At 40.1% G+C, this 120,481-nt stretch overlaps 5 protein-coding genes across 6 annotated transcripts; 4 read left to right on the forward strand and 1 right to left on the reverse strand.

Moving 5' to 3' along the window:
• The first annotated feature begins 16,204 nt into the window (after nucleotides 1–16,204).
• LOC141801144 (beta-2 adrenergic receptor) lies at nucleotides 16,205–22,582 on the forward strand. The gene is made up of 2 exons (XM_074684088.1): nucleotides 16,205–16,666; nucleotides 21,296–22,582. The coding sequence occupies exon 2, from the start codon at nucleotides 21,331–21,333 to the stop codon at nucleotides 22,363–22,365; it is 1,035 nt and encodes a 344-aa protein (XP_074540189.1). The 5' UTR covers nucleotides 16,205–16,666; nucleotides 21,296–21,330; the 3' UTR covers nucleotides 22,366–22,582.
• Nucleotides 22,583–54,686: 32,104 nt separating this feature from the next.
• On the reverse strand, nucleotides 54,687–68,424 carry ndufaf6 (NADH:ubiquinone oxidoreductase complex assembly factor 6). 2 transcript variants are annotated; one of them, XM_074684458.1, is made up of 9 exons: nucleotides 68,182–68,321; nucleotides 66,969–67,072; nucleotides 66,749–66,871; nucleotides 66,610–66,666; nucleotides 65,020–65,122; nucleotides 62,893–63,026; nucleotides 59,256–59,357; nucleotides 59,061–59,117; nucleotides 54,687–56,164 (listed from the first exon to the last, which is right to left on the reverse strand). In XM_074684458.1, the coding sequence occupies exons 2-9, from the start codon at nucleotides 66,987–66,989 to the stop codon at nucleotides 56,036–56,038; spliced, it is 726 nt and encodes a 241-aa protein (XP_074540559.1). In that variant the 5' UTR covers nucleotides 66,990–67,072; nucleotides 68,182–68,321; the 3' UTR covers nucleotides 54,687–56,035. The 2 variants fall into 2 exon arrangements, with proteins under 2 accessions (XP_074540559.1, XP_074540558.1); XM_074684457.1 differs by having other exon boundaries at nucleotides 54,688–56,164; nucleotides 66,973–67,072; nucleotides 68,182–68,424.
• Nucleotides 68,425–68,985: 561 nt separating this feature from the next.
• LOC141801250 (N-acetylglucosamine-1-phosphodiester alpha-N-acetylglucosaminidase-like) lies at nucleotides 68,986–78,108 on the forward strand. Its single transcript, XM_074684227.1, has 11 exons — nucleotides 68,986–69,029; nucleotides 71,173–71,381; nucleotides 71,449–71,716; nucleotides 71,790–71,929; nucleotides 72,442–72,550; nucleotides 72,646–72,774; nucleotides 72,877–73,082; nucleotides 73,682–73,729; nucleotides 75,635–75,742; nucleotides 75,844–75,913; nucleotides 77,598–78,108. The coding sequence occupies exons 1-11, from the start codon at nucleotides 68,986–68,988 to the stop codon at nucleotides 77,755–77,757; spliced, it is 1,491 nt and encodes a 496-aa protein (XP_074540328.1). The 3' UTR covers nucleotides 77,758–78,108.
• Nucleotides 78,109–79,888: 1,780 nt separating this feature from the next.
• LOC141801063 (N-acetylglucosamine-1-phosphodiester alpha-N-acetylglucosaminidase-like) lies at nucleotides 79,889–109,944 on the forward strand. Its single transcript, XM_074683961.1, has 12 exons — nucleotides 79,889–80,056; nucleotides 85,892–86,094; nucleotides 86,166–86,433; nucleotides 92,236–92,375; nucleotides 97,012–97,120; nucleotides 101,318–101,446; nucleotides 101,562–101,767; nucleotides 103,444–103,491; nucleotides 103,845–103,973; nucleotides 104,058–104,189; nucleotides 105,167–105,248; nucleotides 109,458–109,944. Exons 1-12 carry the CDS (start codon nucleotides 79,968–79,970, stop codon nucleotides 109,708–109,710), a joined length of 1,788 nt encoding a protein of 595 aa, XP_074540062.1. The 5' UTR covers nucleotides 79,889–79,967; the 3' UTR covers nucleotides 109,711–109,944.
• A 6,053-nt stretch (nucleotides 109,945–115,997) lies between these two features.
• LOC141801102 (female protein-like) lies at nucleotides 115,998–120,077 on the forward strand. The gene is made up of 4 exons (XM_074684004.1): nucleotides 115,998–116,446; nucleotides 118,100–118,202; nucleotides 118,302–118,599; nucleotides 119,377–120,077. The coding sequence occupies exons 1-4, from the start codon at nucleotides 116,392–116,394 to the stop codon at nucleotides 119,593–119,595; spliced, it is 675 nt and encodes a 224-aa protein (XP_074540105.1). The 5' UTR covers nucleotides 115,998–116,391; the 3' UTR covers nucleotides 119,596–120,077.
• Nucleotides 120,078–120,481: the final 404 nt, after the last annotated feature.

Here is a 120,481-nt window from a genome sequence, read left to right on the forward strand (position 1 = left end):
GTCTTTTCTATGTTTGAACTCTAATGGGAGAAAAGTGATCTGGAACTATCCACATGCTATAAAGAGGATCTGTTTTAATGTGACTGCAGCGCCACCTTCTGGCCCAGAGTCTCACACACACTGTCATAAAGATGTGACCAGGCGTGTGTTTGTTTTGGAATTAAACTGCAACTTTGTCCCAGATCCAGCTCCACCAGCTAAGGTATTTATCAACAGTTAGGTAAAGCTACACTTTGAAACGTGACAACAAGCTAACTTTGTCAGTTTGTAGCGTAGTTTAGCAGCTGCTATATTTCTCTCTCCTCACAGCCCGGTGCTCTGAGACGTGTCTGTAACGTGTAACGTTAGTGAATCCTGGTTCTGTCCTACCAGAGCTCATCTACCAACTCCAACCTCACCAAGCAGAGCTAACATAACCTGGCTAACTTCAGCTATTGTTTTAGACTATAGCTTGTGCTCTATCTCTCTTCTCTCTTTATGTTTTCATGTTTTGAAACTTAGCTCTTGTTTTAGCCCCTGTTTTAGTCTTTGGCTCATGTTTTAACCTCTAGGTTGTGTTTTAGCTTGTGCACTTTCTCTCTCTTGTTTATCTTTCTTCATATTTTCATATTTTGAACTTCATGACCCCGAAGAAGGCCACAAGCAATAAAGTTGTTTCCTGAACTTCAAGTGTTGCTGGAGCTTTTTTGACCTCATCAAGACTCTTTCTCTCCAAGCACCTTGGAAGTTGGTGAAGTTGTGCCAGTACTTTTTGACCTTTTATGTTTTGAACTTTAGCTCTTGTTTTAGCCTTTGGCCAGTGTTTTAGACTTGAGTCCAAGTTTTAGCCTTTAGCCTGTGTTTTACCCTTTAGCTTTAGCCTTTGGCTCATGTTTTAACCTCTAGGTTGTATTTTAGCCTTTAGCACTTGTTTTAGCCTGAAGATCTTGTCTTAGCCTTAAGCTTGTGTTTTGAACTTTAGCTCTTGTTTTAGCCTTTAGTTGGTGTTTTAGACTTCAGTCCAAGTTTTAGTCATGCTTTAGCCTTTAGCCTGTGTTTCACCTTTTTACTTGTCTTGTAGCTTATGTTTGAGCTTTTAGCCTGTTTTCAGTCTTTAGCCAGTGTTTGAGCCCCGAGCCTAGGTTTTAGCCCTCAGCTTGTGTTTGAACCTTTAGCCTGTGTGACAGTTAGGCTTTTTCTGTCTGACAGTTAGGCTCCAGTGTCCACCATCACTACAAAATCAATTACAGAAATTGTTTTCAGCCGAGAAAAAGCTAAAAAGTAGCATAAGCACCATATCCTATATTGGGGCTGATAATCTCATTTTAAAGTGGATTATGATTATAATCTAGAAGGTAGACCTTTCTAAGATCACTTAGAAACTTCTTCTCTTACAGGAACTTTAAATCAGATGAGTGAACCATTTCCCTGTGAAGTAAATTGGATTAAATCCAGACTTTGGGGTCTTAAGTCGGATCTGAACAGTTACAAAAAGGATTTTTTTATTACTCACTGGTCTTTTCTGGTCTTAACTAAAAGTTTCCTGATGTTCAGGAGAAAACCGGGTCACACATCATGATGAATAAAGTGTTTAAGGTTTCTCTCCTCTCTGGATTTGTTGTGATGGAGAAGTGAAAACAGCTGAATGTTTCTCTCTATGGAGGGTTAACTGTCTCTTTAACGTCTCTTTAACGTCTCTTTAATGTCTCTTTAATGTCTCTTTAATGTCTCTCTAACGTCTCCAGGTTGGTGGTTCCTATAGGAGTCGGCCCGCCGCCTGTCAGAGCGTTTATTTACTCTGATGTAAAAACACTGACGTACAGTAAATCAACGCGCGGAGCCTCAGTCTGAACAGCTCAGCAGACACAAACGACAATAGACGCCGGTCTCCTCCGTCAGCAGCGTGCACGGCCTACGGCCCGTCAGTCAAACGTGGTTAAGTGACAGTTGCACTGATGCATCGTGGGTATTCAGAGCCTGAGTCAGCCCCTGCCTCAGACCCAACAACCTGATCACATGTCAGAGACGGAGGTGGAGGAAAGGGGAGACACGGGTCTCACCAACACGTAGAAATCATCTTCAGTCTCGAACCTCAGCGACAAACGGACGAAACGTGACGAATGATGACGTGTGGTTAAAAAACAGAACCAGATCCTGCTCTGATCTTGGAAAGATCTAAATAGTCTAATTTAATCCCCAAATATTTGTTTTTTTCACTTTAAAGAGGGGGTATTTAACTTTCTCATATGTTAGAGCTGTTCATAAAGTACCAATGCTGGACGCTACGTTTTCATATGTTACAGAAATCCTTGAATCTATCCGTGAACTGGACAAAACGCCGTGATAAAACTGGCACGAGATCTTCACATGACTTTGACTTCAACTTGCTGAAGTGATGACATCATGGCATAAAGATCTCCTGACTGGTCAATAAAATGTTGGGTTAGGGTTTGGCCAATCAGAGTGAAGGGGGCTTTGTGGAGCGGAACCTTAAAGAGACAGCAGCCAAAACAAAGTGTTTCAGACAGAGGCTGAAATAAGGGTTTACAAAAACACCAGAGAGAGAAAATGGGGATTTGTTTCTTAAGCTATCAAATATGTAAAGCTGCTGCAGAGGCTCCAAAATCACAGAATAAAGACTAAAAACAGTACAAAACCCCCTCTTTAAAGGGGCTGTAGGACAGAGGAGCAGAAGAAAGATTAACAGGAAAGAGAGAGAGCACAAACTAAAGGTTGAACCATAAGCTAAGGGCTACAAAACAAAGCTAAAGGCTAAAATACAAGCTAAATTTTAAACACAAGATCAAGGCTAAAACACAGGCTAAAAGCTACAACACAAGCCAAGGGCTAAAACCTAGGCTAGGGGCTCAAACACTGGCTAAAGGCTGAAAAACAGGCTAGAGGGTAAAACACAGGCCAAAGGCTACACAAGCTAAAAGCTAAAAGACAAGCTAAAAGACATAGTAAAGGCTGAACACACATTCAAAGCTAAATACAACTGAGCTTAAGGCAAACACATCAAGCTAAAGGGTAAAACACAGACTAAAAAATGGACTGAAGTCCAAACACTAACTAAAGGCTAAAACAAGAGCTTAAGTTCAAAACACAAGCTAAAGGCTAAGACACAGGCTATAGGCTCAAACATGAACTAAAGGCTAAAACACAATCTAGAGGTTAAAACATGTGCCAAAGGCTAAAGCTAAAGGGTAAAACACAAGCTAAGGGCTCAAACAAGATCTTAAGGCTAAAACATGTGCTAAAGGCTAAAACTTGAACTAAAGGCTAAAACACGCACTTAAGGCTAAAACACAATCTAGAGGTTAAAACATGCGCAAAAGACTAAGGCTAAAGGGTAAAACGCAGGCTAAGGGCTAAAGCACAGGCTTAAGGCTAAAACTTGGACTGAAGTCTAAAACACTGGCCAAAGGCTTAAACAGAGGCTAAAACAAGAGCTAAAGTTCAAAACATGAAAAGATGAAGAAAGATTAACAGAAGAGAGATAGAGCATGAGCTAACGGCTAAAACAATGGCTAAAGTTAGCTTGGTTCCGTTAGCTCTGCTTGGTGAGGTTGGAGTTGGTAGATGAGCTCTGGTAGGACAGAACCAGGATTCACTAACGTTACACGTTACAGACACGTCTCAGAGCACCGGGCTGTGAGTAGAGAGAAATATAGCAGCTGCTAAACTACGCTACAAACTGACAAAGTTAGCTTGTTGTCACGTTTCAAAGTGTAGCTCTACCTAACTGCTGATAAATACCTTAGCTTTTGGAATTGGATCTGGGAAAAAAGTTGTCATGAACAAAGAAAAGTAGAGTTAAAAATAATTTACAGAGATGTGAACTGTTTTCAAATTGTAAACATAACTGTGATTTTAAAATGGGTCTTAATGGGAAACTGTTGGCTTCTGGAGCCAGCCCCCCGGTGGACAGTTAAGGAACTGCAGTTTGCTGAACTCCCATTCTGGCTTTGTTTCCGTGTGTTGCTGTGTTCCTCTGTCCTGTATTCCCATGTGTAAATAAGCGGTGGAGTAATCAGCTCTGTGTGGGGAAAACTCTGTTACATAAATTCAGGGCTGATGCAGCTGCCGGCCCGGCTGTGTCTCCTGTGATGATCCTATAGCAGCAGACGAGGCGACCACCCTCCCCCACCGCGCCGCGGCTCGCACACGCAACCCTGACCAAAGATGACATCACCACACACTCAAACGTGACTGTGAGCGGACGCTCCGTCCAGCCGAGCGTGAAGCTCAGCCTCAGCTGCACACTCCCATCTGTCGCCTGGGATCCACGGCGCTCAGCCCCCAGCCGGGCTCCAGAGAGGGGCCGGCAGGAGGAGCAGGAGGAGCAGGAGGAGCAGGAGGAGCAGGAGGGGGAAAGGAGGTTATGAGAAAGGGGGAGATACAGTGCTCGTCTTTCCCCACAGACAGACGAGCACGTCACAGTCAGGGTGAATTAATCCAGCACGCGGTGGTGGCGTGCCTCCGATCACACGCCCTTGTGAGCTGCTGTGTCATCCTCCTCCTCCTCCTCCTCCTCCTCCTCCTCCTCTCTGTGGTGATCTCCAGCTCGGTGGATACTGTAGAGTTCCCCTCTGGCTTCCTGGGCTGTGTCGCTGCAGTTGTCTGATGACACACAGGGACACAGACCTCTTAAAGAGACCAGGTCTTGGCCTCGGCCTCGGCCTCTGCTGAACCAGGACCTGGATGTAGCTCTGAAGGTCACATTTCGGACTCACTGATTAGAAACTGAGACAGGGAAATAAAACCTTTGTTTTACATTTTGATATCTTATCTAACAGATGAACATTTCTGACTTTGCTTAAGGAGAAGTTTGCGGCCTGCAGCGTGAATCCTCGGGTTCAAATCCTCCAAACCAAAGAGCGTCACTGCTTCAGACCGGCTGCATGTGCAACGTCTGATGAGGGCCTGTTAGAGCACAATTTGAAACAACGACCCAAAATGAAACTCAAAAACCGTTAGAAAACTCAAAGACCCATGACAGACCAGATGTTCCCAGTTGTTACATTTTGGGCTAAGCATAGTTGCATTTTCACTGATTTCACTTTTTTTTTAAGTTACATTTCAGGCTCAATATCTTCATCGTTTTACCAACCAGTTATTACGTTTTGGGTTTTGAGATATTTTTCTTATTACATTTTAGGTTGATGTCATATTTTGAGTAATTATCAAAACTTATTGCATTTAGGGACCTTGTAACTTTTAGTTACATTTTTGGTTGTTGTCAAATTTTGGGTCATTGTTACATTTCTTTTATTACACTTTTGGTCTGAGTAACATTTTTATCAAATTTTGGGTCATTGTTACATTTCTGTTACATTTTTTTTTATAATTGTTACATTTTGGTCAGTTGTAATAATTTTATTAGGTAAAGATCTATAACTTTTAGTACATTTTGAATCATTGTTACGTTTTAAATTTATTTTGGGGCATCATTATATTTATATTTTATTTTGTTTGTTGAAACTTTCTGGTTGCTCATTCATTTTGGGTCATAGTTACGTTGTAATGATATTTCAATTCTTTGCTAAATTTTGGGTCGTTGTTACATTTTGGTTAGTTGTCACGTTATTATTACATCTTAGTTTATTGTAATTTTATCCAATAAGAGTCCTTGTATTTTTACATTTAGGGTCATGTGTACCTTTGTATTAGATTTTGGGTTGTTGGTCACATTTTTGTTATTTTTTTTTAATTACATTTTTAAAAATTATTTTGCATTTGAGGTCTTAGTTACATTTTTATGACATTTTTGGCCATGTTATGTTTTTCGTTTATTTTTTTTGTAATTTGCTGTTGCTATTTTTTGTTGTCATATTTTGGTTAGTTATCCCATTTTAATTACATTTTGGTTGATGTTATATATTTTTTTAATCACATTTGGGACATTGTTACATTTGTGCTACAATTTTGATCGTTTTTATGTTTTGGTTGGTTGTCACATTTTTATTACATTTGGGTTTGTTGTTATAATTTTATTACATTAAGAGTCTTTGTAACTTTTTAATACCTTGTGGGTTGTATTGCATTTTGGATTATTGTTACATTTTTATTATATTTTGGGGCATTGTTATATTTGTACTAAATTGTGTATCTTTCAAATGTTCTGGTTGATTTATTTTGGGTCATTGTTACATTTTATTAGAATTTGGGTTACATTCATATTACATTTTTGGTTGTTTTAGCGTTTTTATTATGTTTCAAGTCATTGTAATAATTTTATTACTTTGAAGGTCCTTGCAACTTTACAATACTTTTTGGGTTTTTATTGCATTTTGGGTGGTTGTTGCATTTTAACTACATTTGAGGTCATCATTATATTTGTATTTTATTTTGGGTTGTTGATATACTCTGGACTCTAACAGAGCTGTAAGAGTTTTTTTTTACTTTAGTTCAGCAGAGCCTCTGGTGTTTTGCTGTAATTTGCCACCATTTTCCACTGATTCTCCTCACTTTACTGTTTGAATCAAGTAAAAACTTTTGAAACAAATGAAATGAGATCATTTCACTTGATAAAAATAATAATTATCAACTTCTTAAAGAGTCAGGTCTTCATGACAGTATGTGATGGTGCTCATGGGAAATGTCTTTTTCCTGCAATTACAGTACCGATTCCATCCACAGGTGTCGCTGTAATCAACAGATCGTCCTCACAGGGCCTCAGCGCTGGCTTCAGACATACGAATGTTTGGGTTTTGGATCCCACAGATGACTGAACGTGTCCTCTAACTGCTTGTGCTGCAGACAGAGTTCTCTGGATAAAAATAACTCAACATTTAGGGTTTTTTTTAGTTTATTTATGTTACAGGAGCTCTCAGCAGCTCTGTACCATTATGGCTTGTGGTTTGTTTCCCGCTCTGTGTGATCCGGACGTGACATTTTCTGGGATGTCGACTGTTTCTATGTTTTCTTGTGTGATCTCACTGTGTTCAGCTTTCTTTGGTGCTTTCCTCTTCTTTCTAACCGCTCACACACATCCACACCCCGCTGACCGACAGCGGGAGCAATCAAAGGTTCAGCGTTTAACCCGAGGACACGTCATCGACCCCTTCGTCACCGTATGTCCAGAGGTTTTTGTAGACCAAAGTCACACCAGCGTCCCCTCAGCTTCTTCTTCCTCTGGTGGATAAAAAGTTTGATATAATCCACTGGAACAACACTTTTGATGCATAGGTTGAACATCTTTCAGCCGCTTCGTCTGCTGCATGAATCCTAATTAAACCCAACACTGAGCCGCGGTCGCTGCTGCTCCACTCATCCTTCAGTCTGCTCCATCTTTGATTGTATCCGTACCTAACATTTATAAAACCCTGCCATGTTTCCAATTAAGTGGTTAAATGAAAAAGCTTTGAGAAACACGAAGAACACGCTGCAGGGTTTGACGCCCAACGCATCAATCTGGAGCCTGGATTACGTTAGGATGTGTGAACGTTAATTAAATTCGTTATCAGAGGCGTTCACTGCGAGGACGACGATGACAGTTTAATGGTTTCTGGACTTATTCTCATTTCAGAGTTACATGGAGCGTTACTCTACTCATGGTGTGGGCCTGAAAGTGTGTTTACTATCAAAGCGTAAACGGCGCCGCAGAAGAAACGTCTTCACCCAGCAGGGAACGTGAACAGAGGCGCCCTGTGGTTGGTCTAATGGAGTCGTCAGGGACCTGAAATGTCCCATTTATGATTTTAATATGTGTTTGCTCTTATTCCTGTGGTGCCAGACGGGTCAAACTGATGAGAGGATGCATAAATGTAGCGTCACAGAGGAATCATGTACGAGAGAAACCAGACTTCTGTGTACATCAAAGTTTAAAGAGGGGGAATCTGGTTTCTCATGTCTTAAAAATGGAAGAAAAAGTAACAAAGCTGGTTTTTAAAAACACTAAAAAATAGCCCCAGATCTTCACAACATCTTGCTGAATAATGAGGATCTCCTCACTGGTTCGTGAGGGCCTCAAACACCAAGGTCTGCCCACAGCTTCAACTGACACGACTCTGTTTCCTCTAGTTCACAATCGCTTGGAGAAACCAAAGGCCCACACCAAGATTTCATTTGTCGACTTTGCCTTTTACACTTTAAGCCCACTATTTAGCAAATATTTTAACTGAAGAGTTTTATCTTGAAAATGTCCTGATCTCTTGGATCGTTGACTTTTTTAGCGACAGAGTTCGGCAGGTCAGAGCAGGCGTATCACTCTCCGACAAGATGTCCACCTGTTGTTCTGGTTCCCCAGGGATGGGTTTAAGCTTCCTTGTTGTTCATGCATTTTGCCGGTTTCATCTACACTTTTAAGGTATCATCCTTTTATAATGTAAGGCCTGGATATTTTCCTAAACGCACATTTTTCTGTCCTGTTTAGCCTCTCAACCACACGAACACGGGGATTTCACCCACATAATAGTGGATTTGTGTAGCCGTGTTGAACGGAGCTGGTGTTGACGCAATGACGTCAAGCGCCTAACATCAAGTCATCGTAGCAATGGTTGCTAACAACAAGAACTATGGCCGACATTTACCGCTCTTTTTCTGCGTTTTTTGCACTTTTTGCCCTCATTACAGCTCTACAATTAAATGTAATGTCGATGTTCATGAAGTAACGAGTCCACCTCATCATCCATCCTCACAAATGTCTTTATTTTATTCGTTTTTTTTCGCCATCTCCTTACTCCGTTGACTGCTTCTTCTTCCTGTCTTTGACTGCACATGCTCATAACGTTCTTCTTCTATGGTTTTCACATTTTGCTAACCTGCCTCTTATCAGCTAGGCATGGCATTGCAGGCTTCAGGGGTAATCGTTTTTAGTTTTGCCTCTTTGTATGGACAGAGATATTTCTGTGGTGTGGACAGAGATTTTTTTTTAAACAGGCACAAAGATATCCAGGCCTAAGAGTGCGTAAAACATTCCATTTTCCCGCCTTCAGTGAGTCACATGACCAGCTGCACGGAACTCTCAATCATTATGACATCATCACCAACTGCTGCCCTCTCAGGAGTGAAAATGACAAGAGTTTTGAAACATCTCCTCATAGATGCCAAAATTTAGACCAAATCTCTGTAAAAATTAGACATTTTTGTTGTAAAATTTGTCAACCATCCATTAATTTCATTTTTAATTCAGTACTACTTTCAGTTTTTTTGTGTAGAGGCCTAACTGCTGCTGCTTGTGTGGAGTTGGATCCTTCTCCCATTCATTCTAATAGGGGGAGCTGAGAGGGCTTCTGTGGGGTTCACCGACTTTGAGGGCTTGTTATTCAAAAACGGTTTGAGAAGAAACAAATTCCTACAGAGGTTTTGTAAAGCAGGTTCCACTCTGTCATCTGAGTGAATTTCAAGTCGATACCATTAATGGTGTAGGAGAAGATCATCTTTGTTTCAGGCCCAAAAAAGTGGAGAAATTTTATTTCAAAGGGCAAATTGCTGGCTTCCTGTTTCAGGGTAGTGCACATATAATTGTCTAAATTAGACAAGATTTTGACTAAATGCTCAGCAGCTCCATGGCCGTCAGCATCATGGGTGCTTATTAATAGAAATCTGAATGATCTATGATGTTTGGAAAGCTTGATCCTTTTTGGTGTCTTTGCACAAAAAGAAGCAGCTTCAGACTCTCTGTGCACCTCGCTTTGTTTCAAAGGCCAAAACTTTCCTCATAGAATCAGAGCCAGCTCTTTGACCTCTTGTAGACGTTACGTCGCAGCTTCGGCGTCCTTTTCACGACACGTCTGACCTCCTCAGACCTTCTCCTGTCTGAGAGACGTGAAGTAAAATTTCAGACGAGTTTGGAGAAGGTCACTTCCACGTCTGACTGAGCTTCACATCCTCTCCCGACCTTGAAGCTCTGAGTTCGGCGTAGACGCTCTGACTGCGAGGGCACGGGGCCAGCGCGATGCACGAAAAGGAATCATCAGGGTTGTGTTTATTGATTTCATCGGGCTGGGAGGTGACCGTTAAAATCTGCTTCCTCTGTTCTTCCTCTTCACAGTTTGAGCTCAGACAAATAAAGCTCTGAGATCAGCAGTTTATCTCACCTGAGTGACTGCGTTTGGTAACCAGAGACCGCCTGAAAAAAACAGCAAGTGGAGGAAAGAGTCAGGGCTTTATATTTTAGATTAACTGAAGAAGATTTAAACAATCTGCACAAGGTTTCCTTTCCAGGTGCTCCTCTCCTGCCTTTAAGGACACACTGCAGATCTCCCTCCTGCCTGTTACCTCTTCAGATAAGCTTTATGTAACTCCTCTATCTTTGGTCTGCTCAGGTCGCGTCCCCGTCCTTCAGCGCGCGGCTTTTAACCGCTCTCACAGACGCTCTGACGGCTGAGACATCATTATTTTCTGGCTGATTGCTGGGAAGAAACATATTGACCGCTGTGATGGCTTATTTTCTGGTTGAAAGGAAAAACTTCAAACTGTGACTGTCAGACTTTCAGAAAGCTTTGTTAAAAGCCTGACTCCACATTTTTAAGTTTTATTTTTCACCTGTTGCGTAATACTTTCACACTTTTTGTTTTCTGCTCTGGTTTGGTGTCTGCTGAGAGCTGTAAACACTTTGTCCAAGTTTCATGTTAAAAAGATGAAACATGCAGTTCCTCAAGTGTCCACTTGAGGCTGGCTCAAACGCCAAGGGATCCCATTGACAGCAGTGTTAAAAAGGCGTTTTTTAAAGCAGAATAAAACATGTTTACGGTCTGGTTCAAGAGGTGTTTTTGGTCTTTTCACTCAGTTCTGTTTTCCAAGGGATTGAACCTGGACTTAATTTGTTACTGTCCTCAAAAAGTCGGAGATCCCGCTCTGAAAGCTCATCTTCTTTTCTTTCAAAAACGGATTCAATTTTTTTCTCTTGCCCTATTAGTTAGAGAGTTATGGAAATGAAAACAGCAGCTCAGTTGTTGTCAGTGTTTGAAACATTTTTGCAAGTGACTTCCTGTGCAGTACCATACTACAGCTGATATCGCAGTGAAGCTTGACTTTTCTGATTTAAAAAAAAAAAAAAAAGATCAAAACTTTGAAAAGAAAAAAACAAAAACAAAACAATGGAAACATCATATCAAGGTTGCAGTTGGAAGATTATGGTCACCAGTTCCTCATCGTAAGTTTGCAAGTTCACAATAGAGAAATCGTGGTCACAAGTTTTTGGTTGCGACTTTGCAAAAAGAAGTTTGCCCGAGTTCTTAGTTCATAGTGAGGTCATCAAAGCGAGTTTGTCGAAGCAAATTTGTCAAAGCGAAAGTTTGTTACTGCAACTTTGTCATTAGAAGTTTTTTTGAGTTTTTTTTTGGTGGGTTCATCAAAGCCAGTTTCTCAAAGCGGGTTTGTCGAAACAAGTTTTTTGAGTGAGTTTGTCGCAGCAAGTTTGTCAGTGTGGGTTATCATTGCGAATTTGTTGAAGCAAGTTTATTATTGTGAGATCATTGTAGGGAGTTTGTTTTTGCGAGTTTGTCATAAGAGGTTCTCTTGCGTTCTTTTTGGTGAGTTCATCAAAGTGAGTTTGTCAAGCCAGTTCGCTGCAGCAAGTTTGCCGATGTGAGTTACCATAGCTAGCTTGTCAAAGCGAGATTGTCGAAGCGAGTTTATTGTTGTGAGTTCATCATATTCATTTGGTCGTGAGAAGTTTGTTGCAGGGGATCATCATGTTAAGTTTGTAGTTGTGAGTTTGATGTGCGATGTTGGAAACAAATTCATGTGCTTTTATTTTGAAGGTAGATTTTTTTTTTTAGGAACCTCCCAAAAAGTGTACAGGCGGTCCTCGAGTTATGAAAGAGTTTCATTCCTACGGCTCGCCATAACCCAAAATTCCGCGTAAGTCAGATTTTTACCTTAAATACCACGTAATTCTCTAAATAACTATCCAAATAGATGAATTATGCTTCATATTCATGGGAAATGAGATGAAAAAGGTGAGGAAACTGAGAAAACTACAAATCACAAACACAGACAGTCTACACTATGACACGACTTGAGACAAAGTGGATGATTCTGATGACTGCGTAGCACTGCTTAGCTGTGTATTCATACGCGTTAAAACTAGTACGAGTTGTAGGAGCCTACGAACGTAAGCGCAACTTCAAAACCTCTATTTTCTTACATGCATCTATTTACTGACGTCATAATATCGAAATGAACTAAGTCAAGAACCACGTAAGTCGAGAACCTTGTGTATTTAAAAAAGACTCTCGTAGGAACTGTTTTTGGTACAAGTACCCAGTGGATTTACGTGATTATGTTTTAAATTATTGGCACAAAAATGAAGAGTATATATCATACATCGTTTGGGATGCTACACCATAGGTTAGATGTTTTATTTCTGTTCATTGAACCATAGTTTGACATGGAGTCCAGAGCAAACACAGTTTGTGTTTTTATCTATTGTTAGTTAATGTATAAAGAGAAGTTTTCCAGCAGTCGACTCGGCTCTGTGTGAATAAATATAAATAAATCAGCTCCCTGAGGACATCATTAAAAACACACACAGAGCTCTGTGCTGCTGTTTCATCATCATCATCATTTTGATTTTAACTTTAAATAAATAATGAGACGCTCTTCAGGATTAGTCCGCTCCAGTTTCTGAGAGATTAATAAAACATCAGAGCGTCTTTGCCGAACTCATACAACAGACTGAAGAGGAGCTCTGCAGAAAGATGTTTCCTCTGTGGGTTTCTGGTTTTAACCAACGTTTGGTTATTTTGTGAAAAACTTTGGGGTTTTTAGTTTTATGTTTTAGCAAAAAGCTGATGCACAAACTGCTGACAGTGCTAATGAGGATCAAAACTTCAAGTCTTCAGTCAGAGACTAAATTTTGCAGAGATTCTGAAATTTTCAGACACAAACAGGCGTTCACCAACATTTCCAACACAGAAACTTGTTTTTCCCATGTTTTCAACATCACATGAAGGCAGCATAATTTCGCTGAACTTATAACGATGATATCTGAAAATATGAATATTAAAACAGAAACAAAAAAACCCCAGAGAAATTCAGATTAAAGTCTTTAAATTTGTTTTTGCTGAAAAGTTAAATTTTTGAGTGGGTTTGAATGTTGCTGTGATGTTAATTCAGCCAGCCCCAAGTGGTCACTTCAGGAACTGCAGTTTGAGGACTGGAGGACGGTGCTGCTTGGCCCGGATCAAGGTTAAAAACTGGGTCTCAGGCTCTTAAAGCTCCTTCCTTTGTGAACTTAACCAGACGTTTGGCCTTTCCCTGACCTCTCAGAGCTCTCTGGATTATTTCAGCTGAAACCTGAAGACCCTGAAGAGTCCATGTGTGAGTTGAATATCAACACCCAGAAAGCCCTGAGGCCATGATGTAAGGTCTGAAGTCCACTACGATCCGTACTCGATCTGGGATTCACTGCTGAGGAGGAGGGTACACTGAAAAATCATCATTTTGGGCACAAGGGGGCAGCAGTTCTCCCCCAGCGACTGTTCAGTGTTTCTGTCATTTTAAATAAAAACTGTTCAATAATTTTAAGAAATGTGAACTCAGTTTGAAAGTCTGTGGAATCACCCTTTAGTCTTCATTTTGCAGGTGGGGAAAACAGGAAGCTGTGAGCCTCAGCTGCTCCAACCTGAAACCAGAGATGTGCCGACGTGAAGCATCGCAGCCGGGCCCGCTCTGACCTCTGGATTAAGGATTACCCACCGCACACTGAGAAGCACGGGATTATGCTTTTGTTTTGTCGTGTCCACTGCTGCCCGGGCAGGACGCGAGCCAAAGCCGCAGAGAAACGACACTATTAGACCCCCAGAGGCCGGGTTTACGGCGCTCTGCTGGCTGCTGGAGGAGGAGGAGGAGGAGGAGGAGGGTAAAGAAGGAGGATGAAGAGATTCAGAGAAGATGTAGAGATTTGGAGTCTGATTGGACGGTCTGAGCTTTGAGGCAGCTGTTAGACTCAGATTTCACCGTCAGATGGTTGGAAAATACGTCCAGGATAACTGTTCAAAATTGAGGAAAAAATGAGAAAAATCATCAATAAAAGTAAAAAAAAGATATTTTGCTGACTGTTTTATTTTTTAGTCTTTCAAGGCTCGTCTCGGTCCCAGAGTTGTGACTTTCTAGAATAACATCACGTCACTTTTTACGCTCAGAGTTGGATCAACACAGCAGTTATGAGTCAAAAACAAGGTTAAAGAAAAGACGAGCACTCAGTGAAGAAACCCACCCCACTGCGCCCTCTACTGACTCTTTAAGTAGCCTACAATATGATTCCTCAAGTCCCCTAATAAAGTCCTATTTCCACCAAGTGGTCCGGTACGGATCAGTACAGTTTGGTACGGGTCGGATCAGCTACGTGGTGACATGACGGTATAGCAGTTTCTTTATGACAGTAGTTTCACACTTTTCGTGACGCCATTTTCCAAACAAACAGGAAGTTCTCTTCAGGAAGTCGTCTGGAGATTTAAACATGGGTTACTTTTTGTTTATTATTTCCCCTGTCGAACAGGAAGTGACGATTCTTTCCACCAATCAGCAGACTGCAGTGTTTCTAGCTCCACCTTCTGGGGTTGGATCAGTCGATCTGACACTCTAACAGATGGGTACCAGAAAGTGGGACGGTACGGGTCGGTGATTTGAGAACCTGTCCTGGTTTTAGTCAAACCAAACTGATGGGGTTTAAAGTCTGATTACGAAAGGTTGGATTGGCTGCCAGCTAAACTTGCACCAATAGATCAGTTGGACGATTTCTTGAATTTTGGGGGATCACCAATCGTCCCATCCTTACATATGAAACTGATCTCATAAACCTCCAGGAAGGTCTGACAGCCAGCCATTGTTGCTTTTTACTCTGAGACTCTAAAACTCAAAACACTTTATCGGTTGTTTAAGTTAAAACATAAAGATTTTATTGTTTCACAGGTATAGTTCAATCCAATCCAATCCAACTTTATTTGTTAAGCACTTTAAAAAACAACGATAGTTAAAACAAAGTGCTGTACAGGAGAGTGAATAAGATACAAGATAAAGGAATAGACATAAAACATGAGTAAAATGAATTTGTCAAAGACAAGGAGCCATATAAAAGACATATAACAAATTTAAATTAATAAAAACACAGAAGAAGCAAAATAAAACAAGAAAAAGTAATAATAATAATAATACTACCAGCTACTGCACTTCAAAGGCCAGGGAGAAAAAGTGGGTCTTAGGTATAGTTCAATGACTTTCAATAAAATAAGATTGGAACATTGAAGGTATATGCTCTCAGTTTAAAAAAAAAAAATTTGCTATGGGCCCAAATGAGTATCGGCAGGTCAGGCTTTTTAAAGATCAGAGATCGGCCAGAAAACTGTGATTGGTTCACCCCTACTACCAGCATATCGCCAGAGCTATCAAGTGGTGTTTGCTTAAAGAGGGGGTATTGTCCTCTTGGTAGTCTTAATTCTGACCCTCTTGTGCCTCCGTAGTATCTCTGTTTTTCTCTCCCTGATGTTTCAGAAAACTCTTGCTTGAGCCGTCAGTTTCAGCTGCTGTCTCTTTAAGGCACCCTGCTCCATAAACCCCCTTCACTCTGATTGGCCAGCCCTGTGGAGGTCTGTTGGGGGCGTGGCTATAGACAGACTCTATACATATATGAACAACTATTATTACTTTGTATATGGCTGATTTAGTGCAACAAACCCTAGTCAGAAATGCAAAAATAAACGGAATATAAAAGGAGCTTAATTCCTGTTTACACCTGGGCGGCCATCTTGGATTGTAAACTCAGGGGTGGGGTGGATCCAGTAGGAAATTCCGACTTCGGGAAGGCGTTCCGGATTAAATTTCCCACTCAGAACTTTTGAATTCCGATTCCGGAGTACAAATGGAACGCACCATGAGGCCTGCATGTGATGACCTCATCATTTCAGCAAATCTCGTTCAAATCTCGTGCATGCCTGGTGCTATTTTAAGAACTTTTTTTTTTTTTTTTTTTATCAGTTACAAACAGATTCAGGAATTTCATCAACAAATAAATATGTAGAGGTTTGAAAATCTGCACACGCTCAGTCTGAACATCCAGGGTTGATACTTTATGATATGCAAAACCAGAATACCCCCTCTTTAATTATCGCTTTGTAACTGTTTTGAAGCGACACCTCCTCCACAGTTTCCTTAGTTTCAAAGAATTCTTTCTGAAAATGTCAAATCACAGATTTCCGGTTTCATTTTGGACTTGTTGTTCTCCCTGAGCCCCGCACAGCTTCATATTTCCGTCTTGGAGAGCTCTCCTGGTCCAGCCCTGAACGCTCTGCCGCTGCCAAAACATCACAGTCAGATAAATGAGCCATTAGGACGCGCTGGCAGCAAACACCAGCCTCCTCAGCCTCACACAGCCTCGGTTTGCTGTAGTCCTCAGACTCCAGGCGCTGGGCGGGGAGAAGGGGCTCCTTTGTCATCATCATCATCATCATCATCATCATCATCTTCAGTCAGAGGAGAGGGAGCAGCGGAGACACTCTGAGCGTCTCCTCCGCGCAGAGAGGAGCAGAGAGAGCGCAGCGCATCATCCCGGTGCATGCAGACTCCTCTGAAGCGGATCTCCTCCTCTGATCCGGACTCTTTGGGTTTTCAGTCTCATGTTGATGACTTCAGGATGGTTTAAGCTGCAGAGGGGACTCGCTTTGGGAGCAATCAGCAGGAGGATGCAGCTTCCCGCACGGCTGGACTTGTGCGTGTTGGAGTGAATCTAAATCTTGAAGTGAGTAAAGTTTTTATCTTCTTTCACTGAAAACATGAGAGAGGGGAGACTGGTTAGGATTTGGGTTTCTCTTGCGCGCGAAAAACACCAAAACCTGCGCGTTTTCCCTCCTCCATGCAAACCCAAACTTTGAGGCTATCTCTGCAGAAACGAGCGCATCGTTTGCAGTTTTCTCTGTTTGAATAATTGAATGTTTTGAATGTTAATCTCTGCGTTAGATGCACTGAGTTTACGGGGATTTCTGCTGGTGTTCCTCTGTGCATCCCGGGGATTATTAGCTGGATGTGCAGCAGCTTTACGCATGGCTGCGCGCTGGAGATGGATATCCAGTGAAATGAAAGCAGAGCTGGAGGAGAGGACAGGAGAAAGTGACAGGAGAATGACAGGGAGGGAGTGAAGCTGTGTGTTGGTCATAAAAACACGAGAATAGCTTTAAAATAACAGAAACCCTCTCTGACAAAGACCCGGACCCCCTGTAAGCTCCTGTAGGATGCTGACCCCTCTAAGACCCGGTCTGAAACAGTCTCCTCAGCATCATTAACCCTGAACCAGCTCTCAGAGAGTCCACGGAGCCTGGTTTCTGACGTGTTTCACGTGTTTTGACGCTGAAGTGTGACCACACGATGTCCAGGAACGCGCCCGGCTCTGCTGCGGGTGGATTTGTGTCTCTGCGGATTAACGACCACGAGCACCAGCTGGGTTTTGTTTACTACTACAGCTGTTGTGTTCCAGCCAGATTATGACATCATCGCTCTGTACTCTGGAGTATCTATCTATCTATCTATCTATCTATCTATCTATCTATCTATCTATCTATCTATCTATCTATCTATCTATCTATCTATCTATCTAACAGGAAACATCTTTCTCATCTTTCCCTCTGTCTCAACATTTTTTAATCCTTTGTAAAACACTTCATCCATCCATCAAAATATATATACATTCACCGAACCATCCACCACTTTTCACATCCATCCTTCAGTCCATCCATCCATCAACCAACTGTTCATCATTCCACCCCTTGTTAAAAAAATTAATGGGAACATCAATCTATAGATCTGTTCATTGATCAATCCATCAAGTATCCATCCATCCATCCATCCATCCATCCATCCATCAAGTAACCATCCATCCATCCATCCATCCATCCATCCATCAAGTAACCATCCATCCATCCATCCATCCATCCATCCATCAAGTAACCATCCATCCATCCATCCATCCATCCATCCATCCATCCATCCATCCATCCATCTATCCATCCATCCATCCATCCATCCATCCATCCATCCATCCATCCATCCATCAACCATCCATCCATGAAGTATCCATCCATCCATCCATCCATCTATCCATCCATCCATCAAGTAACCATCCATCCATCCATCCATCCATCCATCCATCCATCCATCCATCCATCCTACTTCCATCCATCCATCCATCCATCTATCAATCTATCCATCCATCCATCCATTAATGTAGGATTCATCCATCCATCCATCCATCCATCCTACTTCCATCCATCCATCCATCCATCTATCCATCCATCCATCCATCCATCCATCCATTAATGTAGGATTCATCCATCCATCCATCCATCCATTAATTCAGGATTCATCCATCCATCCATCCATCCATCCTACTTCCATCCATCCATCCATCCATCCATCCATTCATCAACCCTCCACCCATCAAGTATCCATCCATCAATTATCCATCCATCCATCCATCCATCCATCCATCCATCCATCCATTAATTTAGGATCCATCCATCCATCCATCCTACTTCCATCCATCCATCCATCCATCCATCCATTCATCAACCATCCATCCATCAAGTATCCATCCATCAATTATCCATCCATCCATCCATCCATCCATCCATCCATCCATTAATTTAGGATCCATCCATCCATCCATCCATCCATCCATCCATCCATCCATCCATCCATCCATCCATCCATCCATTAATTTAGGATCCATCCATCCATCCATCCATCCATCCATCCATCCATTCATCAACCATCCATCCATCAAGTATCCATCCATCAATTATCCATCCATCCATCCATCCATCCATCCATCCATCCATCTATCCATCTATCCATCCATCCATCCATCCATCCATCCATCCATCAAGTAACCATCCATCCATCTATCTTTCCATTCATCCATCCAACCATCACTTCATAATCCATTATCCATCCATAGATGGACATGAACTATGCATCTGTCCATTCATTTAACAACTATTTGGGAATGAACTGGTGCAGATAAATGGATGAATGAATGAAGACAGACTCAGTGAACATCGTTCATGTCCTGGTTCAGAGGAACAACAACCTGCAGCAGTGAGTTTCAGAGATTGTCAGGATGAAAATCAACTCACAGTGTAACGTGTAGAAGAATGCAAAGCTACAAACACATCAGTCATCAGGACGGGTCACAGCACCGTCAGCTGTTTTTAAAAAGCTTCAGCTGCTGTTACGTAAAAGATACACACACACACACACACACACACACACACACACACACACACACACACATACACACACACACACACACACACACACAAAGCGCTGCAGGTTGCTGCATCAAACACACAGAGCAAACAGAGGAGAGGACACATCACAAAAACTCACTGTAGAGTGTTTTCCTTTACAGCACGGTAATTAAATATTATGGATGATAATTATCTGTTCTGACTGATTAACCAACGATCATCAGAGTCAGAGTGGGCTGATGAAGACTTCAGGAAAACAGAGGTTACATCCAGAACAGAGGAGCTAAATGTCAGAGCACTAACTTTAATTCACAGTCAGTTTAATCACTGCAATCATCTTTAATTATTGAGTCATTTTACGCTGTTCAGGGTGAACAGTGCTGCAGACGTTAAACTTTAAAAAGTGATCCGTCAAATTAAAAAATGAGTGAAAAAAAGGAGCGTGCCTGTTTTTTATTAGGAGTCTGAGCTGACAGACGGTTTTTAATCTGATATTGTGGATACCCAGCAAAATTTTCCCTTGATCGTCTCAGTTTGTGGAGTAAATAATAAGAATAGTGTGGTACTGTTTTCTTTCAAACATTAAAAAACAGTGCTAACAGGGATTAACAGGAGGAGCTATGGAAGCCCCAGGAGTGAAACTGTTTTATCTAATAGAAAAATTGTGGATAATAAGCACAAAGCTCAAAAAAAAAAAAAAAAAAAAAAAGGGATAAACAAATAGATACACAAATGAATAATATAAATGAATAATAATAATAATAATAATAATAATAATAATAATAATAATAATAAAAATAATAATTCAATAAAGAATTCTATTCTTGAATATGTTGCAAAATAAAGAAATAGATAAATAACAAAGTGTATTTTTACCTTTATGTCACTTTTCTGATCTGGTTTCTACAATTCCTCAGGCTAAATGCTATTAAAGTACTGAAAGCATAAATACTTAAAGAGGGGGTACGGTGGGTTAATTTTTGTTGTTGTTATCTTTATTCTGTCCCTCTGGTGCCCCCGTAGTAGTGTCACAGGATTTTCAGTTCAGAACATTTTTATTCTAAAATCACAATTAATCTGAGTTAATTGCAATTAAAACGAATTAATTGCGATTAATCGTACCTTTTTTTAAAAAAAATCTCCTTTAAATGTTTGTACCAGGTATTTCTCAGGTCTTTAACTCTCTCATCCAAACATAAGAGGAGAAACATGTTTTTTTTAAATTTTCATTTGAACATTTACTTAGAAAAATTTTGAGGTAAGTCGTGTTACAAGTTCGTTAGAACACGTGATAAAGTCCAACAAACCAGAATCCCATTTACTTAAGCTGTATTATTAAAGAGGGGGTACTGTGCTATTTTTACATCTTTATTCTGTGTCACCCTCTGGTGGCCCTGAAGTAATGTTGCATATACATATATACAGCTCAGAATATATTTAATTTTAAAATTATGATTAATCGCGATTAATCAGAGTTAATCGCGATTAATCAGAGTTAATCGCGATTAATCTCACCTTTTGACGTCCTATAAATGTTTCTTAATGGGCATTTTTCAAGTCTTTAACACTCTTATCCGAACATGAGAGGAGAAACGTGTTTATATGTTTTCATTTGAACATTCACTTGGAAATTTCTTTAAGTCAGTCGTGTTATAAGCTCATCAGAACTCATGTAATGAATTTCAATAAACCAGAATCCTATTTACTAAAACTGTATCATTAAAGAGGGGGTACTGTGCCAATTTCAAGTCTTTATTCTGTCCCTGTAGTTTTCACAGCTCAATGAAATCTCTACTTTTCTCTCTCTGGTGTTTTAGAAAACCCTATTTTCAGCCAAAGTCTGAAACAAAAGTTTGAGCTACTGCCTCTTTAAGGCGCCCAGCTCCATGAACCCCCTTCCCTCTGATTGGGCGGCTCTCTGAAAGCAGCCCTTGGTTAAACTCTGATATCTCACTTTTAGCATCCCCTGGTTTGTATCCTTGATCAAACACACGTCAGACTCGTCTGTTCTTGGTCTGTTCGTGGTTTGCTGTGATGATTAAAGCGGGGGTGACTCACGTCCATCTGTGGCTCCAGCAGACGGTCTCTGATCTGACGTCTGTCTCTGTTTGTTTCTCCTTCTTCAGGTCATGGAGTGAGCGTCGAAGCCAAAGTCGATCCAATGATTGAGACGGGGACTCCGAGCATGCTGGGCCGCGGCGATCCGGCGCCTTGCACCGTGTGCTGCTGCACCATGACCAACAAGATCCTCATGGTGCTCTTCATGGCGCTCCTCGTCCTCGCCATCTTGTTCGGGAACTTGGTGACCTTGGCTGTTTTTCTGGGGACGAAACACTTCAAGACGTCACAGGGTTACCTGAAGGCGTCGCTGGCCGTGGCCGACCTGGCGGTGGGAATATTCGTGGTGCCGCTGTCGGTCTACGCCGAGGTTTACCTCATGGTGACGGACTCGGCTCCTGAGTGGACTTCCTACAACTCTCAGGCGGTGAACTTCCACCCGTGTAACGTCATCGGGCCGGTGTTTGCGGGATGCACCCTGGTCTCCATCACGACCATCTTCCTGCTGACGATCGAGCGGAGCATCGCCGTGCTGCGGCCGCTGCACAAAGACTCGGTGATCACGCGTAAGAGGACCATGATCCTCATCGTCCTCTCCTGGGTGGGGAGCTTCTTCTTGGCGGTGTCTCCGATGGTTTTCAGCAGCGAGATCGCTCTGGAGTACAACTCCTGCAGCCGGATGTGTAACTACGCTCTGGGGACCATCGGCGAGTTCCCGAGCCAGGCGTGGAACATCCTGCTCCTCTTCCCCGTGTTCGACTTCACGCTCCTCGGAGGAACCGTGGTCATCAACATCATCTCTCTGTCCAGCATCCGGCAGCACTCGCGGCGCAGGAAACACCTCGCAGAGAGCGAGTGCCAAAGCATCTCCAAACCCACCTTCTCTGACATCAAAGCAGCCAAAACGATAGGGACGCTGACGGTGGCGTTCACCGCGTCCTTCACGCCCATCGCCGTCTTTGTCGTGGGGAACGTTTTGGGCAATAAATGGTGCAACTTTTCCTTCTTTGCCTTCTGGATTTTGGCCACCAACAGCTGCTGGAATGTGATCATCTACAGCGTGAGGGACCAGAAGTTCAGACTGCGAGCGCACAAGCTCCTCATGCCTTTCCAGAGACAGAACTCCACCAAGACCTAAAACCAGGACCAGGAGCGAGGGACCGGCTCCGTCACAGACTCAGAGACGTGTCTGCATGTTTCATGGATTGCTGTTGTGATGAAAAGTTTTCTTCTAGCATCATTAAAAGCATGGAGATGTCGGGTAGCGAGCGCCGCTCTGCGTGGGCGTCCGTCTTGTTCTGTGTTTCAGACGCTTGCTTCAGTCTGTGGATGGTTGTTTACCAGAGTGTGATCTATTAAAACATGCTACAAACACAATCTGCTGTCTGAGTCCGCAGTGTGTGAGGAGATCAGCTGGAGTTTCAAAATAAAACTCGCTAAAGAAAGAGACAAAAGAGTCGTGACTTCTGGAGGCCCCGCCAAAATAAAAACCTGGTTAATGTTTGGAAACAGAAAGTCAACCTACACTTCCTTTAGAGTATAATCAAACAGCACAACATTAAAAGTTTGATGGAAATGAAGATTGTGAGAGTGAAATAAAAGTTTTCAAAATATCAAGTTTTATATGAAGAAAGTTCAGGTGTAAATCTGATATTTGAGTTTCTGTTGTCTTTCTATCAGCTCCAACCAGTCTGTCCATTCTCCTCTGACCTCTGGCATCAACAAGGCATTTTGTCCCACAGAACTGCTGCTCACTGGATATTTTCTCTTTTTGGGACCATTCTCTGTAAACCCTAGAGATGGTTGTGGGTTAAAATCCCAGTAGATCAGCAGTTTCTGAAATACTCAGACCAACAACCATGCCACGTTCAAAGTCCCTTAAATCACCTTTCTTCCCCATTCTGATGCTCGCTTTGAACTGCAGCAGATTGTCTTCACCATGTCTACATGCTGCCGTGTGATTGGCTGATTACAAATTTGCGTTAACAAGCAGTTGGACAGGTGTGCCTGATAAAGTGGCTGGTGAGTTAAGATTGAGCGTTGCCATATGAACGGGCTATCTGTGCTTCACATGGCCCAGACAGGCTGTTTGTGACCATTGACGCATGAGAGGAAAGTGTTGCAACCGTGAGTGAGGAGGGAACGGGGCGCAGCGACACGATGCAGCATGTGAGTCAAAAACAGAAAATATTCCTGGAAAAAAAGGCCAAACAGAAAAATAGTTTTATTTATTATTTTACAGTGTGTAAACGTTTACGGAAAACTAATAAGATTAACCTTCAATTTACAGTAAAAACCATTAGATTCTTAATATGGAAAAAATTCCCTTATATAAAGAGCTACATATAAACTTAGACATAATTGCCATTTTATATAAAACTGACTGTTATTTGACAGAGCAGAAAGAGTTTTTCCAATAAAAATATGTGAAAAAAACATAGAATGTCTGTATTTGCATAATACTTAAAAAAATCCATCTTTTTGAATTTAAAAAAAAAAAAAAAAAATAAAAAAAATAAATAAATATTTAGGGCATCATAAAATTAGGATTTTTATTTATTTATTTGTATAATACTTAAAAATAATCCAGCTTTTAAATTTACAAAAAAAAATCAATAAAAATTTAGGGCAATTCATCATAAAATTAGGATTTATTTATTTATTTAGTTGTATAATACTTAAAAAAATCAAGCTTATTAAATTTACCAAAAAAAAAATCAATAAAAATTTTGAGCTATCATCATAAAATTAGCATTTTTAATTTATTTTTTTGCATAATACTCAAAAAAAAATCAAGCTTATTAAATTAACAAATAATAATAATAATAATAATAATAATAATAATAATAATAATAATAATAATAATTTAGGGCTATTTATCATGAAATTATGATTTTTTTGTTTATTTTTTGTTTATTTTTTTTAAACATTTAAAGTGAGTTTTAAATTAAAAATAAAAAAATAAAATACCCACTAACACAGGCCTCAAATCATGAGTTTTTTCTCAAGTGTCTTTTTTTTTTAAGAAAATCAATTTCTCAACCTGTGTTTTTTTCCCAGTCAGAAAGTTAAATTCCACCAGGTCTGTCTTTAGCCCATCTCCACTTCATCACTGCTTTAAAGGTGATCGGTTTTACTGCCGTGATGAGACTGGAGATTTATCTGTTGTATTTACGCTCTGAGCAGATCGAGCCCAACAGGAAGTCAGACACTGAAACATCATTAAGACTTTGTATCAAGCAGAGCTGGACCAGGAGTCAACAGGTTTTTAAAGCCAGTGAGGAGGGTCTCGAAGGTTACGCAGATATTTGTGTAACCTAAGGTGTGTCTGGGTCGACTCTGGCAGGTATCTGTCAGCAGGAGGCTCAGCGTCGTCTCAGTTTGACCTTTTGTTCTGTTCAGCTCTTCAGATCCTCACAGGTAAGTTTATCTCATCCATATTCAGATGTTGTGCTTCGGCTGCGGTGAGGGATGGACGAGAGGACCAAAGTTCAAGGCGTTATTTTATTCATGGAGCTTCTCCTTCAGGGCTGCAGCATGAAATGTTCGACTGAATGGAGACAGACGTGAAAAGGCTACAAGGACGAATCTTTGTGAGCCCAGTGACCGTGAAAAATCAGCGTCTCAAGCCAAACTGAGATATGAGAATGTGCGTCTTCTTCTTCTTCTACTGTGTATGATTTATGTTTGGGAGGACGAGGACGACAGGTGGAATTAAAGGCCGTCTCTGCTGCTGCCTTGAAGTCGTTGGTCTGACAGGAGAGAAATGAAAAGTAAAAAACAAACTCTGCATTTTTAAAAGCTGCCTGACGCCGCGTTTCTCTCGCTCCTCATCAACAATGCATCACCTCAGAGTGGGTTTAATACAAAAAATCACTGCGAGGGGCGAAGAGAGGAAGGAAAAGGTGCAGGAAAGCAGTTTATACAGCTCGTTACTCACTGAGAGGAAGCTTAACGGAGGCAAAAACAACATAGTTCAACAAAATAAGAGAAAAAATCAGACAAAACACGAGTAAATCTCTAATCTGTCTCGTTTCTTTGGATTTAAATCCTAAATAATGAGAATTTCCAGAGTCTCACGCACAGTCATAAAGATTTGGCTTTAACCAGGCCAAGGCAAAGTTTGACCACAGCCCATCTGGAATGACTAGAGAGCTGGATTTTTTGACCTATACTGCAGCCAGCCACCAGGGGGAGCAGTTTTGGTGGCAACATCACTCCAAGCCGAGCGAGATGACGCCACGAGGTAAGGTATTTATCAACAGTTAGGTAGAGCTACACTTTAAACCTGACAACAAGCTAGCTTTGTCAGTTTGTAGCGTAGTTTAGCAGCTGCTATATCTCTCTCTCCTCACAGCCCGGTGCTCTGAGACGTGTCTGTAACGTGTAACGTTAGTGAATCCTGGTTCTGTCCTACCAGACACATCTACCAACTCCAACCTCACCAAGCAGAGCTAACGTAACCTGGCTCTTCATTTTATTGATAGACTCTCAAGTTTGAACAGACCACTGCAGAATAACTGCTGACTGTGGGTTGGAGCCAACATTAGCACAAACAGATTAGCTTGTCTTTTAGTCTTAAGTAAAAGCCTCTAGCCAGTATTTTAGCCTGTAGCTCCGATTTTAGCTTTTGGCTCATGTTATAGCATTTACCTTGTTTTTTAGACTTTAACCCGTGTTTTAGCCTTTAGCTCAAAATACAAGCCTTTAGCCTGTGTTTTCACCTTCAGCTCATGTTTTAGCTTTTGGACCATGTTTTAGCCTTTAGCTCAAAGTAAAAGCCTTTAGCCAGTATTGCTCCTGTTTTAGCATTCAGCCTGTTTTTAAGGCTTTAACATGTGTCTTAGCTTATAACTTAAAAGAAGAAGCCTTTAGCCTGTATTTAAGCTTTTAGCTCCAATTTTAGCTTTTGGCTCATATTTTAGAATTTAGCATGTTCTTTAACAGTTTGACCTGTGTTTAAGCCTATAGCTCAAAGTAGAAGCCTTTAGCTTGTATATGAGCCTGTTGCTATGATTTTAGCTTTTTACTCATGTTTTAGCATTTAGCCTGTCTTTTAGACTTTAATCCATGTTTTAGCCTACAGCTCAAAGGAGAAGCCTTTAGCCTCTATATTAGCCTGTAGCTCATGTTTTAACTTTTGGCTCATGTTTTAGCATTTAGCTTGGTTTTTAAAACTTTGACCTGCGTTTTAGCCTATAGCTCAAATTAAAAGCCCTCAGCTATTATTGTTGTCTTTAGCTTGTATTAAAGCTTTTGACCCGTGTTTTAGCATTTAGCTTGTTTTTTAGGCTTTAACACGTGTTTTAGCCTATTGCTGAAAGTAGAAGCCTTTAGCCTGTATTTTAACCTTTAGCTCATGTTTATAGCTTTTGACCTATGTTTAAGCATTTAGCATCTTTGGCATCTTTTTTTATATTCTGATCTGTGTTTTAGCCTCTAGCTCAAAAGAAAAGCCTTTAGCCTGTAAATTAGCCTGTAGCTCTGATTTTAGCTTTTGGTCCATGTTTTAGCCTACAGCTCAAATTAAAAGTTTTCAGCCAGTATTGTTGTCTGTAGCTTGTATTATAGCATTTGACCCGTGTGTTAGCATTTAGCTTGTTTTTTAGGCTTTAACACATGTTTTAGCTTATAGCCCAAAGTAGAAGCCTTTAGCATGTATTTAGCCTTAGCTCGTGCTCTATCTCTCTCCTGTTTCTCTTTCTTCTTCTCTTCTGTCCTTTTTCTGTCTGACAGTTAGGCTCCAGTGTCCACCATCACTACAAAATTAATCACAGAAATCGTTTTCAGCAGAGAAAACACAAATCTCTCTTCTCCATCAGCTGGTGTGGTGTTGTCATGGAGACTTGGACGTGAATCAGTCTGGTCCAGCTCGACCTGACCGGGAAGCTTAGAAGTAGCACAGAAGAATAACCTACATCTGCGCTGATGATCTCATTTTAAAGTCTGGAGTCTCTAGAAGAGACTTTTTGAGACCACTGAGAAACTCCTCACAGAGACTTTAAAGAAGATGAAGGATTTCTTCATGAGAAGATGAAATAATAATGAGAGCATTTCCTTTATTTCAACATCTCACGCTCTCTCATCCCAACCTTTGACGTCTTGGGTGGATTATGTAACAGATGACAAACACTCCACGGGGTTTCAATGAGATGCTGATGAGAGCGGGTCCCTCAGGTCTCCATCTCTTCATCACAGTCCACTTCACATCTCCTCCTGAACCGCCTCTGTCAGAGCGGCGCTAAGAGACGGAGAGCATCTGCAATTAAAATCGACCTCCTGCTACGAGCGCTGGGGATAATGTGTGACAGAGAGGATGAATCGATGCGATGAAAGACGGAGGATGGAGGTCGCCGTCAGCAGCCTTGAGTTTCATACTCATCCAGCTCGTTGAGGAAAGATGGAGGAAGAGAGAGCAGCAGATGGTTGTTTCTCACAGAGCAGACTTCACATCATCGTCCAAAACAAGGTCTGTTCGTCGGAAAACAGGAAACAGGATCTGATGTCGGCCAAAACCTGACACATACAACCGCTCAGCCGCAGCTCGGCTTTTATTTCTGTCGCTTTAAAACATCCTCGTCAGAAATCTCAGAGAAGACTCATGAGAGATTTGCGTGTTCCCTTTAACATCTTACATCATGAAACTCGCAAATTTGGTGGGTCCGACATTCAGCTTCATTTATTATTTATACAGGAGTTAAAGAGGGGTGATTGTGCTTTTTTTTGTCTTTGTTTTGTCCTTCTGGTGCCCCCGTAGTCTCTTTAAATGATTTATAACACAAAGAAATCCCTCTTTATCTCTCCCTGGCGTTTTAGAAAAACCTTCATTCAGCCTCCGTCTGAAACGCTTCATTTCAGCTGCTGTCTCTTTAAGGCCCAAACACACCAGATCCACTCCGTTACGGCCTGGCTGCCTCCCTGCTCCAGCAGGTTGCAGCAGACACGCAGTGGTCCGAGTCCTGAGCACATCAGTTTACAAAAAGCAGACCGAGTGGGACAGGAAGTCGTGCATGGAAATCAAAAATAAAATCAAACAAAGCGTGTCTTTTGTGTTTGGGGGCGTCGTTTGAATCTGTCACTTTTGCTCTGTAAGGAGGTGAGGATGCTGAGCAGTGAGGTGCTTCATCATGTTTGTAGTGTTTCCTCTGTGTGTGTGTAGCTTTATAGACGGGCTTTGAGACGTGTATTAGAACTTGAAGCCGTGTCTGTTACTCTGTAGTTTTACCTGGAAATCAAAGTGTGAGCGAGTCAGCATGAGATCGGATAATTAAGATGCACTTTAACAACTTTGTCAGGCTGAAAACAGCCGAGCACCGACGCACAGAGATAATACTGGCTCACTGTCCAACTTCACAACAACACACACACTTTGGAAAGAGAGTGACAGGATCTCCTGGAACAGGAGAAATCATCCTGGAAGCTCCACGGTCGCTAACACAGCATCTGCAACATTTTTGTTCTCATATAATTTCATCCCCACTTCTACAAATCAACCAACTGTGTGGAAATGACTCAGTGACCCACTTGCAATACCTTTCCCAGTCCACCAGGGGGCCACAGGTTGGGACCACCATCACTGCTGTAGAGTGAGTCAGGTTCTAGAATGTTTGTGTTTGAATCTCATTGTGACATCATCGACCCTTGATGTGTGACTGCAGCATTCTATGAGCTGCTGTTCTTCTACCTTCACTTGATGAGAAGCACTCGTTGGAGACACACACTCTTTGGTGGTTCACTATAGCCAGGTTCAAGCCCAGCTGCTTTACGTCTTATTCTGCTCAGTCACTTCTTCACTCAAAGAAAATGAGCAACAAGTTTAACTTATCTCAGTGGAGTGGCCCTGCCACAAATAAACTCCACGAGGATTCCTCTGACGAAGTTGAAGAGGACATGATAGACCAAACTGACGAAGATGAATGCTTTTCATGGGACTCCGACAACGACAACAAAGTTGGTTCAAACCTGTCCGAGGAGTCCGTTAATGAGGATGAGAAAAATCTCCAGAGCAAACATCAGAGGACGGTTGAACAAGAGCCTCAAGATGAGGAGGAGTATGACTCGGACTGGGACCCCTTAGACGAGTCTGAGGAACAGGCCGAGGAAGATCCTGAGGAGTCAGAAATTGAAGAAGATCCTGAGGAGTCAGAAATTGAGGAAGACCTCCATCATCCAGAGGATCTTAATAATGATGAGTCAAACCTGTGTGAGAGGTCAGGTGAACAGGTTGAGTCTGACGTTGAATTGGACCTATCCTCAGATCTTGATGATATCGAGATTGACTGCTCAGAATTTGTACAAAACCATTATCCAGAGTCCAACAATGACAAAGACATGAAGGGTATTATCAAGGATAAAAACTTTCTGAAGACCAGAGATGGACCTGGTGAATCATCCAAATGTCTGAAAAAAGTTAGGTTTAACCTGCCTGAAGAGCCTGAAGAGTCCGTTCATGAGGATGAGAAAAATATTGAGAGTAAACATCAGAGGACGGTTGAACAGGAGCCACAAGATGAGGAGGAGTACGACCCAGACTGGGACTGCGTAGACAAGTCAGAGGACAAGTCAGAGGGCTCAGAAATTGAGGAAGACCTCCATCATCCAGAGGATTTAATTAATATTGGATCAAACCTGTCCGGGGGGTCAGGTGAACAGGTTGAGTCTGACGTTGAATTGGACTTATCCTCTAATCTTGATGTAATCGAGATTGACTGCTCAGAAATAAAAGAAAACCAAGACCACAAGTCTGAGGTCAAGTCTGGCGACGAGGGTGAGGACGAGACTGAGGACAAGCCTGAGGACGATGCTGAGGAGGAGGCTGAGGATGAGTCTGAGGACTCAGAAATTGAAGAAGACCTCCATCATCCACAGGATTTAAATAATGATGGATCAAACCTGTCTGAGAGGTCAGGTGAACAGGTTGAGTCTTACCTTGAATTGGACTTATCAGATCTTGATGATATCGAGATTGACTGCTCAGAATTTGTACAAAACCATCATCCAGAGTCCAACAATAACAAAGACATGAAGGGTATTATCAAGGATAAAAACTTTCTGAGGACCAGAGATGGACCTGGTGAATCATCCAAATGTCTAAAAAAAGTTAGGTTTAACCTGCCTGAAGAGCCTGAAGAGTCCGTTCATGAGGATGAGAAAAATATTGAAAGTAAACATCAGAGAACGGTTGAACAGGAGCCACAAGATGAGGAGGAGTACGACTCAGACTGGGACTGCGTAGACGAGTCTGAGGACTCAGAAATTGAGGAAGACCTCCATCATCCAGAGGATCTTAATAATGATGGGTCAAACCTGTCTGAGAGGTCAGGTGAACAGGTTGAGTCTGACTCAGACTTGGACCAATCCTCAGACTATTATGAAGTTCATCTGAAGCACTTAGGAAATATAGATGAACTCCTTTATCTAGTAGGGGATTTACCTGAGTCAGAGCTGCCTGAGGACAACGGGACTTTTAGCAAAGTCCAATCTGAAAGCCAAACCCTCACGATTGAAGATCTGACTCAAAGGATCAAAGAACTGGAAAAGGCAGCTCTGGAAAAGGACGAGAAAATCGAATCTCTGAGCGCTGAGCAGACAGATCTCACTGAGACCATCAGGAGCACACTGGAGGACTATCATCTCCTGGTGGAAAAGGCAAACAAGCAGAATCAGCTGCAGAGCGCTGAAATCAAGACCCTGAAAGACAGCCTCAGAGCGCAGCAGCAGCAGCAGGCGCAGCAGGAGCAGCAGGCGCAGCAGCAGCAGGAAACTGCCAGAAAAGAGGAGGAAGACCAAGTTCATCAAGCAATCGTTAAAGGTCTTCAAAATGACATCGAGGAAAGAGACACATTAGTTTCCTCACTGAAGGACCAGATCAACTCCATGTCCTCTGACGTTGACAGAGAACGATCCAGGAACCGTTCTCTCCAGAGGGAACACGAGGACGGCGTCTGCCTGCTGCAAACCACCAAAGAAGAGCTGGAGCGTCTGACACAGACTAACAGAGAGCTGGTCTGTGAAAACACACGGCTGCAGGACCAACTTGTAAAGTCCCTGAAAGAGAGCCAGCAGTATCAGACCCTCCAGGCCCAATATGACCAACTGATGATGTCACAGGAAGAGCTTCAGCTGAGCCAATCACAGCAGAGCGAGAAACTCAGTGCACTGACAGCTGAGCTCCAGAGCCGCGAGAAATCAGAGGAGAAAGTCAAACGTGAGCTGAAGAAGTGCCGTTCAGAGCTGGAAGAGAAAAACAGGCTCCTGGAGGAACGGCTGCAGGAAAACCAGTCACAGAGCCTCACGATTCAGAGCTTAGAGACTGAAGCTGAGCACAGAGACGCCGTCATTTCCTCACTGCAGGAGACAAACCACAGTCTGACCTCAGATCTGGAGCAGGTCAAAGCTGAGATCAGGTCCCTTGAGAAAGACCACGAGGATCAGAAAGAGTCAGAGCAGCTGGAGCAAGAATTGGAGAGGGAGAGGGCTCGCTTCACCAATGCGTACCGTAAGATTCAGTCGCTGAAGACGGAGCTCAAAGAGAAGAGCCTCGCTGTAGAGGAGAGTCAGACGGCCCGAGACAAACTCGTGTCTGACCTGGAAAAGGAAAAGCTGCGATCGCAGCATTTTCAGCAGCAGGCTGCAGATAGTCCACATCAATCCATCTCATCACATCTTAAAAACCAGCTGAGAGAGGCCAACGCTGCCTCTGAGCGTCTGAGCCGAGACCTGACCACCCTGAGGATGGAGAAAGGAGACATCCAGGCCAAACTAGAGGACATTCAGTGGGAATACAACAGCATGAAGTCCACCAACAGCACGCTCCAGCTTACCGTCAACCAGCTCAAACAAAAGGAGTCGGAGAGCAACAGAAAAGTGTTATCCCTCACAGACGCACTGAGAGAGGAGCAGATGAAGACCTCGGAGCTGCAGCTGAGAGCTCAGAGAGCGGCCGTCGACTACGAGAGAGAGATGGACCTGATGAGAGAGCACAGAGACAACCAGAGGAGGAGATCAGACGAGCTGCTTCAGAGGACGGAGCAGGATTTCTCTCTGAAAATGAGACATCAGAAAGAACTGTACGACATCAAGTTCAGACAAGCCCAAGAGGCTGAGCTCAGAGTCAGCGTCCAGGGCAGCGACTTGGAAAGGACCAGAGGGGAGCTCCACAAAGCACAAGATGACATGTTCCAGCTCAAGAGGGAAAACCGCCAACTTCATCGAGACAAGAGCGACCTGCAGCTCAGATATGACAGGCTCCTGTTCGCCAACAAGCCCACGGCCGTCTGAACGTCTCACCTGTCCCTCAAAGCGTCTGTTTCTGTTTTTATTTCTTCTTTGTAACATCCAGAGAGGGATGGAGTGCGTCTCTCTTTAAGTGTCTGCTTTTGTTTTGATGTTCCCTGTGTTATGTAGGTTTTCTCCGGGTGCTCCGGTTACCTTATACAGTTTATAAACTGAAGTAAAAAAAAAAAAAACAACCAAAAAAAAAATGTTTGACACACAAGATAAAAAAACAAACTTTACACATACGTTGTTTTCTCACTTTTTTCTGCTGTTTCCTTTTGATGAATTTGACTCGAGTGTGTTTATTATTTTAATTCTGCTCAGACCTCAGAGGAAGAGAGGAAACTAAAATCTCATCGTTCAAGAGAAGATGTTCAGGTCCAGTCACCAAACCTGGAGTCAGAGTGGAAGTCTGATTCCTAAACCGCGCATAAAGTGTGAGCGCAGCACCGTGCAGCACCACATAGTCCTGCAGGAATAAAAAAAAATTCAAATGCAATAAAATGTTATTTCTAATGTGCATTTTTCACTATTGTAGTTGGAATATCAATAACTTCAAATATCCTAAAAAAAATAAACAAAAAAACAACAATAAAATGGTCTGTCTGTCAAAAATTTCTCTTAAAAAAAGTATTAAAGTGTAACATTTCTGTTGTGATGTAGCAAACTACACTTCCTGTGTTCATGTCACATGACATCTGTGGCATTTTGCTGTGAGACAAAACAGCACATTTCAGAGTGGCCTTTTATTGTGGGCAGTATAAGGCACACCTGTGACCTAATCATGGTGTCTGATCAGCATCTTGATGTGGCACACCTGTGAGGTGGGATGGATTATCTCAGCAAAGCAGAAGTGCTCACTATTACACATTTAGACAGATTTGTGAACAATGTTTGAGAGAAATGGTAATATTGTTTATCTGGAATGAATTTTAGATCTTTGAGTCCATCTCGTGAAAAATGGGAGCAGAAACAAAAGTGTTGCGTTTATATTTTTGTTACGTGTGTGTGTATATATATATATATATATATATATATATATATATATATATATATATATATATATATATACACTACCGGTCAAAAGTTTTAGGACACCCCAATTTTTCCAGTTATTTATTGCAATTCAAGTCACTCAAGTCCAATCAGTTCCTGGAAATGATACAACGGTAAGTGGTGGCTACCAGAGGGTAAGATAAAAAGTAAGGTTACCAAAAATTGAAAAACAAAGTACATTTCAGAACAATAACACAAAATGGGTTAACAATTGATAGCTGTCCTGCAGCAATGGAGGGTGACCAAGCCTAAAAAAGCTGGTGCTACTAATTCCTACAGGTGTTCCAAGTTTGCTTGATTACTAACGAGCCCTTCTGTCAGCATAAAAGCAGTGTTTGAACACAATGTGGTACCATACCCTCGTGAGCATCAGTTGAACAGTGTTGTACTGCAGAAAGTAGTGCGTTGCTACAGAAACGGCAAGAAAAAGGCAATTAACAGTGGAAGAGAGACAGACCATCATTACACTGAGAAATGTAGGTCTTTCCTACAGAGGAAGGTGTCAGTGAGTACAGTTTCCTTCACAACCAAAAGGAAGTCAGAAACTGGGGCAAACTCTGACAGGAAGAGGTCTGGCAGACCCAAAGCCACAACTGAACCAGAGGACAAGTTTCTGAGAGTCAACAGTTTGTGTGATAATAGTAAGCAAGTCTCTGTTTCAACTGTGAAGAGAAGACTTCGAGCTGCGGGTTTGACTGGACGAGTTGCAGCAAGAAAACCATTGCTAAGACGTCAGAATAAGACAAAGAGGCTTGCCTGGGCCAAGAAACACTGCCATTGGACCACTGAAGACTGCAAAAAAGGTTTTATGGACTGATGAATCAAAATCTAAAATCTTGGGTTCATCACGCAGGATCTTTGTATGGCGTAGAGCAGGTGAAAGGATGCTTCCACTGTCAAACATCTGTGATTGTTTTGCTGAAAACGGCTACCACAGCATCCTGCAGCGCCATGCAGTACCCTCTGGTCTGCGTCTAGTTGGTCAGGGGTTCATCTTACAGCAAGATAATGACCCAAAACATGAGTCCAAGCTATGCCAGAACTATCTTGTGAAAAAAGAACAAGCTGGTAAACTTGAAAACATGGAGAGGCCAGCACAGTCTCCAGACTTAAACCCCTTTGGGCTGGTTTGGGATGAAATGGACAGAAGAGTGAAAGCAAAGCAACCCACAAGTGCTGCACATTTATGGGAACTTCTACAACAGACATGGGAAGAGCTTTCTGAAGAACATTTGATTTCTATTGTAGAAAGAAAGCCACGTGTGTGTTCAGCTGTTATATCTGCCAAAGGTGGCTACTTTGATGAGTCAACAGTTTAGAAAACATTTTGGTCTATAAATTGATTCCATCATTTATTCTTTTTACTCCAATTGCTTATTTGTATTATGCTTTGACATATGAGTGCAATGAGACAGTAAACGGCATAATTTTCAGTAAAAAAAAAACACTGGAAAAATCGTGGTGTCCTTAAACTTTAGACCGATAGTGTGTGTGTATATATATATATATATATATATATATATATATATATATATATATATATATATATATATATAGATATATATATATATAGATATATATACAAAATCTTGACTACAACAAACCAACATAATCAGAATCCAGTTTTGTTGCCAAGTGCATTTGCTCAAATGAGCAGTATGAATTGGTGTATTGGTGCGAACAATTAACATGGAAATAATGTGAGACTAGAAACTACATAAATAACACAAAATTAGAAGCTTTACACTGTGCAAAATTGAATTTAAAAATTAAGAGAAATAAAGTAAAAATAAAGAAAATGAAAAAAATGAGAAAACAAAACAAACAAGGTGCAACATGGGGTGGGAATAGGGTCTGTGACTCCAGCTGTCTGGGGGTCCTGATACGAGCCGGACTGAGCACAAGGTTTCCTGCTCCACGAACTCCCTTCCCCATGATTGGCCAGCCTTCTGGAGGCCTGTCAGGGGCGGAGCTATGAGGAGGCCTTGGTGATTAAGACCCTGTCCTCCCCACATGTCATTAACCATGAGATTCCTATGTGATGACATCATCATTTAGGATCTGGTGCAATTTAAAGAAGTATTTCAAAGTTAAAGAAACAATGAAATTTCCAATATTACGTATCTTTTCATGATTAACAGAAAAAATTGTCCTGTTTTTCTCCCTGGTGCTTTGTTAAATCTTTATTTCAACCTTTGGTTCCAGGTACCGTCTCTTTAAGCCTCCCTGCCCCACAAACCCCCTTCACTCTGATTGGCTGGCCCTGCATGCAATGACCAGACAGAGTGAAGTATTGAAGATGAACATGTAGCGGTTTGAAAATCTGCACATGCTCAGTCTGAACATCCAGCATTGCTACTTAATATCTGGAACGGTGCTGGAACGGAGACGGATAATGGCTTATTGGATGGATGGGATGAATTAGAGAGGAAAATATTCTGGGTGGTGTGAGGAAAAGAGGACTGGAGCATCAGAATTGTTGATCCAAACTCCAGTAAACATGTATTTTAAGGTTGGTGAATAACCTTTAAATCACAGTTAAACCTGATTATTTGGGCTCAAAGCGCCGCAGTCACACAGGCTGGTCGGCATCCTTCAGGGGGGGCGGTCATTGCAGAGTGGGAATCAAACGCCTCCAATATTCAGGTCACAGCAAGACGCCACATTTCACCACCTTTGAGACTTCTTTCAGGTTTTTGCAGAAAAAGAAATTTAAGCTAACTGTCACTTTTCTCCCTCTGCTCCCCCGGCAGGCTCGTCCCTCCTCCTCTGGCTCATTTCTCCACCTTTCATCACTCACCTGCAGGGCCCGGTCTCTTAACCCTGCAGGGTGTACCTGCACTTCTCAGTCACTCTGCTTTCCAGCCAGATTCAAAGAGCTCTGTGAGAAAAAGACTCAGCTCCACACGCTCGTCTGCTGTAAATGTCAGCGGCAGCCTCTCTGTCCTTCGATCCACTCAGAGCTCTTTTGTTTTACCTGACGGCCCGGCATCACCTGCAGATCCACTTTTCATTGGCCGCTCTTTGATGCATCCAGAGAGCTGCACTGAAAGCTTCGGACTACTCGCTGTTTTCATAATAACGCTGTGTTCATTCATGCTACAGGTCATTTGAGCCGAGTCTTAAGTTTCTGCACGTGGTTTCATCATCATCATCAACGTGATGAGGCTGTTATTCTCCTGACAAAGAGCTCGTCTCCTTTCAGGCGTCAACAAATCCATCTGCAGTGAAATACAGATCCACCAAAACCAGTACAGGCTGAAGATCCTCCATGCTCACTGCCCCCTGCTGGTCTGGCTGTGTAGTGCAATTACCTTTCTTTTTTATTTTCCTCTGTACGTCACTGGTCTGGTCTGTCTGATCCAAACTGGCTCAGAACTTGGACTATAAGCAGGACTAATACAAAGTTTTGATGCGTTTTGGCCAAGTTCTGCGTTTACACGGAAATGGTGCTTTAGCCGACCTACAACGCAAACTTTTGCCTCCAGAATGGAATTTTTCTAAAACGCTGCTGACACTGTTGCAGTGTAAACAGTAAGCCGGCGTTTTCGGTAGAAACGCTGACGTCACACCCCGCTTTGCAAGATCACATCCAGCAGTCCAATAGTCGTTGTTGGCCTAGCATGCTTCCTACAGCGTTTTCAGTCCCTCAGTGTTTCCGTGTGAACACATTTTTTTTTTCCACTGTGTTTTCACTACGTTTTATAGCATTTTCAGATAAAACATTGTCGTGTAAACGGGCCTCAGAGCTCCGACCTGAAAGCGTTCCAGGCAAAGTACGACTTTGGTTTGAGCGCAAGGAATTCTCGTATGTACACAAACCAACATGGCCGACATCATTAGCATAGTTCTTAATCATTTCAATCATCGAAGGAGCTGCAATAAGCTAATTTGAGTGAAACGGTGTATAAACTAACAAAAGCTTAGACATTTATTTTACAGTATATGCCATTATTAGGGATGTTTGATACCACTTTTTGTCAGACTGATACCGAAATGAGTACTCACCGATACGGAGTACTGATACCACTCGTACTTTTGATACATAAAACTTCAATTCAGTGACAGATCATTTTGATCAAAAACAGCACAGTCACTCTGACATTAGGTCCAAAATAAAACACAAACAAATCTCTCTGAGTTTACGTTTTGTTTTTTTGTTTTTTTAATTAATTAACAAAAGTGCAAAATAAACTGACAACTCTCAGAGGTTAATTTTTTTTTTTTTTAAATAAACTGAAGTGGAAAATAATTCCCTCTGGTTCATTCATGTCGTCTGAAAAGGACCTGACACATATTTGTTGTGGTGTTAAACCACAGCAATATAGCGCCATCTACTGACGAGGAGGACTTACTGGACAAAAGATCTTATTGCCTTGAGTATCAGCTGCTGACAGTCGCTATAGTCGTTATATTGAAATGTATTTTGTTTCGATTAATTCGCTGAAAACTAGCTAACGCTAGTGCAGCAGCTAATGATGGGTTAACATTAGCAGATGACTAACGTCAGAGCTTGCTTTGCCACATTTTTAGGGCCATAGTCTGTACATAGAGTGGACAGCGTGACTCCGCCTTTTATCATTGTACAGTTTTGAAGCCAAAATTCCTCCGTCACAGGCGCAGACATTGTAGCAGTTTGGAGCTAGAGTCTGTGCAGTAGAGACTGTGAGGGATTCTGGGAGAATCTGAGTGGATCTGGGTGACAAAAAAATTTTTTTTTTTTCTTAGACATATTTTACAATCCCTGAAAAAAATACACGAGAACGTCAGCTGTCAATCATCGTTAAACGCTACGTAAAACCTCATTTTTAACCTCTTATAACTAATGAAAACAAAACTTTTCAGAAAAAAAGAGGACTTGGATACAAGACAGCTAAAAAATATATTCAAATCACCACAACAATCAGACGTGAGAAACATTTCTACCAGGTGTATTAATTTGTTAAAGTTTGACCACAGCCCATCTGGAATGACTGGGGAGATGGATTTTTTAACCTATACTGTAGCCAGCCACCAGGGGGAGCAGTTTTTGTGAAGACCTCACTTCGAGCTGAGCAAGCGGACGTCCATTTTTTTTGACAGTCTATGGTTAGGGCAGTGATGTGACGTCACAAGGCGTAACTCTGCGTACATTAAAGTCACGAATTCGACTGCTTTTCCACAAATATTTGGCTGCATCTCACGTTAAAAATGACCTCTGAGAAGCACTGGCTCCCTTTGCTGCTTCACTAAAGAGGCCTCAGTATTGATTTCAGCCCGTTCAGAAACCACACAGTCGTCTTTTTCTTGTGAAGATAAACTCTGACTCAGTAAAACAGTAATTGGTTGGAGAGGAGTGTAACTTCTCTCAGAGTTTTCCCTCAGCAGATAACACCTTGAATTACAGATAAAACTCGGCTGAAAACCTCGGCTGCTCCTGTTTATTCCCTTTCATCAGCGGCGGCGTCCTCTCCAAGCAGAAGAGACGGCGTTTTTAAAAAACTAATCAACAACTAATCAATTTAATCAGAGCAGAAAAGAGCCTTTTAAAGCAGCAGCAGCTGCTCACAAACCTATCAGGTCTGTTTTATCCTCAGAGCCTCCACACAAACAGTTTCATGTCAATTAATCTCTGATTCATAAGAGCATTTTTAATCAGAGCAGAGGAGAAGGTGTTTGTGTGGGTGTTAGCGCAGCCGTCAGATGCTTTTATCCTCCCAAATTTCACTTTGGAGTAAAACTTTAAAGTGGCAGCTGAGGCAGCGCTGCAGGTGTTTGTTTTCCTGGTGTATGACTCAGAAATAACGAGTTTTACATAAATAATTCACTTTAAAGGATGGTTAACGACTCCCAGCTTCCTGAGAATCAGAGAGAGGATGGAAACATCAGTGAGTGGACGGATGTTTATGTTCAGACTGTGAAATATGAAGACATCAGCTGGTGTCAATAAATCAGAAACCATCCCAAACCAAAGACCAGCACCCAGACCTCTGAGTCTGAGACCTGGGTCATAAAGAAGGATCCAGAAAACTGTGTCCGAACAGAGACCTGCTCTGATCTAACAGGATAAATATTTAGTATTCATAATTATGGTGAACAGGTTGACTGTGGACCAGCTCCATACCCTCAGCAGGGTCCTCAAGGGTGCATGCGAGTTTGCCCAACCTGTCCACATGTGTTTTGTGGACTTGGAGAAGGCATTCGACCTTGTCCCTCGGGGAGTCCTGTGGGGGGTTCTCAGGGAGTATGGGGTGTCAGACTACTTTACGAGCCGTCCGTTCCCTGTACGACCGGTGCCAGAGCTTGGTCCGCATTGCTGGCAGTAAGTCGGACTCCTTTCCAGTGAGGGTTGGACTCCGCCAGGGCTGCCCTTTGTCACCGATTCTGTTCATAACTTTTATGGACAGAATTTCTCGGCGCAGCCAGGGTGTCGAGGGGGTCTGGTTTGGTGACCTCAGAATTGGATCGCTGCTTGTTGCAGATGATGTGGTCCTGTTGGCTTCATCAAGCCGTGACCTTCAACTCTCTCTGGATCGGTTCGCAGCCCAGTGTGAAGCGGCTGGGATGAGAATCAGCACCTCCAAATCCGAGTCCATGGTCCTCAGCCGGAAAAGGGTGGACTGCCCTCTCCGGGTCGGGGAGTAGATCCTGCCCCAAGTGGAGGAGCGAGAGATCGGCAGGCGGATCGGTGCAGCGTCTGCAGTCATGAGCTTTGGGTAGTGACCGAAAGAACAAGATCGGGTACAAGCGGCCGAAATGAGCTTCCTCCGTAGGGTGGCCGGGCTCTCCCTTAGAGATAGGTTGAGAAGCTCGGCTATCCGGGAGGAGCTCGGAGTAGAGCCGCTACTCCCCCGCGTTGAGAGGAGCCAGATGAGGTGGCTCGGGCGTCTGATGAGGATGCCTCCCGGACGCCTCCCTGGTGAGGTGTTCAGGGCACGTCCCACCGAGAGGAGACCCCGGGGCAGACCCAGGACAAGCTGGGGAGACTACATCTCTCGGCTGGCCTGGGAACGTCTTGGGATGCCCCGGGAAGAGCTGGACGAAGTGGCTAGGGAGAGGAAAGTCTGGGCTTCCCTGCTTAGGCCGCTGCCCCCGCGACCCGACCCCGGATAAGCGGAAGAAAATGGATGAATGGATGGAGAAGGTCCATGAAATAAATGATGTTCTTTTGGGAGAGGCTCACTTCAAAAAGCCCCTGAAAGACACTGAGTTTTACTTATGTATTATTTATTGCCTCTGAATTAAAGATACACTCTATCATTATATATTTACTTTTACTAAAGTGTGATTTTAAGCTGCTAAAGGCGGAGAACACAACCTACCTGACAGGAAATGCAGTGAACAGACTGTTGAGATCAATGACAGATCATTGACTTGGAAACCCTGATGAAATTTAGCTAGCCACAATGTTCTTCTGACAACTATTTGCACTCTTTACCTCGGTTTGCAATCATTTTTGGTAGTGGAAAGCATAAGAAATGTTTTTCTCAATCTGACCAATTAGTTCAGCAAAAAACACGACAGTTATTAATAATTATGTATACCTGCAAACTCAATTCCGCTCTGTTGGAGTACCTCCAACATGGCCGACCTCCAGTTGATTACGTCGTATGAAAACACTACAGAGGCTGATACACTATCACATTTAATAACCCACAGACACTGACAGCTCTGGTGTTTCAGTGTAAAATGTGACCCTGTTGACTGGTGACTGTCAGCAGACAATCACTGACACGTTCAGCTGAGAGTCCCCAGTTAGCACGGTCACACTTTGCTCCAAAACACCTGTAGCTCTGTAACAGTCAGACCTGGATAGAAGCTGACTCCATGGTGTAGTATCATTTCTGACAGCTGATCGCAGAACAACCAGACATTTTTACGCTGCTGACTGCTTTAATTAAGTGTTTAAAGAACAATAACATCTGAATGAATGAAGCTAAACGCTGCTTACGCTGCCAGATGAGCGCATATTTTTTATATTTCTGATTGGACAAACTAGGATCCTGATATCAGCCATACCCCAGGGTATTATGGCACTACATAGGAATCCTCTAAGTCTGAGATTGTCTGATTGTCCAATCAGAGACACAGCTCAGGTCACGTGACTAACAGATGCCCTATGGCTGTAGGAAAGGTAGCTCATTGCCTGCATCTTATCCAAGATGGCTGCATCCATGGATTGACTTCCTTGGCTTCACCTGGCTTTTGTTGGAGGGACAGAACTGGGTCGTAACTCCACATGATTGTCTGCTTATATCGTTATATTTTATTCCTGGTTTTTCAGAGGGAAAGGTGAAGATTAAGGAACTACATCTGAAATAATCTGAGACGTTTCCAGCTGAATCCTGACGCCTCCTGCAGAAACGGGTTCAGTAAAAGTTTGGCTTTGTTTGGGCGTGTGTTGCATGAGAATCTGGGTTATGTTTGGAGTAATTTGGGGGTTTATTTTGGGATATAAAGGATTTGGCAAACTTCTGGCTCTAATAGGACTGTTGTGTTCCCAGCAGCAGAAGAATCAGTGCAGCACTAAGCTTCGCTGAGGAGCTTTAGAGGCGTGATATGGATTTAGTGTCAGAGGGAGAAAGATGGCAGCTCTGACTTCAGTCTTTTCTTTTTATTTCAGAGGAAGTCAGGGTCATTTTCTGCCTCCAGACTCCAGGTTTCGAGGGATAAATGGAGAAAAATTGCTGAAATTTTCTCCCAAAGAATGCCGCCGTGTTCGTGAGGAGCTGTATTGATTCAGCCTCTGCTCGGAGCTCTGAGGGGGATTGAAAAATCAGCATCAGTTAGAGGCTGAATTATCAGTCTGCAGCAGAACGTCAGCTCGATAACGCTCGGTGAATTCCTTCGCCTCAGATTCCACTCCTGCGCCTCATCGTCCGCCTCCGTGCTGGTTGATTTTCACATATCTGTGATGCAAATAGTTCCTCCTGTGTGTTCAGGTGGTCAGCTCGCAGACAGGAAATGCAAATGAAGACGACCAGCTGCTCCTCAAACGGTTTAAACACAGTGACAAAGAGCGGGGGATAAAGAGATAAAACATGCAGATGCTGAAAATTCAATGAAGACGTAGGCGTCTAAATCCTGCAGGTACAACAGGTGACTGAGTTTTATTCTGCCTCTACAAACCATCACTCTGCGTCTGCGACGATCAAGGTCGTCTTCATCATTTGGGCACAGATCAGTGACGCTGGAGCCACGTTTCTCAGACGTCAGCGCCGGTTAAAGAGCAGTCTGAAGGCTGAAGTTTCTACAATAAAGACACAGAAATGGCCGCTGAAAAGCCAATTATTGTCTGGTAAATAAAAAAGCAAAGTCCATGACGAACTGTGTGAGAGAGAAAGAGATAAAACCAACAGCTTTCTCTTTCTGACTTTATAAAACAAAAATCCACCTCATTTTTAGGTTTGATTGCTGAACTCGTAAGCCTCGTTTCCACCAAGTGGTCCGGTACGGATCAGGACAGTTTGGTACGGGTTGGATCAGTTTCCTTCTTGATAGGCAGCGTGTAAGCCGTGTGCTGGTAGCCATGCCAGCTACTTGATAGCGTGATGTCATAACAGCGCGACAGTGTTCCCCAGCTAACAAATCCAGCAAAGAAGAAAAACGTGACACAGTAAACGAAGAGCTACGATGAAGACATCCAGAAATTTTTCTTCTTGGTGATCAGCATGTGTCTCTTTGATACAAAGAACGATCAAGCTTTGTTTCAGAGAAGACTGTGAGTCCGATCGGTTTAGTCTGACACCCCAACATAAGGGTACCAGAAAGTGGGACGGTACGGGTCGGTAGTTTCGAGACCTGTCCAGGTTTAAGTCAAAGGAAACTCCACAGAATGTGTGCCATAGGCATTGTAGGCTGAGATGAACCTAGAGATGTGAAAGATAAAGGACAGGTCCTGATCCCAAAGAACTCCCAGGTTCAGCATCTTGTGTCTTCCGAAAGGCACTGGACCTCAACCCATCGTACATGAGTGTGAGAAGTCTTCCTGAAACTGCTGAGGACTTTCTGAAACTTCAAACTCTGAACTTTAAAACCATCTGTAATCAGATTAATGTTGATACTCGATGTGTCCCACTTTACCTCAGAGAGGTGGGCGTCCATTCAGAGCTGATCAGACTTTCACCAGATGAATGAGGTGATTGTCATCAGTGTTAGTCATCTGCCCATGCTCTGATTCTGGAAACATGAGGTACAGTACTCAAAAAAGGGATAAAAAAAGCTGACTAATCATATTTTTACAAAACACTAAGATGATCCCTGGAAAATGACTCGTGATGAAAAACATCATTTCAGCTGGCAGAAGATGTAGGGCAGAGACTCACATTTGAAAGCCTGGTCACTCCACGTTTGTGAAAAAGGAATCAACGCCCCGTTTCCACCAAGTGGTCCGGTACAGATCAGTATGTCTGGCACCCTAAAAGAAGGGGACCAAAAAGTGGGACTGTACTAATTTGGGGACCTGACCTGGTTTTAGTCAGAGGATACACCACAAAATGCGTGCCATACTGAGACGAACTGAACTGAACCACTTGGTGAAAACAGGCTTAAGACTCTCTGTTTGCAGCTTTGTCTCAGTTTTCAGGCCTTCAAGCTGGTCAGCTCAGGCTGAGGTTGGATCGTTTTTTTATTGTCTTTAACTTAGGTGGAGTTTTGTACTGAAATATTTGGCTCCAGCCTTGCTCTTGTGAGACATAATACTGGATCAGTGTTTGTGTTTGTGACTATTCTGTTGCTGTTAAATGCTGGTTATAACCTTAAGTGGTATTTGAGTCAATTTTGGAAGTCGGTCAGCAACTAGAGTCTAAACTTTGGATCTAATTTCACATTCTTTAATGTTAGTTTTAAACAGATATTCGACATGGGTAAAATCCTTTATTTGTGATTTATAACTAAAGTCTTATAATCAGCCACGATGGCAGCGCCCATGAGTCAGCCATGAGATTAGTTTGTAGATCAGGGAAAGGTGACAGGAAATAGTGAGTTAGAGAGACAGGAAGAAAAAGAAAGTACTTTTACGTTGTGTCTGTAAAATCTCTGAATGCTCACTTGTTGCTCGTCTGACTCTCCTCCGCTCTCCTCGATCCTCTCTCCTCTCAGACCTTTGAGATTCTCTGACATGTAAACATCTTTGAGCTTCCTCCAGTTTGTCTGAGGACTGAGGTTTTATTATTTATGAGTTAAAGGATTCAGTTTAAGTGGGATCACAGCACGTTCTCTTTCAAACACGTAAAATCAGGCTGAGAGGATTTTGAAGACACCTCTGCAGCATGCATCAAACTGTGCATCAAACTCTGCATCAAACTCTGCATCAAACTCTGCATCAAACTCTGCATCAAACTGACCTCCAGGGCTTCCGTAGATTCTGTAAGTGGCTCTGTATTTTCCTCTCTGAGCACTCAGTCCTCTGTCTTTGTCATGCACTCTGTGCCAAACACTGTTGTGTATTATTCATGCCGGTCTCATGTGTGTGTGTCACGTGCAGGAGGACCGCGATGGCAGCATAATAAAGCAGGCACACGTGGGCCGCCGCGCTCTGAGCTGGAGGTGGATGTTGTTTCAGGACTCCGGCTTCAGGTCTGAGTCCTGATTCACCTCCTCTGAGAGCGCCGCGTTAATGGAGACGAATGAGTCAGGGAATTAAACAGAAACATGAGAGGAGAGGTGTTCACTGCGGGGACCAACCAGACCCGAATCATCAGCCCGGTGTCTTTGGTCCCATCAGGTACGCCAGGATTCATTAGTGATGGTATTTAATTTTTCCTCTCCTCTGAGTGACCTGGAGGGTTTGGTCTCCTGTCTTTGTGAGACGAACTAATGGATCCGTCTGTAAACCTATTTTTTTATTTCCTCATTATTCCCTCTTTTTTTCTCTGTTGCGTTAATAACCCATAATAACAACTCAAAATCTCGCATTTTGATCTTTTCTGTCATCGTTCTGATATCTTAGCTTATAACGTCTCAGTCCATCACACTGTGTTGATTTTTGTTACCTCATAAACGAGACTTCCTGTTTCAAAACTCTGACGTTTTTTAGGCTTTTATTTACATTTTGCCTCATCGTGGCACCTTCTGCCATATGACTATGATTTACTTTAAAAAACTTAAACTTGTTTTCTCATAATTTCCACATTTCTATGTCTAATTAAGACTTCCACCATCAAAATTGTGACTTTTAATGCAATATTATGACTTCCTACTTTACAATTACATCTTTTAATCTCAAAACTTTTTTTTTCATTTTTATTCTTGAACTTTTTAATAGCTTTGATTTTCCCTTATGGATATGATGTTTACATTGTAGTGTTAACTTTTTACCATTTCAAACTGTCGTTGCACTATTATGACTTTAACACTCTTAACTGTGGGTTATTAATTAAATTTATTTTCAGATGGACTTTTTTTTCATATGATTTTAAATTTGTACCTTGTGATATCAACTCTTTACCTCAAATATTTTTCTTTTTTCCTCACACTTTGATTCTTATCCCTCATACTTGATTTACATTTGCCTTGTAGTTTGTACAAGCAACCTCATATTCCACTTTTTATTATAATCATTCATAACGTTGAATTTTTTCACGACATAACTTTTTCTACTTTACTTTTTTATAACTTTAACTTTTCCCCCTGAAATTTGAAACTTTTATCTCGTAAGGATAAAAGCTTTGGACTTTTTTTTTTTAATTTCAGTTTACTTTTTTTTTTTTTTTCATTTTTAATTTATTTTACTTTTATTTTATTTTTTAAATAAAGTTATTTTCTTAATTTTTAATTTTAGTTCACTATTTTTTATTGTTGAATAAAATATAATATAATTTAATTATTTAATAATATAATTATTTTTCAAATTCATAATTTTAGTTTACTTTTTGTTTTTTTATATTATTATTTTTTTAATCTCTAATTAAAGTTTACTTTTTCAGAGAAAATGGCTTTTTGCTTTAATTTTTTTTTTTTTTAGCTTTTTCTTAAAGTTTGAATAAATAAATAAAATAAATTCACCTTATAATTTTGCCTTTTTTTCCCCAATGATTTCCATCTTTGACCTGATTTTTTTGTTTCATCTGATCATCCTTATTAATCAATTTTTCACCTCATAGTTGACTTTTTCATTGTAATTTGGGCTGTTTTCCCTCTTTAACCACCTTTTATTAAATGATTTTGACTCACCACTTTAATTCCCCCTTTTATTCTATAATTAAACCATCAACCTCGTAATGTTTCTGTCACAGTTTCTCTCTTGAATTTTCCTTCATAATCAAGTCATGGCTTTTTTTAACCTTATATTTATCTTTTTATCACATAATTTAAATCTAATCATTGTGACTTTTTTTTTTCTTTTTTTTTTAAACTCGTCATTTAATTTTTTTTTAAAGTAAAAACATTTTTCTCCTTTATAGAGTTTCATCCCCTGCTCTACACCTGTTTCTTGTGTGATGTCCTGTTGTTAGCAGGGGAAAAATGTCCCTCAGCAGCACCTGTTGGTGTCTCCTCTGTGTGTCTCCGTGTTGTTTCTGTCCACGCTCTGAATGCGCAGAGAAACCTGCTCTCAGCTGTGTTTTCTGTGCTTTAATCCAGGACAGCAGGCTGAGTTCCTGCGCGCTGAGCTAATCAGAAAAGTGTTTTGAATAAATACAAAGAGTGAAATAATTCGGCGTCTCAGAAGCTGCTGAATCAAAGGCGAGCAGAAAACAGCGCCTTATCTAACCAATTATGTTGACGTGTGCGTCACTAAACCCTGGCTGCGGTGTCAGGTGTTTCTGAAGACCCAATTAAAATCAGCGTCTTTGTAAGCTACTTATCACCCGGAGCATGACAAACTTTAAAGGAAGAGGCTGGCGCTGGTTTATTTGTCAGCGTTACATAAAGACGGAGTTTGAGAGACGGCGCAGTGAGAGGAGGACAAAATGTTTCCTCAGGTGGTTTGATCCAACTCTGAGGCTCCGAGGCCGTTCAACAAAGACAGGTCCAAAACACCGAACTATTTTTAGATCAACCAGCCTGACGCTGAGAGGAGAGGGGACGTTTCAGGGAGGATGTATTCACACCTGGATCGTTTGAGACAGGTGTTTCTGAAAGCCTGAAAGAAGAGCAGACTGAGGACCAAAACGAGTCGTGGGCTCACGTGGAGCAGTGAAGAAATAAAGTTCCTTAACGAAGTATCTTAACTTATTTGAGACTCTTAAAAACTGCATATGTTAGCCTGATAAATGCTATAACGCTAACTAGCTACAATAAATGACGATATGGAAACTCCCGCCTTTGTGGTATGATTTCTGACTAATGAGAGAAAATAATTGATCGCACGTGGCATTTGTTTCCAACTTTGGACCGCAGCAGACTTTTGCCTTCAACACAAACAAACAAGTAACAGCCGCTACAATCAGAGCAGTTTGGTCCCTGAGTCTGAACAAAGCAAACGAGCCACAGGTGTGAACACACCTTTAATGAGAGCAGAGACCCTCTCCAGCAGCCTCCAGCACAGACTGTGAACTTTCAGTTTCCAGCAACTTTTCTTTTTTTCACTGAAAAGAGTAAAACATGAAACTTTCTCCTGATTCTCTTTGTCACATCCTGCTGAATCCAGCCACAGCTGAGCAGCTAAACCTGTTTCACTGATTTTAACTCCCTCATGTTCCTTAAGGTTCCTTTACATTCAGTTCCTTTTTGTTCTCTTATGTTCTCTAATGTTCCTTAAAGTCACTTATATTCCATTCCTTTTCATTCCTTTATGTTCTTCAGTGCCCCCTAATGTTCTCTAAAGTTCTTAAATGTTCCCAAATGTTACCTCAATTTTTTTAAAATCCCTAAATGTTCCTTATGTTCTCTAAGGTTCCCTACTGTTTTTAATGTTCAGTTCTATTTGTTCCTGAAGTTCCCTAAATGTTCCCAAACGTTCCTTAAAGTCCCTTATATTCAATTATTTTTGTTCCTTCATTCTCTTCAGTGTCCTCTAATGTTCTCCAAAATTCTTAAACGTTCCCAAATGTTCCCTGATGTTCTCTAAAGTTCTTAAATGTTCCTGAATTTCCCCTTGGGGATAAATAAAGTATTTTCTATTCTATTCTATTCTATTCTATTCTATTCTATTCTATTCTATTCTATTCTATTCAAATGTTCCCTAATGTTCTCTGAAGTTCTTAAATGTTCCCAAATGTTCCCTTAGTTTTTTAAAAAATCCCTTAATGTTCCTTATGTTCACTAAGGTTCTTAATGTTCAGTTTCTATATGTTCCTTAAGTTCCCTAAATGTTCCCTAGTGTTCCTTAAAGTCCCTTATATTCCATTCTTTTTTGTTCCTTTATTCTCTTCAGTGTCCTCTAATGTTCTCCAAAATTCTTAAATGTTCCCAAATGTTCCCTAATGTTCTCTAAAGTTCTTAAATGTTCCCTAGTGTTCTCTTAAGTTCCTTAATGTTCCCAAATGTTCCCTAATGTTCTCTAGAGTTCTTAAATGTTCCAAATGTTCCCGAATGTTCTCTACAGTTCTTAATTGCTTGCAAATAGTCCCTAAAAGTCTTTAAGATCCCTAAATGTTCCTTATGATCCTTAATGTTTCTTATTAAGCAATCATGTTCTGTATTGTTCCCTTATGTTCTTTTAAGTTCCTTAATCTCCTTTAATGTTCCCTAATGTACCTCTAAGTCCCTTATGTTCCATTCCCTTTTGTTCCTTAATGTTCTTATGTTCTGTATAGTTGTTAAATGTTCACAAATGTTTTTTGAAGTTCTTTAAAACTTAAAATGTTCCTTCATGTTCCCTAAGGTTCCTTTATGTTCCTGTTCCTTGATGATTTTTATTGATTCGTTTGGTCCTATTTGTGCTTTATGTTTCCTAAAGTTTATTGTCTTTCCCAATGTTCTGCAATGTTCTTTTAACTTCCTTAATGTCCCTCAATGTTCCTTGATATTCCCTTATTTTCCTTTATGTTCCTTAGTGTTCCTTAATATGTAATCCCTTTTGTGGTCCTTAATGTTTCTTAGTTTGCCTTTGTGTTCCCTAACAATCCATTCTTTAATGTTCTTGTGTGTTTTTAATGTTCCTTTATCTTCCCTTTGTGCCTTAATGTTCCATCTCTTAATGTTTCTTAATCTTCCGTTGTATTGTGTTCCTTTGTGGTTGTTAATGTTCCATCACATTTCTCCATTCCCTTTGACGTTCCTTCATGTTCCATTTCCTAATAATACATTTTGTTCCTATCCTCCTTGATGTTTCTCAATGTTCCGTACATTTCTTTGGCCGTTCTATGTTCCATCTTTGTCCGTTTCGTTCCTTTATGTTTCTCTACGTTTGTTTATGTTCCTTTGAGTGACATCATGTTCCGCTCTGTTTGTTTATTTTACGTAATGTTCCTTTATGCTCCGTTCTATTGGAGCAGCTTTTACGTTAAATTGAGGCTCTTCTATTTGAACACCTGTTAAAGCCTCACACACACACACACACACACACACACACACACACACACACAGAGGCTGGTGTAAAGGTCGTCTCTCCTCTCCTCCATCACTAAAAGCCGGGCTCTCTCTCCTCCACGGCGTGTTTTCTGTCTGCGGGTCATCAGTGAGCGCCGGGCCTTTAATGTTTTCTAATGCGGCTCTTACTGTCAACAACAGCATCAATGTGTTTGTGCAGAGGCGTGAAACGGCGTGAAGGCCGCGGTGACTCATCACAGGGATGGCAGTAAGAGACGGACCTGGTGTGAGGAGGAAACAGTTCATGAAGGAAACCGATTGATGTTTGGATGTTGACTGACCACAGACGATTACAGGAAGAGTCCGACCAATCAGACGTGATTAGAGCTACGGTTTCTTCATCTTTTCCTCTGAGGATTTCACAAGTTTTCATGTTTTCCTACAGAAAAATGAACTCATTGTTTTTCCGTCTGATGTGGAGCAGAGAGTGTCGTCAGCGTAAATGTTGATTTTCTGTTTCTGGGTATAAATGTGTGAGCTCTGTTCAGTTTAATGACTCCTTTAAAATGCCGCCTTCCTTTTGCTTCCTGCTGTTTCTGTAGCTTCAGCGTTCAGTCTGTTGAAAGGATGAAAGCGTGAAGTTCACACGCTCGTATTTTTTGATGCGGCGTCTCTTTTATCTCCTCCAAGCCAAGTTTCTTTGTCTTATCTTCTGGACATATCACGCTGCTTTAAACTGACTTCACCTTCACTCTGAGTTTATCTCTGTGGGTTAATCTAATTACAAACTTTCATCTTCACACTCCGTGTCACCTCTTTCTGCTCCTCTGTCATGTCTGTTTTAATCACAGAGGAACCAAAGGGACATTTCTAGACGTAGTAAAGGATTGTTTCATCTGAAGATGTTTTTCTGCGGAGACTAGCCTCTGCTTTAAGAGAAAGGCAGGGAAAGGTTTGTGTGATGCTGCAGCGGCATTAAACCAATCACAGAGAGAATTTGCAGCGGTCTGCAGAGAGGAAGATCACCTGACGATCGTCACGCCAAGTCAGTCGAGGTGGAAGAGATCCTCATAAGATCTTCACATTAGGATCTCCTAACTGACACACTGGAGGGGCAGGACGTCACACACCGAGGTCTGCCCATAACTCCACCCCTCCAGAAGGCTGGGCCAATCAGAAGGAAGGGGGTTTGTGGAGCAGGGGGTCTAATGGTGCAGCCACGCCAAACGTGAATTTGCGGCGCGATTACATACAAAGTCAATGCAAAGACACGTTAAGACGCTGATTCGCCTTGGGTGGAGCGTTTGGGGTGTTTGGCGCATTTTGCGCGTTTGGGCGGTGGACACGAATTCGCTAGAGTTCAAAATATTGAACTTTTGACGCGAATTTGCGTGAAGGCTTGCCGTGGCCGCCAATCAGCAATGACATTCCCCCACGACGTCATTGATTTGATGACGTTGGGGGGCAACCGCCGCCTGCTCCGGCTCCAACTCCGCCCGAGGATGGAGGAGAAAACAATTTGTGTGGTGTGTCATCATCCAGAGTTATACGATACGACGTGTGTTGAAGGTAAGTTCTGTAGACATTGTTTCCAGCTGGATTTGCTGCACGGGCTATCACTGAGTCCGACTGTGTTTTCCTCAGTGGAGTTTTGAGCCTGATAGAGAGGAGGGAGGAGCGGGCAGGGGCAGAGCCAGGGAAAAGATGGAAGTTCTCTGTGCTCCTCTCTTTCCTCCACCCCTTCATTATCCCCAGGGAGACCTCCGGGAACATGGGTTGGGTGGTCGGAGGTTCGGAGGGTGGAGGATGAGGTCTCAGGGAACAGCCAGGCAGGGCCAGTGGAGGTGGATTACCAGGGAGAGGCAGCAGGTCTTGACTGTGATCTCCAAAGCTTTCACACACTCTCCTGTCATGCTTTGGAAACCACAGCTCATTGTTTTTCAGATGCTCTTTTGGGCTTTCCGTCTTTAAACTAACAGGCTCTCTACTCTGCATGCGCAGTGCCGCGCAGTGCCGCGCGTTCGCCCCTCAGCTTGTCAAAATAGTCCAGCGGCGAGACTCAGGCGTTCACGCGGCGCGTTACAGGCGATTCGCGGGAATAAATTTGCGAGTTCGCATTTGGTGTGGCTGCACCATTAAAGAGACATCAGCTAAACAAAATGTTTCAGTCGGAGCCTGAAATACAAGATTTCTAAAACACCAGAGAAAGACAAATAGAACATTTTTAGATACTACAGGAGAACCAGAGGGACAAAATTCAGACTCAAAGAATAAAAAGCACAATACTTTCTCTTTAAGATGTTGAATGACTTGGAAAAAGTTGCCATTCTGACAAACATTTCTGCAGAAGTTGAATTTTAAAGAGATATCTGTTGAAAGTGTTTTCTAACAGTGCCAGGAACTTTTAGTTCCAGGAACCTTTCTGGTCTAAGGATGAAATGGTTCCTGTTAAGATTTGTCCTGCTTCTTTAATCTCTGTGGCGTTTTAATCACTCTGAATGGAAATGAATATAAAGTTACTACGGTGGCACCAGAGGGACAAAATAAAGACCAAAAGAAAAAAAAATGTCTCGTTAACCTTGGTTTTTGTATTTCTTTATTTTGATTTCTTCACTTAAGTTTTAACCTCTTTAAAGTAGAGTGGGAGAAATTTTACTCTAAATAAAATGCGCCAACCCAAAAGGATGACTTCCACCGTCTTCTGCCCCCTAGTGGTGGTAAACCTGCTGAAGCAGGAGCAGCTCTTCCAGCAACTCTCGGAGGAGGAATAAAGCTCGTCTCAGTCCGCAGAGACTCATGAGGGGCTGATCTGTCCTCATTAAGGCTCTTTCTTCTCCCCTCGGTGTAAAGCCGGCGTGTCTGGTGTGTAAACAGCAGGTCAGAACAGGAAATTACAGGTCTGTGCTCGCGGTGGGAGCTTTAGGTGGAGGGACGGGGCTTAATGAAGGCTTAGAGAGAAACCTGACGGGTCACAGAGGGATGCTGGGTAAATTATCCTGCATTTACCAACGAGTGTGACATCTCCCGTCTGACAGGAGCTTAGAGGTCGAAACTCCTGGAGTTCAGTGATTAGCAGCTCAAAGTTAAAGTGAAGAGCTGTTGCTGGATGTTCAGACTGAGCGTGTGCAGACTTTCAAACCTCTATAGATCCATACGTTGTAGAAATCCCTGAATCTGTCTGTGAACTGATTTCCAGATCTTCACCAGACTTTGTGGTTCGTGACATGTTACAGGGGCGGGGCCTCAAACACCAAGGTCTGCCCATAGCTCCGCCCCCAACAAGAGGGCTAGCCAATCAGAGTGAAGAAGTAGGAAGCAGCAAACACAAGTGTTTCAAACAGACGCTGATACAAGGTTTTACTTAAGCCCTGTTTCCTCCAAGTGGTCCAGTACGGATCGGATCAGTACCGCCCCACTCCACTCATTATTATCGCTATTTGTCTCTTTCTTTGGCTGTTTTTGCAAAGAGAGGATTTCATTGTGGAGAGAAACATGTTTATTTACCGAGCACACAACAATAAACTCTTTGAATCTTCAATTTCTGCTTTTGTCAGACAGAAATAGAAAATGAGAAAACCAGAGAGTCGTCTTCCTCCTGCTGCCTTTATTCAATCACTCTGGTGTAATTTTGTCTTCAGATGCTAAAAGACAGACACAATGTGCAGCTGATGATGAGTCCTAACAATCCAAACCTCCTGCCTGTTCCCCAGTGTGAGACGAAGCTTCCTCCTCTTCATCACGGCTCAGTTTGCTCAGATCACAGGAGGAGATCGTCTTCGTCCTCACACGGTGAAGTCCTCTCTGCAGGAGGAGCTCTGACAGCACCTCCTCTCTGTACTGAGTGCAGTAATGAAAACATCCTCCACTGCTGCTTCCTGCGTGACCCATCTGTGTCTTATTATCTGTAATGACTCACTTCACCTCATTGATTGGCCTTTGAATAGATTTTCAGTCCCGTAATTTTGGGTCAAAATTTCATCAAAGCTCTTTGTTCGAGTCCTGCTGCAGCCTGAGTGACTCATCCTCAGAACAGAGAGGAAGAAAAAACCTTTAAGCAAATCTTTGGACGAAAATGCCCAAACTAAAGAGACTGATGGTCTAAATGAAAGAATCTGTGAACTTTAAAAGAACTGGCATAAGATCGTCAATCCATTTGAATTTTAAAATTATGATTAATCACATGATTATTCGATTAATAGCATGATTACTCGATTAATTGCAATATATCACACAAGTTTTCAGTTTATAGATAAAAATTGCATGATGTGAACTGTGCAGTATATTTCAATTAATTGCACGATTAATCGATTAATTTCCATCAATCAGCAAAATAATCCAAGTTTTTACAGTAAATCACACAACCATAAGGTAAATTGCGATTAATCAGCAAAATTGTTCAAGTGATTGTGATTAATTGCACAATTATTTGTGAGGAGTGATTGATTAATCATTTAATTGCATGATCAATCGATTAATTGCTATCAATCAGCAAAATAATCCAAGTTTTTACAGTAAATCACACAACCTTAAGGTAAATTGCGATTAATCGGCAAAATTTTTCAATTGATTGAGATTAATCGCACAATTATAGAGTTGAGATTGATTGATTAATCAGTTAATTGCGATTAATCGACAAAATTATCCAAGTTTTCACAATTAATCACACGGTAATTAGGCTAACTGCGATCAATCGACAAAACTGTTCAAGTTATCTAAAGTATTTGCATAATCACTAAGTTTATTGAGATTATTGGCATGATAATTTGGTTAATTGTGATTATTCGCACAAATATCCAGTAAAGTGAACGATTAACACACTTTTGTTAAGTTAATCAGGATTGATAGCACTAATTAACTCATTTACATGTTTCTTTAAGAGCAATTTTCCAGGTCTTTTACAACTTTAAAAACACAAAAGAGATGTTTTATGTTTAGCTCATTGAGAAAGTCTAAGGCATCATAATTCCATAAATAAAAGCTGTTTATTAAAGTGATTTTTTTTTAAATTCTTTTTTATTTTAGGTTTATTTCTGTCCCTCTGGTGCCCCCGTAGTATACAGTATTCTTTACAACATTTACAGCTGAAAACATTTTAATTCTTAAATCGTGATTAATCAGGATTAATTACAATTAACTGCGATTAATCACACCTTTTTGTCTTCTTTTAATGTTTCTTAATGGGTATTTTTCAGGTCTTTAACACTCATCAATTCATGAGGGAAGAAACAAGTTTTTTTTTTTTTTCAATTGAACATTAACTTTAAAATTTCCTAAAGTCAGTAGCAGTATAAGCTCATCACAAGTCATGTCATGATGTCAAAGAAACCATAATCCAATATGCAAAGGCTTGGTATATTAAAGAGGGGTATTGTGCTTTTTTTCAGTCTTTATTCTGTCCCTCCAATGCCTCAGTAAACTTCCTATTTTTCTCTGTCTGGTGTGTTAGAAACCTCTTATTTCAGCTGCTCTGAAAAACTTTGTTTTAGCTGCCACCTTCGCTCTGATTGGCCAGCTCTCTGGAGGCCTGTCAGGGGGCGGGGCTATGGGTAGACTAAGGTGTTTGAGGCTCAGTTATGAGATCTTAATACCACGACCTCATCATTTCAGCACATCCTGTGAACGTCTCGTGTTATTTTAAGAATTGCGAGTTTTGATCAGTCACAGATTCAGGGATTTCTACGGCACATGAACATGAAGAGGTTTGAAAATCTGCACACGCTCAGTTTGAACATCCAGAGTTTTTAGGGCTAAAAAATGAATTTCTGAAGTGACAGTGTTGTGAAGTGACACGCACATCTTTCCAATCCTGCTCCAGAATTAGGGACTGAACACTTGACTCCTGTTGGGGCCACTCATCGTGGAGAACTTTTAATGTTTGTTTGATAAATATTTTCAGGATCAACGCTGGTTTTCGTGAGTGGGAGGTCAGAAATGACAGCTGGTGTCTGGTCTGATCTGTGGGTGCTGGTTTTTATTTAAAGTGGCAGATTTCAGCAGATTTCAGAGTCAGTTCAGTCTTCACAGAGCGGAGGTTTGGTCTCTGGGAGGAGGAGGAGGAGGAGGAGGAGGAAGAGGAGGAGGTGTCAGTAGGTCTTCTTCCAGGACCGGAGGTAGAGCTGGAAAGGGATGAGAGGGTTCCTCTTCTGCAGGCTGGGGTTAAAAACATCGAAATCTGCCCTCCTCACTCTCTGCAGGTAGTCCTCCAACACAACCTGCAGCACACGACACCACAGAAGAAGAAGAAAATGAGAGATGCACAGGAAACAGATGATGAAACGATGACATGAGTCAGCAGAAAAACTTCAAACACGAGATTAGTCCCTCAAATCTTTGAATTCAGCCTCCAGATCTCAGCGCTCGGCTCAGCAGAGGTTTAGATAAAGATAGAGATGGTGTGTGTGTGTGTGTGTGTGTGTGTGTGTGTGTGTGTGTGTGTGTGTGTGTGTGTGTGTGTGTGAAGGAGCGTGTCCCTCGGGCTTCACCCGCTCTCTGTTTCCTGCTGTTTCACGCGACGCTCCTCCAAACCTGCGACTCATCCGAATTAAATTTTCAGCGCGCTGTGGAAGCACGAGTGGCTTCGTCAGCTCTCTCACGTGTGTGAGCACACTGAGCTGGAGGAGCAGGACACACACTCACACACACACACACACACAGGGCTCTGGGGAGCGCTGCAGCCTGAGCGTGGTGATGCCTGCGTGCTGAGGAGGGCGGCGTGCTCGCTGAGAGCCTGCAGAGGGTTTCAGCTGCGTACTGTATTTACAGCAGGTCACTGCGGCCGCCGCACGTTGATGGACTCATGTTTGGAGCAGAGGAACGTTTACGGAGCTGCTCTCAGCTCACAGGAAACACATTTACTCAGAGACACGCTTCACAAACTGCAACCACAGCAGCAATTTCCTGCAGCTGAAAGTCTGCAGCTCTCAGGTGATCGCTCTCAGACGAGGATTCAGGCGTTCAGGGAAAAATATTTTTATTCCTCAGAGGGAAGCCCAGAAAACGTAAAGTCATTTTAATTTTCTGTCTGTGTAGAGAAAGCTTGAGATAAGTTTTATAATTCTAACATATCTAGAATTTGGAGAAAACAGAGTTCATCATTTCCACTTCGCTCTCTGAGATTAAAATACAGATTCTAAAAATCTTTTCTCATCTTAAACATATATTGTCTAAAGATATCAAGATCTAAATCAGAAATCAAAATGTTTTTCACTCAGAATTCCTCCTTCAAACAAAGAGTAAATTCTAACATTTTCTAAAAGAAAGAAAAGAAATTCTGAGAAGAATTTGAGGAGAGCATGAAAGTATTTTAGGAAAAGCTGGAGAATATTCTGAGAAGTGTCAGAATATTTTGAGAAAATCCTGAGAATGTTTTGGAAAGAGGCTAAAAAATTTTTGAGAGGAATTTAAGAAAAGTCTGGGAATATTCTGAGAAGGATCTGAAAATGGTTTGAGAAGGGTCAAAGTATATTTTGAGAAGAATTTAAGAAAGAATCATTTTAAAGAATGTTTTAGAATATTCTGAGAATATTTTGAGAAGGGTCTGAGAATATTCCCAGACTATTCTGAAATTATTCTCAGGATATTCTCAAAATATTCCAAGAATATCCTCAGAATATTTTGAGAATATTCTGAGAATATTTTAAGAATAATTTCAGAATATTTTGAGATTATTCTGAGAATATTTTGAGAATATTCTTATAATATTCTCAAAATATTTTGAGCATATTCTGAGAATATTATAAGAATAATTTCAGAATATTCTGAGAATATTTTGAGAATATTTTGAGAATAATTTCAGAATATTTTGAGAATATTCTTATAATATTCTCAAAATATTTTGAGAATATTCTGAGGATATTATAAGAATAATTTCAGAATATTCTGAGAATATTTTGAGAATATTCTGAGAATAATTTCTGAATATTTTGAGAATATTCTCAGAATATTTTGAGAATAATTTCAGAATATTTTGAGAATATTCTGAGAAGAGTTTAATAAAGGTCTAAAAATATTCTGAGATGAGACTGAAAATCTTCTTAAAAGTGACAGAATGCCAACTTTCTGAATTTTTTTTGGACTTTTCCGAGAATAGCAATACAATTCTTTTTCAGAAATTTCTTTGTCTAGTTGCGATCAATATTACGCCTTTTTTTTAATAGATTTTTTTTTATCTCTCAATTCCTATTTATTCTTCAAAACATTCGCCTTTTTAATTATTATTCTTGGATTTGTTTAAACTTTTTATTCAAATTTTGATAAAAATTGTAGCCTTTATTTACATTATTGACTTTCATCTCAGAATTATAAATTCATCCTCTAGATCCTTACATTAAAGTCAACTCTCTATACTTTTTTTTTTTATTATTTCTGAGCTATAAATTAATTCTGAATTTTTTCCAGATCCTTGACGTCTGAGAAATCTGAGATCAGAGTCCAGTTTTGTCAATAATTCTGAGTTTTGTGCCTTACATTTTTGGTCTTAATGAGTTCTGGGATATAAATCACAATTCTGACCTTTTTACTCTAAATTCTGAAGTAAAATTTCAGACTTTCTTCTTAGAATCTGTCTTTTATCTGAGATGAGGTCAGAATTTTAATACTTTTTCTAGAAATCACTGAGATTAAAAATTGACTTTATTTTTTCCTCAGAATCCTGATTTTAAATTATTCCAAGGTCAAAGTCAGAATTTCTCATCTTTTGTTTTTTTTTGACCTGTGATTCTGACTGAGTATAATCTTGGGGTTAAAGTCAGATTCTCAACGTTTTTTCTTTGAATATTGAGATTAAAATTAGAAATCTGCATCTTTTCTTTGTGGAGTTTGAACATCTTCCTCTTGGTTTTGACTTTAAAAGATGAGATTAAAGTCAGAACTGTGACTTTAATCTCTGAATCCCGGCTTTAATCTCTGACTTAAAAACATTAAACTGTTGGTTTTTGTCGGCTCCTCAGTAAAACAATCAGCTCATTTAAGGATCTATGATTATGAATGTGTTTCTCCTTTGTGTGCTGTATGATGAGTTCCTTTCTAAATTAGTGAGTTTAACCTCCACTTTAAACAGAGACCACAGGAAAAAAAAACCCTCCTGAGCCGGACATGAAGAAGACTCACCGTTTGGAGGAAGGCCGGCATTGCTGCTGCGGGGACGGTCGAGCTGAACGACCTCGCCTGAAGGAGAAAACACAACAAACGCAGAGGAACAGAGGAGGGTCAAGGTTTTTCCTTTAGACGTTTTTTATTTAATGATCCACATTTTTCCTCCTTAAATCAAACATCATCATGTATCTGCTGTGTTTCTCTACATACGTGTTGTAGATGTACGTGAGCCTGGCTGGCGATGTCGTAGACCACGTCTCTGATGTTCTGCTCCCTGCTGCCGCGGATGAAGTCCTCCTGAGACGCTCCGTGCTAAAAAACACAAAATAAATACTTTCATCAGCTTTTGTCAGCATTTTTCATCTTATACTTCAAGCAGTGATAAAAATACCAACACTGAGACCTGAAAACTGCCTGAAACTCAAATCTTTCTTCTTTGTCTTTAAACTGGACGCTGTGTTTCATTTAAGGCCTCTGAGTGTATTTCTCTGATCTTACATCATCATCATAACCTGAGGGTTGTTAAAGCTCTCAGCGGGGAAATGATGAAAACCTGAGGCTGTGAGGATAAAAATAATAAACAGGTAGTGAAAAGGAAACGTTCACCGCGAGTTTTCAGGAAATTACAGCCCCAACAACCGAGAAAGGAACATTAATCTATTTTTATATTTATATAAACCTACAAACAGGAAAACTGCTGCTCCATCTTTCACTGAGAAAACTACAGAGACTGAAATAAAACAACTGATTTTCATCTGATCTGCAAATAAACCACCACAAAGCTGAATAAAAAAGGGATCATTGAACATTCATGGAGGGAAAAAACTAAAATTAAATAAAACAACTAATAAATGAATATAAAAAAAAACAATAATAAACAATAAAGTAAAATATATACTAAGAATAAAAAAACATTGGAATTAATAAAGTAGTTATTCAATTTGTAATCAGATTAAAGTAATCGAAAAACCAAATAATCATTCAATTAAATTAAAATTACTATTCATTCAACAGAGTAAAGTCAAATCAATAATTTGAAAAAGCTGTAAATACGTATCAAAATAAAAAAAATAAAGTAAAAAATAAATTTGAATTAAATTAATCAACTCAAATTTATACTAAAATACACCAAGAAATACATAAAATTCATTATAATTTGTAAACATCAATATAAACATAGAAATAAGGAAGCTTAAATGAATTCAAATAGGTAAAACTATATTAAAGTGATAAAAAAAAGAATTAAATTACAAATTAAAATTAAAACCCAACAGAGTAGAATAAAGCACTAATTCAAAATAATAAAAAAAATACTGTAAAGTAAAAAAAAAAAAAAAAAAAAAAAAGATACATACTTTCATAAAATAGCCACAGAAAATTGAAGCAAGTTAAGAATGTAACAAAATAAGGAAATCAAAACAAATTACATGTAACTAAAAAAATGCTTATGGAACCTTAAAAAGAAATTTGAATATAAAATAAAACGTTAAGTTTTTATCCAGTGAAAGTTAAAAAAACAAACACATTTTTGAAAAAATAAATAAATCTAAAAAAAGAAAATAAAAGAAAAAAAATAAATATAATTATTAGAAAATTTAATTATTAAAAATAAATTCAAAATAAGAATAAATTTAGTATAATATCTCCCCTCTAAAGCATAAAAAATAAAACCGAAAAAAATTAAAACATATGTATAAAATAGTTGAAAAATTATTTAAAAAACCCCAAAACATTCAAATAGATTGAAAGCTCTGGATTCCTGTTTTCACACCACATCAATCCACAGACGTGTCTCACCTCTTTTTAAACAGAGATAAATAATGCACAGATAACGCAGCTCCTCTGTGTTCCTGGTTAAAAAGCAGTGAGACACCTGACAGGTGGCGTGGGGGCGCTGTGGGGGCGGACGGACTCGTAGATGGATGTGTAAGTGCGGAGGTGCTAAGAGGGCAGGTCGGTGGATAAGTGGAAAACACACGACGACACTGTTTCAGCTTTCATTAAAAACTTTATGCTGACACTGTTCGCTGTGACTCACTTCATTCAGATTATCATTTATTGTATTTTCCCTCAAACTTTCCCGTTTTCTGAACATTTAATATTTCTCATCCTCAGCTTTTATTTCTCTACCTGTGTTTTCACATCTTTTTGTTTCATCTTACTGACTGAAGGTGAATCATAACAGGACATTTATTCTCTGAAGAAAAGGATCAGGGGTAATGAAAAAACCCATTCAGCTGCACACTCATCCCAATATCTCTGCTCCTCTTGTTCATAAAGCAGTTTGGCTCAGAAACAGCTGGAAAGTATGAGTCACATGTACAAGAGGAAAACAAATAAATAAAATCAGTTGTTTTAAAAAAGATTTAAGGTGCAGAAATAAAGCTTTAAACAAGCTTTGACTTATAAAATGAAGCCTATAAACCAGGAATAGGGGGAAATAAAAATTACTGATAAAGAAGTTTGACTTTCAAAATTAAAGCCCATCAGTATCAGAAAGATTGAAAGAGTGTGTGTTCTGCTTTCACAAATTATGAAGGACGTTCAGACTGAGCGTGTGCAGATTTTCAAACTTCTACATGTTTATAATGTATTTTTATTATATATATATATATATATATATATATATATATATATATATATATATATGTTGAGACAGAGGCTGAAATAAGTGTTTATAAAACACCAGAGAGAAAAAAAAGTATTTTTAGCTGTAAATCATCTGAAGATACTAAGGGTGCCCCTAAAGGGTCAAAATTAAGACACTAAAATTACTAGTTATTTCAATGTACATTTAAATATATAAGAAAAAAAATGTTATTTGATGTTTGTTATGATAAATTAGTCCACTGAATGTATTAGAAAGCTAAGGGTCTTTAGTTTCCTTTAAAAACACTCAGAGAGCTCAGAGAGTTCCGGAATGTTGTGACATCACAAAGGCAGAAAGCTCTCTGTGCTTGATGATGAACATTCTAGAACCTCATTGATGGAGCTGCAGCATAAAGGCCGTGTAGAGCTTTAAAAACAAGAACCATGACTTTAACATCAGTTCTTAAAGAGACAGGAGCCAGAGCAGAGACTGAAGGAGAAGAGAAGACTTTAACTCAACACCAGAGAGAGAAACAGAGATTTACTGAGCTGGAAATCATGGGAAGATACTACGGAGGCACCAGAGGGTCAAAATCCAAGAACTTAACACTTTATTTAGAGCATTAAATGGTTCCTGTTGACATTTCAGAGACATCTCCAGCGTTTCTCGACATCGTGCCTCTTAGTTTTTTTTTAATATCCTCCACCTGTGGCTCTCCATAGTCTTCCCTGCATGTCGGACTCCTGCAGGGTGCTTCTGTGAGTCCACAGTGCCCTCTACTGGCACCAGGAGGAGCTAATGTGAGATGAAAGACTCAGACCTTGAGTAAGAAGCCACAAAGTGAAGATAAACTCTTCCTCCTCTTCGCCTTCATCAGCAGCAGTTTTCTGTCCTTGTCTCTGAGCGCACTGAGCGCACCGGGGCTGATCCTGATCATCAGCAGCGTGGACGTCCGTATGTCACGCAGGAAGCTTTGCTGCACAATGTGGTCGTTGTGTAATGATCCCAACAATATCATGCGATGGATGTGCAGACATGTGTGGGACTAGATTATCATATCACGGCCTGCAGATTAAAGGGTAGTTCAGGAGTTTTTCACCCGATCAGGATCCCCTCTCCCAAAGGAGGAGGGTTTCTGTGTCTTTTTTTTGAAGACCTCTACCTCACGAGTTTCATTAAACTCTGACCCCAGATGTAACCTTTTCTTTTCAGAGTTTGGGATAAAAACAAAGACGTCTCTGTGTCTCTTGGACTCACCAGCATGCAGATGTCCATGGGGAGGTAGACTTTCCGCCGGCTGCTGTGGTAAGGAGTCGCTCTCAGACACGTCACGATTCCCTGAGCTTTACCGATGTGACTGGCTGCGTGGTCAGCGTGGACGTCTTTCACTCCTGCAGGAACAAATGAACCAATCAGCTCGAACTTAAAGGAAACCCCAAGTGATGGAACTTATTGGCCTTAATAAGTTACTTTTTAATTATTTTACTAAAATTCACCGGTAGTGACACATGAAATCTCCCAAAAACTTTTTAACTTCATTTACTTTCTAGAAAAACGGAGGTCGCTATTTTTTGCCCTCAATGTGCGCTCTGAGACGATGATGAAAAAGGTGCAACTTAAGCAACTGTATGTGTAATATTTAGTGACTTTTCAGACTCCTCTGGTGACTTTTTTTCCAAAACGCAACAACCAATAACTAGGGATGGGTACCGAATTAGGTACTTTTACAGGTACCAACTGAATCCTGACAAAAGTACCGAGTATCGATTCATGTAAAACCAAAAGGTACCATGTTAAGGTACCTAAATACATCGTTGTGACTGTGAGGGAGTGGAAGAGTAGGTGATTTTCCATGCTGGACATCAACACAGCATTGCAAGATTATATATATCGAAGAAAAAATATGTTAAATTGTAAAAAAAATTATACTTTATAATTAAACAAGTTGATATTTTTTATCACATAAACACAGAAAAGTATCGAAAACTGGTACCGTTGAGTACCGATACCGATTGCCAGGTACCGGGTATCAGTACCATACTGTTTCAAATGTGAAAGGTACCCATCCCTACCAATAACACGCAATAACACTGATCCAGTATCATGTCACACAAGAGCAAAGCTGGAGCCACAGAATTCAGCACAAAACTCTACCCGAGTCCAAAACAATAAAAAACTGAACCCAACTCAGCCTGAGCTAACGACCCTGGTGTTACAGCCCGTCTTTTAACAGATTACACATGAGGAACATGAAAATGACAGAAAAAAATCATAATTCCAACTATTTGGTTCAAGTTGGATAGAAAAGATCATGAAGTACGGCTAGCTGCTTCTTATCTGCCTTTTGTTGCATTTTACACGTTAAAGAACCAGTATTTCTATGAAACTCCTAGTTAGCTTGTAGCTTGTTAGCTGTCATTAGCAGCTCAAAGCCACAATCCCTCACACTAAACATCAACAAACACTTTGCCTTTTTTAATTAACAATGTTGCTCACCTATAGATGATTTTGGTGCTTGTAAGCTGATGAATCCAGCTGTAGCTGCGGTTCACCTTCAGCTTTTTAACATCCAGCCGTGATGCTTTAGCCTCATCGGGGAGAGAAAAATGGGTCCTCTGGTTCAGTAAAAGTTAAGTGTTGTCCTCCGTTTGATGAAAGTAGATCCTTTTGCTGTTTATCCCGATTTCACTGCTGTGAGCATGGATTGCTTTGAGCATGCTCAGCTACTACTTCTTGTCTATCTCATGAATATTCAATTAGCCATGTGCTGCCTATGCAGAGAGATAACTACGATGTAAAGCACAGTAAAGTACAGTAGAGCTGTAGTTTAGTCCCCCCAGATCGGCCAGTCATAGATTTTTACAGCTATAAAGCAAAAACACTTTGGTTTCTGTTGATTCTTCAGACCACTCTCACTCAAACATATGCTAGTCACAAGGCTTTTTCCACCACAGTAATAACGGCTTGTCAAGTCTGAACACACAGCTTGTGTGATTCTCTCTGTCCATGCGCTGAGGTTTAAAGTGAGAAGGCTGAACAGAAGACGTGCAAAAACCCCAATAGATGGTGACAGGGAAGCATACACTGTCTGACCCCATTACCCAGAATGCATTGCAACCAAACAAAAACGGCAGCCTATGTGTAAAATTAATGTATTGAAATTTATAGAAACTAAACAGACCGTATGTAGCATTTTGAGATAGTTATATTAAAGCTGATACAATTGTTTATCAAACATGGTCTATAGTCATCCCAGTCAGGGTTTCCATGTGAAGCCGTCCTCATACCTCAGGGTTTGGTACACTTAAGTGTTCCTGTTCTGCAGGAATGTGTTATATGATCACGGCTCACACCTTCAGCTGCTTCCAGCTCACCTGTCCTTACCTAAACACTCCAGCAGCAGGTATATCAAGGACGACTGAGTGTGCTCCGAGTACGTCTCCAGCTCCTGCAGGTTTCTGTACGCTCTGTCGTCCATATCCTTCTCCTGGTGACACAGTAATATAAATACTGGTTGTTAATTATCAAACAGATTCTCTAAATGATCATATGACGACAAAGAACTGCAAACACAGTGTGTGATTTACAGGTGCAGAGTGTTACCTGTGGAATCAGCCCACAGAGGACACGTCAGCTTCAGGTAAAAACACAGACTGAGAGCTTTAAACTCCTTCAGTAAAGTCAAAAAAGGTCAAATACGACCATAATTATCCTTAACGACAACAATAAGAGACAGAGGAGTTATTCTGTGAAAGGAAAGGCCACTAAAAAAACAGACATATCTTCTGTCAGGACTTAAAGGCTGAATCCAGAGTTTCAGAATTCTAGAACTTTCTTTTCAAATTCCGGAATTATGATTTTAAAGTTGGAATGATTGAAAAAACATCAGAGTTTTTCTTCTTTCTCTGCTGTATAAAAATCCTGGGAATAAAATGCAGATTTTTGGAATTCTGACATATCAGGTAAAATATGTAAGAATTAAGAAAAAAAAGTCAAATTTCTTAATTATCTTTCATGAAGTTCTAACCCCCTTTTTCCCAGAAATTTCAACTTTTAAAATAAGAGCCTTGGAAAAAAAAGCAGAGACATTTATGTCATAATTCTGGAATTGTTACCAAACAATAAGATGTAGTGTCAATTTCTTTTTCTTCCCTAAGACATTACACTTAAAACTTTGAGAAATAATTCTGAATCTTTACTAATTGCTAAAAAAAAAATCCTTCACAGACATTTAAAGAATACCCAGATTTTGGACTCTGAACTCATCAATCCAAGAAAAAAAAATACTTTTTTTAGTTCTTTGTTATAATTAAGAATTTTTTAAAAATCCCCAAAAAGAGACAAAATTCAGAGTTTTTAATCAGAGTCCTGATTTTGTAATTAAATTTGAAAATCTGACTTTTAACTTAAATGACTAGATATACCATATGTTAGAAGTGGAAGAAAAAACTCAAGATTCTGATATTTTTCTAGAATTACAACCTTCTAGAAATATGATGTTAAACTTGGAGCGCTGAGAAACAAGTCCAAGTTTTACCAAAATCTCAGAATTCCTGAATTATCCCCTGATAGATCATACAGATTTCATTTTTATATGCAAAATTCTGACTTTTCCCTCAGGTTTGAGGCTGTAAACATACAATTCTGAAAAAACAAACTTTTTAGATCCCTTCCAGCAATCTGACTTATAAGAATCTTTTGAGTGGTATTTATTTACTTATTTTTCTGCTGACCTGACCTCCCAAAAGTCATTTATAACTGCATGGCTGTACTCCTCATACAAATTACTCTAAAATGACTGGATATAAAAGAAAGGAGGGAGACAAACTTGCAAAAATGAAGGTTGTTTTTAAAATTTAAAGCATGTAAAGTTTAATGGCTAATGTTTACACTGTGCCTACAGGAAAAGTACCTCCACTGAATGACAGCTCTTCAAACGGGAACAGATTCTTAACAAGTAAATAAGACACTCACCCTCTCTGTGATGATCCTCAGCAGCCATCTCTTTGTCAGGTAATGTTTCCTCACCGCCTGGAAAACATCACTGTCTTATTTAAAAAGTTAACATCAAACCTAACTGTTCTTCTTTCTTGTGATGGTTTCATATATTTACCCTCCACAGCTCGGCGCTGACCGGCTGGTTGGGAGGATCGTCTCTGTAGATGTCCTCTATGGCTGTTTTCCAGAACTGCATTCGCATTAAACCAATGGTCTTCTGGGAAACTGAGTCCTTCACCTTTAAAAACAACAAGTCAAACATGAGATAATTGGATGGGATCAAGTTCTGTCTGAACACCACTTTCACTCCTGATCCAACCCGGCTGTGGGAATACCTGCCTGAGCCAGCTCCACATTAAAGGCTCTCAGAGCCAAAGAGGAGCGTCGCGCCTCCTCAGGGAGGAGAAGGGAGGACACAAAGCCATCATAGTCTCGGGACCTGCAGCGAAGGATGAAGAGAAAGAGAGATGTTTCAATACTCTTTTCTTTAAAACTCCAGCAAAAGTAAAATTATTTTGATGACATTTTTCCTGAGTGGAGGTTGTGTCAGATAGAAAATATGGCCCCAAATGATAAAAAGACAACCTACTATCCTACCTGTTGCAGCCATTAAATTACAATAAATTTCAAAATTTACATAATGCTACTGTTGTGGTATTTTTGGTCTTTATTCTGTCCCTCTGGTGCTCCTGTAGTTTCTTTACAGCTCAAAAAAAACTTTTTTCTCTCTCTCATTGGTGTTTTAGAAAACCCTTAATCAACTTCTGTCTCAAACACTTGATTTAACCTGCTGTCTCTTTAAGACTACCACTCCACAAACCCCCTTCCTTCTGATTGGCCACCTCTTTTTAGGCCTTTCAGGGGCAGACCTTGGTGTTTGAGGCCCAGTATGGAGATCCCTGTGTGATGACCTCATCATGTCAGCAAGTCTGGTGGAGATCTCGTGCTATTTTTGGACCAGACCACTTGAGGGGGATCATAATAACCCCTCTTTAAACTGAAAAAAATAATAATCAAAACACAGTTATTTCTTATTTACAGCATTCACAGCTTCTGATTTTGATGCAAGTCATATAAACAATTTAAATTGAGTTGATTGGCACAGATTGAACTTCTGTGGCATTAGTTTGAAGTGCATCTTTGCTAGTTGAGGCTAATCACTGACAGCGCTAGATGGCTAGCTAGCTTAATTACAATGCTAAAAAGTTGAATCACGTAAAAAGCACACGCTTCTGATTTATTCTGATACAGCCGAATTAAACCGAAGACATACAGTGTTGATTATTCATATCACGTTTTCTAAATTTGCTTGTAAGTTTTCTCTAATCGTGCGTTTTCCGAAAAGTTGACGGATATTTAAACGGGGTTTGGTGAGCGGCAGCTTCATTCAGAACTTCCCCCTTCAAACACGTATTTCTCTTTCAAAGGAAGGACCCAGGACGTGTTTTTTCTTCTCCATTCTTTCATGTCTGCTCTTTAAATATAGATTTATGGAGGAATAAACCTGAATTAGCTCGTGTTGTTGTCCCTGAGTGCAGTCAAACCCACCTGACCAGATCCAGGCAGTACTTCTCATTAACTTGTGAGTCGGCTGTCGCGCTGGTCGCCGCTCTTTGGATACACACACTGTGGGGTGCTGTGTTTCTGTGCAAAGCGTGATAAAATGAAGATTTACTGTTAAATAATCTAAATAAAGGTTTGGAAGCACTAATACCTGCTGCCATGTTCCCCTTCAACTATCACCCTGTGTCACATCAAAAACACTCCCCCGGAAAACACACACTGGCGGACTTCAAGTCCGCTTCAATTTGTTTTAAGAAGACAAGAGTTTTATTTTATACGGAAGCCCTAAAAGGTCATTGTGAAAGACATTTTATTTTCTTCTTCTAAAAACGAATTATTTTTTTTAATAAGTGAAGCGTATTTCTGTGTTTCTTTGTGCCTTTTTTTTAATTTAATTAAATTTGTTATTATTTTTTCTTAATTTTTACAAAGAAGCAAAAGCACTAGGAAACACAGATAAGGAATCAAATTATCTCATTATCTGCAGAAAAAACGTTTTTTTTTTCATAAATATTTTTCTAAACAGAGAAAACAAACAAACAAAAAAAAAAAAGTAGAAAAAAATAAGGCCCCAGAAAAGGAAAACTGTCAACCTTTAGAAAAAAAAAAAGATAAAAGAATAAATCACCATGCCTAAACAGAAGTAAAAATAACCACAGGTCCTTAATCTCTTCTGTAGGACAGACCATATTTAATTGAATAGTTCCAGTAATATAACAAAAGGTGTCTCTCGAAGTAATTGCCGCCAGTCTCCTGTGGATAATTGTTAGGTATCTGTCAGGGAGGGGAATGTCGAGGAGCCAGATCAGCCAGTATCTGGAGCAGCTTTCATGGTAGATGCTCCTGTTGTCTCATACAGAGCACAGTCTACCTGCTCTGTGGTCTCAGGGTAACCTCGTACCCTGTCAGAGCACCTGGACCGTACCCTGAACCCATGGGAACATGGAAACTACCTCAAATAAGCACCGTTTGACTTGGCTTGTGCTCATCAGTGCCCGTATTTGTCTGCTGGATTGTAAATTAGCAAGGTAAGATATTTCAATCAATTGAAATGCTACCATATTTTTGTTTACATTATTTGAAATTGAAAGTCAAGTGTTAACAAGATGTGTAACAATGTTCAGGTGTGACACATGACTCACTAAACAGGAAAATAAGTAGCTCTGCTACTTACAAAAAAAGGCTTCTTTAAGTTTACTTTAAAGTTAACTGCATTTATTTATTTTAATTCAACAGACTTCACATCTCTTACATTTAAAAATGGAAAGTTAAAGAGTCAAAAGGAGAGGAGGTTAGGGGAATAAGTTTACGACAATTCTCTAACTTGAAGGAGGAAAAGTCTGAATGTTGTCTTTGTTCTCAGAATTAAAACAAAACAGTATTCTGTTTTTTTTTGCTGATCACTAAAATCTAAGATAGCATCAGAACTTCTTCTGTATCTGTTGTATTGTGTCATATTCCTTTGTGAGGTATCATATCCTCTTGTTTCATTTATCATCTAGTATCATATTCTATCATAATGTCATATCTCATCTAATAGTGTATCATCTTGTATCTTATCATGTCATATTGTTTCTTGGTTTATATTGTGTCATCTCATTTTGTGTCCTATCATTCTGTTTCATATTATATCCTCTCATTTAATCTCATCTCATCTCATACTGTTTTCTTTTAAATCATACCGTCTTATCTCTTGTCTTATTATATTCATGTGTTCAAATCTCATCTCATCACATCACATCTCATATCATGTCATCTCATGTCATCTCTAATGCATCTTATCTTTTTTATCATACAGAATCATCTTGTATCATTTGCAACACATTGCACAATCTCATCTTATCTCATCTTATCTCATATCATATCATATCAAACCATATCATATCATATCATATCATATCATATCATATCATATCATATCATATCATATCATATCATATCATATTATCTCATATCATATCATATCACATCATACCATCTCATCTCATCTCATATCATATCATACCATCTCATATATTATATCACATCACATCATGTCATATCATATCATATCATATCATATCATATCATATCATATCATATCATATCATATCATATCATATTATCTCATATCATATCATATCACATCATACCATCTCATCTCATCTCATCTCATCTCATCTCATATCATACCATCTCATATATAATATCACATCACATCATGTCATATCATATCATATCATATTATATCACATCATATCATATCATATCATATCATATCATATCATATCATATCATATCATATCATATCATATCATATCATATCATATCATATCATATTATCTCATATCAAATATCATTTCATATGAGATATTACATTATCTCATGGCCTATTTTCTAAAATTTCAATCAAAGTAAGCTATCTTTTCATTTTATTTTATATCCTGTTGTTTTGTGCTACATCTTCTGTGTTGTGCTGTGTTGTTGGAAATATCTTTTGGATCCATACATCATATGATATCAGATCATGTCCTGTTATCCAGTACTGCTATATCTCATACATCACCGTAGATCATTGGTTCACAGAGCAAAGGTTAAGACACCCTGTCGGGTCTGATACAGGGGTCATTAAATGCCATCTAACATTAAAAAAAAAATCTATTTACAACTGGTAAAACTGGCACAGGTCTAAGTCAGCTAGGCAGGAGTTGAGGTATTAGTAACATGTTCTGCAGACACGCCTTTTTACATGATGAAGGTATGAGCTACAAACATGTTAGGCAGGAATTCTTCAAGGCTGTTTTATTTGTGATGCTTGGAGTTACATAACACGGGACATTATGGGTTTAGAAAGGCGGACAGGTACACGTGGTCAGACAGGTGAGCTCCAGTGAAGGTGTGAGGGTTCATGTCTTCACCAATGTCTTTTGTTGAAAGACATCAGAGAAAGTGAAGACAGGAGCTGGTTGTTGTTCTGTTTCCTGACTCTGTCCACAGTCTGTCCCTAGATGCTGCCGTCCTGACGCCGTACACTCAGGGTCATGGTCCGACTCACTCTCATCGCTACGTCAGGAACTGCCAGTCTGTGGTCCATGGCAGGAGAACACACGAGACCTGGCCGTCCAACCAGCAGCAGGGCCTCCCTGTGGCGGAGCCGTCTGTCTTCATATCAGACCTGTCAGGAGAGAAGCCCCGCTGGGTCAACGGTCCGTGATAACCTCAGCAGTTCTCCAGTTTCCCCTGAAATCAGTGCTGAAAGATTTCTTTCTCCAGGTCACATGACGGTGGTTCACGACCCCCTGAGGACGGTGTCGGTGCTGGAGCCAGGCGGGCCCGGCGGCTGTAAGAAAGACCACCGGGTGACGGTCCAGGACACGGCAGAGGCCGGGGGGTGTATGTACGCACTGAACGCCGGCTTCTTCAACACCACCACCGACGGGTGTCTGGGCAACGTGGTGAGCGACGGCAAGCTGGTGAGGGACAGCAGGGGGAGGCAGAACGCCCAGTTCGGCATCCGGAGGGACGGCAGCCTGGTGTTTGGGTAAGACAGGTGACCTGACTAAAAACAAACCCTGAGGTGAGAAAAATAAGACTGAGCCAGCTCTCCCCTCCAGGTATCTGTCTCAGGCTGAAGTCCTGGACCAGCAGAACCCATTTGTGCAGCTGGTCAGCGGCGTGGTGTGGCTGCTGAGGAACGGGGAGGTTTACATCAACCAGAGCCTGAAGGCCGAGTGCAGCAAGCTGGTGGATCAGGGTGGGTCTGCAGGAAGCTTCACTTTAACGGTGAATCAGTGAAAACACTCAGAGTTTACCCTGAGAAATGAAGGATAAGAGAGCAGCAGGAGCTTTTGGGGTTTTGTCTTCTCCCAGAAAAGAGAAGAAACTTTAATTTTATCCAAACACTAAATATACATTTGAGAAGCTGAGACATAAAGAAGGAGTTAATGAAAAAAAATCTTAAAATGATGTTTGATGATACACTTATGAGTGGTTGGATTAAACTTTAAAGAGGGGGTGTTGTGCCAAATTTTTATTTCAATCAATCAATCAGACTTCATTTATGAAGCACTTTTCATACACAGTAGTGGTAACACAAAGTGCTTGACAAAAATAAAATAAAATAAAATAAAATAAAAAATTTCACAAACCCCCTTCTCTCTGATTGGCCCATTTCTTCAACATACAAATATGAAAAGGTTTGAAAATCTGCACGTGTGTTTCCATGTCTGAATCTAAATCGAGAAATCTGTCCTTTTTGTTCCACAGAGGTTTTCAGAGATTTCGCGGACGTGCTGTCAGCGAGGGCGGCGGTGGGTCACGATAAGGATGGGAACCTGGTTCTGTTTCACGTGGACGGAGAGACCTTAGTAAGAGGGTAACATCTCAGAGAGATTCTGACTCGTTCTGCGTCCGTCACCTGCTGAGCGTGCTCACTCAGTAACAGCCATGCGTTTGTTTTTTCATGAGCAGCATGAATCTCTGGGAGGTGGCAGAGTTCATGAAGAAAAATGGAGTCATCAACGCCATCAATCTGGACGGGGGCGGGTCCACCACCTTCCTTATCAACGGCACGTTGGCGAGCTACCCTCCTGACATCTGGTGAATGAATGAACCGTCACATAACGAGCAACACACAGAGCATGGAGGCCTCAGAGGACGCTCTTTCACTTCCATTCATGCCTGTCTCACTCTCATCTCCAGCACACACGACAGCAGGTGGCGCTGTCCTCGAGCCGTCTCCACCATCCTGTGCGTCCACAGGCCGCGCTGCCAGCCAGGACGCTGCAGCGGACACGGGGAGTGTGTGGATGGACGCTGCAGGTGTCAGGACGGCTGGCGGGGAGACGGCTGTGACTCTTTGGTGTGTCAGCCTGACGAGTGCAGCCCTCGCGGAGTCTGCACGCCAGGTGAGCTCAGGTGGAGTCAGCAACCGAACGATGATGTCTCAGGCTGTGAGATGATGACTGGAGTCAGTCTAAAGAAACAACAAAGAGGTTTTATAAAAGTGCAAAAATACGCATCAGAGTCATGAATTCACCTGTGAAAACCCAAAAATTAAAGCGGGGATATTTTGCTTTTTCTTAATTTTTTACCTCTGGTGCCCCTGTAGTGTCTCTACATGATTTAAAGCTCATAAAAATCTCTTTTTTTTTTCTTTAGGAAAATCGTATTCAAGCCTCTTTCTGCAACACTTATTCAACTACTGTCTCTTTAAGACTTCCTGCTTGACAAACCCCCCTTCACTCTGATTGGACAGCCCTCAGAAGGCAGACCTTGGTCATTAAGTTTCTTAAAGAGAGGTTATTCTGCCAAATTCATTAGAGATTTTAAATATGTGTGTGATTAATTACGAGTTAATGGTGCCCAATCTAGCCACATTAGCCTCTGTGTTAGCATTAACCTGCCTGACAGACTCTCCATAACCAGATTTTCAATAATAACCAACATCCCCAAAAAACAAACATGTATTTCAAAGAATTTTGTCTGTTTTGTGTGTTTTGTGCAGATGGTTGTCTCTGTTACGCTGGATGGAGCGGGAAGAACTGCAATAAAGGTAATTAGCAGCTCTATCACTGTTTTAGCTAACGTGTGTGTTAACACTCCTATGATTTTATGAAAACAGATGATTCTTCAGCCAATCAGCAGATTATCTTTCAGAGAGGATGCAGCGCTCTAATTTACCCTTCCAGCCTGTTTCATTGTGTGTGTGTGTGTGTGAGTGTGTGAGTGTGTGTTAGCCTGTTGATCTTGATGAACAGGTTAGCACGTAGCAGCTTTTGCATATTCATGTAACTGTGGAAGTCTGGGGTATTTTTACAGTACCCTGCAGTTAGCAGACAAGAAATGCACTTTTTTATACCTGTTGTCATTTTAATGACCTCCTCTTCTTCAGGGGAGTCAGCGACTGCTTATGTATGACAGACTTAACCATTATTGTAGAGGGCGTATATGTAAAGGAGGATGTAAAGTAAGTGGATTATAATCTCAGCTGCGCCTCCAGCTGTTTTTATTTCCTCGTTCTCAAACCAGTGTAAAATGAAGCCCTGTAATTAAAGGAACTACTTTCTGTGGATTAATGTGGTATGACGTGAGTGATTAGGTCGTGTTTAGTGTTGTCTTTGATGTTAAGGATTTATCAGCACCTTAACCCTGGTATGAGGGTGTGACCAATCAGTAGTAGTTCCATTCCTTTTCGTTGTCTAATTTTCTTAAAGGTTCCATTCCATTCTTTTTTCTTTGATATTGATTTGGGTTCCATTCCATTCAACTCCTTTATGTTCCTTTGTGTTGTTTTATATTCCGTTCAATTCTATTGCTTATGCTGTTTTTAGTTCCATTCCATTATGTTATTTAATGTTGTTTAAGGTTCCATTTCTTTATGTTCCTTCATGTTCTTTTAGGTTCCATTCCATTCCTTTTTTTTATTTAATTTTCTTCAGGGTTCCATTCCGTTCTTTTGTTCTTTCATGTTGTTTTGGGTTCCATTCCATTCAATTTGATTCTTTTGTGTTCCTTTTTGTTGTTTTTGATTTTGTTCCATTCGATTCTTTTGTGTTGTTTAAGGTTCCTTTTCCATTTCTTTATGTTCCTCGATGTTCTTTTAGGTTCCATTGCTTTCCTTTCCATTGTTTTATGCTAGTTTAGGTTCCATCTCTGTATTATCTAAAATGTTGCTGTTAGTTCCATGCCATATCATCCCATTTTATTCCTTTATGTTACTTTCAGTGGTTTTGGGTTCCATTCCATTCCATTCTTTATGTTGTTTAAGGTTCCATTCCATTTCTTTTTTTTTATTCTTTAATGGTCTTTAAGGTTTCATTCCACTTTTTTATGTTCCTTGCTGCTGTTGGTTGTTCAATTTGGCAAAAAAAAAATCCCCCAAGGAGGATCAATACAAAAAAATTCTATTCTATTCTATTCTATTCTATTCTATTCTATTCTATTCTATTCTATTCTTTTTTAAATTCTATTCTATTCTGATCTATTTTATCAATTCCATTCCATTCCTGTATGATCTTTAATGTTGTTGGTTCCTTGCTATTCCATTTTATTCCTTTACGTTCCTTTCTGTTGTTTTTGGCTCCATTCTGTTCCATTTTTTTCTTTGATGTTGTTTAAGGTTCCATTCCATTTCTTTACTTTTGTTAATGTGTAAAGGCAGATTCTGTAAAGAAGGTAAACAGATAGGACACCAGGTCTAATTCAATGTGTGGATTTCTTAAAGTAGTGGTAGGACACATTAGGGAATCTGAATAATGAGTTATTAATGTTTTGCTTTAACACTGCCCCCTCCTGGTGATGTTTTTTATAACATGTAAAATCAGCTGTTTTTTATTCAGATTCTGGGGTTCGTTTGCAGCTTTGGTCTGTTTACAAAGACTGATCAAAGATTTTTCACATTGTGAGAGTAACTCTGATCATATTTCTGATGTTTTTTGTTTCTTCCTGTCTCTGTCAGCGTGTCCACCAGGTTTCTTCGGCCTGTCCTGTGCTGAGAAGTGTCAGTGTGAGAATCAGTGTTCATGTGACCCCCTGACAGGAAGCTGTGCCGTCAGATCAGACAAAGGTAACACTCTAGAGAGTCTCTGCCTCTTGGACCCTGACAGCTCCTCCTCCCAGACCTCTGTAGGGTTCCTGTGACCTCATAGTTCTCCTTTTCTGAAACAGGTCGCTGTTTGAATGAAAAGGTGTGGATTCAGCTGGACAAGGCTCTCGCAGGTGGATATAATCTGTCAGAGTGAGTGTCAAAGTTGTTCCTTGTTTGTACTTGTCTGGATCTCACAGTTTTGGCGTTGACTTCAATCCTGGTGATGCATGCTGGGAGTAAGGTTTGACAAAACTTCATGATCACATTTTCTTTGTATTGTGCATGATTTTGAGTGTTATAAGCTGCACCTGTGAAGCTGTCTCAAACAATGCAGAGATTAAGTACAGCTAAACAAAGCCATGAAACCTTTTCTGCTGCTGTACACCCCAAACAATCAAATCAAAGCAGGTGTTTACGTCTTATTTGTTGTTTGACTAAATGGGCTAAATTTGAGTCACATTCACCTGACGAGTGCAGAGAAATGTCTTATTTCACAATACTAAAAACAAAAATGATGAATGAAATAAAATATCTGCAAATGTTACGTCCTGTGTGTTGGAGCTGCAATAATAGTTTGTATAGACTTTGAGCAGCAGTGGTATGCACAGAAAGTAAAGCGGTTGTACCTGCCCCTCGTGGCCCTAATGTTGAAAAACAAAAGCTTGAGTACTCTCTTAGGAGCCAAAACATGGGAGTGAGTTCCCTCTTGAGTCAAAGCCTGTGCTAAGGTGCCCTTTTGGAGCCAATATGTGTAGAGTGCCATCTTAGGGGCCAAAATGCACATTAAAATGTCCTTTTTGCTCCAAAGTGCACCCTAAAGTGTCCTTTTTGAGCAAAAATGTATGCTGAAGTGCTCCATTGGAAGCCATAATGCATACTAAAGTGCCCTTCAGGAGCCAAAATGTGTAATTAAGTGCCCTCTTTAGTCAAAGCCTGTGCTAAAGTGCTCTTTTGGAACCAAAATGTGTACAGTGCCATCTTGGGGGGGAAAATGCACATTTAAGTCACTTTTTTGCTCCAAAATGCACCCTAAAGTGCCCTTTTTGAGTCAAAATGTGAGATTAGGTTCCCTTTTTCTCTAGAATGCACCCTGAACTGCCCTTTTTGAACCTAAATGTAAAATAAAGTTCCCTCTTGAGTTAAAGCTTGGGCTTAAGTGCCTTTTTGGAGCAAAAATGCATCCTGAAGTGGTCTTTTGAGAACCAAGATGTGTGGTAAAGTTCCCTCTTGAGTCAAACTTGAAGTAAAGTGCCCTTTGGAGCAAAAATGTATACTCAAATGCTCTCTTGGAAACCAAAATGCTCACTTAAGTGCCCTTTTAGAGCAACAATGCACGCTAAAGTTCCCGTTAAGAACCAAAATGCACCGCAAATGCCCTTTTTGAGCCACAATGCATGATTAAGTTCTCTTTTGAAAGCCAAAATGCACATTTAAGTGCTCTCTTAGAGCCAAAGTGCATGCTCAGGTGCTTTTTTGGAACCAAAATGTTTGTTTAAGTGGTCCTTTTGGAGCCAAAATGTGTGGAGTGCCATCTAGGGAAACCAAATATGCATTTGAGTGCCCTTTGGTGTCAAACATTGTGCTTTAGTGCCCTTTTGCAAGCTAAAATGCACACTTAAGTGCCCTCCTGGTTTGAAAAACACACTTAACTGCTGGTTGCAAAACTGTGAGCTAATGTGCCACATATGGAACGGGAAACATATATGGACTTAAGTGTCCTTCTAAGGGGCGAGAATGCGCTGTTTGTGCCTTTTTCTTTTTGCCCTGCCCTTCAAAAAGTCTGAGCACACCACAGTTAAAAAGTAAACTCTCAGCTTCCTCCTTCTCTCTGCAGACTAACATGGCTGATTATCATCCTCGCCGTGGTTGTTCTCCTGAGCTTCGCCGTGCAGCGGGCCAGGTGTAGGTGGATTTTCTACGGCTACTTCCTGGTTCCTTCGTTGAGGGAAATAAACAGACAGGCGCTGCCTGCTCCAGTTTTCCTGAAACCGTGAACGAGTGTCTGCTTCAGCTCTTAAAGAAAGGTGGAACAGTGGTGAACGGATGAAGGATGAAACACTCACTGGAACAATGAAGGAGAAAATGTGCAATACTGACTCACGCTGGGTCCAACTCAAACGCAGTACTTTAAAAAAAACTGGAATCAAGGTTTTATTTTGATGGGATTTTGTTTGCAGATGTTCAGTGTAAAAGTCCAAACACTGTAAATCATCTCGAGGGGATTTTATTTTTCTTTTTGGGGGAAATTTTTATGTAGAAATGAAGGAAAGAATTACAGAACGGCAGCTTTTTCTAACAGTCTGTGTTTACAACTTTGTCTTTGTGTGTGTGTGTGTGTGTGTGTGTGTGTGCGCATGTGTGTGTGTGTGCGTGTGTGTTTTCTTTATTCCATGTTATTGTACAGGTTGGAGAATTAAAGTTTTGTGTTTATCTCAGCTGCTGTGTCGTTTTTTTCCCCCCACCTTTATCAGAATTTTCAGATTCGTTTTCAAACCAAAGATGCTAAAAAATCATGAATAAATCTACAGATTAATCCTTTAAATTAATCCTGTCATCCTGAGTCTGACTGAGCATCAGGTGATGGATTTCTACAAGTAAGACTTAAACTTGAGAAACAGTTTCCTGAATATTCAACATATATTTTTTTTACATGTTAATTATGAGTTTCAGCCTCAGTGTTTTGTCACTGTTGTGGTTTTTATAAAGTTTGTGATCTGACTCTGTAAAGTGAAAATTACTAACCTACAGTGAAACATTATAATAATTATTATTTAATCTTTTGTAAATGAACGTGACTGTTTACTCTTGTTATTATCAGCTCAGGTGTGTTCAGAGGCGCTAAAGCGTGTCAGTTTAACACGCGGATACAACGGTCCGGGATTAGAGACGGTCATGTGACCCCCACTGCGTCAAGTTACAGGACGCCTGCTACACCGGAAACTCTCTTTTCAGAACAAAAGCGCAATGTTCAAACAGGTTCTGCTTTTTTTTTTTTTTTTTTTTTTTTTTTTTTTCAAAAATGCTTGTTAGTAAAATTTCATATTCATTTAAAAAAAAACATCTGATAAAGGTAAATTTTAGTACAGTTTAAAATAATTTCCATCTACAAATAAATGAAACATTCAGTTTTTTTTTTCTGATTATGGGAATAATGAGTGAACAACAACGATATTTTATTTTATTTTATTTTATTTATTTATTTATTTATTTTTAATAACAGCTGTAATAAATAGTTTGTTTAATATATGGGACAAAAATAAAATTGTGCAACTCTGTCTTTTTTTTAAATTAAGTTATAATAAATCTAGAGTTCCACTTTACAAATGAGTAAATACTTATATAAAAATCTTGGTTTTCATCTTAGACCCTTTAAAGTAACATTAAACCATTATATATTGTCTGCACATTTGAGTATCTTGTGTGCATTAGATACTACTGTACGTTCCACAGAGTTAAATAGGTGAATATAAGAATACTGAAGAAATATTAACAATGTTAACAGTGTTTTTTATCTCTTATACTGCACTCCTGAATATGTTTACTTTCTAAATCTACAGGAATCTGGATAATACTGTGTGCAAAAATTAACAGAATATGACTCCTTAACAAAAACAGTTCACAAGATAGTTAAGTCGGTAAATATTTAAACAAAACAAGTTTTAATTTTGTACACATTATGTTCTGTTATTTTGTTCTAATTATTCATACTTTTTCATTATTTAGGACCACGTGATAGCAAAATGGGTGCACTTGAAAGTTCTTGTGTGCAGGACACAAAAGTGTTTACTAGTTGTGTCATTAGGGGCTCTGTACTTTTCTCAATTTAACTTATTTTTTACACATTGTTCTCAAAACTTACACTTTAATTTTAGAAAACAACAAAAAAAAGTACATTTATAAATCAAAAACTGATTGGCTACGTTAACTTTTGAAGGAAAAACAAATACAAATACCAAAAAAAAAACATTGTTAAGATTTTTATCTAAGCTCACGAAGAGGAAAAGCTTGATTTTATTTTTAACCATAATTTTGAACATTGGTGGATTATCTTTACTGCTGTATCAACACTCGCTGCCGCTCTTATTTTGTAGCGTAACCGGAAGTCACGTGTTCGTTCTTGTTTACACTGACCGTGTGTCTGTGGATGATGATGTGGGGACCAGGCGGTGCAGAGGGGACTCTAGCCGGTTAGTTGTCCTCCTTTATGGCAGCAGTGTCGTTGAAATGTCCGTGTGTGTGTCTGCTGCTGCTGCTGTGGCTCTGCGGGCGGCTGACCGGGACCGGAAACAGCCGGTAAGACCTCCGGTTCCTCTTTATGACAGCTGACAGAGGTAGCATGTTAGCAGGTCACTCAGAGCTCATGTGATAAACAGAGGAAGTTTACTCTGCTTCTTTTTAATGTGACTTTAAAATCTAACAGACTTAAACATAATAAGTTAACAGAGTATTAGTTAAAACAGAGCTTTTATCTTATGCTAAATTAGCATTACAAGCTAATGAGCAACTTCCGTCTGTATCTCAGCACAAAGTCCATATATTTAGAGTGGCTTATCTCAAACTTCACACACTTCCAGTCCACAGTGCTCTCAAACATTTAAATTAACTCACATTTCATCATTTACACAAGCTGCAGTTAGCGTGCTAACATTTACCCTTTTGTTTACAGTCAGTAAATTCAGCCTGAGCTGTGAGGTGAAATGTGTTAACGGCTCAGTATTAATCCCTAAGGCAAACCCAGAGTCACAAACGAGTCCTGTCGACACGTTTCAGTTTCTTTCTTAAAGTTAACTGACATTTTCTGTTGAAATGTTGCTGCAGTTTGACTTTCCGGCCACAAGATGGCGCTGTTATAGCATTTTATACGCTTACAAAGCTTGACACGAACCATCCATCATCTGGTTACATTTATAAATTCATAGGAAAAAAAAAAGATCTTTAAAGAAGATTTACCAATTAGTGATGTCATGATTTGAGCAAGTCTCATTTACTTCTCATTGAAATCTCGTGACTCATCCAAGAGTCTCATCCAGATATCACTCTAACACAAGTTTACCTCAAAATGTTTAACTTTGTAAAAGTTAACCCTCCAAAAACTGTAAGCTAAGCACGTTTTTGTCTTATTAAGTCCTTATATAAGACTTATTCGCCTGAAAAATCCAGAAAAATGTCTTCCTTCAAGAAATTAATAAAATCTGCCAATGTAATAAGATGACTTTAAGTGAAAAAGATAATTAATTGTGTTTTATGCGTCAAATAAAAGCATATTTCAAACTGACAGACTCTGAATCCAGAGCACATTAAGTTGATTAAATAAGAAAATGATGTTGCTGTGACCTTGTGTTGCATCTACACACACACACACACACACACACACACACACACACACACACACACAGCCCACAAGTTACTAGGCCTTGACATTGCTGTTACATAACCGTGTCCCCTCCCCCTGCTAAGACCTCAACCTAACCTCGTTTGTGTGCAGCTTTCAGTTCCGCAAATTGAAGTGAAAATTACAGCGTTTTATCCTGAGTGCTTCACTGTTTCTTTCACACACACACACACACACACACACACACACACACACACACACACACACACACACACCACTGTGCATCAGCCCTGAATGCCTCCCCCTACAGTCTCACTGTGTCCCAGACGTACATTGATTTTTCAGAATGGCTTTAAGGATGCAAACTTTATCCCTGTGATAGGGTGCTGAAGAGAAGACAAGAGAAGGGTTGTGCCATGAGCCCACTTTTTCAAAAAAAAAAATCAGATTATAAATTTGCAGGATATTTGATTTTTACAGAGAGGAGAATAGTTATTTTTGTGGAGCTTTTTTTGTTTTTCTGGAATCGTCTGTTGAAAGAAAATAACTTACAGCTTAAAGAGGGGGTATGATGGTTGTTTTCAGACTTCATCTTTCTTTATTTTTCCTTTAATAGCTCCATCCTATCATTACGTGGTTTAAATATCAAACAATTCTTCACTTATATCAGGCTGCTTCCTTTTAAAATCCAAATTTCAGCTACTGTCTCTTTAAGGAACTTCAAAGCAATTCAGAACCCAACATTCCGGAACCCTCTCAGAATTCTGTTGCTGTGCTCAAAAGTCCTGTTTCTCTTTTCTTTTAGAATGACAAACGTAACCCTTGAAGGAGGTTTACCAACGGATGATGTTATGAAGCTATTTTGATTTCCAAATATTTTCAAATCAGTCATTCCAAAGAATTGTTGTTGTTACTTAGAGTTTAAAGAGGGGTTATTCTGCTCATTTTACGTTTATCTTGTCCGTCTGATATATTTGTCGTAGCTTTACATGATTTCAGTCTGAAAAAGTGTTTTTTTCCTAATCCCAGGCTTTTGTCTTTGAAACCCCAAATTTCAGCTACTGTCTCTTTAAGAAACTTTAAAGAACTTCTGATCCCAGCATTCCGGAACCTGCCTAACATTCCGTTGCTGTGCTCCAAATTCATATTTGCCTTTTAAAACAACAATTTTTGGTCTTCCAAAATTTTTCTACCACTGATGATGTCATAATGTGAGCAAACCTCATTTTTATCTCTTTGAAATCTTGTGTGACTTCTTGAAAAAGCCGTTTAAAGCAGCCCAAAGTGTCCTGAGATTACAGAAACATGTTTCCGTTTTACCTGAAAAACTTTGCTAAAGTTTAGTGTTGATGTCTGACATATCTAACATTTAAATATGTAGTGGTTTTTTTCGTCCAACAAAAAAGAGCAGGCCTAAATTTTTGATTTCCAAAACTTTTAAATCTGTGACTCCAAGAAATAGTTACTAGGAGGTTAAAGAGGGGTTATCCTGCTCTTTTCACACTTTATCTTGTCCGTCTGATAAATTTGTAGTAGCTTTACATGATTTCAATCTGAAAAAGAGTTTTTCCTAATAATCCCAGGCTGCTGTTTTTGAAAACACAAATTTCAGCTACTGTCTCTTTAAGAAACTTTAAAGAACTTCTGAACCCAACATTCTGGAACCTGCCTAACATTCCGTTGCTGTGCTCCAAGTTCATATTTGCCTTTTAAAACACCAATTTTGGTCTTTTAAATTTTTTCTACCACTGATGATGTCATAATGTGAGCAAATCTCGTTGTGATCTCGCTGAAATCTCGTGTGAGCCTGCAGCCTGAACCTGAGGTTACATCAACATTTGAATCTCTTACATTTAAAATTTTACCACATTTGTTTTCAGCATCCAACATTCCTGATTAATATTTGTTGTAAAAAAAAAAAAACACACCCACACACACCAGCTCTTAAAGTCTAACAACCTTTGTCCTGAACCAGAAAACCACGTTCTCTCTAAAATATGTGAGCACAGATTTTACATCTTTGACCTGAAAACCTGCAAACCAAACGTCAAGGTCTGAAACATGATGTTACTTCATTTCCTCCTCTCATCTTCTGCCAGATCCTCCCATGTTTTGTATGATCTTCGTCTCTTGGCATGTTAACCCCTCAGAGTCAGGGTCTGACCTCTTCTTTGCTGTTTTAACTTTTGGAGCAGAGTTTGTCTCATGAACGTAAACTCGTCTTCCAGGGACTGATGGGCGTGTTTCAGCAGAAACAACAAAAACAGAGCGTAAGCAGTAAAAGTTAAACATTAAAATAAAGAAGAAGGAAACTGGAGTCTGAGAAACCAGATAGAGCATGAGTTGTTTTCCACACAGGACCTGAGAGAAACCACAGCTCGGTCGTTTGGAAAAACACATTCCTGCATGTGATGAAACTGTTTGACTTTCTGAGGCTGTGAAGAAATCAGTCAACATGAACCAACGCAGGAATATTTTTTATCAATACTTGAAAATAATTTACTGTGAGCACTGTGAGAAAGTGTTTTTTCCTGATACTGAGTCACCAGGTCATGAAGATGTCTTAATACTTTGATTTTTATTATAAAAGGTGATATTATGATTTGACGTTATTAATTATTTAGTGGTTTTAAGAATTTTTTGGTTGCACACTAAACCATAATGGTGATCAAAATGCTGCTCTGTGTTGTTTGTAAGTGCTGAATCCTGTGCTGAAGTGTCAGAAACTGCAGTTCCTTGAGTGTCCACTAGGGGCTGGCTGTAGTAACACTAGAAAGTACATACACACCCATTCAAAAAGGCTGATTTTTGCAGCAGGAACAAAAATATTTTACAGTCTGGTTCAAACTCTTGGCTCAAATGCAGTGAGGTTGAGCTGACGATGGGCTTCAAAACCCTGCATTAGAAACAGATGGGTGACATCACAGAGACTATGTAGCAACACAGCCACCTGGAGTTTTAGCCCTGAATCAACAAATATTGTCTCAAAAGCTCCCTGTTTACTCTAGATTTAAGTGTATGGTAAAAGTTAAAGTTTATACTGTGAAACACGCCACATTTATACGTGTATAAAATACATGTTAGAAGTTGTTGCGTTGAGACGTCACATTCTTTTTTACGCTGTTGGACAGCAAATTTAACCGCAAAGTCACGGTTATTGACCACGACTGGGTCTGAACTGTGAACAGCTCTCACGTCATAGCTGTATGGAAAGTTGTATGAGGGCTTTTTCTGGCTAACTGAACCGAGGGACCAAGGGCTAGTAGCTAGCTAGCTATTTTGCTAACAGTAGCCACAGTTAGCATACTTGTAAACATCATTTACCTGCAGAGTATCTGGTCCTGTTTCTAACATGTTACATTAGTTGTGCTCAATTTTAACATTTTTATGAGTATTTTCTGACATTTAGAAATTAAAAGATTAAGGATTCCGGAATTTTCTTCATTAATTTTCTTCGCAGATTTGGCCCTTCGCAAACATTGAACTAATATGATATAATATGATATGTGGAAAATTAGATAACAAAAACAGCTTTTCCTCCAGCTCTTAAACCTTTATTTAAAAAAAAACACATTAGCAACAATTATGTTTACATTGAGGTGGAGTTCCCCAAGGCTCTATTCTTGGTCCCTGCTTTTTCTCCCTTTACCTTCTTCCTCTTGGCCTGATTCTTAAAAAGCATGGCACACTCAGATTTACCTGTCATTACCTTACCTACCTACCTACCTACCTACCTACCACGTCTCTTGGCGTAAGAGTCGACAGTGATTTTAAATTGGATCAACAAATAAATCCATTTGTTTAATCCAGTTTTTATCACCTCAGGCTTTTATCCAAGATTAAATCGGTTTTATCTTTGAATGACGTTGAGCGAGTGTGCTTTAATGCCTACACAGTTGGACTGTAATTCACATGATGGGTACACGAAAACATGAACACATCACCCCAACTAGTATCACTAATAATTATTCACTCAGCACGTCTAAGTCTCTATGACAACACCACGTCGGCTGATCAAGTTTAGTAGAGAGAAGAGATAAAACAAAGAGATCTGTGTTTTTCTCTGCTGAAAATGATTTCTGTGATTAATTTTGTAAGGGTGGTGGACACTGGAGCCTAACTGTCAGACAGAAAAAGGACAGAAGAGCAGAAGAAAGAGAAACAGGAGAGAGATAGAGCACGAGCTAAAGGCTAATTAGCTGGACATAGCTAACCAGGATTCACTAACGTTAAACGTTACAGACATGTCTCAGAGCACCGGGCTGTGAGGAGAGATAAATAAACAGCTACTAAACTACGGTACAAACTGACAGTGTTTATTTTTTGTCACGTTAGCTTCCAGATACATCGGAGCATGGAGCTGCCGATAGCACTACATGTAGCCAGCTGCTACAATGTTTGCTTGATGTCTAGTTTTGAACTGTATCGCTAACTGTACTGATAAATACCTTGCCTCTGTGCGTTGTATCCTGTAAAAAGTTGACTTGAACAAAGAAAATTTGTTTTGATCTGAACACACGCCTCGCTAAAAGTATTTCCCGACAGTGTGCGGAGACTCCAGGCCACAAGATGGCGAGGGAGGGCGATCAAAACAGATCCTCCTGACAGCATCTTAAAAAAAAAAGGTGTTAGTACGTAAACCATCTTTAAGAAGATCATTATGATTTAATTTTCTGAATTCGGTGAAACTGACGCGACGATAAACAATGGTAATTCTACAGTTTATCGTGGTTATGAAACTAAAGCGCTTTACGGCCCTGTTTTTCAGCTTTTCAGTTTTATTTCCCTTCTCATAGAGTCTCACTGGAAGATGACCTGCGGCCATACGCGAAGGGTCACGGCCCCGCCCACTCCCACCGCTACGTCAGGGACTGCCAGCCTGTGGCTCACGGTAACACCACCCACGAGAGCTGGCCGTCCAGCAGCTTCATCGGGACGCCCGTGGCGGAGTCCTCCTCCTTCGTGTCCAAAGTGCCGGGAAGCGACAGATGGGTGTACGGTCAGTGGACGCGTCTTAGTTTGAGTCACCTCTGATCCTTTCCTCCACACTGACTCTCACGCCATCTCCAGGTCACATGACGGTGGTCCACGACCCGCTGAGGTCAGTGTCGGTGTTGGAGCCGGCGGGCCCAGGCGGCTGTGAGGTGAAAACGAGAGCGACCGTCGAGGAGACGGCCTCGGCTGCTGGGTGTCTGTATGCTCAGAACGGTGGCTTCTTCGACACCAGGAGGGGCTCGTGTCTGGGGAACGTGGTGAGCGACGGCCGGCTGGTGCTGGACAGCGGCGGCGTCCAGAACGCACAGTTTGGGATCAGGAGGGACGGCAGCCTGGTGTTTGGGTAAGAGACACAAAACCAGGATTTCAACAGCTTTTATTTTGAAAGGGCTGGTGCCACCATTCTCCAGGAGAGTAAACATCAGTGTCGCAACGTTTCTGTGAATATCTAGAAACCAATTATTGCACAAACTTCTTTTTTCAGCAACAACAGAGCTGAAACCTCTCAGCTGTGTTTCTCTCTGATAACGGCCATAAAACACAGCCTGATGTTGACACGTCGGACGCTTTAATATCTCTCTGTTTGCTCAGTTTGAGATCACACAGCTGTCGTCGTGCCCGCTCTGTGGGGTTTTACGACTCCTGGTTTTGATTCACCTGAGCTGCAGAGATAACGGTCAGGTTATCTGTGACCAGCTGTTCCTCTCAGATCCAAGATGTCGGCGTTAAAGACACAAACTGAGTGGGTTTGGTTAAAGATAGCATCACCTGGTGACCGTTTTCTAATAATTCACTGAGTTTAAATACATATCCGACCTCGACCACAGGTGTAAACAAACAAACAGGAGTGTGTGTGTTTCCTGCAGCAGGTTGTGTGGGTGTTGTGGGTTTAATCTCCAGGAATAGTGCGGCTGAAATATATTAAGGTTGAATGTAAACCACAGGAAACCACAGGCGGTCACATGCTCACTCTGTGAAACACGTTCAGGTACTCCAGGAGACGGGCAGGGATTTGAGGAAGAGTAAACAAGTCTTAAAGAAACGGTGCACACAAAATAATTTAGGTCTTTAAAACAGTATGCATGCAAACTGTCACATAAAGGTTGTTTGATAAATCAGTGTCAAAATACTCACAGGTAAATGTTTTCCGACACAAAGATAAAAGTTACGAGCAGGTACATGGCTGACTACGGCAAGCTCAGGGTTCCGAACAACTCAAATTACTGTACCTGAACATTCATAATTTTGTTCTTGTAAGTGTTAAGGGACCAAAAGCTAAGTTATCTTATTCATTATATTTTTTGATTAATTGGCTGAAGAATCGGTTATATGAATTTTTTGCCGAATATCAGAATCAGCATCAGCCTAAAACAAAGAACATCAGTTAGTTCACAATTCAAACTTCTTGTGTTTTCGTTTGTCTGCAGATGGCAAGTTTTCTCTCTAGCCGTGCAGTGATCCCAACTTGAAAGGAAGCATAAACTCCTCAAAATATGCCTGATTTCACTCATGAAAGCATGACAGAAAAATTCTCCTCAAGCAGATAAATATAACAACATTAAAAAATAATCAAAATAAGCATAAAGTTTCAGCATTTTGAAAGAAAGATGCCCCTCCAGTGGCAGCTCCAATCAAATTCAAAGCTCTTCTTCTGGCTTACAAAACAGAAACAAGATCAGCTCCTGCCTACCTGGGGTCCCTCATCCAGGTCTACTCTCCTTCTGGTCCTCTACGCTCTGCTTGTGAGAGACGCCTGGTGCTCCCAGCCCAGTGTGGCTCCAAATCTCTAGCCAGACTCTTCTCCTCTGTTGTTCCCAAATGGTGAATAAATTACCTAACTGATATTTTTTTGTCTTCCCTCGAGAGTCTAATCACTTCTTGACTCTCCCCTCCAACATATTACAAATAAAAATGAAACTTTTTGAAAAAAGAGGAGTTACATCTTCAAATCACCACAACAATCGGATGTGAGAAACATTTCTACCAGGTGTTTTGATTTTTTATAGTTTGACCACAGCCCATCTGGAATGACTGGGGAGATGGATTTTTTGACCTGTACTGCAGCCAGCCACCAGGGGGAGCAGTTTTTGTGGAGACCTCACTTCAAGCAGAGCAAGATGACATCCATTTTTTAATGAAAGTGTAGATTTGTAGAAAGTTAAACTAAAGCTTAAACTTATGTTTTGCTATCAAATAACTGAATCTATTTTCATTAATCTCCAGAAATTAAAAATTAGATTTTTGTTTTGATTTAACTGAAGGAATAATTTCAAATTGATCAGATATATTCATTTATGATTCCTGGTTTTGAGTTTTGAACCTTTTAGCGAGCACGCTATTCACCTCCTGGCAGACGCACGCTCCTCACCTACTCCAGGTGCAGATGTAGGTCAAACCGTGAAGGAAATCTGCTTTTTTAATCGATAAAAAGCTAAAGATGATTTATCTGTTTCTTTTTAAATACCTGCTTTCTTTAATCCCTAATCAACATTACGTGATCTGTAAGATTCACAGTCCCCATTCGTTTATTTATCTACATAACAGCACGTGAGGATTTTGATTAACTTATCGAATAAAAATAAGCTGCTTTTCCACACAGTCTTTCTTTTTTTTCTTTATCTTACCTCGGTATAAAAGTCATTGAACCTTTTGTTGAACTGTGGTTCGACTCGACAGCAGAGGAGTTATGCAGGCGAGCCGGCCGGTTTATGTTGGCGTCAGTTCAGGAGAGTGATAACAGTGATAACGCTGAGCACACATGAAGATACACATGAAGATACACATGAAGATAGACGTCAGGACACTCACCTTCACCGGGCAGAATTCAGCTCATCATCTGCCAGCTTAAACAAACCATTACCACACCTGTAATCCCATCAGTCCCAGTTAACCAGCTGGTTTCAGCCTGGCCAGCTCCGGGCTGTGGTCAGACTGGAATAGAAACTCTGGCGGCTGATTTGAGGTTAGGTAATGAGGTAAGATGAATCCTCTCTGAGAAGCAGCAGAGATATTTAACATTAAAAATAACCTCAGGGGGCACGGCGGGGTCACTTGTGTAACTGGACGTTGGGGCTTTGGGCCAGCTGCTAACACATCGGTTTGAGGATCAGGGGCTGAGTTACAGCGAGCAGACGCTGAGCTGCGGTTACATAAGAGGAGAAGACCCTGGACCAAGGGTTTCCAAACTTTTCAGAGGCGCTGGAGACAAAAAAGAGGCAAAAACAAACAAAAAAAGGCCTGAAATAAACAAATCAGCTGATTCTGCTCCACCGTCAACAAAGAGATCAAAGATTTTCTTTTTGCATCCTTTGGCATCAAGTTTATCCTTTATTTTTGTTAGGGCAGAGTTAAAGATGCTCTCTCTAAGCTATCATTTCAGTTCAGGGTCCGTATGAATTTCCGGCCATTAGCGAGGAAAACGGACTGTTTATCCTAAAGGCAGAAAAAAAACAATGGATTAGCGGTGTGCATGCAGGCGCTAACGGCAGGATAACGGCGCCTGTTCGGTTGTTCAAAGGCAGACGTCGCTAAATGCGTTACCGTTTGAGACCAAATATGTAAAAACAGTGGACAATCCTTTGGAAAAGTGGTGTTGTGAAGCCATACAGCAACTTTAGGTTTAGGAGACACAACATTTTTTCAGTGAACAGATGAGATAAAGGAGGCAAACAAGGTTTAAGACCGGCGAGGCCCGCTGCCTTCAGGTTTTACACGCCTGGGTCCGTCCAAGATGTGTGTGGTGACATGTCGAAGTTTTGAATAGAATAAAACTTTATTGTCATTGTAACAAGTACAACGAAATTGAAGTCACAGCAGCAATCAAGAAAACTAAAGTAAGAAAGTGTATAGAAAGAAAATAGCTGCTGACAGCTTGTCCATCATTGTCCAGTCAGCCAGCCTCCACCTCCACAGGGTCCAGGACTGAGCTTCTTCAGCAGTCTGTTCAGTCTCTGTCTCCTGGATCCTGTCTGCTCACAGCAGGTGAAGCTCTTCACATGTGGCGTTGGTGTCTGCTGTTAGCTCTGTTAGCCATGTCTGTGAATAGCATGATGCTACTCTGCCCTCTGGTATCCCCTCTGTTGCTGGGTTAGCACAGCTAGCTCGTCCATCTTATTGGAGATAGATCTTACGTTCCCAATAACGATGGATGGAAGGACAGGTCCACGTCGTCACTTCTTAGCTCACACCTGAGAACCAGCACGTCGTCCTCACCTCCTTCTCCTCACCTTGTGGGAAACATCCGGCCTAGCACCAATTAGCATTGACATGCTACAGGCTGCTAACAGCTGATTTCACATGTAAACAATGCAGCCATGGTTACATGTAGGATCTCCAGACAAACACAGGAGGAAAAATAGCAAAAATATCACTGAAGAAAAAAACAGTTTTGTGACCACGACCAGCAAATGAGCCAAACCAAGTGATGATCCACTCCAAATACAAAGATGACAAAAAAGAGATGAAAAAATTACAAGAAACAGACAAAGAAGAGAGAGCTGCAGCAACAGGCAGCCATTGCCAACAGGGCGTCGCCTAGCAACCAAATAAATCATAAACTGCTTAAAGAGTTATTCATCGAGGTACTGGGGCATTGCTGCGGCGCTTGATCCTCAAAGCAGCTTAAATGTTGCTGATTTTATTATTTAAGTTTTCTACTGAGCACTCGGAAACACCACCGCGTTTGCTTTGTTCAAGATCGCCAAACTTTCTCTTTGTTTTTTTCTGATTGACTGGCTGACAGGGGAGACAAAATTGATGTATCATAGAATCATGATTTCTTGTTGCATTTTTTTTATTTTTTCCAAACTTATGTCTTTAGCTTTAGGCATTGTGTATAAGCTGGGTTGAAAAAAAAAGTTTAGTCAGATCCCCTGAATAAGTCCTAAAATCTGACTCACATGTGATGTGCGGTTTTTAGCAAAATGTGGCTCTTGATATAGTCTGTAAACATCATCATCATCATTCAAGTTTTTCACTTGGTCTCGTTTTAGAGAAGCAAGCTAAAAGTTGCAAAAATCATAAGAAATCAGAATTTAATTCGAATCAGCACCCCAAAAATCATAAAAGAATCAAACTGGGAAAAAAGCATATCGTCCAAGCCCAAGTAGCTAACAGCTGTTTGAACTTTGTTGGATGAGGTTTTTCAGGAGTTTCCTCTTATTTTTGACGTAATCTGCACCTGCGTTACTTTCATGGTGTAATAAGATAACTGGCTGATTGTTAGCAGACGTACATGCGGCTAACGCTGCAGCCAAATGGGCCGTTCCATAACAGAGAAATGGTGCTCATGGGAAACGTAGTCTCTGTCCCGGAAAAAAGCACCACTGCTCCTGACCACAGGTGTTGCTGCAATCGACGTCCAACAGACACAGAAACAAGTGTCCATTTGTTTGAATGGCAACATCGGTTATCTGTGACTGTTTACATCCGGGTAGTAGAGCTTTAGAGCTGACATTGGTGAGAGTTACAGCTCCAGCTAGTGGCAAATTTTAAAAGTTTGTCAAAATTTGCTCTAAAAGTGATTTTCAATCACTTTTAGACACAAACTCTTTGAAAGAGTTCTGGTTCTGGTGTTTGTGAATCAGACATTTCTTCTGCCATGACTCATTTGCATAAACACAGGTATTCAAATACAGCAGACAGCGCTGACACACGGAGACGCTGCTTCGCCTGCAGAGCGTTTAACCCTTTGCGAGCTCTCCGGGGATCAGGGGATGTCTGTGTGTCTGATCCAGCTCAGCGTGGTCTCAGTGCGACCCTGTACCAGAGCCTTATACAGTGATCTGTGGCGCCCCCTCTGCCAGCACCGTGAGGCTGACGGTTTGAAGTTTAAACAACTCTCTGATGAATTCAGGTTGAGTTTGGTCCAAACGAGTGTCATAACGTTTCAGATAATCACTCCACTTTCATCCAGTTTCTGATTTATCCCTCCGTCACCTCGTCCTCCCAGGGATTAGTCTTTAATAAAGCTTCAATTACCTGTGGATGAGTCACCTGCAGAGTGAACGCAGCGCTCACCTCTCTTCTGTCCTTGGTACAAATGTTCCTCCGGACTAAGTGGATTAGCAGCAACAATGCAGGTGTGAGTGTCTGATTACCGTCGCTTTAAAGTTCACACGCTTAACCCCGATTATCCTCCTCTCAGGTATCTGTCTCAGGAAGACGTTTTGGACGAGACGAACCCGTTTGTGCAGCTGATCAGCGGCGTGGTGTGGCTCCTGAGGAAAGGAGAGGTGTACATCAACCAGAGCCTGAAGGCCGAGTGCGACAAGACGCAGGAGACAGGTAGAGACGTCCACGCACAGTCACACGGGAACAAAACAGCAGGTCATGGTTTGTTGGAAATAGCTTGTAAAGCAGTAGTTTGTCCAGCTACGAAACAAGGTTAACCACCAAAAAACTGAGTTTTTACCAAATAAACTCACTGATAAGAGTCGCTGGTGTTTCAGTGGAATGTGTGACCCTGTGAACTGGTGACTGTCAGTCGACTCGAACTCCAGAAACTGCTTTTAGTTTGTATCTAAAGATAAATCTGATGGGTTTATGATCACTTTAGGATAGAAAATAAACTAGGGTGCATTCACACTGACCTATTTCATGTTGTAACAGCCCTAGGGTTGGGTACCTTTCACATTTGAAATAATACGGTAGCAATGCCCGGTACCCGGCAATCTGTTGTGGTTCTCAACGGTACCAATTATCGGTACTTTTTTGTATTTATGTGCTAAAAAATGTATATTTTATATGCGAATTTTTAAATTTAACATATTTATTCTTCAATATATAACCAATGCTGTGTTCATTTCCAGTATGGAAAATCCCCTTCTCTTCCACTCCCTCACAGTCACAAGGATGGGTTCGGGTACCTAAACATGGTACCTTTTGATTCTATGTGAATCAGTACTCTGTACCTTTGACAGAATTCGGTCAGTACCTATAAAAGTAACTAATTCCGTACCCATCCCTGAACAGCCCAATCAGTGACATGTTTAGCTAAAGGTCGACAGTTTGCCAGGTCACAGTCGTATCAGTGGAAATCCAGTTTTGATCCAGAATTGATTCATAAAAGTGACAGGAAGTTTTTATTTTACAATTTCTAAACTGCAACTTTTTTTCCAAATTTTTTTTTTTTAGTTTATTTTTTTTTTTTCAAAATTTTTTTTTCCGTCTTCTATTTAAAAAAAAAAAAATTCAAAATTTTTTATTATTATTATTATTTTATTATTATTATTATTATTATTATTATTATTATTATTATTATTATTTACATCGTAATTTTTAAAAAATATTTTGATAGGAAAAAAGTTGCCACTTTTCTCCAGCAAAGGGCGAAATGTGTTTCCTTGACTGCCTAGTATTGCACTTTAAATGAAATCAACACTCCAAAAACTGTAAAAGAATCAAATCGGGAGATTAGCTCGTCATCCCAGCCCTTATGTTTAGATAAATGTGTCATAATCTGCTCATTAGATCAGGATTTAACGATGATTTTAAGCTGTTTGGGAAGGGTGCGTCCCGCTCGGTCAACGGGCTCCTTTAGGGAGCGCTCAGTCGGCTCCGTTCCAAGCTGTTTTGGGTTTTTAGAAACAGCTTCAGCTTTTGACGGCTTTGTCTGTAGAGCTCGTCTTCTTTCAAGAGTTAAATCCATAAGCAGTGAAATAAAGCTCCACTGAAACCAGAACAGGCTGAATATCCCACTTGCTAACAGGCTAACTGCAGCGCTACATGACTTGTCCGCACCTTCTATGGTGTCATTATCCAATAAAACTTCTTATTCTTTCATACATTTTTTTGGGCTTGCTACTTTTACAAATTTTCACCAATTTTTCACCATTTAACTTTTGAAATGTTGGACATGTTCAGGAAAATTGTGTGTGCACGTTTCACATTTCTAACCCTTGTTCATTTTTAAATATTCAGCATTTTACTAATTTTTTTTGGCCCATTAAAATAAAAGGAGATGATCCATCACCATGGAAACCACACAGTTGATGATGTCATAAGGGGTTAGGGCTCAGCATTTCAATGTCCAGCATTTGCTGCAAGAAAGTCCCCCCCCTCTCTTTAGTTTTTGCTGAAAGGCTGTTGTACTGCCCTCTGCTGGTCTGGTGCTGTTTTGCATAATCTACCTGGGTCTTCAGTCCAGGTCAAAGGGGAACCAAAGGGACCATTTACTTTGGGAGTTATTAGATCTTCTGGAAACAAAGTGGAAGGGTTTGATTCATATTGACCCACTTTTGGACTCAGCCCTAGTGGATATTTGGGGAACTGCAGTTTTTGGCCTAAATGTTTCAGTTTGATTTGTGCTTAAATGAGTTAAATCTGTGAAATCACCTGTTTTAGATCCAAAAATGAGGTAGAAATACTGAACAGCTGATTGTTTCCTAACAGAAGACCTCTCAGCCACAGAATCAGACGAATAAACCTGGTTTCTGTATCAGCAGCTGTTCAGACCTTATCAAGGTTTTCCCTGAATCCCAGTTTATTTCTCTCAGTTAATCAAACTCCCTGATCCCTCTCTGACTCTCCACGTTCCCCTGGGTTCACCTCAGCCCGGTCCAACGGGTAGACACAGACCTGGACCAGCCTGGGCTCAGCTGTAATTAAGTGAAACTTTATCTGCGAGCGCTGCCCGGCTGTGTTTGTATAACGCAGAGTCTCGCCTGTGACCTGATGTGACTCCATCACACCACCTAAACACAACACTGCCATGTTTTATTCACAACGACAGGCACGCGGAGCCACCAGAGGTTACGTCAGGTCTCCGCTCAGCACACGCCTTCAATCTGACACAAATACCACAGATCTGAGAGGAGTCGCTGTGATACAGACGCAGAGTTTCTCAGAACTGATCCGTCTGTGTTTACATGGCGCTGAAACCTGATCCCTGCTTTGAATGAACTCATCGCACTGTTATCAAACTCTGCAGACCGACACGGCCTCGAGTTACAGAGCTGGTACGAGCATCAGCTGTTAAACCAAACATTAATTTAAAGACATGAAAAAAGTTTTTTATTTGACCTGAGTTGGAAAAAAACCCTTTGAGCTCTGCTTTTTGACACCTGTCACCTGTTTTTCTTACTGTATGTTGAATAACTCAAACACCTGTAACTTGGTCAAAACTTCAAAAATGCAGTTACACAATACCTCTATTACATAATTTTATGCTCCTGTTTTAAACAGCTGAGCCGCCTGAACGGAGGTTAAAGTTTAAACCTTTTCCCCCTAATTTCAAAAAAGGATCTAAAGTAACAATCCTGGACGTTCAGACTGAGCGTGTGCAGACTTTTACTGTGTGCTACAAACTGAGTCAACCCCTGCTAAAAACTGTCAGTTTTATTGAATAGATCAAAACATTTGAATTTAACAAACAACAACAATAAATACGCTGCTTAAAATCACCTCGATCCTACACTACGCTAATGGTCTTTAATGTTTAAATAGTGTAGGTTTAAGTTTCTTACAACTGAAATGCTGTATTAGAGAAACTGAAGGGGTAATTCAGCATTTAACCTTTAAACTTGGAAGCTTTGGGAAACAGTTACATGGTAGAAAAGGAGCCGTTCTTAAAGTGTGGTGCAGCCTTTTGTGGGAGGAATATGAAAAGGCCTGAAAAAAAATCAGTAAGTAATATTTTTGGTTGGCTTCAATCTCTGAATATTGATGATTTAAGACATTGACACAGGATGATTTAACTGCAAACTTGCAAGATTTTCTTTTTGAAATTAGATTTTTTCTTTTTAAATATTTGCCATTTTTTTATTTCAGCAACTTTGAAGTATTTGCAAATTTGAGAATTTACCAAATTTTTGTAATTTTTCCAATTTGCTTATTTTTATTTATTTATTTCCCCAGAATTTTTTTTAGCTTTTGCAAATTTTGCACTTTAAAAAAAATAGCAAATTAATGCAATCCAAAATTTATAATGATTTCTATATTTGCAAATGTTTTCAAAATATAAGAAAATTTAAGATTTTTTTTTCAATTTCAGTATTTCTTTTTTGGATTTTTGCAAATTTCTGGTTTATTGGACTTTAAAATTTTTTGACAAGTATCATTTTTCTTCAAAAAACTTTGAAATTCAAAAATTTTTAAGATCTCAGTTTATTTTTATTTTTGCAAATTTATTAAAAATGAAAAAACAAGGACATCACATGAAAAAATTGCAAATGTTAAAATTTTCCACAATTTTGTAATATCAATTTTTTCAGACTTTTAACTTGTGCTAATTTTTGATAATTCCGCAATTTAAAAAACTGCAAAATTTTTTTAATCAGATTTTTTTTTATTTCCTATAATTGCATATTTTTAATTTTTTTTGCAACTTTGTTTCCTTTTTATAACTTTTGCAATGTTTTTTTAAATCAATATTTCATTTTTTTCTGCAAATTTCATGTTTTCTTAATTCGAAACTTTAACGTTTTTTAGATATCTTTTTTTAATTTTTGAAAATGTATTAAAAATTAAGACACTAAATGTACAGTTTTATCAATTATAAAACCTGTGTTTACATAGTCATATATTATATTTTAACCTTATTGAATTTTTATACACTTTTTTGCCTTTAAGATAAAGTTTATTTTGTGGCTCCTGAATGACTTTAATCCAGGTGAGCTGAGGAAAAATGGCCTCCTATGAAAGTAAAGGTTGCAGATTCCTGCCTTAGGTGGATTAATTTAGCACCCAAAAGGTTTAACAAAATGATTTAAAAAAGCAGAATCTGGTCTAACCTTTGCGTGTCACAGAGGTGTGCTGATGTAGTGTGTGCAGACTGAGCTGAGCTTTGCTTTGTTTCTTCTTCATGTTTCTGGGGCAAACAAACTGACCTCAGGAGTTAAATCCACAAAAGCTCCAAGAAAGCTGAAACACGAGTCGACAGAGATGTTTTAGTAACCCAGAGACCTTTTTCTTTGTCCTGCAGGGGTTTTCAAGACTTTCGTGGAAGTGGTGTCGGCCAGGACAGCGGTGGGCCACGACTCTCAGGGACGACTGGTCCTGTTTCAGATCGACGGACAGACGGGAAGCAGGGGGTGAGAAACTAAAGAGCTCCAGATGAGACTTTTGGTCTCTTCTGAATAAATAATGAGCCAGATGATCAGAAAATGAAGTCATATTTTTATTTATTCACCACCCGGTGAGTAGATCAAACACTGTCGTCCTCTGGGGAGTAAAAATGAGTAAAAATCACAGATGGTGATGGTCAAAACAGACGATATTTATTCCAAGTGCAAAATGACTCACACAACCTGGAGTCATCATTAAAGAGCCCTCAGTAAAAAACTGGGTGGATTTAGCAAAGGAAACAAAAACAAACAAATTTTAACCTCATTTTATTCCAAGAAAATATGTTGAAATGAATTTATTTCCCTTTTTATTTGCAAGATTGAAGTCATTACATCTCATTCCTGCCTGTCTCCAGCTGTTCTTATCAATACAAGTGGAAAAACAGGACTTCAGTGGTTACAGATGTATTTAAAACCTGCAGTTCTTCTAATGACCAGCAGGGGGCGACTTCACTGGGTGCAAAAACAATTACCTCACCAGTCTCAGCTGATTCATTCCCCTGGAAAAAAATTGTCTTCCTGGTGTGGTTAAAATTGCCAGCCTGTCTGCACCATCATTACTAAAGGCCCTTCATCTCCTTCTCACTGCCCTCTACTGGTCTGGAGGTGTAACGCAATAACATTTATTATCCATACATCACAGTCCTCATTAGGTAATCTTTGTACGACAACAAAAAGCCACAGAAACCATTTTGAAGTTGCCCTGAACAGGTTTTAAAAAATTCAGGGTGAGGCTACGTTGTGATTGGCTCTCCAGAAACATAAACATAACTTGCATTGTTTCTTTTTCTGTTTACTTTTCTTCTGTAGTACATTTAAATAATAATTCAAACATGACAAAGTGTTTTAAAACTATTTTAATTATTTATATGGATAAAATAATTCCTTTTGTGTGTGTCTGAGAAATCTGCATCAACTATGTTACCTATTGGAAAAAAACATATAAATCAGCAATGGTTTGCTTCAAAGTCACATGCCCAAATCAGCTGAGGTCCCATCCTTTTTGGTGTGAACCTTGAAGAAAGTGTGTCATGTTTCAGCTCCTCCTCATCAATATTTCATCAGAATGATTGTCTGTACATGGGGCGCATTAACTGTTCATCAACTGTGTTACCAACATTTTCTGCTCTTCTTACTATAGATGTTATAAAGAGCAAACTGTGAAGAAAAGGAGCAGAAATATGAGCTGATGGAGGTCAGGTGGTGGGGTGTTCTTTTTCTAGATCAGAGGTCTACAACCTTTACTTTCATAGGAGCCATTTTTCCTCAGCTCACCTGGATTAAAGTCATTCAGGAGCCACAAAATCTACTTTATCTTCACAATAAAGACTTTAAAATGCAGAAAAATTTGTGCAAAGTTGAGTGTAGTTAGTAACTATTGAAACAAGAATCTTCTTTTAATGTCCAAAATTATAAGTGACTTCTTTTTTCAAAAATAAAATTTGAAAAACTTGCAAAAATGAAAAAAAAATTGAAATCACAAAAATATGCAAAAATCAAACTGTTTGCAAAAATTAAGATAAATGAATTTTAAAAATTTGCTAAATTATTCAAGAAAAAAATTCAAGAATTTGCAAAAAATTTCAAAAACAATTTTGGGTCTTCAAAATTTTGCAGAAAAATTAAGATTTTTTTGTAATTTAGAAAAATGGAATTGATTTTTTAAAAATATTCGTGATCTCAAAAATTTTACAAAAAGTAAATAAATAAATGTCTGCAGTAAGTAAGAAGGCCAAAAAATGGAGAAAGTGTTGACTTGCAAAAATAAAAAAAATATCGAAATTACAAAAATATGCAAAATTATATGCAAAAATCAAAATAAATGAATTTTAAAAATATGCAAAATTATTCAAGAAAAAAATCTGCAGTTAGTATTAGGACCAAAAAATTGAGAAAATGTTGACTTGCAAAATAAAAAAAAATGAAATTACAAAAATATGCAAAATTATATGCAAAAATTAAAACAAATGATATTTAAAAAATGCAACATTATTCAAGAAAAAAAGTCATGAATTGAAAAAAATATTGTTTTATAATTTAGAGAATTTGAATTGATTTTCTTAAAATATTTGGGATCTCAAAAATTTAGAAAAAATAAATGAATCAATAAATAAATTTCTGCAGTTAGTAGAAGGGCCAAAAAATGGAGGAAGTGTTGATTGTGTTAGCGTCACTAAATGTAGAGTTGTAGAGACAGGTTTCTCTTTTTTTGTCCTGTCAGCTGGGTTACTGGGGTTTTTGAAACATAATTCTTTTACATTTTGCCTAAACTGAAATAAATGATGAGGGACATTTCTAAGGAGCATAGTCTGACAGAGAAAAGTTGAATAACTTTAAATTCAGTATAAAATTGATTTATGTTGGAAAAAAAGGCACAACTTTTGTCTTGAACACGGTTGAAAAAATTATGTTAAGTTTTTTGTCACTTAGATATTTAAGAATTCATTAGAGCTTAAGCTTGCTGACTAATGAATTAAGCACATTCCAGGTTTATAATTTGCAATCAAATAGAAATGAAACATAAAAAGCACATGTTTTTTTTCACTTTCTGTAAACCTGAAATGTTCCCCTGATTACTGAATCACTCAAACCCTGGTGTTTTGACCTCATGCAGCATGGAGGATATTGTGGGAGGCTGAAGGAGTTAAAGGGTTAAAATAAAGAAACAGAGAATGGAGAGTTAATAAAACCTGATTGTATAAATGATAGATGTGTGGCAGTGGAAAGGTCACTCAGCCCACTAAGACCTCTCCACAGATCGATGTATTGACTCCACTCTTCCTGCAGCGACCTGCAGCTCTGCAGCAGCCGTGGAGATGGATGTGCTGCTGTTAACGACGTGGCTTTGAGAAGCTGACATGTGTGTTCATGTCTGCTGAGCTGTTTATCTCAGCTCAATATCAGACCTTCAGCGCGTGATCGATAAAATGTGTAGAAGGAGAAAACAAAGACCTCCCACTCACATGCTGACCTCCAGAAACACAACAACATGAGCTCTGACTCGGTCTCATACAAGTTCAACTGGGGGCATTTTTCTATTTTTTTTCTATTTTTTTTCTTTGTTCTTTTTTCTATTTACCTCTATTTTCTTTGTCTTTTGTCCTGGATTGTTTTTGACAAACCTGTTCTGTGTCGTTTCCTACGCCTGATTTTTCCATCATGTTCAGATTTTTGAGTGTTTTTACAAAAACAAACTCCCTGCTGTTATCAGGTTTGACTCTGAAGCTACTATCCCCTCTTCCTCCAAAGGATGAGATTTTGTGAAGTTTGAGCCTCTTAGTTTTGACTGAGGAGCATTTTTATGATTCAAAACTTGACCCCAACATGCTTAAATGTGCTCTCTAGCGCCACCTAGTCACATAAAATGGCTCTCAATGGCAGCAGGAATGTTGTAAAGAGATTAAACCAATGTCAAAATGTTCGTCGCACAAATTTCAAACAGAAAGCCGCCAATTTGCCCTTTAAAATAAAATCTGGCCAAATTTTGGGCCCTTCTACAAAAATGATCTTCTCCTAGGCCGTAAATGGCATCAACTTGAAATTTGCTCAGATGACAGAGTGGACCCTGCTCTACAAAACCTATGTAGGAATTTACTGTTTCTCTTACAGTTTTTGAATGATGAGCCCTCAAAGTCGCTGAACCCCAAAGAAGTCTTTTCAGCTCCCCCTATTAGAATGAATGGGCGAGGAGGATCCAGCTCCACACGAGCTGTGTGATTTGGGCCTTTACACCAAAAAGTAAAAGTGGGGCAGCTTTAAAAATGACATGGATGGATTCCTGACAAAATTTACTACTAAAATATCTTGTTTTTGCAAAGGTTTGGTCAAAATTGTGGTTCCAAAACTTGTGAATTTCACTCCTGAGAGGGCAGCAGTTGGTGATGATGTCACACTGACTGAGAGTTCCGTGCAGCTGGTCATGTGACTCACTGAAGGCGGGAAAATGGAATGTGTAACTCACACACATTATAAAGGAATGAAGCCTTGAAAGTGGAGGTGAAACCGGCATGTGGCCACAGTGCGAGGACCCGAACAAACGCTGCTTGCAGCTTTGATTTTTCAGTTTTAGCATCTAAACCTTCTTAAGGAGATTTTTCCTCATATGAACACAGATTCTGACTCCACTGAAAGCCTCGTTAAAGTGTTGAATGTGTCTCTGTTCAGGATGAATCTCTGGGAGTTTGCTGACATGTTGAAGAAGCATGGGATCATTAATGCCATTAACCTGGATGGAGGCGGGTCCTCTACCTACGTGGTTAACGGGGTGTTAGCGAGCTACCCGTCCGACGCCTGGTGAGCCGGTTGGAGTCTTGATTGAACTCCTTTAAGACCTCTGAGTATTTTAACGCTAGCTTTGATTTTTAGCGGTGGTTCAGCTTTGGCTCTGTGCTTCATCCTCCCTCTGCAGTAAACCAGACAACAGGTGGCGCTGTGCTAGACCCATTTCCACCGTTCTGTGCATTCACCAGCGGCGCTGCCAGCCCAAGAACTGCAGCGGACACGGAAAGTGTGTGGACGGACGGTGTCTGTGTGAGGACGGCTGGGAGGGGCGGGGCTGTGACTCTTTGGTGTGTCAGTCGGAGGAATGCGAACCTCACGGTTTCTGCACGCCAGGTGAGTGACGAGACCGAGTTCTTCTGCTTTAACTCATGAATGACGAGAACGGCCATGGATTATTCTTTTACTAATGCAGTGTTATCTCGGAATAACGACTTATCTTGTTATCTGGACATAACAAGGATAGCTTTCTCGTGATAACTTTTTTTTATTTTTTTCGATTTAACAGAGATATTTTTTATGATAAAGATTTAATAGGTTATGTGTTCGTCTTGATTTCAACTGACAAGAGCTGCCACACGTCCCACTTCAAGTTAGCTTGTTTAGGGGTTACTGTTAAGCAAATGAGACGCTGATAAACTCTGATCTATATGGCTGCTTCAGCTAAGCTAATGTTAAAACGTTTGCTAACGCTAACTTTGAAATGTGAAACCTAATTAAATGTTAACAATTCATTAAAATGATCTTTTTATGTTGAGATTAGTGCTGTGCAATTAGGGATGAGTACGTTTCACATTTGGAACGATACGGTACCGATGCCCGGTACCTGGCAATCGATACCAGTACTCAACGGTACCAATTTTTCGGTACTTTTTTGTGTTTATGTGGTAAAAAATATCAATTTTTTCAATAATGAAATATATATTTTTTACAATTTAACATATTTATTCTTCAATATATAACCTTGAGATGCTGTGTTCATGTCCAGCATGGAAAATTGCCTACTCTTCCACTCCCTCACAGTCACAAGGATGCGTTTAGGTACCTAAACATGGTACCTTTTGATTTTACATGAATCGATACCTAGTACTTTTGACATAATTCGGTCGGTACCTAAAAAAGTACCTAATTCGGTACCCACCCCTATGTGCAATATAACGGTTTAAGCCGTGGTGCGACATTAAAACGTCGACTGTACGAAATAATTCTCTGTCGTTTATATCGTTATTTTGATGTATGAGGCGTTGGTCTGGCTCTGATGCTACGCCAGCGGTGATTAATGTAATTGCAGCAGTGCTACTGCTTTGTGGTAGCGTTTTACGTCACCCACGAGTATCGGAAGTGGAGCATGGGTGCATCGTGGTAGACACGGAGAGCTCAGCTGAGAACAGAGGTGAATCAGAGCCCAAAGAAGAGTTGGTGCCAAGAAGAGGGAACCGTAATTCCATGGTTTGGATTTAAAAAGTCAGACACCGACCAGAAAACGGTAATCTGCAAAACATGACGCCAACAAGTCATCAGTAGCGACTCGAACACATCGAATGTTTTCTACCACTTAAAGACACGCCATGAAGAACTGTACAGAGACAGCATGAGGATGCGACAAAGCACGAATGTTACATCAAAACCACAAAGTGATGAAAAGAAAAATACACACCAAACGAGTCTAAAAGAATTGATATTTTGTTTTATATACAAAACATGTGTTTTTAAATAAATGGAGAAAAACTAAGTGAAAACTGCAATTTATTTTATTTAATTTAAAGGAAAACTACTCTATCGGGATATAGAATTACCTTTATCTGGACATAAAATTTTGTCCACATCACTAGCACAGCACTAGTTGAGATAATGAGATAACAAGTCTTTATCACAAGAAAACGTTGCATAAAAAAAGAAAAATCATGGCCGTTCTCGTCTTTCGTAGTAGCTTCAGTGAAAGATGTGAACATTTCTTCAAGCGCTGGTTCGAACACTCAACTCGGACTCGGTCCGTCCTCTTTGTGTTGCAGCCGGGTGTGTTTGTGACGCTGGACGTAGAGGACAGAACTGTGACCAAGGTAAGTCTGAGCCTCATCAGACCCCTCATGAGTTTCTCTAAGCCTGCTGGGAACTTGGGCGAGATTTATTGTAGGAGTTGTCAGGAACATGACGAGCAGGAGGAGGAACTGTGCTCTTTAAATTACCGTAACTCCTCAAATATGGGCTCCCCAAAGAAGAAGAGACAAGCTTTATGGTGATATTAGAGGTATTACGGTAATGCATAGGAGCCCACATGCTATAACGCTCCAGACACAGGCGATAACTGATGCTGTTCTCATTACCGTAACTCTTCAAATATTAGCACAAGAGAAAAATTCAAACCATTCCAAAACAATAAAACTAAAACACTGACGTCCTCTTTTACCCTCAGAGTGCCTGCCTGGGTTTTTCGGTGACGGCTGTAATCAAACCTGCGCCTGCCTGAACGGCGCTTCCTGTGACCCCGTCCACGGACGCTGCTCCTGCCTCGCCGGGTTCCACGGCGTCTCTTGTGAGCAAGGTGAAGTGAAATCAGGTTAAACTGAGTCAGTGTTTCTGTTTTTGTGTCTGAATCCATCCTTAAAATCGGCCTCGTCTCCGTCAGAGTGTCCTCTGGGTTTCTACGGTCCGTCCTGCGCTCACGAGTGTCGCTGTGATGACGGGTGTCCGTGCGACCCGCAGACAGGAAGGTGTAATGTCACACTGAGGAAAGAAACCAACGCCACCTTACACAGAGGTACACACACACACACACACACACACACACACACAGGAAGAGCTGAGTGTTGGTTTCCTGTGACAGAAAAATGAAAAATAGCTTTTAAAAATCTTCATGAAAACTTTTCTGTGTTTGATTTATTATGTCTTCTTTTCTCTCTCTTTTTAATCTTCTCCTCCTCTTCATTCTTTTCCTCTCCTCATTCTTCCTTTTCCTCCTCTTCTTCCCTTTTTCTCCTGCTTCCTTTCCTTCTTCCTTGTCTTCATCTTCCTCCTCTCTTCCTCTCTTCCCTCCCCATTTTTTCTTTCTCTTCTCTTCTTCTCTTCTTCCTCGCCTTACCCTTTATTTTCTTTTTCTCCCCTTTTTATCCCTTTCTTCTCCATCCTCCTTTCTTGTCCACTTATTCCTCTCCTCCTTCCTTCTCTTTCCTTCCTTTTTTCCTCCTTTTTGTCTCCTCCTTTATCTTTATCTTCTTCTCTTCCTTCTTTTCTCCTCCTTTTTTATCTTCTTTCTTTTCTTCATCTCCATCCTGACCTGACGCTTTCTTTCTCTTCTTTTTTATCATGTTCTCTTTTTCTTCTCCTTCCCTGTTTAATCTATTTACCTTTTTTTCCTCTCCTTTCTCCTCTTTTCTTCATTTCCCTTTCCATCTATCCCTTCCTGGTCTCCTCCTCCCTCTCGTTTTCCTCATTTTCGTCTTCCTTCCTCTCCTCCTTCTATCCTTTTTGCTTTCTTTCTATTCCTCGTCCTTCCTCCTCCTTTCTTTCCCACCTTCATCATCGTTACCTACTCCTCTCCTTCCTTCTTTTCCTCATTTTCCTCTCTTCCTCCTCTTTTCCTATCCACCATCCTTTCCATCTTTTCGCTCTTTCTCCTCTTTCTGTCTGTCTCCTCCTCCTTTCCTTCTTCACCTCTGATTTTTTGTGTTTCCTTTCCTTCTTTCCTTATCCTCCTCCATCCTTCCTCCTCCTCTCCTTCTCTCCTCCTCCTCTCAGCGGGTCGTTGTTTGGCCAAACAGATGTTTGCGTCGTTGAGGGAAGCAGAAGTAGCTCGCGGGGAGCGTCCTCATCTGTCAGAGTAAGTGTCAGAGGTCGAGTCACGTGACCCGACCTCAGTCTGACCTTTGCCCTCAGCGCTCCGTCTTTCACGCCCGTTCAATAATCCGTCCAGACGTAAACAGATTCACATGTTTGAGACGTTTGGAGCAAAGTTTGACTCAAACATTTCAGACCTGGTTTGTTTACGTCCCACAGAAACTGAAAGAGTAAAGGTCAAAGGTCAAAGGTTTGAGGCCTTTTTGTGTCTTTAGTTGTTTTATTGTTGTGAGCTGTTGTTGATAAAATGTCACATGTACGATTAAACAAACCAAAGATTCATTATCACAGACGGTTTTTATAAGATCAGCTTGGACCAGAATCCGAGCCGGTCTCGATACGTTCCCTGTTTCCCATCAAACCGTGGTTCCCAGACTTTTCTAACTCAGAGCCAAAAGTTTTCAGGTCCCACTCCAACCCCAGAAATAATGAGGCTTTATTTATTTATTTTTTTAATTATTAACGACTAAACATAAAGGGCTGAACTGAATATTGTGATGTGGTGGTGTTTTTTATTTAATTAATATTATTTTTAAAATGTTTGGGCTTTAACATTCAAAACATCTTTTTTTTTCATTTTAATTTTTCTAAAATTACACCCTCCACAAGACTTATATTATTTTGTGACAGCCATGAACGAAAAGAGGTTTTAAGATTCTTCAAAACAGGAACGAAAAGAGTTAGAGAGAAAAAACTTCAAGGAAAAAAAATAGAATTAATTTCACCAAGTCGTGCATTCCCGAAAAAAGATTGTAATTAGAGAAAGCTGCAAATTAAGAGACAAGTGTTGTAAATTTACAGAAGTAAACAAAAAAAATTACAAGATTTAAATCAAAATTTAAGGGATAAATTCTTAGATTAATTGTATTAATGCATAAATATGTGAGAAGAAAGTTATTATTATTATTTTTATTATTTATTTATTTTGTTTTATTTTAATTTTTTTTAATCCCTCTACTCAAGCTCTATTTTTTTTCTATTTTGTTATATTTAGTGTTTATTTACTATGGCAAATAAATTTACTAATAATTTAGTTTTATTTACAATAATTGTACAGAGAGAGTCTGGTTACTGGAGTCAAATTTCTTGTATACTTGAGATACTTGGTGAATAAAGACTATTTTGATTCTGATTCTGGTTAATTTAATTTAAATTTATTTTTAATTTAATTATTTTACATTTTTTAATTATTGTTTTAAATTTTTTAATAAATACTTATTCTTTAAATTTACAAGAGTTGGAATTAAAAGTTTTACTAGTTCATCTCATAAATTTTAAAAATATTTTTTAGATATATTTATGACTTTAATTTTGTAACTGATTAAGTTTTGTTTTGTTAAATTCATTTTTTTTAAGTATGGGATTTTCTTTCTCATAATTTTATTTTATTTTTCTGGAATTTCTGACTTTTAACAAAGAATAAATTTCTATAATAATAATAATAATAATAATAATGATAATAATATTAATAATAATAATAATAATAATAATAGTAAATATTTAATTTGTTCTTACTGCTTGTGTTGTTGTGGTTAAATGTATAAATTTAAAAGAATTGTAATTTATTGTCGTAAATGTGCGTCATTCTAGTCACAGACTCATAAAAGTCGTCCTTTAATAAAAAAGAAGTCGTAATTAAAGACTTTGTTTAAAAACAGAGGCACACCTTTAATCTCAGACTCACCTTGACCCCTGTTCATACCTGGATCTGGTTGTAAAGGGTCAGTGAGGTGTTTCCTACAGACTAATATCAAACAGCTCTGTCTGATCTAGCTCGTTTATTTCTGTCTTTGATCCAAAAACCAAAGATTTCTCCTCAGAAGTGAAGCCGTCGTCTGAGCCGAGGTGTGAAATCGTCCATCTGCTCACCAAATGTTGAGCCGCAGCCGCTCGGTTTATTTCTTCTCTCAAACCTCGTTAACATCCTCCGTCAGTTTGCTCCGGAGCTCATTGTGGGCCGTAACGAGGGACCAGGATCAGGGGTTTCTCTCCAAACATCTGGGTCCTGCTCTCAGACTCTTTCTCCGTGTAAACAAGGCCCACAGTCTGAGGACGCTCGCATTCATTAGCCCCCTTACCTTTCACATGCAAGTGAGGAATTGTTAGCTGTTGCCATGGTTACCGCCGAGCGCTTTGTGGTCACAGATGGAGGAGACTTCAGCAGTTTTAACCCTTCGGTCACCAACAGACAGAGATTCAGCAGCAGGCTGGAAACAGTTTTTACTTTTGAGAGTCTGACGCTCGTTAAACGGCTCAGAAGAAGAAACAAAACAGTCCACGACAACTTCAGATTAAAAATGATAAAAACTGTTTCTAATAAGGATCATTTCCTGTTTTGTTAACCAGCTGGTGACTGGGACCAACTGACTTTCAGCCAGTTGGCTTCGTTTGGAAGCAGCCGGTCTCACGTGCCGCCTGTTTCCTGCCCGGCCCGCACAGATCTGGGTCTGGCATCCAGTGAACATGAAGTGCTCATAAGCATTACTCTAGAAAGAGACGACTCTACCACAAACTATGGCGTTCAGACACACACCAAGGATTTTACTCTGATTTTCTTAGTGTGTTGTTTGAGGATAAAGACCTAAGAAAAAAGAAAATAAGTCATAAGAATACGACTTTTCTTTGAACATTTCGTCTTTATTCTCCAAACTTTGAACTTTATTGACCTGAACACGTTCTTTTCTTTACATTCAAACTTGTTTTTGTAAAATTATCACCTTAATCAAATGACCGTGAGACTTTTCTTTGAAACTTTTTAACTTTTTTGCCCTTACATTATAACTTCATTTTCAATAAATCAAGACAATTTTTGGTAACATTCTCTCTTTGATCTGGTAACATTATGACTAATACCACTTTTTTCCAACCAATACCAGTACCAGTACTCCCTCTTCAGCACTCATCAATATGGGAACTTCTATTAAAGTTCCCATATTCTGCTCCTCTCCTGCAGTGTAATCTGGATCATTGATGTCTTCATGAAATGGTAGTAACATGTTTTGGTCCAAAAAGCCAATAAATCAAGCACAGCAGCATTGTTTCCAGGCTCTCATAGCCCCTCTGTTCAGAACGCTCTGATTTAGTGGGCGTGGCCTTCATATGTAAATGAGCCACCGCTGATACCGCCCCGCTCTTCCACGTCACTGAGAGCGGCGCCACGAGCTCCGAGTGCACAATGTTTAGAAAACAGAGAAGCTTGTTTACCGTAACATTACAGGCTTAAACAACAGGCTAACTGCAGCTAAAGTTAGCATCCTGAAGCTAACACAGAGACAGGGGGGACACTGAGGAAAAGCTCTTCCATCTGCTCCACAGCACACAGCATTTAAAATACATTTCCAGGGTCCCAGGTTTGTTGGAGGATGGTTGGTAATGCGCCTGGATTCAGGACCAGTCTATTGGCTAGCCCTCTGTTGGACTGTCCAAAGTTGGAAAAGCAGTCGGCCGTGAAGTGACTAGCACACACATGCACAGTTTTACTGAGTGTAGCTGGAACATTTCCTGATAAATGAACTCTAGACACTTAGTCTGTCTTCTTCTGAGATGGGAAGCTTGAGCATGGAGCTATGTGGCTGTTTACAGCCAAAAACAGAGCAGTGATGGCTCGGGGAGGGGAGTGGGTGGGGAGGGGGTTCGGGGGTATCTGCTCCAGTGGACCAATCAGGTCAGACTTGCTCCTGATTGGTCAAAAAAGGGAATCGCTGACATCAGCAAATCCCCAAATTCCAAACAGCTGGTTTTAGGTCAGGATTTAACATTAACAAGCTCTACTAAGAACAGGTTTGGTCATTAAATATCACATTTTTTGGGCTGGGAGGAAAGACAAAGACCCACACATTTCACTAAAAGACTTAATAAAGTGATTTTTGCATAATATGGGACCTTTAAATACCTTGGACATTGGTTTTTGTAACACTCTAACTTTATTTCCGAAACAATTTGACAATTTTTCCCCAACGACATTAAATCTTGTTTCTTGTTACAAACTGTTGCTCTAATACTAAAAATACAGTTTGTCTCTTTCCAAGCATTCAGACACTTTAATGTGAGTGTGAGAGAGTTTGAGCCAGGTTTTGTTCAAAGCGTTGGAGGAGGGTTAGGACTAAAGGCAGGACTATGGATCAGGTCTATCTTGGTTTTCATCGTTCCACCCTGAGCTGGGACCAGACTAACCTCCCCCGTCTCTCCTCAGGCAGTCGTGGATGACCATCACGGTGGCGCTGGTCTGTCTGCTGTCAGCCAGCCTCATGGCTCACATCGTCCAGGCGTGTCGACGCTCAGCGGCGCTCTACTCTGATCCAGATTACTCCTTAGTCCCCATGAGAGAAATCAACGGAGCGTCCCGGCGTGAAAGAGACGACTTCAGGAAATCTGGAGGTCACACGTTCGAGGACTCCGACTCTCAGGAGGAGATCTGGTCCCCGCCGCGTTCAGGGAGGATGTAGCTGCACGGAGACGAGGAGACGCTCTGTTATTGCACAAAGAGGAAACTCGTGTTCCTCTGCTTAACTTTATCTCTGAATGTGTCAAAGTCACGTCGACAATCCTGCTGAATGAGAGAGAAGACGAAGCACAAAAACTTTTTCACTCCACCGACGACAGATGTGTCAGAAAAGTTTCTGTTTGTCTCTGTGTTTTCACCGCTGAGGACTCTGAATGTGAAGAACGTCCAGGAAAGAGGAGGAAATTAAACAAAACTTAGGATTTAAATCATTCAAGTTTAAGTATTTTCAACAACCAATCAAACCACAGCATCGCTGAAAGAGGATCATAGATAAAAGCTGAAATAAATGTTAATCATACTGAAATTTAAAAAAGTGCTTCCTGATGAAAAACTTTCTCTAACAGGGTCAGAGATGGTAGAAACTAAGTTTTGTCTCCGATCATTCTCAGTAGATCGGTTATTAAAACTTATGCCACCTGGACCAAATCTAAGTCACCTTAAATGTTCCTCTGGGTTTTACTCTTTTAAATTAGGGCCTGTGTCCACCAACAGCAGCAGGATATTTGGTGTTGATAGCATTTTTTATTTTCATATAAACCAGTGTCGACCAATTTCAGTGTTAGCTGTTGTAGCGTGTAGTTGGAGAGTTGCTGCTGACTTCTTCTTCACCAACCAATCAAAATCAAGAAGGGGCGGGACTAAGAGAAAAATCTGTTTTAACTGTACTGTTTTCAAATCTGGGATTAATTGCCTATGTCACGACAAAATTTCTGACAACAGTCTTATGTTGTTTTTTTTACGTTGTCTCTACAAATTGAAGCAAACTGAGTTTTTTTTTTAACAGTTTAAAGAGGGCGCAAAGCTGCAAAAGTGTAAAATGCTGTAAGTGGACACAGGCCCTTGAAAGCAAAATTCACGTTTGTCTTTATTATCTAAAACTTTTTTCTTTAAATACGACTTTCTCGTAACATTACAACTTTTTTCTAACAAGATTACAACATTACAACGTTATTCTTGTAACATTACAACTTATTTCCTGTTGCAGTATTCCGGAAACATTACCACTCTTTACACGTAATATTTTGACCTTTTTCCGTCAACATTTCATTTTTCCCTCCTTCGATTAACACTTCACTCTTGTAACATTACAAGTTTAGTCTCTTATTTTAGGCCTTTAAAAATCAAAATTCTTGTTTTTCTTTATTTATGTCTTCATTTTATGTTTTTTGTCGCTTGGTTTCAAACAACAGGCTGTAATGGCTGAGTGTAAACATAGGGGGCGTAATACCGCCGCATTTTGTAATAACACTCCAGTGTGTAACAATGTAATAAATTTTCACTTCACTATGTAATACTGATGCATTTTGTAATAAAATTCTGGGACGCCGTATGTAATTAATTTTGCTGCATTATGTAATAAGTTATTACTTATTCCATGCAGGAACCACCGTTTTGTAATATATGATGCAATATGTAAGAACTTAAGTTACATAATGCGGCAAAGTTTGTTACAAATTGAGTTCTAGAATTTTATTTTATTACATGATGACATCAAAATTTATTCCATTGTTACATATTAGGCCGTGATTACATAACATGGCGTTACAGGGTGTAATGGGCCTATGTTCTCAAAATGATCTTGTTACTTTAAATGTCTGACAACGTTACGGAAAGATTCCCACAGAAAAAGATTTCTGATTCAAGAGAAAGATGATTTTTAAGAACCAAGAACATTTTTCACATTGCTCTCTTCAAACCAACCAGACTCCGTTGAGAAAAACAGTCGCCTGCCAGTGGAAGACAAGAAAAGCTTTTTTATAAAGACTTTATTTGGTAACACTTAATACATTTAACTAACTCTTAGTGGACAAAAAGATGCATTTCAAGGTCTTAAAATTGACATACGACCATCTGTAGATTTTCATCTTCTTCTTGTAAGTTGACACTCTGCTACTCTGAATCGATTTGTCAGTTGAAAGTCAACAGTAAAATATCGACATATGTCCAACATTTCTCACCCATCAAATGACTGACTTTGTTGATACCATAGACTGTCAAAAAAAGTGGACGTCCGCTTGCTCGGCCCGAAGTTAGGTCTACACAAAAACTGCTCCCCCTGGTGGCTGGCTGCAGTATGAGTTAAAAAATCCATCTCTCCAGTCATTCCAGATGGGCTGTGGTCAAACTCTAAAAAATGAATACACCTTGTAGAAATGTTTCTCACGTCTGATTGTTGTGGTGACTTGAAGATATCATTTGGCTTTGTTTTCATTAGTTATACGAGGTTAAAAATTAGGCTTTACGTCACGTTTAACGATGATTGACAGCTGCTGTTCTCGTGTATTTTTTTCAGGGATTGTAAAATATGTCGGGAGGTAGAGTCAGGAAGTGATTAGACTCTCAAAAGAAAAAAAATAGTATTATTTTTGTCACCCAGCTCCACTCACATTCTCCCAGAATCCCTCACAGTCTACTGACTTGTCTGTTGACTTGTCTTGTGATATAAACTGACAGTCGAAATGCTACGACTTGTCTGCTAATATCTTTTTTGAGTGTCAACAGACGGACTATCAAAACCAAGTGTTACCCATTATTCAAGTTTCAAACTGATTTTCAAACATTTTTATGGTCCAATCAGTTGAATGTGGCTCATATTGAGTGTAATCTGACAATTTATACTTAAGATGAGACAAAACACGTGGTAAGATTTCCGTTTTTGCAGTGCCACCAACTCCTGCATGGATCAGGTTAAAATTGCTGTTTTTTCTAACGGAGTTTGGTGGAGAGTCAGAGAGCGATGTGACGGTTCGTTCTGGGTTAAAAACATCCCTCTTTACCTGATCTCACCTGGTCGGGCTCAGCAAGGTGAACCCAGGTGACCCCGGACAGCGTCAGGATCCAGTGTTCAGTTCGTGGCCACGTCAACAGACGAACTCTGACCCTCACCTGAGAGGGTTCAAACCAAACTAAGCTTTTATCGTCTCTTCCTTATCAGTGAGCGTCTGAATGTAGAGTCCATGAAGCACACTTTTCTGCCGTGAATAACTTTTATACTTCTCTGTAAAACCAGCTTTGTGTCTCACCTGGTGAATTCAGTCTGGATACCGTCTCTAAGAAAGACTCATGACGACTGTTTTAACCAGCCTGTTACAAACATGAAAAGGAAAATAAAAACAGGCGACAGGTGTGACCAACAACCCAACCATCTTTGTCTTGATTTTTCATTCATCATTTTTTTTCTTGCTTTTGCCGTAAAATACAGACCTGGTAAGGAAGAATTTCTTCAAAGATCCAAAATATTTCACCAGCCCTGAGCCGGAGAATCTGATTGGCTGTTCATCAAGACACAGTGAGGTGGTGGCGCTGGGAGTTTACCATGAACAGGAGTGGTGTCTGATACGTGAGAAACATGTGTTTGATTTGGCTCGAACACACAACAATCTGGGTGGATCGCAGTGCAGACGGCACTTTCACAGAGTGTTCTCAATTATTCACACGACAAGAGAATATTTTTCACCAGCTGTCACCAAGTTAAATGTCTCTTTGTTAAGTTGTTTATCAGGAAATTATATAAGTTACTGCAACTTGTTGCCAAAAAAATGGTTTCCGAACAGAGACGGCTGGTGAGAAAGATTCTAGGTGAGGCTGGTGTACCGTAGTCACATATTTATTAAGACGTGTATTCGCTACAACATAAATTCACACTTTAGCATTAGCATAGCGCAACATGCTCCAGCACTTCAGTAAAGACCACAAAGTCACCGGCACCAGACACAGAAGCTGTATCTCAAATCGGAAACTTCCGAAGGTGGCGGTTCAGTTTGATTTGTCTTGGTACGGCACACAGGTCCCCAACCTGTACCGTCCCGCCTTTTGGTATCCTTCTGTGCCGGACGTACTGAATCGACCCCAGAAGGGGGGAGCTAGAAACACTGCAGTCTGTTGATTGGTGGAAAGAATTGTCACTTCTATCACAATCTTTTTTTCTCTGCTGAAAATGATTTCTGTGATTAATTTTGTCAGACAAGAAAAGGACAGAAAACCAGAAGAAAGAGAAACAGGATAGAGATAGAGCACGAGCTAAAGGCTGAAAGGGCTAATTTGTTTATTCTGCAGTGGTCTGTTCAAACTTGAGAGTCTATCAATAAAATGAAGAGCCAGGTTACGTTAGCTCTGCTTGGTGAGGTTGGAGTTGGTAGAGTCGTAACTGTACAGATTTACACCTTACCTTGGCGCGTATCCAGTAATAAACTGACTTGAACTAAGAAAATTTGTTCCAAAACAAATACACACCTGGTTAAAAGTCACATCTTTACGATAGTGTGTGTGAGACTCCCAGCCAGAAGGTGGCACTGCAGTCACATTCAAACAAATCCTCCTCGTAGCATCTTAATTTAACTTTTACTAAAAATACAAGAACCCTTTTAAATCAAGATCTCCTTCAAAAGAGTGACCTAGCCCAGTGGTTTTCAAAGTGGGGGTCGTGGCCCTCTAGGGGGCCGCAAGGGAGCACAAGTGGGGCCTCAGAAAATTAGAGGGAAGGGAAAAAATAGAATCTAATTATTAATTTTTCATTTATATTTATACTAATTTTATTTATTAATCTATCGTTTTCACATATAATGATTATTGAAAAGTAAATAAAACTTAGAAAATACATAAAGTTGATATTTCTTAACATCTTCTGAAACATCTGTTGGTTTTTAAAGGGGGTCCCCTTTGGGCCAACAGCCATAAACTTCCTCTCCAAATATACAGAATTGGAATCAATGACGTTTTTTTCACAAATCACTGGTGTCCTGTATTTTGTGTCAAATCGAAGTGAGATGGTTGTTAAAAACGGACAACGGCACAGCCTCACCTGGAGTATTTTTCACCAGCCGTCACTTTCTTTGATCTTATTTTTTTGGCAACAAGTTCTTGTCGCTTGCTTTAAGTCCTGATAAACAACATAACAAAGAGACATTTAATTTAGTGATGGCTGGTGCAAAAAATTTAAGTCATGTAAGAAATGAGGGCACGCTATGAAAGCCAAATTGATAATTGAAGTCAACGCCTGCAACAACGAAAAAGCTGAGGTATAAAAGTCGCCGCCCCAACAACTGATACAGACACAACAACACTCTGACGCTGCGTTCAAGGTAAGTCCGAGGCTTGATGGAAAAGAAAAAATTAAAATATCTAATAGAGCTGTATTATGTTAACGCCAGTCTGCTCAGATTGAATGTTATAGCAGCTAAAATGAAGTAAAATGATATAAATATATGTGGAATTACTTTATCATTATTTTTATTATTAATTATTATTATTATTATTTGTTTGTTTATTTTTAGATTATTATTAATTATTTATTTTTTTATCTCTTGTTTTTTGGGGAATTTATTTATTTTTTGTTTTTATTTATTTTTATTTATTTATTTTTTGGTGGCACTGGTATTACTATTTTGGTATTATCCTTCTGTAATGGTCTTGTAAAGTCATTATTTTGTTATTTATCTATTATCTATTATCTAGGGTCATGGGTGAAGACCCTCTTAAAACCCTCAGGATTGCTCTTTGGTTTTCTTTCTTTCTTTAACTTTCTTTTCTTTCATGTCTTTAACACCAAATTAAAACACAAAACTTTGCTCTAAATTCAGTCACTCCAAAAATGTATAAATCTATTTGCGGCCCCTAGTTAAGAACTAACTAACTATCACACCCAGACCTACAGTACAGTCTCTTACCGATATGGTGAAATCCAAACAGGAAGTTCAGAATTAAACTTAGATGTTGGCTTTTGATGTACGTATTTGAACAAACCAAATGAAAAACCTTTTAATAGCTATGTTGCAGAATGTTGGACCAGGACCAAAAAACACACGTGTCCAGTGTCACAGGCTGAGTGCATCTACATGCTTTTTCAGCTTGAACTACAGCGCCCCCTACTGTCAACAGAAAGTCTTTTTATTTATTTTTTTTACATTTTCTTTTAATTTGTGCTCGGACATGCCTTTCAAACATGATCAGATCCTGTAGCCAAAGTTATGGCGCCACCTCAAACTCTGATACCTCGCCATGAACCAGGAAGTTATTTTAGCCCCTTCATACGAGGTTCAATTTGCTTTAAATTTCACACGCACCATCAAAGTCCACCTCCCCAAACATCTTTAAGCTCAAATCTCTGCTACTGCAATAGCGCCATCCTCTGGAAAAGCATGGTAGTATCTTTCACCTATGTTGTCCAACCTGTTTCCAAATTAACTCTGGCTCTTTATACAGGTGTATCAGGGTGATAGCAATGGCGCCCCTATTGGAGAGCAGTGGTACTTACACCTTTAAACGTGCTTCAAATTAAGCTCATTCTTTAATGATCTCTTACCCACATTACTGGAGATGGTAAATATGTCAAAGTCACCACCATACCTAGTGGTCAAGAGCAGTACTGCAACCTACTTTATCATTAAAATTGCTCATCGTATATGCTTGCTGTAGGACACGCCTCCTTTAATGTTGTGAATTGCAATTTTTGTTTCATAATTTACATTTTGTGTTGGGACCCCCTAAAAAACAAAACCCTACATCTCGAGGGACTTTGAATAAAATTGAAAAATCAAACAAAATTTTTTGCAGTGTACCACTCTGGCTGTAAAAGCATTTGATTTATTGAATATAATAAGGTTTGTACTTGTTTTTGTCTTAGATGGCGCTGTTGCTTCTGCTGTGGATGCTGACAGTATGTGCTGCGGAACCTCAAGGTAAGGAAGAAATGTCTTAGTATTGATAAAAACAGAGGTTGTACAATATGTCTTGATAAGGTTTTTAAGAACATATTTTAAGTGGACATTCTCTTAACATGTGTTGCTGTATCCATGGTTGATATACTCCTTGCATACATGTTAAAAAAAAATTATATATATATAAATATAAACATACACACACACACACACACACACACACACACACACACACACACACATATATATATATATATATATATATATATATATATATATATATATATATATATATATATATATATTAGTGCTGGGCAAGTTAACGCATTATTTTTGCGTTAACCCGTCAATCTATTAACGCCGTTGAATATTTTATCGAACATTAGTGCGTGTTGCTCACATGCTTTTATTTTGTAAATGTCTGTTGCTGACCGCGGTGGAACTGGAAGTGAAATTGGCGGAAAAACACAATGAGTAACCAAAACAAGCATGGAGAAGAGGGGCAACGCCACGGAACTTAAAGGCGCCCCCCGCTTAGTGTATCAGTCCGTGCACGGCATGCCAGATATCATTAAACGCAGGTAGTCTGCCGGGACGAAGAGACACGATGAGAACCTTATTTAGCGGTGTTTTTGTGTGAAAGTAACGCGCTGAAAATTCTCGAAATAAAGCGTGAATTCAGACCAATATCAGATTTTTTCGGAGGGAGTCCGTTTATTTGTGTTTTTGGTCAAGTAAAATATGGCCCTGTCTGAGTGCAGAGGAAACCTGCAGAGGAGCAGGGAGGGGGTGTTTGGTGCGAGCGCTCTGGGCTTCTGCTGCACAAAAACACTGCTGTAGGGGTCATTTCTGCCCTAAACCTTGTGATAGGACCCAACTTGTTCCATCCCAGAGGATCACTTTAATGCCCTGACAGTGGCAATAAGTTTTAATTTTGTATTTACATTTTGTAAATTTGATTTGCTCTAAATATGTGATTTAACTATTACTGTATAACAAGTAATGATTTAGTGTTTGCATGACGGACGTCATGGCACCTTCACAATGCGATTAATTATGATTAATCAGGGAAATCATGCGATTAATTACAACTAAAAGTTTTAATTGTTGCCCAGCCCTACTATATATATATATATACACACACACACACACACACACACACACACACACATATATATATATATATATATATGAATATTTGATTCCAAACATATATGCTATGTCATTCTGCTTACTGCTAAATGGTTGCAGTGACATCTTTTTATTGTAACTGGACAGTTTTACCAAAATAAAGAAATTCTGAAAAAAACAAAAAAAAGATTTTACATTCCAAAAAAAAAAAAAAACTTTTTTATGGAGAATATTGGGGACATGAGCAACATTTTAGGGAAACAAGCAGCAGATGTGGTTTTCTCTGACCCTGAGTCTGTTTACGAAAGGATGACACTGAAAAAAAGAAAAAGGCGTCAGCATAAAACAGAAGAAACAGACTGAAAATAAAGGATAAACATGATTACATTTATTTCAAAGTGAACCATCACATGTTGTGGTGTGCTCCTTAGATCAGCATGACTTTAACTATTTTTTTTCCACTTAGGTACTGGGATCTAACTTTTTTAATTTACCTTTATTCTTGTCATGACATCCTACTTAATGTTTTTTTCTTTACCTTAGATCTGATCGGTAAAGTGTTAATCGTCCCACAACATAGCCCCTATTCTTACCTCGAGGTGTCGCCTTCCAATTGGAAATTTGATGCAGTGACGCTCTGTATGAGGTAAATCTAAAATTTCTTCCTTCTTTATTTGACAATTTGAATTTCTAACAAAATCCTCATCACCTGACCATCACCTGACCATGTCTTTCATGTCCACAGAATTTTCCTGGAGCCAGGAAGAGCTCATGTCATGTTCTCTTTAGCCACCCCAGCTGTTCCGCATGATTTCCTGATTTTGAAAGGACCAGAAGACGAAGTAATACAAATGTATGTCAGGAACGAAGCTACTTCTTTTAGATTCCTCGACATTCATCCAAACAGGTGGAATACGTACTGTGCCACATGGGACCACATATCCGGCTTGGGACAACTTTGGTTGAATGGAAACCCCTCGATCAGGAAGTACATCAGCTCTGGATCCAGCATCAGCGGGCCACCTAGCATCATTTTGGGACAGGTAAACTTTTACCAACTCTGGGAACATGCAGCGTACATTTGTTGCTAAAGGGACTGACCTGTTAGCTTGGTGCAAAGATTGAAAATAGGCCAAGATATAGTATGTACTACATAACTAAGAGGTGAGCAGCACAATCGCACTCATTTGTTGACTCTAGACTCGAGTTTAGCTTTAGAGGGGCAGGCAGTGCAGAGACCTCTTGCAAGGTTCCATCTCAGTACAAAACGCATTTTGTGGCGTTTCCTTTGACTAAACTGGGTCAGGTCCCCAAATTACCGACCTGTACCATCCCACTTTTTAATACCCTTCTGTTGGGGTGCCAGACATACCAATCCAACCCCAGAGGGTGGAGCTAGAGACTCTGCAGTCCATTGATTGGTGGAAAGGCTGGTCACTTTTGTTTGAAATGCCCCACAGGGACAAATAAAGTTTTTTTTGAATTGTATTGATCTTACCATGCAACAGCAGTAATGAAGAACAAGACATAACCCTGCCATGTTTAATGTCCAGTCAACTTCCTGACAAATTGCTGGATGTCTTCCATCGTTGCTCTTTACTTTACTGTGTCATCATAATAATAAATGAGTGTATTGGCCCAAGTAGAATAACCCAGAATTGCGGTTCAGTTTGATTTATTTGGTACTGTTGAAAAAATGGTCACTTCCTGTGTACAAGCCGTAATATAGAACAAGACATAACCCAGCCATTTTTAAATCCAAATATACAAAAACTCTAACCTTAAATTGACTGTTTCTGAACTTTTTGCTATCTCTGCAGAAGCAGGATAATTATGGCTTTGGATTTGACCCCTCGCAGTCGTTTGTTGGCATGATGACCGATGTCCACATGTGGAACTACACCATCTCTCACTGTGAGATCAAACGCTACACCGAAGGGCAACTTTTCACTCCAGGGAACGTGCTGAACTGGGGGGCGCTGGATTTCCAGACCAGTGGAAGAGTTTTGATTGAAGAAAAACAAACAGTCTGTCCCTAAACTTTGAGATCAAACCTTTCAGGGAATCCCTGGTTTCATCAAAAAGTAGATAAGACACTCAGACATGGTTTCAGGGGTGCGTTCCATTTTCTTTTCTGTTGCTAAAAGTTAGATGATCTGATCACAAACATGTTACTGTACTTCTGAAAGAAGTATATGATATTCAGGTGTATATTTCCTGACGTAGTGGGGATCGAGTGGTGTCTTGTTTCTTAAGGGTGTGTTGTCACCCCGTCCCCTTGGCCCTCAAAACAGACGGCGAGGGGCACGGTAGACGGGGTAAGACGAAGGGGGAGAGGAAAGAGTGACAGCAGGGATTGGCCTTGAACAGTTGCAGCATGGTATGGTATGTGCAATGAAAAACAATGCCATTCTGTACCGTATCGTACATACCATAATGTACCGTACCATACCATACTTTGATGTACCGTACCGTACCATACCATACAATACCATACCATAATGTAACGTACCATACCATACAATACCATACTTTGATGTACCGTACCGTACCGTACGATACCATACCATACCATACCATACCGTTCCATAATGTACCGTATCATAGCATACCATACCATACAATACCATTACCATTTTAATTCATGAAGCAGCAGTTTGAGGTCCAATCTCTGTAAGTTGCACCTGCAGTTGAACTTTAAATTTTTGATTTTAACTTTAATTCAATGAATAAATGTAACTTAATATTGTGATTTTTTATCTGAAGACATTACAAATTATTCATTTATTGATTTAAGGGTGGGGGCGTTACTGGTGTGTGTTCCCTGTCGCTCCTCTGCTCATCTCCAGGCCTGGTGTTTGAGTTGGGGGTTGTTTTCTTTGCTGTGTGTCCTGAGGGATTATGTTGTGTTGATTTTTTTTCACT

This window comes from Halichoeres trimaculatus, unplaced genomic scaffold, assembly GCF_033239565.1.
Source record: "Halichoeres trimaculatus isolate MK-OKI-2021-1 unplaced genomic scaffold, fHalTri1.1 fHalTri1_scaffold_12, whole genome shotgun sequence".
NCBI classification, from domain to species: Eukaryota; Metazoa; Chordata; class Actinopteri; order Labriformes; family Labridae; genus Halichoeres; species Halichoeres trimaculatus.

Excerpts from the sequence above, each read along its gene's own strand:
- LOC141801144 (XM_074684088.1), top strand. The coding sequence starts at position 21,331 with ATGATTGAGACGGGGACTCCGAGCATGCTGGGCCGCGGCGATCCGGCG.
- ndufaf6 (XM_074684457.1), bottom strand. The coding sequence starts at position 68,357 with ATGGCAGCAGGTATTAGTGCTTCCAAACCTTTATTTAGATTATTTAAC. Across the intron at positions 66,872-66,972 it reads TTAATGTGGAGCTGGCTCAG|GTGAAGGACTCAGTTTCCCA; the intron begins GCAGGTATTCCC and ends TTGTTTTTAAAG. Across the intron at positions 63,027-65,019 it reads CCTGCTGCTGGAGTGTTTAG|GAGTGAAAGACGTCCACGCT; the intron begins GTAAGGACAGGT and ends TTGTTCCTGCAG.
- LOC141801250 (XM_074684227.1), top strand. The coding sequence starts at position 68,986 with ATGTCGAGGAGCCAGATCAGCCAGTATCTGGAGCAGCTTTCATG. Across the intron at positions 71,382-71,448 it reads GAAGCCCCGCTGGGTCAACG|GTCACATGACGGTGGTTCAC; the intron begins GTCCGTGATAAC and ends TTCTTTCTCCAG. Across the intron at positions 71,717-71,789 it reads GACGGCAGCCTGGTGTTTGG|GTATCTGTCTCAGGCTGAAG; the intron begins GTAAGACAGGTG and ends TCTCCCCTCCAG.
- LOC141801063 (XM_074683961.1), top strand. The coding sequence starts at position 79,968 with ATGGCAGCAGTGTCGTTGAAATGTCCGTGTGTGTGTCTGCTGCTGCTG. Across the intron at positions 86,095-86,165 it reads AAGCGACAGATGGGTGTACG|GTCACATGACGGTGGTCCAC; the intron begins GTCAGTGGACGC and ends CGCCATCTCCAG. Across the intron at positions 101,768-103,443 it reads TCACGGTTTCTGCACGCCAG|CCGGGTGTGTTTGTGACGCT; the intron begins GTGAGTGACGAG and ends TTTGTGTTGCAG.
- LOC141801102 (XM_074684004.1), top strand. The coding sequence starts at position 116,392 with ATGGCGCTGTTGCTTCTGCTGTGGATGCTGACAGTATGTGCTGCGGAA. Across the intron at positions 118,203-118,301 it reads GCAGTGACGCTCTGTATGAG|AATTTTCCTGGAGCCAGGAA; the intron begins GTAAATCTAAAA and ends TCATGTCCACAG. Across the intron at positions 118,600-119,376 it reads CTAGCATCATTTTGGGACAG|AAGCAGGATAATTATGGCTT; the intron begins GTAAACTTTTAC and ends CTATCTCTGCAG.